This window comes from Lonchura striata, chromosome 3 (assembly GCF_050655825.1).
Source record: "Lonchura striata isolate lonStrDom1 chromosome 3, ASM5065582v1, whole genome shotgun sequence".
Classification (NCBI taxonomy): domain Eukaryota; kingdom Metazoa; phylum Chordata; class Aves; order Passeriformes; family Estrildidae; genus Lonchura; species Lonchura striata.
In genome coordinates this window covers 90,556,757-90,678,652 of record NC_140705.1, presented here as the reverse complement: position 1 = coordinate 90,678,652, position 121,896 = coordinate 90,556,757, and the positions used below count along the sequence as shown (strand labels likewise).

The window sequence follows — 121,896 nt, the reverse complement described above, 5'->3', positions numbered from 1 at the left end:
ATTAAGGCTTGAATCACCAAGTGATTAACTTCATCCACTAAAACAGCCCTGAGCCTTCACATTGAGCTTTTCAACTTGTGGAATGGAAAAACCAAAATAGGATAAAATACTTGGCAGAGAGATATAACTGGTAATACACTGACAGCACAAAACTTTGAGCCCATGCACCTCTCTGTAATTCACAACAGAGGACTCTGTGAGCTGAGTTAATGAATTAATATTAATAAATAATTATGTCCTCACAGTGAAGACTCAGAGAAGCCAAACTAAAATATACCCCAGCCTAGGGACAGGTGTGTTGGAAAAGTGAGGTCAAGCCTCTATGGTGGTGGTTCAGCTGACAGGACCTCACAGTGGCAACTGCACTGTCATTCAGCGGTTCTGAGCTTCCAAGAGGAAATTGTAAGGGAAGAGGGCAGCAAAGAGGATAAGAAGGATTAATTTAAAATGTACATTTTATCTTTTTACTCAGAAAACCAAATGTTCAAACAATAACATCTATGCTTAGGAGATAAAGGTGAAGCTGCAGAGAAGAGCCAAAATCCATTAGTACAACGAGTGCTTCCAATTTTAGCAGAGACAGGCAGAGCCCTTCTATACAGAGGTTAGCTAAACAGTTATTTTAAGGACTCCCTGTCCTTAGTGGAAAATTAATAGAGCAAGTGTCAAAAGCCTTTCATGATTTCAAAAATTAGAACAGTCTGTCTCCGCTGGGTATCTGTCCTGCATAGAGAGCCTTCACCTACTGAAATATAGAGTGTGAAGTTAATTCAGCACCTGGAAATTAGCACATCTATCCTGAAATCATTGCATCTGCACATCTCTATCATACATTGCATTTGAGGAGTACACTGCCTGCCTAGAACAACACCATTGCTCTGCTCAATCCACTGACATCCACAGCAGCAGAAAATTAGAAATATTAGAAATTCAGCCACTAATTTTCTATTAAAAAATTAGAAATACAGCCACTTAGAAAATCATCACACACTTTGGAAGCCTCCCTTGCTGGAGACACAGGTAGTTATTGAATTTGCAGAAGAAACAGTGTGCACATTAGCCAAATTTTACCTTAAAAGCTAACTCCCAAAACTGAAGTTCTTCACTCTGTGGGAACTGAAAGTTTTGCTAGTCTTTTTGGGGGAATCAGGTGTATTTGAAGGTAAAACAAGGCTTACAACATGCATGGCTCAGAGGAACACTTAATACTTGCTTCTACATCTCATTTGACTCCTGCAAGAAGATGAAAAAACTTGTCTGGATGTTTCTTAGGGAATCATACATTTATTTTTTGCATCATCTCCACAATAATCAATAGTTTTGGTACACTAATAGCAAACTATTGTTGGCATAATTAATTTAGCTGTTGTTGTTAAAAGTGTATTGCAATAGAAAAGGATATTTCATATATCATAAATGTCTGGATGTTAATGCCCAAATGCCAACATTACATACAGCTGCACTTCAAATCTCATTTTGGTTTGATTATGGGAGCAATTTATTCCTTAAACAACAAAACCTACAAAATCCCCACTTTTTAAAAGTAAGCCTCAAGAAGTCTGTTTGAAAGTTAACCTAGAAACCAGTTTTACAATTAATTTGAATTAAATTCCTATTTAGTAGCTAAAACAGTTTCCTCTAAATGGCATTATGCCAAATGTGATCTCTAATCCCTTTTCTAGTGGCAAAGAGCTCATGACTATAAAATAAGTGAGAGATCCAAAGGCTGCAGTTCACTGCAAAATGGATCCTGAGGGAAAATAACTTACTGTGAATTTGGAAATGAGATACTTTTTTCTTTTTCTCTCCCCACAGAACAGCAGTAGCTCTGCATCCAGGGGATGCTCTGCATTTTCACTCCTAAATTAAAGAACCCAGGCTGAATGAGCACATGACATGCCTCAATACTGAAGAGCAGCACATACATTCTTTGGGATCTTAAAATAATCTCCCAAGAGAACATTGCAGTTCTTCTTTGAGGCTCAAGACTACATGAATGCCAAATAAAGTTTCCATATAGTGACTAAGCCAGTAGCTATCCATCATTCTGCCGGCCTGCTTCCAGTTCCAATTCCCTTTGTTGTTTTCTTGGCCTGCTTGAACCACTTCTTGTCCTTTGGCTATGCTACATACACAGTAGGAACAGGTTTTCCTTCTGGGAAGCTCCCACTAAAAGGCATCTTTCGTGGCCTCTCTTCCTCACATGCACACAGAACTGCCTTGCTCTCAGTACTTTCAATCTGTGTTGTTCTAAGCATTTAAGGCCAATGCTGAACTGCATTTCTCCGTGTGTGTGAGCAGGTGAGATGCAAGAATTCATTGAATTATTGTATTGTTCTCTAGTTGAAATTTTCCCTAATTAATCTCTTTTCTCTAATTCTCTTGTATTGTTCTCAAATTCAAATTAGAATTCTTTGAGCATTCTAGTGCTCAAAGAATTCTAATTGTTATTCATACTTATGGGATCAACATTCTCCTATTTTTAGCTATGACAGTCCTTCAACTCCAACTGTAGTGGCCTAAGCAGTTTAAAAAGTCCATACTATCACAAAAGCATGCAACATTGAATAGTGTTGCTATCCAGAAGTAACAGAGCTGCTGGGACCTGTGAACTGAGAGAAAATCCACCAGAAGGGAAATATTCCAAGGAAAAGCCAGATCTTTAACTGAAACATTTCATGGAGACATTTTGGCAGAAATGTCAGTTACTGAATAAGCACTGAATACCTGAAACATGATAACTATTAGCCTAAAATGAAAATACAGAAGAAAGTTCCACTCCACACCTTTGATTATGTAAAAGACCAGGGAGAGATGACTTTGAGGCACTTTGATGACAATTCATAGCTGAAATAATGTCATCTAGGGATGAAATGCTTTTATCAAATCTCAGCTTCGCTTGTGAAGATAGGCCTAATTTACTGACCTTCAAAGCACTAATTTCAATCATTATAGTTCAGGCATGTACATTTTCTGTAAAGGAATTCTTAAAATTTAAGAAGTTCAGCCTGCTTGAACAAAAAAAAAAAAACAACAGAACTCACTTTTGAGCCCTACTTTATAATAATTCTATGATCTTTTTCTTTCATAGATCTAATTGATTACAAGTTCAAAGATTTAAATACCAGCATTTAAGACTTCAATCTTACCAGATTGCAGTTCACCTAAATTTTCACAATCTAAAACACTGGCAGGTCTATGGCAAATTCAGCAGAACTACAACTCTGATCCATAGTTTGCCAATGATATCCAAAATACTAAAATCCTTGGAAACTCACACTAATGTAGCAATTGCTAAGAATCTAAACTGGTGTCTTTGGATGCACAAACAGAAGGCAGGAATAAAAGCCTCCAGAATACATTTCCTATTTTAAAAACTCAATTCCGAGTCTGATCTGACCCTGATCCCTTCCTGCCTGCATTATCCTCATGCTCCACTCCTGGCTCCTCTTTCTCTGGTTCTTGAGATTTGTAGAACATGTAAAATCCATTCTTCTATTACTCACACACAAATCTTCAAAAGTATCCAATATCCAAATAATTAAATATACTCCCATGTGCTCAGGGGGTTTGTTTTTCCTACACCATTTGAGTTCTTTTTTCCTTTTCCCAAAATACATAGCAGTCTTGGCAGAATGGAATGGGGATCAAATCCCTTAATTAAAAACAAGCATTTATTCACTTAGGTTTGGCAAAAAATACTTTGATATTCCCAATTAAGTAACTGCTTTGTGCACATTAATTTATATACTCACAGTTAAAATACAGCTTCCTAAGTTCTACCATCCTTCAGAAGATAATGCGATCTATTGAAAAGAACTATTGTTTCATCATCAAGGCCTCTGACAGAACAAATTTGCATTGCTGGCTTTCATTTCTCCTTGGATGCTCAGAGGCAACATCCCTCTTTCCAATTTTTATTCATTTTTAAGTACTTATCCACAGCCTGTAATGCAGGAACTTGTTTTCATCAGCAAATCAAACAGAATTGATAGAACATGCAAAAAGTAGGCTAAAAGGAAAGAACTGGCATTTTCAGCACTCCTTGCATTTCAACATCTGCACACAGGATTTCACTAGAGTGGATATTTCTCTTTTCTCCCATGAGCTCCACATATCAGCATGACTATCAGTCCCAGATTGCTCATCTAAGAGCACACCACAAAGGGAACTGGTGACTATTTGCCTTTAGTAACAAAGAAAATTGGATGACTTGGAGCAATCTGGGATGAATTGTGTCATCCATTTGCAGGAAAGAAGCAGTAAAAACTCATTGCTTTTTCCAAAGAGTTTCTAGTTTTCAGAAACTGCTTTTAAGAAATGAATTTCCACAGGATGCTTTGAACAGTTAGATGCCAATAAAACAAAACAGAAGAACATAGTTTTTCAAATATTGAAATAAAGTTACTCCGTATTGAAGCTTTTAAAAATAATTTCTCAGAGGTATTTCAAGAACAACAAGAGCTCAATTATGGTGCCCACAGAATCACAACTAATGAAAGAACATAACATGTATCTACCTTAAAAATGCTAAGTGGCCTTGTCATTGCTAATCAATAATACTATTTCCTAATGAAAAAAAGAATCAAGTACACAGTAAAACCCTCAGGAGAGTAGAAATGTTCTCTTATCTTTTAGAGAAGGCTTTTTATCAGTGCTCCACCCTTTTACAGGCAGGGAAGTGAAGGCGAGGGGAATAGATCCGTGCCAGAAGGGACCAGAGCCCTTTCTCATCACACAGCTCCCTCCACCCTGCCACACACCTGAGACTATGCCAACTCAAAGCAAGCATCTCTTCAAGTAGTATCTCAGCAGAAACAGGCTAATTTTACCAGTTCTCTTCTTCTAAAATATGCACACGTTCCATTGTATAATCTGACATTCAAAGCTGACTAAATTATACAGTGATCTTAAGATATTTTCAGTAACACTTATTTTACAGCTGGAACATGCCTGACAAGTAGCCTGCAGAAGATTTACAGCTCAGAATTTATTCAATAAGTCTCCAGCATTTTATGTTTCCTTCTCCTTTGTGTCCTTGTGTAACAGACTCAAAGTCAGTGCTTGATTTAAAAATAAAATTCAGAATCCAAACTCACACAGGAAAACATCTAATTTCCAATGCTCAGCCTGATTACCTTTTTAAACCTGGCAAAGAGCCTAATTCTCTTGGGTTTCAAGGAGAGGCAGGATACAAAGTGCTCAGTATTCACAGGACACTTTAAAACCACAGTTCATTCCCACAGGAGTTTCTTGTTTGCTCACCCCATCTTGGGCCAGAGGGTGGAAGAGCAATTTGAAGGTCTGGCTACTCCTATTCTCTCCATGCCCCTGGCTGGTTCATCTCAAAGGAAAAGAAACAGGCAGGAATGTGTTTTTCATGCTCCCAGGCATACCATGGAAGGAACTGGTGGCAGAGTGTGACACAAGCATTTTCACTCCTTCCAAAAAATGTACAGTAATTCAAATCTCATCCTATCACCATGCCTTGCACAATTTCTATGTCCTTTTTTTAGCATTTTCCCCCTTCAATTTACTGCAATAAAAGTAACACATTAAGAAGCAGTATTTTGACAAGAAAAGTCAAGACAAGACCATGGAACTGTTCCTTTTAAAGTAATTATCAAAGTCCAAATTCATTTTAGCAAGGAAATCTGATCTTTAACCTGGTAATTAATGGAGATAGTTCAAGAAAGAGAGCTCACTTTTCATATAGTACAATGACAGATCTTGTTTCCATAAATGAGGTCAACAAGCTGATACTGCCAAGTTTCAGCCAACATAGATTGTTTAACAACCAGGGCCTCCAAGAGGTAATTTTATTTCCCATGTTTATGTACATCTGAATTTTCTCTTGGGCAGAGAACAGACCAACTTCAAAAGCTGTCACTTCCAAAATCTAGATTCAGCACATTTTGTTACATTTGATTTATTCCCCTTGTTTTCAAAACTAACTAAAAATTCTGCTGAAGATGCAGGCAGATTATTTAGTTTGTGATTTTAATAGTTTCACTTTTAGTCCGTTTTGTCATTCAACACATGCAAAGGACACAAGGTGACAGTAGAGACAGCAAAAGAAATTCTAAATATGCATTGGAGCAACAGCCACCCAAGGGTCCAGTACTGACCCCAAATACATCCCAAGATGAGCACAGCATGTTAGTAAGACACTATTTAGTTCTAGTAAGAGTCTTACATTCCTTGTGGTTGAAGTCAAAGTTTAACTGCAATTCAAGACCTACAAGGAATTGTCCCCAAAGTTCCAACTCCTCAAAACACATCTGGTTAAAAAGGAAGCAGCAAAGAATAAAAGTGTCCAGTCCACATGAAAATTTAGGTCTCATGTACATAATGATACTGAGCCCATTGCTTTGAAGCCACTAAAAATGGGAATGTTAGAAACCAGTCCACCGCAATCAGTGCAGTTCTGTCAAGGTAAAGTGTCTCTGCACAGAGTTCATCAAGCACTCAGCGTGACAGATCATTCCAGTTTATACCTATCCTATAGCAATTGGCTCTGATCTGGGGAAGTCCCATTAAAGAGAATTGCAGAAGTGATTTCTGCCATAAGGAACTAGGGAAGAGAGGGAAAGCAGGGAACAGATGTCAGTCAAGTACCCAATGAAGATATCACTGGGCTGCACACTTATCAAGTGACTTGAAATAAGGTTCACCACACCACACATTACTTACTAAAGCAAAGTCAAGGCAAAAAATTACCCAACATTCAAAAAAACTGAAGTCAAAGCTCTGAATGCTTAGAATGATACAGTATTTTCTGGAACTGATGGATCTTGAAAGAAGTTTCACCCCATACTAGGGTTTTTTACCCCTGAAGGAGAATACACTTAAATCTATTTAATGCACTTTCATGTGGGCATCCTGATCTTGCATTTTTAATTGTTTCATGTAAGCTTTCTGAATAAATCTTAAAACACCTTGGGTCATATTTGATGAGCAATTATAAGTTATTTGTCTGCATATTTCCCATCAACATTCCTTCTAGACTGTCTTCCCTGTGCTACTCCCAAACAAAAGCAGAGTGCAAACTGTATCCAGCAAGCCAGGTCAAGGTGATAAGTAGCATGAATAACGAAAGGAAGCAATCATACAGATAATTCCTACTTGCCTCAGCCATGCAGAGGTGGAAGGATGGATGTAAAGAGGCTCTCTAGGCAACTTGGCCTTGAGAGGCTGCCTGAACTCAGCAGCATTTCCAAAGCACAGTATGATTTGGAGTGATGCCTGAAGTTCAGCATTCTGCCTCCAACCGATGATCCTTCATTTTACAGGGAGCAAATCTCTATGGAGAGTCTTCCCATGCCATCTCAGTTCCAGGCTTTCAGCTTTCCCCCTCCCACTTCTACTCTGGCAACATGGAAGAGGCAGAGCAGAAAAGCAGTGAACCCATTTTGAGCCTGTGTACTCCATTTATGCTGGTGCCCTACAATTTCAAGAGCAAAACAAGTTGAGAAAGCCATCTTTACTTTGTACACAGAGTCAGATAATGATGTTCTTTCAGACTGACTATCCTCCCAGGAAGCCTGGGCACTTACACATGCCTGGAAAAAGTGAGCATTGAATGTTGCCATTCTGATCTTGGGTGTTTTGCACTCTCCCCCCATATCAATAGAAATATTTGCCATAGCATTTGCCCATACAGCTCCCAGTGTCTTCCATTAAGTGCAGAAATTGAAGTCTCAGGACAACTTATTACTATTTATCCTTGAAGCACTCTGTGCCTCTATTTGTCTCTCATTACAAGCTAAGGAAACGCATGAGTTGCCTGGTACCTGCACCTTGCAGAGAATTGAATCTGTAAGGATACACCCTAAAATGCTACAAATAAGCACAGGATGCTACACACATTAAAAAAAACAAAAAACAAAAAACCCAAAAAACAACCCAGGAATCACCTTAGCATCAGAAAACAACTAAAGGAAAATGTAAAGGGTGTCAGGAAATACGGATATGGCTAAGCAGATATTTAGAAGCAAGCACAATGAAAGGACATAGAGCCAACCACTCTACTTGCTGCTATAGATGTGCCTCAGGTTCAAGAGAGCTGCACATTTGGGAATAAAGCCTTGAGAAGAGTAGAACAAGCAAGTTCTAAAAAGGCTGCAGTCCTACTAAAGAGGAAGCACATGCAATGCTCACATATAAGGTTACACCTCACAAAAGAGCTCACCTTCCCCCCAGGGGCAGGGAGACACCATCACTAGAGGTTTTCAAGCTGCAGCTGGACAGAGGCTTAGGGGCCTTTTCTCTCCTCCCTTTGCTATGACAGGCTGGACTACAGGATATTTTGAGGCCCTTTCCAACCTCATCTCTCCTATGACTCAATTATTAAAACAGCCCCTTAACTTTTTGTGAAACAGTATTTTTCCACAGTGGCTTAAGGCTTGATTTGTCACCAAGACATTTCAATGCTAGTGCTGGTTTCCCTGTCTTTTTTTTTAAAGAAAAACAGAGAAAGCCTTCAGAGTTTCATAGACTTCAACAAAATTGCTGTTCAGGCCCTGTAGCAGCAGCAAGGAAACCAATCTCAGCCTGTACCAGGGGGCTGATATCCTAAGGGAGGCAAAACCCATTTAGCAGGAGGTTCTATCTTAAATTTGCCATCCTGTAATCAGCTGTTGACAAACTGTTAATTGACTGGAGCTCAGCATCCACCAACACAAGCAAGTGTTGAGGAGGACATGGGTTGTCTAACTGGATGCATTCCCAATCTGTCATCACATTTGCAAAGGATAAGTACACAACTGGTTCATCAAACAAATGGAAATCACACCTGCTCCAAGCTATCTTTAACACACCACACTGCCAGCTAACTGGGAGTGAGGTAGGAAATACATGGAGAGCAGGAGTTTACTTCCACTTCATAAAACATTGGCTCATCTTCCACCACATTCAGTGGAGTAGCACTTGGTCTACAAAATACTAGAAGAGAGAAGAAGAAAAAAAAGTTACTTAGTTCTTACAGTGCTAGATCTAGGCCACAGGTCCTAAGCAAAAGCAGGCACTACTTTTGTAATACAAAGCACAATTAAATTCTGGAACCACATACTAAAGAATCCAAGAACTATGAACAAGTTCAAAGATACATAAATAAATTCACACAAGACCATTGCTGATACTTAAAGATAAATTAAATGCTCCAGAAACCCCCTATTGCTGCCAAGAGTTTCCAACATAAAAAATAAATATTACACACAGCCCTAACCAGCCCTAACTTGTACTCTTTCCTCAGGAAATTGTTATTAACCTGTGTTGAGACAAGACCCTTGGTTTGATAGAAATTTGTCTGATCCAGCCTTCCAATTCTTATACTGAAGTTTAATTAGATGAGAAAGAGGGGCCTGGTCTGACAGTCCTAACAGGGAGCTAAGGGAAATTCCACAAACTCACATAAACTCAGCAACTTTTTTTCCTTTCAACTCCATTAATTCAGGATGAGTTGGCACAGGGTATTTTTTATAATTTTTAATTAGCACTGCAATAGCATTATCATTCCTCACTAGGGTATTCTGACAGACAGGTGTTTTCAAAGGCAGTCACCTGTGCACAGCACTAGTGATGTGCATAGCATTAGTGACCCGCAGGAATAAAGGGAATATATTGGGACAATCCCTCAGCTTACATTTAGTATCATACAGCTTGTCAAGTACATTTGAACACAAAAAATTAATTAAAAAAAAAAGCCAGAGTGTTTCCAACCAGCCCCCTGCATCTGTCAGGGAAATACTCCCAAATGAAAAATAGACTGCAAAATTCCTATTAGCAAGCAGAACAATAGAACATTTATCCTCATGAGAAGATTGGCCCATTGGAAATGGAAGAGGAGTAGGTATTTACTGTGTCCAAATGAATAGGGCACCAAGATAAAATGCAGAAAACACAACTGAGTTGTTAGAACAGCCCAGTGAAGGAAGCACATTTAACTCTGCTGTATTCAGATGAGCTTAAAGGCCTTGGGCTACATCAGTCATTCCTTATTTGCATCAGCTTCACTACCTTTAGTGAGGTATTCAGAGCAGCAATATATTTGGGGTGTGCACACAGTCTTTTATATAAAAAGGCCTACACAGACCTTTTCAAGTCTCTTAAAACCAGATGCTATAAAAGAAACTGTTTGATTTCCCCATTATCTTCATTGAGCCCCTCATAATGATATACTCCTCTGGATGTTTTGAGACACCAACAACTAAAGTGAGACTTCAAAGGAGCTCAAGGATAGCAAGACATATTGCTACAAAACAGCAAGAGGCACCAGCAGAGGGAAAGATGATAGTTTTGAGTCAGGAAGAAAGGATATTTTTGATCTGAAGAAATATTTCTACTGGGCAATTAGTTATCCATATATACTAGAGCTCCACACTCCCATTGTTTTCTCAGGCTCATGAAAGCTCAGAAGTCCAAACATCCTTTCTAACTTCTTCCCTCCTTCCAGCTTGGATTTTAATGAACAAGCCTTCAATTTCCTCAGAACAAAACAAGGTTGATAGCTAAAGCTGTGAAAGCAGCACTGCAATCTTATTAAACATGCCAGGTTTGCTATGCTACCCTGCTGAAAAATACAAAGTGATGCTAATTAGAATCCAAACATAAGCAGCTGGGTGAATGTGATGAGCACTGAAACTGCAACACTTCCAAAAGCTTTGACTGCATCTGGCCTAGGTGCACTGCTACATCCACATTAAGTATCTGATTTCTCCAGGAAGCTGCTGATAATAATTCACAGAAATCAGATACTCTGAAATGGGTGTTTGAACTGAATAAGACACCTGCATTCATGTTTTCAGAACAAACATACAAGACTTACAAAAAGCTTTGGCTATTGACAACATTAAATATCTTTTTTTCTCAGCTCTGTTTTTCTGAGGAGTCATCAGTAATCTCCATTCCTCTGCAGGCTGAGGAATAGTTCTTTCAGAAGATTAGTTTGGCATCCAGTAATCTGCTCCCCTGAACAGCCTATTCTGAAGTACAGAAGCAAATCCCACTCTCTAAGCCTGTTGGTTTCAGTGACAGAATCCTATGACAAGCACACAACCCAGTATAACAGGATGAAGCAGTTTCCATTTGAGAAGCTTTCTTCCCTTGCTTAGGCCAATTAAACAAACAAACAAAAAAAAACCAACAACAACCTAACCAAGTAATTTAGCACATAGAATCACAAGTTGCCCACATCTAGAGAGCTTAAAGCAAGCGTAGATGCTTCCCAGTGTTACTAAAGTGTCAGAAAAATGAAATTAAGTTTTAAAGTTTCCACTCTCACCTCCCAGAGTTTCACTCCAGCCCCTGTCTTTCCATCTACTCATATGAGATAACAACAAAAGCTTGAGCAGGGCTGAGGAGCCCAGCACAAACCTAACCAGAGTAACATCCCACAGGAGCCGAAACAGGTACAATAACAAAATTCATCACCTACCTCAAACACAGCAAGAGGATGAACCAAGCACAGGAGCCGGCTGGCTAGGAGATGAAATGGTAGGTTAAGCACTGAAGACAGGCATAAGGCACAGCTAGAGACCAACGCTCCTGCACACAACCACAATCACCACACAGGAACCAAACTTGAGCTTAAATAGATCCCAAGGCCCTGTGGGAAGGGTGTGGGCAGGGGGTTCAGATGAAGCTGATCAGGACTAATAAAGTTGATTGGTGTTCTCAGGGCTCTGGTGCAGATGTTTCTGTTTAAGCCCACCGCAGCATACTTTTTTTTTTTTTCCCCCCCCTAAAGAAGGTTCTAGATGTTACATTGCTGAGAAACAAGCAGGTGGTTTAAAAGCTATCTGTGCTTTTACTAGAGGCTCTTAAAATATAGGAATGCAATGTAAAAATAGCAGATTGATGCTGCAGTAACACTAAGGGAGGGGTTATACTTTTATTACAGTCCCCCATGATTTGATTTTTTTTTTTTTTTTAGTATTTTTGTTGAGGAATAAACACTATCCCTTAATATTATTTAAGTCCCAAAGGAAATTCTGGGAACAAAATCCGTAGTTCTTCTTAGGCAGAAGATGTAACCAGTACCTGTTACCAGCCAAAAAAGTTGCAATTGTCTGACCTTTTGTTCACAGCCCAGATTTTTCTGGAAAATATTGAACCACAAGCAACAGAAAATGGTAGGCAAAGAGGAAGACTTAAAAAAAAAAAAAGTCTGTTACATTTCCAAATGACAGAGAGAATGACAGCAGAGCTCATTTCCTTGAGTGTGGTGGGACGTGCCTAACTCCCTGCACATTCTTAGGGCTTTTTCCCCTTTCTGCAACAAAAATCACATTGTTGCATTTCAGAAACTGCTTGGTGGATTTATTATTTTAAAAATATTTTTTACTGTTCTCTAAACTGCAACAGAGTATTCTTTTCTTCTACCTCAAAAAGGCATTTAATTCAGCTTCTTCCCAAACATGTGTGAAAGGAGAACCAGGAGTGATGTCAGAAGCAGGACATGTTTCTTGTGTATGGATCTGTGTTTAAATAAAAAATAAACTGTAAATTTATAGTTACATCCTAATGGTTTGCCAAAAGTGCAATTCCCTATGAAGCCAAATCAGGAAGTAATCTTCCCTTATCTTCGTGGCCAAGGCTTTGTCAGTGTTAGAAGTGTCAGTGTCTGCTGAGCCACTCAACGTGGCTCACTTCAAGACACCTTTGGCTTCAAGTTTACAATCCTGGTGGTTTTCTTCCACAAATGAATCTCCAGAAGAAAAGCAAAACATCTCCCTGTGGAATTGGAGACATAAAGAGAGAATGCCATCATTGTGTTTTGCACCTCCATTTTTTCCTATTCATTTATAATGGAAAAGACACAGAAATGGGACAACAAAGTGTAAAATATCAGCTTAAAGAATATCCATCACTTGCAGTACAGGGCTGTGTTACTTACACATCCTCTGAACAGAGAGAGACTTAGCTTTCTCAGGATTTTTCCTGAGAGAAACAGAGAAAAGGATCATGAAAACAATTCTTATCTCACTTGCTGCTTCTCTTGTTGTGTACATGTGGAATGTGTTATAGAAATTGTTTACCCAAGGCGATTGCTTGATTCTGGTGATGGTGTTTTGGATTGATTGACCAATTAGGTCACAGCTGTGTTGGGACTCGGCAAAGAGAGTCATAGGTTGTTAGTTAGTGATATAGTCCTTGTTAGTGTAACATAGTGTAATATAATTTTAGTACAATATAGTATAATGAAGTGAATAATTAGCTTTCTGATATCATGAAGTTCTGCATATCATTCTTCCCATGTCCGGGATCCCAGCACCAATACAGGGCTCTCCTGGAATAAGCTATATAAGACCACGTGCTTATATCCATTAGATTACCATATATAATCCAGTTATTAGAACTGGTTTGCATTGTCCACTTGTGGAGCTGAACAGTACTTAAGAGGAGAAGGATGGCAAATGAGCCTCTCAGCAGTTACCAACTTCAACATATTCCACATAAAGCCTGCTATTTCTAGAAATCTGCTAATGCATTCTTTGGCAAAAGGGTAGCTCTGAAAGAAACTTTTAAAGCAGCCCATATCTTCAGCCCACACTTCAGATAAATGTGTACCCCCTACAGTTTTCCTTTTCTTTCAAAAGGAAAATCTCTTGACTTTGTGCCTGAGACCCTTGTGTTCTAGGGCTGGATCACAAGTGCTCTTCTCAGGAACCATCTTCCAGATAAAAATCAATCATTTTCCTTGTGGGGATCACCTTAATTATCAAACCATGTGTCTGAAAGTTGCAATAGGCTTAAATACTTTGGGGGGTTGCATTTAATTATAGGTTATTGATTGTATATGTGAAGATTTCTGTGGCCTTGGCAAACAAAAGACTAGAATTGCAGCCAAAAAACAGGAACCTCATTAAATCGGGAAAACTGGACAGGTCAGAACGCACATCCAACCAATATGATTAATGCAACGTTCTCCCCTTTATTCGTGATAAGATGGCAGTTTATATACACTTCCATATAGTATACAGTTTACAAAGGCACTCTGATTGGCAAGCTAACATTGTTTACCTATGCCTTAGGGTGGTCAGGCTTTTCACACTGCAGCTCTACCCTAATTCATGCTTGGATAGCTCATTACCTTGTAGTTACCTTAACACAATTTCTAACTGCGCCACAACTGAATTCTCACTGCATCAAAGGCTTCTAGGTCCTGTCAAGGCCACCTATCAGGGCCTAGTCTGAGGGGTAGCTCAATTCTCACTCCAGACATAAATCATGCACCCTCTTTCTTAGAAATTCTGTAACAGCAGCCTTTTCTTTTTTTTGCAGACAATTTGCATTTTAAAAGACTTCTGCTTTCATGTGGCTCAGCATCAAGATACAAATTCTCCATTGAACAATCTGCAACCTAATCTAGCAGTGACTCCTCAAGCAAGACTCCTGCCAAATCCAACAGTTCTGCAGGAACAGGGATTGCCACAGCTGGCCCATGATCACTATCCTGCTACCTGAAAGACAAGTGCCAGCCCAGGTGACAAACTGCCCAAAAGGCTCTTTGGACAGCAGCAGTGTTTGGGCCTCTGGCAACTGTCAGCCCCAGCAGCAGCAGCACAGAGCTCTGGGAATGTTCTGTACCAGATGCAGCCTGGCCCGCGAGCAGCTGAGTGGCCCATTTTCCTTGGGACCTGTAGAGAGGCATTTGCTCACCAGAAGCAGAGGGGACTCAGAAATGCACCCTTGCCCAGAATTATTAATCTGTACACCACTTCTTTTTGAAGCAGAGCTATTTCTGTGACCACATAAGTTACTATGGGATGGAAACAATCTTTGCATTACATTTCGTAGGAATTCTGCACCCTGGTAATAAAATCATCTTTGTTCAGTTGGCTCATCTTTCACCTGCATTTTTGGTTATGAGAAAAATATTTTTTTCTGGACCAAGAATTTTGAACTCCACCTGGTTTACACTGCAGTATAGAAAACTTTCTGTATTGACTCCAATTTTCATTCAACTAACTTATCATGAAATCGCCCCACTGATTTTTGACTCTAACTGAAAGTAATCTTGTTCCTGAAATTCCAGGAACAATTTGATTGAGATCATTGTCCCAAGAATAAATGGCCTGAAATGTCTACTAGACACTCCTGATGAAAGATAAGTGGTGAGTTAAACTCAGATCATATTGCATGTAATTCTTTCAAATAGCTTCTTTTCACCAATCTCTGGGAAAGGGAGGGGAAGGAGAATTACAGTGGCAAAGCTATGGCACAATACAGTTATATAATTACATTTCTTACATTCAGTGGGTATTTCAGTAAGTTTCTGTGGATAGGTAAGTTTTTCCAGTGCCTTGCAAAGTCCTGTGCAGTTGTTCCCTTGTTTAAATAGTTGCTAGGGTAAAAGGAAAAAAGAGGCTGAGCATTCCTTGTCCTTGGTCCACTGCATGCACTGGTAAGTGGGAAAGGAACAGATCTGGTTAAACAGGAGGTTGAGGATAAGGATTTTATACCTATTTTATACCTATTTTGAAATTAACATTACTTTCCAAAACTTGAAAATTATTAGAGAAGACAGATCCCGTAGAAGCCTCAGAAGACTGGAATAAATATCAAGGCAGAATATCCATTAATTGTTTTGGGGGGGGAGGGGGCAGAAATATTTTTCACTGCTTTTAGGTGAAGACATTCTCTTAGTGTGGGAGAGAATGCTACAAACTCTGAAAAGTGGATACAGCAACACATTGGAAAATATTTTCTCATGTATATCCTGCTGCTTTCATCAGAACTTGCTTAATTCAGCCCAAATTCAGATTAATCAAAAAGGATATTTGCAGAGGTTGGGATTTTTGGAAGCTTTGCTTGAGAGCTACATGCAGTGGCATCGAGATTTATGGCTCTGCTGCACTATATCTCTGAGATGCTTATCCAAAAATGGACTACAAGCAAGAATTTGGCTTATGATACAACAGTTTTCATTTTCTCAAACTTGCCATCTTGTCAGGTGAGCTTTTATTCTTTCTGCAGGAAGCTTTGATGTATTGAAAGCTTTAAAATCACAGCATCTATTCTGTGTGTTACAGAGTGCACAGCAACTCCTCTGCCACAGGGCATTTGTGGGCTTGGCCTGGGTTTCCAACTGAGCCTTTGCTTCACTGCTGAGCTCCTGCAGCAGTCAGAGCAGGCTTAAAATGAGTTTGGCATTCCTGAAGTGGGACTGTGGTACTGCCTGGAATAGAAACAGCACTTACTGTGTTCACAGGGCCCAGGGCAGCTTTTGGATATACAATTCTTGTGCAGTCCCTGCTGAGGGCAGCTGGACGTCTCCAGGTCTGCCTAACACAGTTTGATTCCCTTCTTTAACACAACATGTGGCTGCTAGACAGAAGCTGAAAAAAGGTTATTGTTGAAACAAGAAGTCACTGATGGCAAAAGCCATGTCTAAATAATACCCATGACATATCTAACAAGTCTTAGTTGTGTGATTAAGGCCTGAATTTTGGATCCCTGTATTGCGTAAGGAAAAATAACTCTTTTTCCTTTCTGATTTAATTTGGGAGTACAATCATAACTACTCTGTCAGTGACAGGTTATACTGTAATTCCTGTCCTGGTACATGCATGCCCTTCTGACAACTGACAAAAAACCAGAGGGAAGCCACAACCAGTAACAGGTACAGGAGCAGAATTTGGCCACAGCTGTTGGCACTAGATGTACTGCCTGATGAGCCTAGCCAGCTCGAGCATGCATCATAATCTAATAAAAACCTAATAATACCTTTCCCTTTAACTCAGCCACATATATCAGGCTTTGGAGGTGTCAAGCCTAAAAAGAGAATTGTACTGCTGTCTTGAAGGTAGTTTTATTGCTGAGAAAAATATATTGTAAGCAACAATTCCTTACACGGCAGTTCTCTCTTCTTTCCACTTTGGAAAAAAAAAAAAGGTAAGAAAAATATGCCAAAGCAATAAAAAATCATACAATTTGATAGCAGATCTGTCCAGATCTGATGCACTCAAACTTGAAAGCTTGTTCTCCTATCTCTTGTAAGATCTTTTAAATTCTGAAAAGGCTTGACAGGCAGAAAATGAACAGATGCACAGGAGAGGTGGGGGGTTATCTTGTGGGAGGTCTATGCTGCCTTGTGTAAAGAGAAGGGTGTGGAGGCGTGCCTGCATGCTGGGGTGCTGTGTGGGGAGAGGGAGCCCCAGCATGCACCTCTTTGCAGGGCTGGGGGTTACATAAGGCTTGGCAATGCCTTCCTCTCCCTCCCCTTGGAATCCTGGGAGAGAGGGAAGATGCCAGCAGGGAGGCATTGCAGGAGGAACAGGCTGCCCTGCAGGCTCCACACTTGTTCTCTCTGTGCCAGCTCCCCTGCTGAGCAGTCACCTTTCTAGAGGCAGCAAGCAGGCTGCTCCTCTTGCCCCCACGGGGACATTTCTGCTTCCTGGACAAAGTGTGCTCTGGTATTATCCCTGCTCCCTGGAGCTCATGGATACCTCTGGCTGCAGGAAGTACACTGAGCACTGTTGTACTCTGGTGCGCTTCTGTTTCACACTTTGGATGACAAACTCCCCCTCTGGACATGCAGGCAAGATGAAAAAGCAGATTTTTCAAAGTTATTTAATTCCACAAGGTCAAGAAGAGCCACTCAGGAGGGTAGGGAAGAACTGTTGGTGCACATCAGCTTACCTGTGTAAAAAGCATAAAAGTGAGAGGTGATTTTTTTTTTTATAATAAGATATATTTTTCAATGCTGAATACCCTTGATAACTTGTCTCCAAATCTTGCCAGGACTAGTTCTTCACATTTCTGGAGAACAGCAAAACTCAAAGATAGTCAGAGATGTTCCTGAATGTCACATTCAACTGGATGTATTCTGGAGACACTACCCTGTAAATATGATTTCCTCCTCTCATTGCATACCTACTTTTTGGTGAGCAGTCATTAGATTCACATTAACTTGATGAATATGAACAAGAAAGCTCTTAATTCATATTGTTGTAATATTCCAATTAATTATTTAGTCTGCTTTTGAAGCACAGATATGAAAATTCCTTGTTAAAAGTCTAAGTTTTGTCTAAAAGCTATTATTAATTTTTATTGGATATCAAAAGCAGAGCCATGGTGACTTCCCAACAGTCACAGTGCTGTGTATTTATTAATTTATCTCCTCTAAACCAAACCATTCTCCTTAAATATAACAAACTTTATTGTTAGTGGTAGAAAATTAATTGAATATGTATTTTTGGCCAAATCTTGTTTCTCTTTACTACATTATTTAAGTTATAAAACTCTCTTAGCATTCAGACACATGTACAAATTAAAATTGGAAATACCAACATCGCCATTGTCTCTGTGATGATAACTTTCACAACCAACCCATCAAGAACAAATCCCAAAAGTTTAGGAAAGTAGTTCTGGAAATCCAGTAGAGAACTGGAAAAAATTACGTAGCTGGTGATATCATATTGTATTTTAGGAAAATGAGTGTTGCAGTAATTTATTCTGCTCTAGGCAGTGTCATGAATCCATCATGGCACATAGTGAGAGAAAACATGTCAAGAATGCTGGAATACCTTTCCTTACCATGAGACACCCACACAAACTCATAATAGGACAACAGCCAATAAAGTAGAAAATAAACCTAATAGAAACCAAGTTAAGAAAAGTTGGGAAAGAATTTTCCAACTTCATCCTCTGTACCACACATCTAAAACCTTTAAAGTTTTTAACTCCCTTCTTTTTCCACTAGAAAACCACACTATCAGAGGAGGCAAATTTTAGTTCAGTGAACATAAAGACACAGAAGTTTGAGTGGGAAGGGACCTTTTAAAAGTCACCTAGTTCAGCTTCCCTACACAGAAAATAACGACAAAACACAAAGCCTTGTCTTCCTCACACAGCTGAAGAGAAACAGTAAAATTACTGATGGGGAAATCTAGGAAACAATGTATTTTGGTGGTGTACTCTGTGCAGAGCAAGGGGTGGTCACCCAGATACATTGTCATTCCAGCACAGAAATATTTGTGAGCTGAGTGTCGCAGAACAAGAGAAAGTCAGGTTGGCATCTTTCCCTTCATGTAGCTTCACTTGTTCTTTCCATACTGTAGTTGAACTTTCCATTTTATAATCAAGATTAAAACAAACACAGACTAGAAGATTTTTTTTTTTTTTAAAATCAAATTCTGTCCAAAACTTACCTGGGGTTCATGGCTACACTTGTATCAACAGCTGTGGAAACTTAAAGTGACAGCTTGATTCCTGAAGCTTTTTCTGCAGCAGCAGTGGGAGTTTGGAAGCTGGAAAACTGTAGCTCTCCAGGCCTGTGCAGAGCCAACAGTGCACCACACACATACACAGTTAAAGGCTGGAGCAGTACAGGTTAGCAGAAGCCCACTGAAGCTAAAGGAGAGTAAATTTTGTAAGGAAAAGAGTAATTTAAGTCATCACAGAAGCAAGAGAAGGCCTGGCCCAGACACTTTTCTCCGACTGGCCCGCCTTGCTTTTTCTTTTTACCCATTTTCTAATGGATGTTCCTAATCAGGTTCAAATGAGGTGTACCATCTCCATCTTGGCAAGCCTGACCTACTTCACAGGGATTAGCAGTTCCATGACATGTCTCCCCTGATTTAGGAACACTCTGTTCTCTTTCAGGAATGAAACCAACTCTGCCTTCTGCCTGATCAGCGTTTGCCTGAAATGCAAATCTCCTCTGTTGCATGTGGCTAGAAACTACTGATAAATTAGCTACAAAGTAAGTTTTTCTTTCCTTGTTCTTAGGAATTCACAGGAACACTCCCGTTTATTTGGAGCCCTTATTTTACATGTTGTTTCTTCTTAGCCTCTTCTTTTGCATGTTCTTTAATGGCACAACTATAATTATTCACCACCCTATACCACCACCAAATAAAATGTTCCTCAACGTTCCCTTTTGCTCCATCAGTTCTTTGTCACATAAATTCTCCTAATTTAGCTCTGCCAGATCTCAACCCTCTCTCTGCTTTGGCCAATCACTTTTTCTTCTTTCTTAGAGAATCTATAGAAAGATTAGCATGTTTCCCCCAAGTTTCTCAAGTTCCTATTAGCAGCAGAAAAGGGAAAAAAATGTCCTTTCTGTATTATCTTCTCACAAAGGAACACCAGCCAAGTGTGTGTCTTCTCAAATAATTTCTACTGCTGTATTTTTTTTCTCTTCATTACATATCCCAGGTCTAAACATTGCTAAACCATCCAATTTTACACTATACATTTAGGAAGGGCAAGGATAAATTAGAGAAAGTTTTTTTTCTTAATTTACAAATCAAAAAAGGAATAGAAAATTGTAATATAGAGACTGAGATCATGTAACACAATGAAAATATTACAAGAATTGTGTTCTGAGAGGCTTTTACTTATTTAATCCTCAGCTAATTAAATGGAGTGGCAAGGTGGCTCAAAAAAATTAAGGGATCTTTGCAGTGCTGGGAAGCCGTCAGCAAAACTCTTCTTTGGTAAGGGCAGGTACTGTTGGAATACCTGCTGAGGAGAGAGTCACTGTATCATTGGGAGAGGCCTCATTACTCCTGAGAAGTAACAAAAGAGAAAAAAATTCTACCATGGTTCCACTTCTGCATAGTGAGAGTGGTGCTAGGGGCATTTTCTGCTTCTGTCACCAAATATTATTCCTGAGTCTGTTTCAGTGAAAATAAAGGCCAGACCAATACTTTTACTTTAAGGAATGATTTGATCAAGCCCAGAATCCTGTGGGGAAATATGGGAGTGATGTAAAAGAGCCTCATAAAATAAACTCGTAAAGTGCAAAAAAATTCACAGGTGATAAACACTACTATTTCCTCTGCTGAGGTAAAAAAAAAAAGTGAATGTTTTACCAACAGGACTTACCAGCATTGTGTTATTAAATTGTTCAGCACAAGTTACTTCCATGCCAAGATAATCTCCAGCCAAAAATTTTCACAACAGACAAGAAGGCAGACTAGACCTGTAAGGTGATCTCTTCTAAAATTTTTTTTCCCCCGGTCAATTTGCCAGGTTAACTAAAGAGTTAGAGCGCAATCATTCTTCTCAAGGGCAGGGCTGCTATTCAGAGGGACCTGGGCAAGCCAAAAGGATGAGGCTGACAGGAATCTCATTGAAGTCAAGGGAAACACAGTGTTATGTGTCTGGGAGGGGGTGAAGAATGCATCAAGAAGTTTCACTTCAACACGAGGAAGAAATTCTTTATGTTAAGGTTGACGTAGCACCGGAACAGGCAGCCTAGGGAGGTCACGGTGCATTCCTGTCTGTAGAGATTCCAAACCCACCGCACGCGTTCCTGTGTCACCTGCTCTGGGTGACCCCGCCTTGGCAGGGGGCTCGGACTGAGCTCTGCTCCACCCCGAACTGCTCTGGGATTCTGTGAGCCCGCCACAGCCCCTCGGAACGGGCAGCACTTGCTTTAAGGCGATCCCGCAGCGCCGGTGCCTCACAGCACCCCGCCGAAGCCATTAGCGCTGTTTAACCACCTCCCAGCACACCGCGAACGCGCCCGATTGCAAGAAGGCTCAGGGAACCTGACCGAGCGCATCGCAAGCCGCGGCCGCAGCAGGTGCCCGGGAGCCCTGCCGGGGCAGCACCGGGCTCCCCGCGGCTCAGGGACTGCGCCCGGCCGTGAGGGGCGGACGGGGCGGGAGGAGCCGCCCTGCCCCGCGCAGGCCCCGCCCCGCGGCGGCCGCTCCTGCCCCGACTTCCTGAGGGCGGGCGGGCCGAACATGGCGCCGGGCCGCTGGCGCCAGGGGCGGCGGCTCCTCCGCGCTGTGCTGCTCGTAGCGCTGATGGGTCCCGCCGCCTGCTTTTCTTCCTCCTTCTACAGCCCCGGCGAGCCGCGGAGCAGCGTGCGAGTGCTGTGCGGCTCCAACTGGAGCCTGGTGTTGCAGGGCCAGTGGATGTTGGAGTTGTGAGTAGCGGCCGCTTTCCCGCCCGCCTCGGAGGCAGCGTGGCCGGGGGGCGAGAGGGGCTCCCTGCGGGCATGGCCGGTGACTCTAGCCCCGCTGTGGGGGGAAGGCGGCCGGGCCGGCCTTTCCGCCCTGCGGAGGGGCCGAGCAGCTTCCCCACCCGGCAGTGGCTGCCGGGGACGGCGTGAGGGAGGCGGCGGGCGGTGCCTACGGTCCCCTCCGCCAGCCCTCAGCCGGCGGGCACACCCTGGTCCCTGCCGGGATGGCCGGACAGAATCCCGCAGGTTCCCGGCCTGTGTGGGCGCAGAGTGCCCAAGGTTAAACGGGTCACTCCAGACAGAGGGGAATGAGGGATATGGAATGAAGGACGTGGAGGTGTCGGAGCGAGCCCGGAGCAGGCCACCAAGTTGATTAGAGGGATGAAGCATCACTCCTTTGAGGAAAGGTTGAGAGAATTGGTTTTTCACCCTGGAAAAGAGAAGGCTTTGGGTAACCTAACTGGGGCGTTCCAGTTCCTGAAGGGAATTTACAGGCAAGATGGGGAAAGACTGTTTACAAGAGTGTGTCATGACAGACCAAGGAGGAGTGCCTTCAAACTGACAGATAGTTGGGTTAAATTGGATATTGGGGAAGAAGTTATTTACTGTGGGAATGGTGAGGCCTGGCACGGGTTGCCCAGAGAAGCGTGGATGCCCCATCTCTGGAAGTGTTCGAGGCCAGGTTGAACGGGACTTGGAGCCACCTGGTCCAGAGAAAGGTGTCCCTGCCTGTGGCAGGGGGTTGGCACTGGATGGTCTTCAAGGTCCCCTTCCTGCCCCAAGCATCCCATGATTCTGTGAAGCAGATGTCCCTCAGGTTCTCATCTGAGTGTCCAAGGTTAAATGAAACGGGTCACTCTGGGAATAGTGTCCAGCACTGCCCCTTGTCCCACTCCCCCACTGGGGGCTGCCACTGTGTTCTGTGTGAGCTCTGAGGGGTCTGAATTTCGTTGGGAATATTTAGCAGTAGGCTTCTAAAGCAGTATTACATAATATCCTAGCCTTGACTTGAGCTCAGAGTTCTCAATTCAAGGCAGGTGCATTGGATTTCATTAACTTCTGACTGACTGTACTGGAGCAGCGGCTTTGGCTGTGACATGACACAATTCCTGAAATGCACGTGCCTTTATTTTTGGTGGTGCCTCACTCAGCTGCTTGTATTTAGAAGCGGGGAATGGAGCTTGAGGGTTTTTTTTTAAGACACAAATTAATAAAAAAGTAGTTTAAGTAGGCAGTACAGTCATGTGGTACCTGTGGGCCGTGCAGCTATAAAATAGGATTATATTGTTGCATGTGTGCTACTCTGTGCAAGTGCTTGAGTTTAAAACAGTTTGAACATCTGAACTTGTGCTCCCTCCTAAATACTTAGCTAGCTACTTAAAGCTTTGGCTTGCTCTTGAATTTGGTTTATCTCCAGTCTCTTCTTAGCAAGATGGACTATCACCTTTCTTAGGGCTTTAGTACTCAGGATCCTACTGGACCCTGGTGTTAATCAGTGAATAGGTGGTAACGATCTTGAAACAGCTGATAGTGACCCAGGGCTGCCAGCTGTTGTGGTTGAGGATTTAGAATGGCTTTTTGTCTCTCCATTTATTGTGAGCTAAAAGGTGGAGGAAAAAATAAATTTGTTTTAAATTGAAGGTTTTTCACTTAGTCCAGTGTGGAAGCAATTGTATGAAAGTTACTGATTCATACACAGGTTGGTGAGTTTTAAGGAGGAAGTTTATTTATGGTGACTCAAATTTTTTTTTTTTCTCTAAAAGAAAATAGTTAAATAACTAGTGGTGTGTGCCTCTGAAGAAGAAAAAAGAGAGGAACTGACTGAAATCAGAAGTGGTTGGGGTAGCAAACAATTAGAGTCCTTTGGAAGCCTTTACTCCAATTGAAAAATTGGTCTTTGGTTCAGAGTGAGAGGTTGCTGACCACAGCAATGGTAGCAGAGTTAGCTTTAGTGTTAGCTGGGCATAGTACATGTTGCTGCATTGCTTAAATCAGACCCTAATTAACTTTATTCAGTGTTTGATGTGTGAAAGATCCTCAGGTCTCCACGCTATTTCCTGTGGTTTGTTACTGGTACTTTCTGCTTTTCTCCTGAGGAGGAACCTTTGTCTTTAATGAGGATGCAAACTCAATGCTGCTGGTGTGAAATTAGTGGGAGTTTGAGCTCCAGGACTGATTTTTAATGTTTTCCGGGCAAAATCTGGTCCGTGATTTTTCCCCTATGTGCTTTCTGGGTGAAATCTGATCCGGGTTTCCTCCCCATCCCTGCTCGTGGTCCTCATTATCAAAATTTCTATAAGAGAAGGGAGAAAATTCAATTTTATTTTGGGAGTGAAGCTGGGGCAGACAGAATCTTACAGCCAGTGAGTTTTTCCATGGGCAGCAGCTGCATCCCTCTTGCCTAAATATTCCTTATTGGGCTTGTGGCAGAAACTCTGGGTGAGAATGGTCTGCCCAAGTGACTTCAGTGGGGAGATTCAGCAAACACAGACTAATCCAATTCTTGCAGCAGTTTCCATTCTGATGGATTTTGGCTTCTACTGATTTTTATCTGCTTTAGAGTTAGTGATCTAGACAGGAGTCCTGCGTGTCAGTCCACGGATTCCTTCTATACTGTCTCAGGCTGGTTGGCAGGACTGCAGTAATGCTCATTAAAACCTCATTTGTTTAAAGAACTTCCTATTTGTTCACAAGACCTTTATTTTCTGAGCAGCACTTTTTTTAATGCAAATGTTACTCTGGCATCTTCATGAAAAGAAAATGATTTTCATCAGCTGCTCTTTTGAAACCTCTTGCCTTGGTAGGAACAGGTACAGCTGCTGTTTAATGTCAGGTTTTTTTGGGGAAAGTGGAAAATCACTGTTTAATTCCAGCTTTTTGTTCTTCCCAGGTACATAAATAGAGAAATTAGGCTTGAAATTACTTGTGTGTGGCATCTGTAGCAGAAATAGGATTTTTCTTCCTTCATTCCCCCTAGCTGAGGTGTGTGTACTCAGCTGGCTTTTTGTAAATATGTCGTTATTCATAGTTGCAAAAATTGCAGGCCCTGGAAGTGCTGCTGCATTTTATTGATAAAAATGTTTTGGAGAAGGTTCTGTATCTGCCAGACATTGCACCATCTTTTGGATGTTGTTACTAGCACAGCACACAGGTCCAGGCTGGAGTGCTGTGAGTGAGCTGTGTTTAATAGTTTCCCTATTTCCTTATCTCTGTTCTGTAGCTGTGAGATAATGATTCATTAATATGATGAGGTTTCTTTTTGTTTTTAATATTGTGTCTGTTTGGAACACATAAAACTAATTTCTGGTCTGCTTACTTAAAAGTGCATTTTGCATTTGTAAACAAAACTTGATGCAAACTTGATTTATCTTAACATCCTCTTTGTTTTGAATTAAATTAAAACAAGCAAACAAACAAAAAAACCCAACCCATCAATGAACTTGTTGTCTTCGTGCCTCTAGTTATAAAAGAAACTATTTATTCTCTTGGTGCATCTGCAGTACTTCATATGCTTGTTTCCAAGTACAGTGTTAAATGTTTTGCTTCCCCTTTGTTTCAGCACAGACTTACTGCTGTGTGTACCTGAAAAATAGTCTTCATTGTCTATTTTAATTCTAACCAGGTGAAAATCCAGAGACCAGTTAATAGTCATGTTTCCAAGTTTTATTATACTTATAGTATAGGCCGACAGTTTTTATTTTTTGTCACTTACCATTAAACATTGCTCTGCTGTCTCCGTGGCCAGCTCGTTGTAAGGGTTCAGCCCTCCCACCAGCGCCTTTAGTCTGTAGTTTCAAGGGAGTGTGCTAAAAATGCAACAATGTTTTGGCATGTAGATAGCTTAATGCTTTTAATCACTTGGCTTGAAATACTTTGTGTAAATAAAATCCCAAAGGATGTGCTAAACTATGTAACAATTACTGTCAGGTTTAGAATAACACAAGATTGAGAATTTTTTGTCACTTAAGGGTGTCTAACCTTTTACTTGTTAGTGTCCAGGCTTTTCTTTGTCCTATTCTTAAAAATACCAGCAACCCAAAACCTAATAAAAGCCAAAAAGCAGAGGGAATGAAAATCAAGTTATCAAACCTCTGTTTTGGTTTTGAAGCCTCTACAGCTCTGCTGACTGAATCCAGAGGAAGTGACCAAACATTTTATTTAAGGAAGTGACCAAACATTTTATTTAATAACTGAACAGCTGAGTGCTGTGGAAGACATTGGCTGAACAAAAACTGAAAAATGTGATGCTGAAATACCCTTTGTAGCAGAAGCAAAACAAAACAGGTGCAAAAGGGACATAAAAATATGTAGAATGATGGAACTTAATCTGCTGAAGCTCTAGAATAATTAGCATATTTTTTCATTTTCATTTGCTTTTGATTTTAAAAATAATTTCTCTTAACAAAAAAAATAAGCCTTGTCTGGTTTGGAGGGGTTTGGCACTCGACAGGGATCTCCTTGAGAGCTTTCAGAGTTTGTCTTGTGGTGATACAGATCTGGGTAAATGACAGGGACCAACTTCTGTATCTTTGGCTGCCACCTGCTCACTTGAAAAGTCATTAAAACCACACAGTTGATCTGGAGCTTTTCTTTTGTTGGCATTACAAAGCTGCCTATCCTGCCCCAAAACCTAGGTGTGTTTAGAATTGTCTTTTTTTTTTTTTCCTTTAATTTTGTATGCTTGTGAGATCTGTAACAATAAGGCAAAACTATTTAAAAAAATAAAAATAAGAATTGAATTCTGATGCTTCTTTTAACATTCTGTTGGGTACTGTCCCAACATTTTTGCTCTTATTTTAATAGCATTCCCAGTATGAACTCCATCATTAGTTTAAGCAAGTTTTGCTGTTTTCAGTTTAGCACATCCTCTCATGCCTGTATCCAGAAGCTGTTTTTTCTTTTTCCTAGATTCGTGCAACTTGGCGAAATTGCCATTTGAGCAAAGTGTGGAATGGTACTCGAGGTTGCATCTGTTATTGTTGGTAATGGTAGTGAAAAGGCAGATAAAAAGAGTCGGTGAAATGTACTTAGAAAGGAGCGAAATGGTCAATTCAGTAGCCAGGTAGGTGCAAAGAAGAGAGAGGAATGGCTCAGAGCTCGAAACTCTATCAGTACATCTTAGCAAAGTTCCTCTGCTTTACTGATCTTCTGGGGGTGATACGGGAGAATGGCACCTTTGCTCAAACTGGTTTTCACTTGACTGGTTTTTTTTGTACTGCCTCAGTGAAGTTGTTGGTATTTGAAAGCCAAAGATTGTTCTTTTGTACTTTAGATCAGAGATAAATAGAAGTCAAAAGCAAAGCCTGAGCCTGAGAGCTTCAAACTTTGCTTTTCAACTGCTTTCTTTGTGCCCTCTGCAAAAAGCTTTAGGTATTGTAATGGAGTAGGAGAAACACCTGGATACTTGAAAATAGTGATTTTAGTTCATTGAGGTCAGTCGTTGCAGTGATAGATGTTTGCTGCCTTTTTTATGGAGGGCTGACAGATTGTGAGAGCATTTCAGCTGTAAAACTGTGCTATGGAAGAGGTCTGGAAGCATCAGGAATGAGGTGTGTGTTGAGCAATGTGCAATACCTGCTTTTGTGAATGGTTTGGCAGTGTGTCACTTTTAGCTATGATGGAGATCAGCAAATTGCCTTTTAATGTGTCACAGGCTACTGAAAGCTTTCTTTCCTTAACAGAGTTCCCAAGTCTTGATTTAAATTCCACAAGATGTTGATTTTTGACTTGGCCCATTTTGTTGTCACACCTTTTGCACTGCACCCTGTGCCCTGCAGGTTAATAGAGCTACCCCCTTATGCACAGGCAGAAGGGATGGGAGTGACAGCCCTAAATTTGGTGGTGTTGACAAAGTGCTAATTGTTTCCTGGCCTGTTTGGAGTATGGCAGAAGAAATTTGGTTAGATCTGCTTTTGCCGGGGACCTGCTCTTGCATTTTGTGCCTTGAAAAGTAACAAAGACTGGTTCCTCAGCAGACATGAGGGTCTGTTTCCCTGCTCCTACAGATGATATTTTTTTCTTTGAATTCAAGAATGGTAGTTGCACCATAATTTCTGTGAAAATATGAATCTGCCGCTGTTCTAAAGACCTTGTTGAAATCAATTACTTCCCTCAGTCCTTCAGGGTGCAGAAAGTTTTTTGCAACTTTTGATAAATATGTCCTAAGTGTGAGATTTTACTCTTCAGTAACTTACCTTCTCTTACACTTTTTCAGTATTTTAAGACTTGGAAAGAAAACCAATAAAGCTTTGGTAATGTAATTTTTTTTTGTTATATCCAGGAAGTAGTCATAAATTCCTGATGCCTCAAATGCTGCACAACAAATGCAGACATGAAAGCTTCAGGAAAGTGAGGGTGTTGAGGTAAACAGCAGTGGTAACTCTTGCAGAAATCTGATGTATTTTGCAAGTTCTCTCTTGAACATGTGGGGACAGGCTGTTTCCTGGCTGGCAAGAACTGGATGTGTAATTTCAGGAACGTAAAGCAAGTATTTTAATCCTGATTGTCTGTGCCAATGTTCAGCTGGAGTGGCTGGATCTTGCAGCGCTATATGGAGCTATTGCCATCCCATGTCCAATATTGATACTAAAAATTAGACAGCCAACAACCACAGCTTTTTGTGAACTTCACTGTGATGTCCTGTCACTGCTGAACTGTGACATGGGTAGGTTTTCGTGCTGCTTTGAACTAAAGGAAATATTTTCAATCATATGAGTATTAGTCGTGTATTGAATATTCCACTTAATTCAGGTGAAATGCTCATGCAGGTCAAATGTAAATATAGGTTTTGATGGGGTTGAAATTTCTATTCCAAAATCAGGATGATAAATAGGATGTATTAATTTTGAAAATCTCATGGTGTGAATTTGAGACATCTAGAGAAGCTGGATTTAGAAAACAATCAAACTTCTCTCTTTAATTTTAGATCAATACCAGCGGCATTATCTGATGGATGTTTGCAGGTTCTTATTTAACAATCAAGCTCTCTAATAAAATAATCCCGTTTGTGAAGTACAGTATCTGTCAGACTATTATTAAAAGCTCTCTCTGGGCCAGCAGCACCATGGAAAACATTGCTGCCTGGGAGACTTGTTTCCAGCATCTTTTGGAAAGATACTGAGGGGCTGTCTGTGGGCAGGATAAGATTTATGTCCTTTTTGCAGATGCCTTCACACAGAATGATGTTGACTTAAAAAGACAAGATATAGGCTTTTGCAGTTAGACTCATAAATTTCTAGTACAGTTAAATAAAACAAGTATTTTTAATTTGTGTCCTTTAAACTGCCAAGTGACAAGATTCCCTTTTTTAAATACAGAAGTTTAAAAACAACCACAAAGCACTCAGAGTGCATTTAATTCCAGCTCTTCTGTGAGAAATGACCTGTTTTACATTAAGCTTTATTCATGTGAAACATCTGGGGGTGCCTGGGAATATCTCTGTCTGCAGCCAGTATGGAAGTAGGTATTCTTGCCAACAGCCAGAGAACAGGGATTGCCAGTCCCTAGGTCACACAGCAGTGGTGGCAGATAAACCAAAGGAGTGGAGAACCTTGTGAAAGTTTCCAGTGATGGTTTAGTACTAAGGATCTTGGAATCTTCCCAGGAGGGAATGTGTTTCTATGGTTTGCAATGGATAGGGAGCGTGGTGGCTTCTGTGGAGCCCTGTAACCAGAAGAGTGTCCCTAGACTCACTGCTTTTATGGTGGCATTTGTGGAGCATTGTGACAAGGAGAATGTCCCTAGAATCACTGCTTTTGCTGCCAGAAACCTCCATCCCTGCCCCGGTAAATCAGATTAAACCCCATAAAGGTCTCTCCTCATTAGCAAAAAGGCTGAGTCTGTGCATGGGTAATAGCCCCAGCTCAGTCTGTACCTCCCAGTCCTGGTTCCCTTCAGTGTTTCTAACAGAGTTTGGCAAGTTGCACAAGTTTCATTCAGACTTGGCCAACCAAGTTAGGCTAAAATACAGAAAGATGGCAAAAGGGATTTTATAATCAATTTTATCTGATGTTATCCTTTATATTAGCTGCTTTGTTTCCAGATTGATATTACCAATAGATGCAAAATTGGTTTAATTCTCATTAAGAGTGTAGAAAATTCAGCTCTTGAAAAGAGCGGGCCTATTTTTCTGAAATGAATCCCGGGTAAAAACAAGATGGTAAGTATGAGCAACAGGAATTTGATGTGTGCTCTTTTCAAGTCTCTCATGATTGCTGTCAAAAAGATGTGATGTATGGAGTAGTGGGCTAAGGCAAATGCAATTTTGGGAAGTTCTGAGGTGTGGGAAATCAATACAAAATGTTGTGATGAAGGATACTGCTTCAGAGGACAGCCAGGCTTCAATAATTCAGATAGCTGCCATGGAAATATATTTTATTTCCTATGTAAATAGAATAAATCACAAGTGGTAAGGAGTCTGGATATGAATTTCTCAAATCTGTGATTTGTTTTGTTCTAATAACATGGGGAGGAACATAGAATTGATTAAAAAAACTTTGATTGTCTTATTCCATAGACTTGATTAAGAAAAACTGTAGGTTTTTTTCCTTTGTGATTGATGTGTTTGTATATTCTCTGTACAATAAATCAATTTGAATGTCTTTAAGTGTAAGAGTATTAAAATATTTCTCCTGTCTTCCCCCTTCAGTTATGCTCCTTGGTGTCCAGCCTGTCAGCAGATTGAGGCGACCTGGGAGAGCTTTGCCAAGGAGAGCGAGCGGCTTGGCATCACTGTTGGAAAAGTGGATGTCACTCAGGAACCAGGTACAGCATGAAACAGAGTGCTTTAATAACAGGAATTATTAAATACAACTACCATTTACTGTTTATTTAGGCTTCAGAGTCAAAATAATGTTATCCACACTTTGTTTCTCCATACAGTTCATATTTCTAAACTCAAGTTTATAAATTCAATTCTTTAATTGGGGGGGAGGGTGAGCTGGCTTAATGCTGACTTAAAAGAGGCTTATTCTCTATTTTAATCTTCTTCATTGGAAGCTGTTACCTGTCTCATTTCTCCAGCCTGTCTGTAGAAAATTCCACCTCTGTAGCCTCCCGTTAGGAGAATTTCAGGGTGTGGTAGAGCAAGCCTGCTGTTTCCAGCATGTTGCTGGTTTATTGACTGTTTTAATTGTGGGAGTGCTTTATACTACAGACGTTATTGCTGTTACCTGTTGGTGATGCACATATGCAAATATGCTTATAAAAATACTTCCCTAACTGTTCACAGAAGCATGAGTGCAATCTAATTTATTCCTTTGGTGACTCCCTTCAAAGTTTTGAATGTGTCTTTGTACAAGCAGTATGAATATTGTATAAACCTCTGCATCTCCTGGGAATATTTCATGCTTGTTTGGGCTTTGAAGGGACAAAGGATTTTATCACCACTATCAAAAGACTGATAGATGAGATGTTAGGGGAAAAAAAGGCCAGACTTTACTGATTTTTCTTTTTTTCTTTATAAAGTGTGTGAAAAATGTGTTTATTAGTTGAATACATGCTGAACAGATTTACTATATCAAAACTCTTGTCTCAGAATAAGCAATCTAAGTTGACAAGAAAATGCCAGCTGTTCGAGACCCTGTGTAGGTTCATGTCTCGTTAAAAGTTCACAAGTATACAAAAAATCTGGTATCAAAAAGCTGTATATACTAATCATTATATAGTGTAATAAACAGATGAGTTTTAATACTACCTAGTTTAAATAGATGTAAACTTAAAACTTGAATTTCTAATGTTGCTGAGAGTCCTGACCCCAAGCATGGGTTTCTTCTGGGTCAAAGGACTGACCAAAATGATGAATTTGTACCAAAGCTCATGTAATAAACCTACAACATCCAGCTCAGCACTGGAAGCTGCAGGCACATCTAGAAGTGAGGAATGCTCTAACTGGAAAAAAACCATTTATTACGTATTTGACCTTTGGTGCTGATGTCATTTGGAAGATACGAGTTTCTATAGAGCTCTCTAAAGTTACTGAGATATTTTTACAGTGGGCTTTGTATCAGCCTTTCAGTTGTGTTTGTGCTCTGTCTCCTTTCTTGCTTGCACAATGGTACTTTAATTAGTCTTAGTTATGTAACCACTTCATTGAATTGAAAGTAGTCAAAATGTGTTAAATTAGGGGAAAACCACAAGATGAGTGCAGAGTTACATAAAATTGCACAGCCTAAACTGGCAGGAGAAAGTGCCCATTCATGGTGCTTAATAGCAGGAGATGCCTGAAGAATGAATCCACCAGAGTCTTAATGACTTCACAGCAGATTTCAGTCCCTTGATGTTCCAGCCTTAAAGTGCTTCCTCTTGCCTCATCTTCTCCACTGAAACGTTCAGCGTGGAACAAGCAAATAATGGTGATACTTCTGGACCCTTAAATTCTGCATACTTGTGGTGCCTTTTTTAAGCTCCTGATCACAACAAGACTTCTTGGAGCTTCTGTCTGATTTGAGTTGTTGTTGGCTGAAAGCAGCTAGAATTTTAGATGACATCTCTATTCTCTCTATGTTTTGAAATGATTTTTTAGTTTTTGGTTAACTGCTGTTTTCATAGTGGATTTCAGTTTCTGATTTGCAGACAGAGACAGATGCTTAACTGTAGCCAATTCAAGATTGTATTAAACAGACACCAAAACAATTTGATATGTTCTTAAATTTTGTAGCTGACTTGCATCTGGTTTTACCAGTCTGGGAAGGTGCCTTGGATAACCAGCAAATCTCTACCAAAAATATTGGGGAGCTTAGATGCATTTCATAACTTACAGATTACAGAGTTGCTTCTTAGGTGTTCACTCTAGGATAGGCCACAGGTCAGAGATTTGAGTTGTTTTATTTCCTTTGCCTGAGTGGCATTTTAAGAACTTCAAAAAGCCTGTCAGTGTTACATGACTTTCTCTGTTAAGCCAATTATGTTCTTTGTGACTCTCCACCCAGTTCTCCTTGTGCAGCTGTGCTGTCTGCTTTATTAATTCTGCTGTTACACTTGTGGGTTTGTTTGCTTTTTATCTTCCTGTGCTGGCACAACTTTTAGCTGTTTCAGAAAGTTTTTCATCACCCTGCCTCTTGTAGCAATAGAGGCAGAGAGCTCAAACGTTGAAGTAAGAGGCTTTCCTTTCTGTAACTTTAAAGATCATTTGCTTTACACATCTTCAAACAAAATACCAAACAACAAAAAAAGCTATAACCCTTTTTTGCCTGTTCCATTGAGGAATTCAAATGGAGGAAAACATTACCACTGAAACTTTTAAAAATACCTGGCTTATTTTGGTATGGCTCATCTTTGTCTCTAAAGGCAGAAACCCTCTTGCTCCAATACTTTTCCATGGCTAATCCCATTGCCTAGAGTTGTTTGCTTTATTGAAGGCTGCATAAGGTCTTCATTTCCCAAAAGATTTTCACAGAATTTTATAAAAGGCCAAGTTAAATAACCGTATTCTTTACACTGCTACTTTATATGAATTGCAGTTGCTGCCTGTAGGAATTCGGCCCTTTCTCATGTACTCTGCATCTAATGCTGGGCTGGTCCAAAACTTCAGCTGTCTGCAAATACTGAGGAGACAAATCCATTGATGAGGAAAATTACCTCTCAATAAACATTCTTCAAGCTAAACACTTTTCCTTAATTTATAACCAATATTTAGTATCTGTTACTGTTTGTAGCATATCTGAAGACAAACTGTTAACCTGTATTTACAAAACAATGGTGAAAGCTGTGCAGCCTGCTTTAAAATACAGATATGTCGGTATTTATAGAAAAGTCAGCATGCTGAGAAAATTCAGTGTTACTGAACTGTTTGTGTGGTTTTCTTCCCTTTCTAGGCTTGAGTGGTCGTTTCTTTGTCACAACACTTCCTACAATTTACCAGTAAGTGTGTCATACTGGAAACTGCAGATACTGACTCCTTCTTGTCACTTGATTTAATCTGTAACTGAAAACTAGGGGAAAATGAAGGAATAGTGACTTTTGATTTTAGCTCAGGTTATTGTAGCTTTGATTGCATGGTGAAATCCTTATGTGAGGCTTTTCTTTAGTTTAAGTTTCCCTGTTACCCATGCTATTAAAAATGGAGCAGAGAAGACATTTGCTGTATCTCTTCTCCAATAAGGTGATGCTATCCTTAAAATATTGAAGCCTTCATTAAGAGTATTATGAGTTGTGCAGATATACAAAAAAATATGTGTATATGTGCATTTTTCATTCTTACTTGTACTTTGAAATGGTTTGGTTGTTAACCTCATGTGCTTTGTGTATTTGCTGTAGCACCAGTGAATAGTTAAGAAAAACAGCAGCTTTATAAATGGCAAAACCCCATGCTATTTAAAAACTGAGGTTTTCCATCATGGATTACAGTTCCCAAACCCTCAGCTCTGAGCAAGTGAAATCTGTAGTGTATATGGGGGTTTTGGTTGGGTTTTGCACCCCAGAGTTTGGGGGCTGTTTGTGCTGATGGGGGTCTATTTTGCAGTGCCAATGATGGAGTGTTTCGCAGATACCGTGGCTCCCGGACCTTGGAAGATCTTCAAGGCTATATCCTAGAGAGGAAATGGGAAGCTGTGGAGCCTGTAGCAGGATGGAAGTCTCCATCTTCTATAATGTAACAGTTGGTTTTTGTTAACAAGAATGTGGTTTATATCTCATTATTCATTGAGGGTCCTTTGTTGACAATTTAAAGACAAAAGGCCTTTATTTCTTAGACTTGTAGGCTTTGCAGAAGCCATCAGTATTGACAGCTTGATCCCAGCTCCTCACCTATAAAGGCAGCTTATTTCTGCATTTGCTTTCGTTTGTGCATCCTAGGGCTTGTTAATGTCATCTTTGAAAAGAGATAAAAAGAAAAAATATAGCCACTGAGCATTATGTAAAGTGTCATTTCCAGTATCTGCTGAATCCTGGAATCAAGCGTATGTTTATGTAGATTATTGCTTCATGACTTCTGGCTACTGGCAGCCTTTAGCTTTAAGGATTTAGTTTTTTATTTCTTTACAAGAGACACTTTTGTCTCCCTTTGGAGTATAGGATATGTAAGAATTTATTTTAAGAGAGAGGGATTTGCCTAGAAATACTGTAGAAAGCTTTCATGGCACGAAGGATGAACCAAAGATGTGACTGGCCTGCAGTTCATTCTGGCTGAAGCCATTATGTATAAATTCACATCAAAGATCCAGAGAGGGTCCTTGCTTTCCATGTGAGAATGAAGAAGAACTGTAGGATATTTAGGAATGGGGAGAGGAGCTACAGGGCTGCTGTGAAACTGTCATTCCATTTCCTTGTTTTCCAGGATGCATGGCATGGCAGGGTTGTTTCACTTCTCAGGATGGATCAGGGTAAGTAATAATGTTTTCCATATTCCTTTTTATGCTTAGAATAATCATATTTTTAAAAGTCAATACATAATTGAATATTTTTATTATCCTTTTTATGAGAGTTGCATCGTGTATTGCACAGGAGAAGGGAGGGCAAGGGGGTTTTTTAGTAATAATTTCTGTGTCTGGAAATAACTGTCAGTACCTCTTGGGTAGGAACATGATTAATTTAGATAATAGAGTAATTATCAGAAGTAAAGGAGAAATGCTTAGCTACACTGAAGTGTGCTTTAAAATATTAAAGCATATTTTACTTTAAAATGTTTCAAGATGCTTTCATTTGAGAACTTTCCAAGTTTTTCCATGGCATCCAAATATTGAGAATTTTCAGATTCTGTTTAGGAAACATCCTCTTCTAATCTTTGAGTGTCAGTGAGATTGAGACTGTATTTGATTGCAGCAAAATATGTTACTATTGTAACATATGCTTCAGAAAAGAAATGTAGTTGAGAGTTGGAACAAGTTTGTATCACTTCTACAAAGCACCAAACTAACACAGAATCAAGCAGAGCTCTGAGTTGTATGTATTTGATTCTTTCACTGGATAATATTCACTTCTTATAGCCTTCTGATGTTTCTCTTCCATGGTTACTCTGAAGTGTTATTATTCCTCTATAGTCTCCTTCCTGAAAGATTAACTGTCCTGGGAAGAAACCTCTAATTTGTCTTCCACTTCAATGAATATTTCAGGTGTAGGTTTCTTCACTGCTCCTGCTCTGCTGTCTTTGCTTAGGCCTTAATAAATATCAAAAGATGTTCTGACATTTAAAAAGAAGACTCTGGAATTTTCGTGTTTAAACTCTTGTAAATGTTGATTGTGGTTTGTTTTGAAAGAGATTTAATGTCATAATTGACTTCCTACCAGCTCACTGATTCGATGCACTGCTTGACTCAGCCAGTTGAATTTCTAAGTTTGAGGAAGTTTGAAAGAAATCTTAATACTGTATTTGGGTAATTATATTTAAATTTATAAGTGAAATAATTTATTTAGTGTATGATTAGAGTATGTGGCTCCTTTTAAGAGCTAAAAAGCTTGACTAAGAGCTGAATGGCTTCATTTTAGTTAATGAATAGATGCCACGTAGGGATGAAGGATTTTGTGATATTTTCCTGTAAGCTCTAAGGCTCCTCATCCATCCATCTGCAGTAAAGGTTGTGTGTGACATCTGTAATGCTGAGTGTCTTAAGGAGAAGGAATTGTGCATCCTCTGCTTAAAAAGCCTTTTAATGTGAACAAATCAGTAAAAACCCCCAAGATTTAATGGTATCTAAAGGGGAAGACTTCAGTATAAATAATGTTAAATGAAAGGTCTTAATCAGACAGCAATTCATGTAATGGTGTTGGCAGTAGAAATCCTAAGTGGTTTTAGGTATGAAGTTATGAAGTATCTTGTTCTAATTTCCAGCAAATTCATAACTACCTCACTGGCACTCTTGGAGTTCATGTTTGGATTTCCTATGCCATCTTCATCTTAGCTACCTTACTTATTGGCCTGCTCCTGGGTTTGGTAAGAAAACATTACTTTTTGTCTCAGTTAACTAGAAGTCTTGCTTTGCATTATCTTGTGAAAAAAATAAAACCAACTTTGCTTATAAGATATACTTAAATATACCTTGCTTTAATAATATATTACTGAATACTAATAGTTCTTCCCTGTGACATCCAGAATGTGTGAGAGTGGATTAAAGCTGTGCCAGGGAGGTTTAGACTGGGCATGAGACAGCAGTGGGTGGTTAAACACTGCAAAAGGCTCCCCAGAGAGGTGGTCAGTCCCCCAAGCCTGTCTCTTGTGAAGAAGCATTTGGACAGTGCCCTCAATACAAATCAGTTCACCTTCTTATGAAATCTTATCAAATTCTTACGAAATGCTTCAATTTAGATTTGTTAAGTCCGTCCACTAAAAGGAGTGATTCTTGTATTGGCCTTTTTGTATCGAAGACTTTCCTACTTAAGGGTGGAATGTGTGTAGTCAGAGTTAGTCAAGACTCGAACTTTCTAAGAACACAGGCTTTTTGGAGCGTTTTATTAACCACAGAATTGGTTTTGTGGGAGTCAGCAATGTAAGTGTTCTGCCACACTGATACTCAAGATCAAAGGATGAAAATATTTTTTAAGGCTTTGGAGATTTGGGGGTTTAGGTTTTTTCAGATTAATTGGCTGTTCCACAAGTGTATTCTGCAACTGCGAGGACAGTTCAAACAGTTCTGCTGGTAACTGGTTTAACCTGCTGCTTAGTCACTATTTCCTTGTAGGATGTGGAAAAGTTGTTTCTGGGATGTGGATCTCTGCCCTTTGAATATTAGTGAATTAAAGAAAAATTTTGTCAGTGTATTTCCAGTAGTTCTGGGAAGTGATTTCAATGCAGTTGAAATCTGAATTTAGGCAAAACCATGTTTTTGTACTCGATGTGCATACAGAATTGTTGTATACAAGCAAATGTTTTTGATTATTTAATTTCAACAGCTGCATTTTTCTAGATGGTAGATTTTCACTAGATGAGAGCAAAACAAGTTAGTGTAAGTAGGAGCAAGTGAATATCATATTTTAAAAGAAACGCTTCTTCTTAATTCTTCACTTGAAAAAAAACCAACTGAAAAAGCTGAAAAAATGTGAAGTTAATCTCCCAGCTCTTTCCAAAAAGCTTTTCAATGATTGAAGTATATTTCTTTGACATTGTGTCAGCTCTGTCTTTTTCTTTGCACTATTCTTAGCATGGGACAGCGAGGCACAAATGTCTTCCTTGCATTTTGAGTTCTGCACTGGGATGGTCAAAGAATGAGCACAAAAGGTGCAATGCACATCTGTATTGGGGAGCCAGGGATCGGAATGGAATAACATCCCAAAATACAGGAAATCTTGAACAAGGTTTTTTTATAAAATTTCAGAAAGTAAAAAGTCTCAACTGTGCTCTGAGCTGTTCTTCAGCTGTGAGCAGTGTCAGTACTGAATAAATTTAGGCAAGTAGGAGGCAGAAAATGGGTAGTAGAAGGCAGGGAATGCTGGTTAGTACATACTGAGAATGCACTTTTTTCCATGTTTTTATTTAGCTCTTATCTCTAAGCAAGATAATACAATTTTGTAAATTTGATTGTGTATATCTATCGAAAAGGAATGAGTGCAGGGATTTTTGCAATTGTGTAATAAATGCCATTTTTATTATTACCAATGAATGCCTTTTTCCTTTCTACAGGTCCTTGTTTTGATTTCAGACTGCCTCTGCCCAGCCAAGTCAAAACACAGAGCTGAAACACCTGGTAAGAACACCTGGTAAAAAGGGCAAGAAGCTGTAGTTTCAAGTGTATATTTGTAGGAGGAAGAGCAATACACTGTTCAGATCTTAGATGTGAACCAATAATCCAGGAGCCAAGTAAAATTGGTTTCTCTTTGGTTTGTAACTCATTGGAATAAAACGAAAGTCTATCTGTGCCTGACATGCAAGGAAAATAATGGAAATAGAGAAGAAATATACTGAAAATTTAAGGAAATAACTAACAAATAAGGAAACATTTTCAATTACAGAACCACAGAATGGTTCAGGTCGTAAGGGACTTTAAGGATCATCTGCTTCCAGTCCCAGTTGGAGTAATAACCGTAATCCATTATCATGTTCATCAGTATTTCAGAGTATGTCCCTGCAACTTTAAAAGGCTTTGCTATGAGATTCAGTCTAACTGCAGTCTGTGCTTTGTTTAGAAGAAGCAATTACCAAGGAGAACGTGGAGAGCACGGCGCTGGAGGAGCCGGAGGAGGCCATGGAGCTTTCCGTGGACGATGCAGAAGAGGCTGCCGACGTCAAAGATCTCTCAGATGGGGAAGATGCAGCAAACTCAAGTGCTGATGAGTCAGAGGAGGATTTAGCACTTGGAAAAGAATCAGGGGGAGAAGAAATGGAAGACTTAAGTGAACAACCTTTAGCTGAATCAGAGACTGAAAGCACAGTGAGGCAGCGGAAAAGTCAGGGGGCTGAGAAGGAACTATAGTTTTCCCAGTGGTGTATCTTTTACACTTGGACCAAAGAAGTGTCAGACCCCTCCAGGGTCCGAAGCTGGAGCTTACACTTGATTTGTCATTGGTGTTTATGCAAAGCTCTGCTCTGCCAGCAGGCTCCTCTTTTTTTAAGCTTAGTACTTGCTTACTTTCTTTGATAAGCACATTTGCTGTGTGTTGTGTGACCTTAGCTGTGACAATCAAAATCGGTGTCTTATCTGTTCCATGTCCTCTCAGAGAAAAAGGAGGTGTCAGCCTCAGTTCACCAGCTCTGAAATGATCATTGTGTATGTGTCCCTCTAAGGACTGACCTGGGCAAGATCAGGACTTTTAACTCCATGGTAGCTTGGCAGGACTGTGACTTTTCTGTCTGAATGTTGATTGTTCCCAAATGCCACAGAAGCACAGAGACAATTCACTAGTGAAAGGAGGCACCTTACTGGTCTTCTATCAGAAATGTTGTGTACCATGGATTTGTTTTTACCACTTTCAGCTGAAGCACCTTTCTCTTCCATTTCTATTTGTGTTTGTTTTGAAAGTTGATCCTGCAGCTCATCCCCAGATGTGGCAATTTTTGGTGATCCAGAGGCTGTGCAGCTTGAGTTGTTTGACCCAAGGAATTGGAGTAATTAAAAACCTCAGGCAGGAAGAGAGTGGCAGCTAAATGTTTCAAGTGTGTTGGAACTTCTAGAAGGTTTAAAGGAAATTATTTTGGTCAGGAGGAAATTTTGTCAAAGCACAACTACTTTTTTTTTCTTTTGGTAATTTATTCCCATCAGGAGATTGTAGCAGGAAATATTCACTTTGGAGTCAGTAAGTTATGTTTATCTTGCCAGTGCAAGTTTGTCATGTGCAGTGCAGTCCTGCCATTTCAAACTCAGAATGCTTTTGGCAGAACTTGGGCTGCTTTAGTAATGTCTGAAGAGGCACTTAGGGTTTTACCTTTGATCACTTTTCTACTTTTGGAATCATCACACTGGGGAAAGAGAGGGGGCACAGGTGGATAGTGTTGAGAAGCTTTGGGCTGCTTCTATCAGAACAAATGTGCATGTGTTGAACTGTGTAAAGTGAAAATGGCTCATCAGGTAAGACAGTATTGGATGTGGTTAGACTTGGGTCATTAAACTATCAGTGTATCACTCCCTTGGGTTAGTATAAGTCTTTTTTGGTCAGGAGTACCCTCCATGAGATCCTGTATGTTCCTGCTTTGCTGATGTATGACCATGGATGTAAGATGTGTCCTAATCTTGATATTATTTTTAATATATATATATATATATATATATTGCATAAACCTTGCTAACATGCATGAAATTCATCTTGTTCTTCAAGAACGAAGAGTAGTCAGAGAAGAGATCATCTCCTATCAGAAGAGAAGTTGCAAGTACAAAATGCTTACTTCCTTTGAGACTGAGATTAATAGGGCAAATTTGTGTCGAGAGCTGTTTTTTTGTTGTTGTTTTTTTATGCTTATAAAGAACATATTTGCCAAGAAAGCTCAACTTTCCCATCTATGTCCCGTTTTCAAACTATGTGGTAGCAACGCTGCATTTGTCTGATAGAGCTGCTCAAAGAAGAAAATTATACTGCATATCCTGAATTTGAAATTTCTTAAGAAGTACTCTCAGTCTGGAGTTTGAGTTCCATATAGCGGACACCTCTAAACATGCTTTCACATAGGTAAAAACACAGACTTGACAATATCTGTACATTGCACTATCTTGAGAGGAGCTTGTTATCTTTGAGTGTTGTTCCATGTAACTGAGCAGTTGTAAAGCTGGCAGCTGCAGCATTCAGCAGTAGGTGAGTAGCCTTTAAAAAGCTGCACTTCTGTCTGCAAAAACCAAGAAAACTTTGTGGCCACTACAGTGTGAAGAATAGAACAGTGCACTTTGAAGACAAAAAGGTGTTCTTGCAAGAGTTGGGTTTCCCTGTGGATTTCACAAGCAAACAAACCCATGAATGGCACTTTGTCCTAAAAGACACATGGTCTGTGAGATGCTGTGGGAGAGATCAGAACCCCTTTGTGTGGTGTGTCTGAATTCTCTGCTCACATTTCCTCTATTGTGGCATGTCACAGTTGGGTTTGGATTATTAAAACCAAAGATAGGAAGTGTTTTCCGTCAAGACAGACTGAACTGTAAGATCACTGGTGAGCAGGGATTTAGTAAGCAGACAGCCTGTGACAGCAACTTAGATCTCTCTGGTGAATCTAGAAATTAGCTTGGTCAGGCTTCTAAGGGTTCTTGAACATAGGATGGATGTTGTTCCTGTGTTTTCATGAATCAAGTAGGGAATATTAATGCTGACTGGGTTTGACCCTATTTGATGTGTATTGGTGTATCTTACTACAAAGATCACTGAATTATGGTTAATGCTTTGCTTAGAAAAGGTGATACTGTGCAACCATTGATCTCTCCAACTTAAGTTTATGTCTGTAGGAAAATTGCTATAGTGTGATACTGGAGATACTCAGTTTTGACTAATATTTATCTGGGAAACAGCAGGCAGCAAACACTGTAAAGGCTAAATTTGTGTTTAACAGAGAAACTATTAGCTGTGCAGTAGAAGTGTCATGTTAATATACCTTCCAGGATCGGGTATTTCTCCATTAAAATGCATTTTAATTGAATCATGTGAGTAGTGCTAATTAGACTATGACAATAGTTTTAAACTTGGTGTGTTTCCAAAAAGTCAGGATCAACCTTTTGTGCAATCTGGGTGTACTGTTATCTCTGTTCTGTTAGGATTAATCATGAAGAAATTGAATTTGTTCTTGCAACCTCAGTATAGACAAAAGGGCCTTGGAGAAGCTGCTGCTGGCGCTGTACAAAATATTTTGATGAAGGACAGGGCCTTAAGGCTTGTGAACTAGAGCTGTGTGTCAAAATTAATTTGAAATTGTTGAGAAGCAATTTAAATATCAATTGGGCTGCATGCTACTGGAATGGGAATGCTTAACAGCAAGTCATGGAATAAATCTGGCAGGTTCCTTTTTCAAGAGGCTGGAAATCCATCCAGCATTCCAAACCTCCTGTCCTTGGGATCTGTGTGAAACTTGTGTGTCTTGGAATGCTCTGTATCTACTGCCCCCGTAGGGGTGGCACTTGTTATGTAGGTTTTCTTCTTGGAAATGTTACACAGGGTTGTCTGTTACATGAAAGTGTTGCAAATTTATACTTGGGTGTATTTTTACTGAAATGCTACATAAAATTTTGTATTTATGACCAGCTTGGAGTAATTTTCATTTCCTCAGTGAGTGTTGGCTCATCTGCGTCATTAACAAAAGGTTGGGTTTTTTTTTAAATAATGCTGATCTTCCAATTAATCATAGAGGTTATGACTTGTGAAGATTCCTTAAAATCTTTAAAAGGAACCTGGACATCAATGAATTGCTTCATTTTGGAGGGTTTCCCTGGAGGAACCCAGGGCTCTCAGAGGTTCAGAATGGAACTGGGCAGAACAGCATAACTGAACCCTTAAAGGCTTCACCTCCACACAAGGTAGTTCTTTCCCCTCCCTGAGAAATCCCCTAACTCTGCCAAAGCTATGCTGACTCCCTCTGGGATTTGGAGGCCAGCAAGAAATGTACAGACCTAAAGGAGCCATCCTCAGGTTGTGGTTCACATTCCAGGCAGTGCTGCAGGAATAGGCTGTAGGGGCAGCTGTGCCAGAGAGAGAAGGGACTGCCAGGAACCATCCCTGTGACCTCCTTGGACAGTGTGAGCAGCTACTGGATCTGGCACCTGGATTCATTCTGCTCAGGTGAGTTACCTGAGCTGCCTCTCCCTGTGAAAGAAGCAGCTGCAGGGCCTGGGTCATTTGCCACTCCCTTTGGTCTTCTTCTTTTCCACTGTGTTCATTTCTGGATACAAAGTGCAAGTTGGAACGGTATCAAATGAAGCCTTGGGAGCATTTTGTTTGCTGGCTTGTCAGCTGCTTGTTGTTTTCTTATGATGTGAGAATATGAAATTTTCTCCATGAAAATATCACATGGAATATTACTACAGGCAAAATTAGGTCAGGTTTTGATCAGGTTCAAGCAATCAGAAAAATCCAAGCTCTAGTTTTGTATAGGAAATACTGAAGAAAATGAAAGTGGTAGAAAAGCTTGATTTTTCTATCAGGAACTGGACCAGTGGTAAGTCCCAGCTCTGGGAATGCAACTGCCCAGTAGTGTGTGCTGTCATTTCCTTCTGCTGGGGAGTAAGTTGTATTTCACTTCAGTAAGTACTGTGGTGATTACTTATTTTTAACCAAACATCTTCATTCCTCTCCCATTAGAAAAACACCTAGAACTCTCTGCTTTTACTTTTACTTCTTTCCTGAGGAGAAAGGAAAGCTGTGCATTTAAACATTCAGGGAACAAATGGGGATGTAGTTATCCTAATGTTTTCATTTAAATTTCCATTTTACATGGAAAGGTTGTTTTTAATGGTTCACTAGAATTACTTGGAGCCTGCTGGTACTTCAGACTTTTACATCTGTTAATCTGGATTCCAGGGGAGTGTGGGAGCTGAACCTTTGCACCAGAGATTTTCCTGGCACAGACTGGGCCTGTGCCTCACGTGCTTGCAGAGGATGCAGAAAGGACAGTGGCCAAGTGTCAGTCACACATCAGGAAATCACAAGATCACCCTTGATAAGAACACTTTTTATGTCTTTGTTGCTGTGGTTGCGGGCACAAGAGTGACACTGAGTCTTCTTTGTAAATCTGCTCTGGATTGGTTTAATTGTACTCAGAACCATCCAGCTCCTCCCAGGAGATTCAGTCCTCTGCTCAATGCTCCATTCTTCTGCCATCCCAGCAATCTCCAGACTTCCAAGCTAACTTCCCAAAACAGACATCTAGGGGCCTGTTCCAGCCACCTGCTGGATGGCCAAGGAGCTGTCCTCATCCCTGCAGCATCCATTGGCTTTGACTCCCACAGTGGAGTTTCCAGATGGCTGCTGGGATAAAAACGCCACAAGTATTTTCTGTTGGTTCTCCTGGCTGCCTTGGAGGGGACAAAATGAATTGGTTCAGCTTTGACTGATGTAAGATGCTGTCCAAAAACACTCTAGAAAATAGGTATTTTATGACTTTATTTGGAGAAATTGTTTGTGGGGAATTCAGAAGCCAAAATAACTGTTTTACTTACGTAAGGTACTTGATAAAACAGCTTTGCACAACAGTCTTGAAAAATGGGCAATGGCTTGTACACTAAAACATTTGAATTATTTGATGCAGTTAACTTCTCCAGTTAATCTTTACTGCAGCTAACTAAAGGGAGAAAGTCCCAGCTGGGTCATCTTTCCCCAGCAGAGGTTTTCATGTGCTGACAGGAGACTGTTGGTGTTTTTTTCTCTGATCCTGCAGAAGGACACAGGTCCAGATTGGAATGCTGTGCAGAAGTCTCCCTTTCTAGCAAGTCACAGCCATCAGGACAAGCATGTGGTTTTTCTCCTAAGTATTTTTGGCTTTTGCAAGTAGTGCTTTCTAAGCCACAAGTTGTGTCTCTGTTCAAAATACCCTCTGTGGGGTTTTTCCTCTGGAATTTGTGATTGATCTTTTGAACCACAGTGAAATGTTTCCTTTGCAGAGCCTGGATCAGCTGAGCTCTAAGTGTGACCCCATTCTCTGTTTGTAGCTCCTGCCAAAGGAGCGAGGGAGAAGCAGGAGATGAGGGAGGGGATGTTCACATGACCCTGGCTCTGTTGGTTTTTTGACATGGATTGTGGCAGTGAGGTTTGCATGGTTGCTCGGGCAAGCTCTTTGCTGTTCAGGCAAGATTCCTTGGCTCCAGGGTTAAAGGTCAGACAGCTGATGTCTCATTAAGCAGCCAGGGAAAATCTCACCCAGAGAAATTTCATTAAAATGAGGAGCCAATTACTTGGAGGGAAGCTGTGTGTGGTGGTGTCAGATGTGTTGAGGAGACCTGGCATTAAATATCACGTTTTCCTTAGTTTTGTTTCCCTTGTGCTGATACTGGCACTTTCCACCTCACTCCAGCTCAGCAGCTAGCCAGCATGGGAAGTGATGGATCCTGCTGGAGGCTCCAGTTCCAGTTGGACTCCTGAGCTCTGTGGAACTTCCTAAGGTGTGTTGGCTGGATTGCAGTAGGAATTCAGTTGTCCAAGAGGGGTTTCAGGGTGTGAGTGACAGATGTGGGAGATCCATAAAGGGTGGCACCTGAGAAACTTCAGGGGAGGGAAGAGCAACTTCTAGCTTGAGTGGCAAATAACGGCAATTAAAGTAAATCACTGATATCTTGTGAATGTGGGAGAGAAACATCTAAGTGGAAAAATAAATATCAAGGTGGGAAGAGTTTTGAAGAATACAGACATTATAGAACAGGGAGAGGGGAACAGTGGGGCCACACTGTTGTTGCCTCCAGAAATTTTTGCAGCTTCCCAACATAAAAACCTTTTGAGTTCATTGAAGTTGAGTTCAGCTGCACATATTAGAATGTCCAGCTATCATGCAGCACTTCCTGTCTCATGCTCCAGGATAAATACCTGTTTTTAGTACAGATGATGCAAACTTTAAATAAATGCAAGCAGACGTGTCCCCAGTTTTTTGCTGCAAGTGCAGTGAAATGCCAAGGTTAAAGCAGTTTGCATTTGAATTGTTTCTGACACTGATACGTGACAAATGCCTCGTGGTGTAATTGTGTGTAAATTGATATTAATGTGCAGTCTGCAGCTGAAAAAATGAATATATACACATGATATACTCTTAATTGCCCTGTCAAACAATTACTATAAACCTGTTTAAAACTCTGCATATTTTTTAAAATTTAAAATAAGGAGAAATCAAGAAATGTTAACCAAGTCTGTTACACTTGGGATGAGGATTGTGTCTTCGATAAGATGACTTTGTTTCCAGATGATGAATGTATGTGACTCTTTAATATTTTTGGAATAAAGAGAGCCCTCTGAGTTGTGGAGATGGAATTATCTGAAAAGCGGGAGCTGTTTGCCCAACAATGTCTGGCAGGTGGGTCTCTGCAACTGGCCTTGGTAACCAGGATTTTAATGGAAATAACTGTATCTCACCTGTGTTAGGTGTTACCCTAAATGTGCAGGCTGGGACCTGCTTTTAGAAATCATCCAAATCAAGACTTTGCGTTTTGGGCATGAGCAAACTCTTTCTGCTTTCAGTTGCCTGGATATTTTGGATGATAGAGGGGAATGTACATTCCTGTTACTGGAGGAATCGATATATTGCTTACTAATTTTCTTCCTTTTTACCATATTTTATTCTGTTATGTTTTAGGTTGGCCTTGACCACATGAACTAAAAGATGGTGCTGAAGTCCAATATGACACAAGAAGATGGTGTATTTATTTTTTTTGGGAGGGAGAAATGTAGACAAGTTGACTCCTGATGAGGTCCCATATTAATGATTTACAGGCAAAACTCCAGAGTTGAAAAGTGTGGGAGTAAACTAACCCAGTGAGATCTGCAGACATGTCTGGCAAGCCAGTGTGCATTGCAGATTTTGAGGAGTATGCTAAAAACTTTCTGCCCAAATATGTGTATGATTATTACCGATCTGGGGCGGATGACCAGGAAACCCTAGCTGATAATGTCGCAGCGTTTTCCAGGTAGGAGGATGATTGAAGGCTGTGGTGGGAGGCAGGGGGTGTAAGTTCTGTTTTATTGGTAGATGTGGTGCAATTTTAGATTTTTCTCTGTGAACAAAGCTCAATTTTTCTGCAATGTCTTTCTATTTTAGCAAAAATACTCTCAACTGATTTTCAGGACAACTTTCTCCCCTTTCACTCCTCCACCTAACAAATTCTGTCAAAAAGCAGTCCATAAAATCCATTAGCACCTTTTTACTTTTGCCTGCATTTGGGTTCTTTTGTTAACAGAAATTCTCTCCAGAGTCTTTCAGCTCCAGTATTTAATCATCCAATGAAACTGTAATTTGTACATTTTAGGTTATAGTGCCAGCAAGGGGTTCTTGGGGTGGGGTTGTACTTTTTAGGTCCTTAGTCAGTTTTGCATTTTCCTTAGTTCTCCTAAACTGAATTAGTTCTGTGGCCTTCCCAGATGAGAGCTGCAGGAAGGATTTGCATTTCCCAACTCTGGGGTGAGCTGGGAAAGCCAGGGTTCAGTCCTGGGTGGCCCAGCTGTGCTCAGGGGTTTCCAGCAGGAGGTCAGCCCTTCACCAGGAGATACTGTAAATGCTGGGAACTGCTATAAACCAGTTTTGACTTTGATCCCCTGAACTGTTGTCAAAACCTGGGCTCAGGTCTTCCATAGCTCAGGACAAGGTCAGCACAAAGTCAGTGGGCACTTGCTGTGGCATTTGGTGGAAGTGTCACAACTGGCATTGGATCAGTTGGTTTCCCTCCTCCCAAATGTCCCTGAGCAGGGCAGAGGGAAGGAGGCAGCTGGAGACTGCTGCCCTCAGCCCAGCTGAACCCAGTCAAGCTGCTCAAACAGCTGCTGACATCTCCTTCCTGCTGGGGCTGTGTTGGTGCAGATGTTTAACCCCCTGCATTTGTCTTTGCAAAGGCTTTGTCTTTAGTTCCTCTAACAAACCAAACCATTATTGTCTTGGTTTATTTTGATTGTCCTTCTCCCTCCCCGCTTTGCTTCTCTGCAGTCCTACTCAGTGCTCCAGTTGCTTTCCCATAGGCTATGGGCCATTCAGCTGGAAACCTGATGCAAGTTGAGGGTTCTAGAAGGCTCTGTGATAATTCATTTAGCTGGATCTCAAAGGTCAGAACCTTCATTTTAAGTATACATGTAGAAATGTCAAGAGAAGACAACTCACCTCCAGTGCTTATTCCAGACCTCTTAGCTCCATGCAGAAGCTGCCATCACAGAAGTTCCCCTGCTCAAACACAAGCTAAAAGATTGCCCTGAGTAGTGAATAGGAGCAGGAGGGGATGGAGTAGCACTCACCTGATTTTTATTGTGCCTTTTTTAATGCTTCCAGATGTTCTGATGCTACTTGGCCTCATAAAAGCAAAATGAGACATTAAGGAAAGGACACTCCAAGGAAGCACTTGCAGACAATAAACTGCAGGAGCAGTGAATGTTTGACTTGTAACTGCTGAGGCTGATCATGATGAGGTGGGATCTAAAGCTGCCAGGGAGAGGCTAACAAAGAGCTGGGCATGTCCCATGCTGTGCTGGCATCAGCGGAACTCGGTGTTGGTGGGAGATAAGGGCAGCTCTGCTCTGAAGCTGTTTCTGCCACAGGGATGGATTCCTCTGATAAGAGACCTCCTTACATCAGGCTGGTTGCCTGTGGGCTTCAGGCTTACCTCATCTTTCCTGAATCTTCTATCAGGATTTCAATAAAACCTTCCAGTTTTAGGTGTTTGAAACTGGTGTTTGCAGACGGCCTGGGACTGAAGGAGATGTTCATTAGCAATGCCTGACACGTTAAAAGAAATGAATGACATTTGGTGTGGCTGAAAATACCTCAGTGCTGAGTCCCTGCTCCTCAGCATAGTGGGGATGAAGGGGCTGGGAGGTGTTTCTTTTCTCCCTCCCCTTGTATTTATCTGAAATAAAACAAGATCCCATTTTCTCAGCATGTGGAATGCTGCCATAAACAGTCGTTAGGCCATGTTTGCAATGGCTTCCTGGGAATACATCTCTAAAAGGCAGAACCTGCTTCAAAGACTTTGTAATATTTTGTTTTATAAGACCTGTTTGACACAAGGGACTTTGAAAAACCTTTATTTTTCCCTTGGATGCTGTTGGGAGAAGCATGGCCCAGCTGTTACAGATGGGGCAGTGCTGCTCTGACCCTCACACAGTCCTGATGTTCTGCCTATTCCTGACTACAGCTTGTGAGTAAATATAAAGTCAGATGGACTTTACACCCCAAGGCACAAAGATCACCGAGTCAGTTCATTTTGTGAAAGATAGGAGTATGTTCAGCTTTGTTTCCTATTGATTTTCCATGTCAGAAGCTTAGTTGCAGAATTCAGTCTAATTTAGAAAGTTTGCAGTTTATTAAATATTTATATTTAAGTCTAAAGGGAAAAGGAAGCACAAAACTGAACCAGAAGCAGGAATGGTTAGCTGATACCTTTATGGTGCAGGATTATTCAAGTGAGGTGTGAGGTTAGAAAACCAGTGCTGGGTTTATTTGCGAGGGGTTTTTTTTTTTTTTGCAAACATATTGTTTCATTTCTGGAGAAATAAATAGATTATCTTATTAAGGACTAATATTACTCTTGTTATAGATAAAAATTGACGCAGCCAAATTAAAAATAAAAGTAACAATTTTATTATAGCAATCAAATTCTATCTGAGCCAACCACAAAGAAAAAGACAGTGCCGAGCCCGGGATCGGTGCTGGGTGGGTCACAGGTTTGACCACTCCAGCAGAGGGTCTCCTACGCCACACACCACCCTCTTGGTACAAGCAGTTTTTATAGGGGTTATTTTTCTTGAGGCCGGGATTTGGTGATCAGCCTTTTCTTTCCATTCAAAGTCCCACATATTCATAAAGTCTCTTTTTTCTGTGTTGAGCTGAACAATCTGGTGTCCAGGAAGCGATGGGTCCTCCTGATGCAGTTACAGGGAATACGGTATTCAGATGTATCACCCTGGAGGGTTCTAGTGATTCCAATCTTGGGTCTTGCCAGGATGATCATTGCTTGGAAGCTCCTGGATCACTTTGAGAAACGACGCATCTCCGGACGGGCTACATGTATTAACTTGTAAATGAGGTTTTATCGGGGACCAGTCTCTACATATGTGAGACAACCTCCAGTGCCGACTTGTGCATTTTCTTAATAATATCAAATATGACATATCACTCTACAGGTGTGAATTATCTTTATTGCATATAACACTATTATTAAAAATAACCCTAATGGGTGGTTGTGCTACTGGATCCTGCAGTATCTTTGGAATGCATCATGCAATTTTTGTAGCAGCACAATTGATACTCATTGGATTATAAAACTATTGTCTTGGCCTTTTGACCTTGAGGTGCTTTGTGTAATCAGATACCAGAGAACAAACTGCCTCCACAAGGACAGTGTTTGAGATGAGTTTAACACCAGGTACAGCAACTCTCCCTCAGCTCTTCTGGGACTGAGGGAAGAACCAGCACTCAGATGATGACATCAGTGTGTTCCTGCTGAGGCCAGAAAAGTATTTTTTATTCATAGTTCTCAAATGGCCCTGGCAGAAGTGAGGCATTAAGGCCAGAAAGGGTGATTTGGGATGGCAGAGCATATGTCATTCCCTGTGGTGTCTGCATGCCTTCTCCTTGGGTTTGCTCTGCATCCTGGAATGCTGAGTGCCCTCCCAGCCCCGTCTGGAGCTGAAATCCCCTCTCGAGTTGTCACAGAAATGAGGGGCCTGAATGGAGAAGAGATTTTTGTGACAAGGTAGGGATGCCTTTAGTTCGATGGCATTCAGGAAATCAGTCTGGAGTCTCCCCTCTGGGCATACCAGGGAAGGGGGCATGTGGAGCAGGCTCCTGCTAATTGGCCCTGCCACAGAGTTCCCGGAGGCCTTAGGAGAAGCTGCCTTGTTCTGTTGTGTGCAAGGAACAGCAGCTGCTGCTTCAGCAGTGCAAATGTAGGCTTTCTGCAAACATGGTGTTACCTTATAGCAATTAAAGGCATTAAAATGGACACAGAAGTAATTTAAACACTGGTTAGAAAAGCAAGGCTTATGGTGGGACTGAGTCAGACAAGTCCGGGAAGTTCAGGGGGAGAAAAGGAAAGGAATGCTTAGAATAATAATTTAGTTGTGTTGCTGTGGTGTCTTTCACCTCAGATTCCCACTGCACTGTGAAAAGAGTGTGGATGGCAAGACATGCTGGAAGGGAAGATAATTTTTCCCAAGGAAAAGCAGCTGATGCCTAACCTGGCATAGCACCAGCCCCTGCCCCTTCTGAAGGGAAGTGGGGTTGTAGAAGACAGAAGGGCAGCAAACAGGATTTGGTTTAGGATGGAGGCTTGGCCGGAGCAATGTGTATTTTCCCAAATGTGCTTCTTGACCTGCAGCATGAGGGGATTTGGGACAACTCAGGAGAGGAACAAGAGAAGTTGCTTGAAAATACGGTGCAGTTTGAAAATATCAATGTTTTTCCTGGCTGAAAGCATCCCATGCTTCCTTCTTACGCCACTGCAAGGTAATATACAATCAGAAATTTTTTTGAGCATGGAGAAAAAAGGAAAAAACCCAAAAGATTAATCCCCCTTCTTTCCCTTTAATCCTTCCTTCAAAATAGCTTTTAGCTGAAGCTGCCTAAATTGGGAGTGCTCGATGCCTTCCCCACTGCGGCACCTCCTGCTTCCAGCTGGGAAGAAGGATGCATTCACTCTCAGTTGCTGATTGCAGCACATGAGCGTGGACTTGGCTGTAAAATGATGTGGGTGATGAGATGATGAATTTAAAAAAAAAAAAAAAAATCCAAGTTTTTTCCAAAATATGCAGGAAATGTTTCACTGAAGGACTTGGAGGATGCAGGTGCTGTGTGCAGCCAAATGAATGTGTGCCCTGGTGATGGAGAAATGCTACCGCTGAGGTTTCCTTGCTGCTGTGAAGGGCACTTCCCTGTCCAGACAACACCTGGTTTAAAGTGTCTGTCAAAATCAGAGTTGGAAACAACCAAGTTTCCAAAGCAAGAGCAGGTTTTATTAAAGGATGATGATACTCAGCTACTGAACCTGCTTGGTGTTTTTGTGGGAGCACTCAGTTCTGGGTCAGCAGCACCCATCCAACTGGATGTTTATTGACAGGATGTGACCTGATCAGGGATCTCTGCTCGGGACTGCATCATTTTTCTTGCATGCACTGCTGGGAGAATTTTGGCTCTTCCTGTTTCTCTTCCCAGCCAAAAGCACCACAGGGATGGTGTACCTCAGGACTGACCCTCACAGGCCGTCTGTGAGATGGCAGTGGCAGGTACCTATTTGAGAAACCAGGAGCCCAGTGGAAGAGGGAGATGCTTCACATCCTTTATGCTCTTGGGTCTGACTGTATAAATGAGCAAGGTTACAAATGGTTTTTTGTTTTCTTTCTTTGCTGGGAAAAGATACTTCAGGGCAGAGTGGAAGCCTTTGGAATGAGGATTAGGGAAAAAAGAGGGAGAAAGAAGTAATGTTTTCTTTGTCCCACTCTCAGCCCATCCTCCCCTGAAAAATAACAAACTATTGCAATGGAATGAAAACAAGTGTGAGGAGATGTTCCTGCCGTGTGTGTCTTGGCACTGAGTAGCACAGCTGACTTCTACAACCACACATCTCCTTCCAAGTATCATAACTGTCCTCCCTGGGGAGCACTGCCTGGAGAGCTGGCACAGCCCCAAGCTCCAGGCCTTCAGAAATGTGGGTCTCATCCTGGCTCTGCCCCAGGCTTTTTGGGAAAATGTCTCTTGATCTTCCTATAAAACAGATTTTGTCTTCCCCCCCCTGAATTTTCATTTTAATACACAAGCTCAAGCTCACCCTTACTCCCTGTCACAGGGTAGCAGTGGCTGTGCTTTTCTCTCTCTGCTGGTAATTGTAATATTATCAGTCTCAAGCATTCTGGTGCAGAGCAGTTGCTCAAGTTCAGCAGTATTATACCATACATTTTAAATTCTTTTCTGTAATTACAGCTCAGGAGCTGTGGAAACCCTTTTGGAGGGAGAGAGGCCTCTGTGAGAGAGTGGTGCTTGCAGGGAGCTTTGGCCTGGCTGAGCTCACAAGAGGCAGCCCCAGGTGTTGCACCTCCTCTTGTGGCTTCTAGTGGTGGCAGTGCTGTGACAACACCTGGATGATGGGGACAAGTCCCATGGCACAGGTATCCCCAGGAATGCAACTTTCCTCATAAAACTTTGAATGTTATGGTGTCTAGTTGATCCTGTAATAGGGATTGTGGTCTTCTGATGCTGTTCTGTGTGTAGGAGGAAAAAAAAGGTAAATTTTTGTGTGTGCAGATGTGGTGTCCAGCCTGGCTGCAGTAAACTGTATTTTCAGGTTAAGTGTGGTTTAGTTTGCTCTGGTTTGGAAAAGGGAGCTCCAAGCCTGCAGGCCAGGCTTGTGTTACCAATAATCTCGTGTCTGTTGGTTCCCTAGTCCGTAGAAGGGATAACTGAGGGTGGCTGATGACTTTCCCCATTTGCACATAGCATCTGGCATCCAGTTCTGTCCCAAGGCTTTCAGGGGGCTGAGACTCACCACGAACCTCATTGTGTTACTGCTCCTCTCTTTCCTTTCTAACAATACCAGTCAAAAGTGTTCAAGGGGTCTTTGCTTCTTTCACCCTCACTGCTCTTTGGTCCCTCCAGGTTTTGTGCCCTGCAGGGGTTTTGCTGCAGCTCTGGATGGCGCAGTGGGATTCTGCTCCAGCCCCACGGACAGCAGAAAAACCTGCTCCTGCCCAGTGGGAGCTGTGAATTCCTGCCATGCTGCAGCCGTTTGAAATTCAGTGTATCTGTGTGTGTGCCAGGTGGAAGCTGTACCCGCGGGTGCTCAGGGACGTGTCAGTGATGGACCTGTCCACCTCTGTCCTGGGCCAGAGGGTCACCGTGCCCGTGTGTGTGGCTGCCACGGCGATGCAGCGCATGGCTCACCCCCACGGAGAGACGGCGACCGCCCGAGGTGAGCGCTGCCGCGGCATGGGGAGGGACAGGGCGGGGCAGTGCCCTGCCTGGGCATCCCGCCTGGGCTCCTCGCTCCTGAGAGGGTTTGAGCTGCTGCTCGGGGTAACCGGGTTGCTTCTTGCGTTTGTTTTTTACCGTTTCACTCGTTTGAGTGTGGTTTCCCTCTTCATAAAACTGGGCGGGGGAAAGGAAGGATGCAAGGGGGGAATAATTTGTCACATAGATGTTTTCAATTTCATATCTACTTATCTATACATTCTATGTACTTGTAAACATTGTCACAACAACATTTTGCCTATTAGAGATTTGACTCTAGAAATTAATCTAACTTCTAGAGGCCTTTGTTTGCCTGTGAAAAACCCTTGCTTGGAAGAGAGCTTTTTGAGAGCATCCCAGGGAGGCAGTGAGATAAGGGCCCCTCTGGGCTAGAAGCTGCACAAAATTGTTGCCAGCACAGAGGCTGCAGCTCAAAAGGATATTAACCAGAATTCAGATGGGGAGCTGTCACCTACTCCTTTGACTCCAGCTGTAGAATGGCACCAAATCTGAGGAAGAAGTGTGGACTGTGCATTTCAGTGCTCCTGTGCTGAAAGGAAGAGAGTACAACACCTAAGTAGGTGATATGTAAAAAAGAAATAATCCTGTGCATGGTTGGGTTATTAATCTGACAGCGTTTCCATGCCCACTGCAGCAGATGCTGGTGTGAAGCGAGTCTAATTCTCAGCCCTGCAGTGGGAGCTGCTCTCAGTTCTCATCGCTGTGATGTGCACGGGGGTGGGCTACAGCACAGCTCCACCATTATCTTTGAGAAACACACCTCTCCAATTCCACAGCATGTTTGGGGCCGCGCTTTTCCCCTTCCCAAGAGCTTTATTCGGAAGCCGAAGCCGTTTTCTCTTTTTTGCAAGTGCCAGCGCACTCCACGCGATGGCACTCCAGCACCTCGGATCGGTTTGGGAAGGCCGCCCTAGCGCTGTCCCATCCTTTGGCAGCTCCCGCGGATCACTTCTGGGCCAGGTTGTGCAGGGAGGAAACTCTGAAACATTAAGTGCAAACATATTAATGCCATGGTGAGAGCGAGATTTGAAACACAAAATTTGGGATGTTTCTTAGCAAAAAATTCCCACTGATGCTGCAGCCCAGCCACATTTTAAGGCATAAATTCACAATGGCATGCAAAGTTGAGTCGTACAATAAGGCTGGGTACCACATTTTCAAACTTTAGCACGTGTTTTTTGCATTCAGTGTTCCTGGGTTTTCAAGCTGGGGCAGCTTGGTGTACTGGCACCAGTTGGAATGTGAGGTCCAGAAAACTTACCATTGGAGCTGGTGAAGTTTTAATTGCTTTCAAAGGGGGGCAGTATTAAAATCACATCCATTGCATTGGCATTTGGGTGAGGAAAAAATGGCTTTGGTTTTATGCTGTTAGAGATGGAGTGGGGCACTCAGTGCCAAGATTTTGGTTTGACCTTAAAAGATGATAGGAATTAGCTGTAAAGTACACATTTGGTTTAAGGGTTTTCTTAAACTTAGGACACTCAGGATCAGGGTGTTTGCCACATCCAACTTCTCTTCTGTTCCAGAGGTAGCATAGAGTTTAAGTGAGCAAACTTGGTTGGTTGCTTGCTTTATTTCAGCTTCAGCTGCACCAGTTTGCACAAGCCAAGGAGGTCTGACCCATAGTTCTATGGCTTCTGCAAAGCCTGGCATGCTCCATAAGCTTGGCTTTTCATGGCTCAGGTGTGCAGGAAGTGCTGTTTGGGGTGGTGCCTCTGCTGTGGTCATGATCCTTGAGAAGCACAGTGTGGCCTGAGTCCTGCCCCTTCCCAGCCAGTGCCCTGGCTCATGTTGGAGCAGAGCAGCTCCCACAGGAGGCCCCTGTGTACCATGAGCCTGCCTGGCTGGCCTTGAACCCCAAGGGATAATCCTGGTTCACACCATGCTGCCCTGTAGGGCAGGGTGATGAAGAGAGCAATGACAGCTCCTTCCCTGAACTTCTGGTGTTTGAGGACAATGCTTGAGGAATTTCCTGGAGTGACAGTGTCTTGCATGGAGCTGCTCTGCTCTCCTGGCAGGTTTGTCCACGTGCTGTAGGGTAAATGTCCCCTCTGGGGACAAGGGCATGTCATGGTGTCCCTTAGAGCTCCCTGCCCTCACAATTTCTTGCTCTGGGGCTTCTCAGGGTTTTGGGGGCTGCTGCTTCCTGAGGGATGCTCTGCCGCAGCAACCAAGCTGATGGAGAGGAGTGTGCACCTTCCCAGAACAGGGCAGGGTCCATCAGCTCACCTGAAACACTCCTTCATGGGCAGTTCTTTTGCATGAGTAAAGAATCTTTTCTAGGAAAAACATCCAATTGTCATTTCAAGAGTTGCTGATGACAGGCCAGCTAACACAATGTAAGTTATTCCAAAGGTTAGGTGACCCCACTCTGAGCAGAATAAATTGCAGTCATGGTCAAACCTTACACAGCCTCAAATCAAGGTGTTGGATTTACATGCACTCCTGACAGCTAGACTTTAAAATAATAGAAAAATTTTAAAGAAGTCTATGCAGGCTGTAATAAAGTTGCTCCTCAGTTTTCTCTGACATTTGTCTGGAAGTAGCAGGAGTCCTTCCTTACAGAGAAAGTTCTCTTGTCCTTGAAACAATTTCATGCACCTTGGCAGTTGTCCCAGTTTTTCTAGGTCTTCCTTCAAGTATATTCACTGGCATTTTAGTTGTAGCTCATCTGTGTATGTGGCAATTTTCCAAAGAATGGATTTTCGGTTCAGTAGAGACTGAAAAATTGGGAGGAAAATTGTTTTGGATTAACGGAAATGTTTCATTTGATCCAAAACATAATGTTTTATTTCATTTTCCTACTGGCTAATGGTTTTAGCTATAGTTCTGTTTTGAAACAAAAGTGTCAGCTCAGGAGAAAACATTTCCATTTTGAAAAGATCACCACATGACATTTTGACTTAGGTGTTTTTTTCTCATCCTTCCCACTCCAATTTCAACGTCTTTGACTAAAAATATTTGCCAAATTTGATGAATAATCTTAGCCACTAAAGAGCAAAAGTTTGCTCTCTAAACAGTTTTCAATAGAATCCTTCTGATTCTATGGGATCTTTTTTTCTGGCTTGTCCATCAGCAGATTCACTGTTCCTCCATGCCAAAGCATTCATTTGCCACCCTGACTTCATGCTGTGCTTGCAAACTAACGTGATCCCCATGTCAACAGGACCCACCTCAAGTACACTGACTCAAAATTTTATGCACCATCCAGCTGCTCAGCAAGAAATAGAAGTTTTTTGCAACCTTAATTGATTATGAACAGATCTGTAGCATTATTTTATTGAGATTTGTGTTTATATTTCTGCTTATTCCATATTGCACTTAATGAGTAGTTGAAATTCCTATGTTTTCACCTCACAGCAGCATTGCAGTACCTGGCTTCTCCATGAATGGCTGAAAATCAGGCTGAGAACCTGACTGTGTTCTTGGCCAGGTCTTTTGAGAACTGTCACTGACAGTTGCTCAGGGCTGAAGTTTTTGTGTTTGCCCTCTGTAGCCACACTCAAACCCCTCTCCAGGATGCTGCTGATGTACGAAGGGTTTCACCATCACCTGTGACTTGACTGCACTGTTTGCTTTGCCAAATGCAGCACAGGAGTATTGACTGGAAAGCTGTTTTACTCCCCCTGTTTTAGCCAAGTTTCTAGCAGCTCTGTCATTCTCACTAGAGAGGGAGCAACACCTTTGTTCCTTTGGCTCTTAACAGGCTGCTACTGTGCTTTTTCTCTCTGTGAAGCTGAGCACTGAAATTTGGGGTTCTTCTGCCCATCAGACATGGTTGTGACTGGGAAGGATGAATTTGTCCATTTATTACATTTTGTATTCAGCCACAGTGAAAGCAGCAGGACTTTACACCTACCTCTTACCTATGTGGCGATCAAAAGATGAGGTTAATTTTGAGATACAAAAATTAATGTCAATCCACAGTCATGGAGAAGACAATATTCACATGGGACAGCGTGGCCTGGCCTGACCTGACCTGGATTTCCCCTGGAGAGCAGCGTGGCTGGGGGACTAAGTGCTGCAAGTGTTCCCAAGCAGCCTGGCACGTCAGGCAGGTCCCAGATCTATTTTGGTCACATGTCCCTTTCCCTCCAGCCTTCTTATACAGCTGACAGAACGCGTTGTGTCAATGGGAGGATGGCAGGCACCGCTCGCACGCAGGGTTTGTTAAGGGCTGAGGGAGGAGAGGCTGACAGGGATCTCTCAGCCAAGTGTTGTTTGTCAAGAGAGCAATGTGGAGTTCTTTAAACAATTCTGTTTCTTGGGAGATGCAACTCCAAGAACACAGCTGCTGCTCCTGAGAAATACCACTGTGCCAAAAGGACATCATGTTGATCTCAAAGAATGTCCTCTGGCCCTTAGCTTGGGGACAGTGGATTCACTGGATTCAGGGAAAAATGCCTGCAGTGGGGCAGTTTGACTGCTGAGCTTTGGAGATGCCTCTAAAAGGGAAATGATGGGAATTTGCCCGGCTAGAGGAAAAAAGCAGTTCCCATTCCCATACAAGGTAACTCTAACAAAATCTGCAAGCTTGAACTGGGCTCTTCTCCAGTGCCCTCCCTGAAGTATTCTTCCTCTGAGCTGCCCACAGAGACAAATTCCAAACCCTTCCCAAACCACGTAAGGAAGTGATGCCCCACCAGATGGGGGGAGGATGCTCTGAGGCTTCAGGATGAAAAAAAGGCTAAAAAAGGTCACTGCTCTGTTCCCACTGGAGCTTCCTCCTATGTGTTGCTATGTAAAATACTTCAGCTGAGTTCCCCAAGAGTGAATGGCTTCAAACTGCCAGAGGGCAGGTTTGGATTAGGGATGAAGAAGAGGTTCTTTACCTTTCTGTGATTCCAGCTCCCTGTATGTGGTTACTGCTGTGCTCTCTGCACTATCACAGAGCCCAGTAGGAGCCTGGGTGTACAAGGGTGAATATGTCCTTTGGTCAATGCTCAGGATTAAAAGAAGGCCTGGAAAAAAAAAACAAAACATAAAAAACAAGCAACTAAAAGCAATCATGCAGTAGCATGAGGAAAGGCTGGTTTACAAAAACCTCTCATGCTTAAACTCTGGCAAATGTCACATATTGCAGCAAGAGCATCCTGTGGGAATATGGCTGTAGTAGGACTGATTTGAAATAATAAATAATTTGCAGCACCCCAAAAGTGAAGTGTAAAATATGGTTGTTAGAGGAAATTAATTACTTCTGTTTTCTTCAACTGCAGCTAAATGTGTGAGACATTGGAGTGTATTTTTAGAGAAACCTAATTTGAAGTAGAAAAAAGCCCAACCAAACCTGGCAGCACTTCAGGCCTCTGTATCTCATGATTTTAGAAGTCTAGAAAATTGTCAAAATTGTTAAAATTATCAAGATCAAGCACAGATCAACCAAAACTGGAACTGGGAATTTTTGAAACTTTGAAAACTTTTGTCTGTGAACTTTGGATTTGCCTGAGAGATCTAAACTGTGTGTGTTCAGCTGGTGCTTCAGCAGAGAGCTGTGAACTTTACAGAAGAGATTAGGGGAATTTTGTGAGCATGCTTGCATGAAAATGCCATAACCCCGTTTGGGATGGCTGCATATTCATTGAACCAAACTGCTTAAACCTAATCCTAAATAAGATAAAAACACTTTTTCTTTGTTGCTACATGTGCAGCTAAGTTGAAAGGATATGGTGATATCCCATGATTTATATAATCTCTTTGCCAAAAACATTTTACTGTGCAGTTTCTAACTAAATTTTTGCTTTTTCAATAGAGGTAGACTTGGGAATAAAAGGAAAAAATGGAAATAAATGAACACATAAAGGCAGATTGAACCATAACATTAGCATTTCTCCCTTACCTGATGTGAGAGTTTTGCAGTTCCTGGGTTTGCAACATCCCCAGTGTAGAGGGAACTATGTCCAGTAATTTAATGGAGAGGAACGAGATGGTTACAAACTAGAGAGGTTTGGGTGATTGCTGCTGTATTTCCAGTGAGGGAAAACTGGCTGGTGGCCCTGGGAGGGTGTAACCAATTTGTTTGAATAAGCTGTTCATAAGTTTCCACTCCAAGAGGCTTGTAATCCTTATTTAATAAAATGTTGTCATAAAGACCACTTTTAATTCCTCCATGGGCTGGGGATGACGTCTTGAAACAGAGGTCCATTTACATTAAAAATATGCATACTGTGGTAGACCAAGAAAAACAAGGCTTTCTATAATATTTCTGAGTTTTACAGCATGTTTTTCCTTTATTTTACAATTAGTGACAGATTACTCCAAAAAGAATAAGTGATAGATTCATGAAAACATATCTGTATGAGGTTAGCTGGTGCAGAGGGTGATTTTTGGGAGGCATGTGGCAACATCCAAAATGCTGGAAGCCTTAAATGCATTTATTTGAATGCTCCTGTTTAGAGAATCTCCCTTTGTGTTCCTCCAGCCTGCCAGGCCATGGGGACAGGGATGATGCTGAGCTCCTGGGCCACGTCCTCCATTGAGGAGGTGGCAGAGGCAGCCCCGGCCGGCCTTCACTGGCTGCAGCTCTACGTGTACAAGGACCGGCAGGTGACGGCGTCGCTGGTGAGGCGCGCCGAGAGAGCCGGCTACCAAGGGATCTTCGTCACCGTGGACACCCCATACCTTGGCCGGCGCCTTGCCGATGTGCGCAACAAGTTCCAGCTGCCCCCGCACCTCAGGTACCTCTGCTGCCTGCCGTGGGACCAGGCCAGTGCTGCAGCCACCATGGGCTGCTGCAGAAGTTTGTCCTGGGGAAGAGCTCTGTGTGTGTCTGCTTGGGCTGGGATCTGCTTTGGGTCAAAACAAAGCTTTCCTGGATCTTTGCACGCTATAAAAGACGCAGTGTGAGGCTGCAGGCTGCTGAAGTGACACGGGGCATTTCTTTATGCAGATGGAAATGTTGGCTATCTTCAAACAGGGCAGAGCCTGGAGTGACTTGCACTGATGTCGAACTGGGATCCAGCAGCAGAATTGGCTGGGCTCTGGAAGGGATCTAGACTTAGTGGGCTGAAACTCCCTTCCAAAAGATGTTATGGTTCCTTCTGTGTTGTCCTATGACACCGCTCTGGGTCCAGGGCCATGTTGCTACTGACTGCAGAGCCCCTTTTCGAGCAACTTAAACTCTTCTTGTACTACAATACAGAAACATGTGGGTATAAGTCTTACTAAATTCTCCATGAGGGCAATTTTTACCCCACAGTGTGTTTTGGGACTCGTTCTGTGTCTCAGAATTTGTGTCATCATGATTTACTTCAGCATTAAATCTAGTTCCTCCCTACTGCAAGGCCGATGAGGAATTCAATTTTAACAGAGTTAAACCAGAATTTTAACTTTGCAATGGTGCTCAAGAGTGCTAATTTGCCTGGCCTTTTGTAAGTACAAGCTGATAAACTGTAGAGACTTCCCTGATAAACATATGCTGAAGTGCTGGCACAGTTCTAGCAGCCAAGGACTGGCTGGAAGAATATTTACTTGCTGGGATATCCAGGACTTGAAGCTAAAAATCTTGCAAGGTTCTTGCATGTAGGTCTTGGTAACAACCACAGTCTATCATGGCACATGTTAGAATTATTTAGAGCATGAAAATGAACACAAAAATGGAGAGACAGAGGAAAAAAAAAGAAAGCTTAATGTATTTTGAAGCAGATAAACTTTGAGGTGAGTTCCAGGTGAAAGCTAGTTTTGAATATTATCAATTAAACTGAATTGTTCTTCCTATGTCTCCAAAGACTGTTGTGTTATACTATACACACATAGTATGTAACATGTACTTAGCAAGTCACATCCAAAGGTTTTTCTTAATTTCCATACTATTCAAAAGGAAGATAAGCCATGGGGTTCTGCAGTAAATCTGATTCTCTAACTCACTGGCAAAAACTCCTCCAGAGCTTGGGGTGCTGGCTCTCCTCTGTGCACTTGTACTTGCAGCTAAGAGATGGAAGTTGACAGAGCAACCTGAACTCCACCCTGATTTCTCAGTTAAAGTACAGTTTTAGGAGGAAAGCAAAAAGCCCTAATGCAACTAACATGAAAATGTACCACACTGGTATGTGTGTGCCCTATGTTGTAATTGTGCTAGAGATCTGTGTTTGACACATTATCAGTATACACTGACCTTTTACTCTGAAAGATAAAATTAAGCAATTATGAAAATAGCTTAATTTTTAGGGACAATAGAATTTTAATGCCTGGGGTTGAGTTCTTGAATGAGTCCAACAACCCAAAGACATTTGAGGAAAGAGGGAGAGCGTTTCTGAAGCATTTTGACCCCCCCTGCCCAAATATAACAAGGTTTCAAGTGAACAGGATGAAATCAGGAGAAATGGGAGTAATCCTTAAACGTTCCAATTAATCACTGCAGATTCCCAAGTGCTGCTCGGGCAGCGCTTTGTTGCAGAGGCCACGGTGAAATTCTCCTAGTGTGGGGCTCTGCTCATTTATGTGATAACTTTTTCTTGGCTTCGGGTTTTCAACAAAGTTTCAAAGCAACAACAAGGTGCCATTGTGCTCTGAAATGTATGTAAGGCAACATTCATCCAAGTGTTGATCTGCATTTTGCAGGCCAAGAAAAACAACAGTTATTTATATAATCTTATCCATGGTTCTGTTTTTCTCTGGGCACCCCACCCTCCACAAACTTAACAGCTGAAAAGCTGGATCTTGCTGAGAGCCTGCTCCTTTCTCCTTTGCTTCTGGGCCTGGAACTGAACAGAAAAGCCATGTGAAATGCTGCTTGTTGCAGGCATGAAATCAGCAGTGAAATCAGTCAGGTTCCATGCAAAAACACTCATGCACTTCCCAAAATGTGAAATGTGAGTATTAAATAGCCCAGTATGGAACAGGACACAGTTTCAGAAGAGCAGGGCAATTGGGACATGGGTGTGCTAGCACCTGTGAGATTTTGTTGCTGAAAAACCCAAGTAACAGCAATGTTTGCAAGAAAATGTGCAAAAGGGATACAAGGTATAGAGGCTGGGTTCTTGGCCTTATTGGATAGACGAAAATTCTGAATTCTTTGCAAAGTTTTGTGGACATCCATCTGTTTCACAGTGCTTAAGAAAACTATTTCCTCCCTGATCCTCTATTCCTCTCATAGCTGAATTCCCTGGGTTTTTAAAGCAAAACCCAACCCTATTTATTTTGCTATAGAAGTCAGACTATTACCTTGGGCCAGAGAAACTTGTCCCAGATTTATCACAAAACCATCACAGAAAGATAGGCTTGGGTTGAAAGGGACATTAAAGATCCAGTGCTTATGTTGATTATCAAATGCTTTGTCAGCCAAAGATTTTGGCTCACTGAGGAGTGGGATCTGATGTGCTGGAACTGGCTGTTTTTGCTCCTGTACTGCACTGCAGCAAAGCTTTAACTCGGGCATATTGAATGCTGGCATTTGGGACCCGTTGTGACTACAGCGAATCCTCCTCAGACTATTCTTCTGTGTCTTTTGTCACTTCAGGTTAAAAAATTTCTCGAGCAGTGAGCTGGCATTTTCCTCGGGGAAGGACTTTGGAGAGAACAGTGGGCTGGCTGTGTACGTCGCTGAGGCCATCGATGCCACTGTCAACTGGGAGGACATCAAGTGGCTGAGGGGGCTGACCTCGCTGCCCATTGTGCTGAAAGGGATCCTCAGGGGTGTGTAGCCCTGCTGCTTCCTGGGGGAAGGCAAAGGGAGGGCTGTCACTTCCTCCTGCACTACCAGGAACCCATCAGTGAAGGTGTTTGTAGAAGCAGCTGCTTAAAGAAGTGCCTGGTGTTGTCACCAACACCACCATTAATATGATCATGCCAGTAATTTTGCAGTGGACAGGATCATTCAGCGAAAGAATTTCTTACTGATGAGTTCTGGAACACAATAGAGAAAATAAGGGCTAGCAACCAAGGTGGCTGCTGATCCAAAGGGATAAAATGTTCTGCATCAATATTTCAAGCTACTTTTCTGGTCTTATTACTTAAAGATAAAACCTTTGTGTTCAGGTGAGACTTTGGAAGGCTGAAGCCCTAAGGTGGCTTTGCATGAGCTGATGATGGTTTACCTAGTGATTCCCTGATTGTGGTGTCTACAAGGTCCCACTTATGGCAGGACACATCCTGTTTGGGTTTCTTCCTAGCTGATGATGCCAAAGAAGCTGTAAAGATTGGGGTAAATGGGATCCTGGTGTCGAATCATGGAGCACGACAGCTTGATGGTGTCCCTGCTACTGTGAGTACTGATGTCAATATGCTCCACTAATCTCTAATTTTCTCTGCCTTTTGGCTTCTTTTGCTTTCTCTGAAAATGTGGAAGGTGGTGGAAAAACCTGAAATGCCTTAATGTTCTATGCCTTAATCCATGAGTAATACCCTCTCTCCACTTCTCTATGTATGTCACATCATACTCTGAGTTAGACACAGGCTTTCCTTGGTAAATCAAATTGGAAAATCTTTCAGATTTTTTTTTCCACTCTCCTCTTTCACATCTTCTTTCTCATTCTTTTTTTAAAAACCCTCATTGCCATTTTGCACCACTCTGAAGGTTGTATTAGGGTTATTTTTCCTCTTTTAATATTCTTTTGAGGCTTCTGAAAATTGCAGTTAAGGAACAGCTAAAGGCAGAATGAAACTCAATTTTTCTCCTTTCAAGTATTTTCACCTTTGGAAAGGGGAGAGAGTGGTTAAATTACAGTTTTTCCTTTTTCCTTTTCCTTGTCGTGCTACCCCATGACTTTTCCAAAGGTAAAAAGGATGTGAGAGTTTCTCTATTGGCAAAAAAGAAAGAAGGAAAATGAAAAAGTATGTGCTCAGGATGAAGGAAAAACCCCAAAATTCCAGTCATCACTCATCTTGCTTCATTTGGTGTGGGAAAGCTGCACAAATAAAAAGAGAATGAAAGGGAGGGGAATCAAAGCTCAATTGTGCCTCTCTGAGTATTTCCAATATGTTCTTGATGAAAAACCTCCTGTTTTCCATGATGGTTCCCTGAAGGGAGAGGGGAACAGATACTCTTGTCACCTCCTGGGAATGTATTCCCCAATTTCAATGAGGGCACTTGAGACTCTTGGGCAAGCCTGTGTGTGAGGTAATCCAACAGGAACAATGTATAAGGTTGTTAAAAAACATCATTTTGATGAACCCGTGAGAGCTCAAGAAATACAAATTAATTTTTGACAGCTGCAGCAGAAGAGAAATTTGCAAACTTCTTGTTAGGGGTTACTCCTTTGCCACACCACAGAGCAGAGGAGAACTGTTAAAGCTAATGTGTTCCCTGGATTTACAGTACAAAGAACACTACTTCACAATGGCTGTTTTTATAAAGTATCTGTATCAGATCATGTTAAATGGTTCTGATTTAGAAACATAATAATTTGCTTCAGTTTCGTGGGGTTTCAGATCATGAGCTGAACCCAAGCTGGTCAATATTTCTAGTGTCTAGTTACGCATTGAAGAAATCTATGTTTTAATTATGGTTTGCATCATGCTTTAGTTATTAGAGCACTTTAATGTTGGTACAGTTTGTCAGGATGTAGAAAGTGGTCTCTGGATATGGAAATAGATCCAAAATATGTCTGGCAAGAGAGCAAAACCAAAGGGAGGGGGAAAATCACTGCAAATGCCAAACTTCAAGAAAATTTTAATTGAAATCTAAAAACAAGCTGCACTTTCAAGTTTCCCCCCCCCATCTTCTAGTCATTTTTATCCATTAGAAAGGAAATTAATTACATCCGTATTTGAAAGATGTGGATTTGTGTGTCTTTTGTCTTACTTCCACATACTGTTTCCAGTCTCCTTAATACTTGGCTTCTGGTGGTGTTTCCTGATTTTCATGAATAGGAACTATTTAGGTGGCCTTGTAGGAAAATTTGCCCTGTAATTAATGCTCCAGGCTTGAATTCAGGAGGCTCATCCTTTCACTGGGACCTCTTGCATGGCAAGAGGAATTACTTAATTCCCTGGTTACACACTTGTAACTTGAGACCAGAAAAAGTACTTTCCCCCTTTACTTGTATCACTGGTGTAGGAGATAAGTTGAGAAAGGGGATGAGCAGAGCTCAGTGAAAGCAAACTACATGTTCATGAAAAGAAATTACTTCCGACCTTGCTCAAATCTTAGAGGAAATTTATATTTTTCTTATATTAGTAAGTTTTTCTCTATAGTCATTCTTGCAATTAGATGCATTTTCAAAAAGGAAAATGCATTAATTAAAAATTCTCAGCCTACTTTAATTTTTTCAGGCATGTGTTTCTCTCACTCCTTGTCTATAGGTCCAGTGCCTGCCTCTGGGCTTCTGAGCTTACCCTCAGGATAAATGAATGGGAAATTTAAACAGGGAGCAAAGACGATTATTTAAAAAGTGAGCTGATCCAGTTTCATCCCCTAACTAGTGAAGACTGGAAGTTTGGGAGGTAACACCACCAAAAGGCCTCCTTAGTGCTGTTGTTTCATATATTCTGGATAATAATCAGATACTGGCTTGTGTCAGATATGTGTCAGATGGCCATTTTGTGAGACCCTGCTGATTCTCATTCTGTTTATGTGACTCTCCAAAGAAATCTGACCTTTGTATGTACCTTCTACCCTGCAAAGTCACTGCTGGTTCTCAATACAAAGCTGTGTTATTTGGGTATATATTTAGGAATGCAACTGCTCATTAAGTTGCTGTAAAGCTTGGATCCTATGTGTAAGAATTGGTTCAAAAAATAAATAGGGTTTCAGGAGCAGCCAAGCTGTGTTCCTGGTTTCTCTCTCTTAGATTGATGTCTTGCCTGAAATCGTGGAGGCTGTGGAGGGGAAGGTGGAGGTGTTCCTGGATGGTGGTGTAAGAAAAGGCACAGACGTTCTCAAGGCACTGGCTCTTGGTGCCAAAGCTGTTTTCATTGGGAGACCTGTCCTCTGGGGACTGGCTTATCAAGTAAGTGAGGGAAAGCTCAAATGCATGATTTTAGATCCCTAGAGTCACTGTTTAGCCCTATAAATGCACATACCTGTGTGTCTGTGTGCACAGAGGAACATGTGTGTGTGATGCATCTGTGTGCATCCAGATCATCTGACTTGCTGTTTGCTAAAATTTGCTATGACCAACCCTCAGGATTTATGTTTGTACAGAAAACCTTTCCTGGCACACGTATGCATGTCTATGCCTACACACATAAACATACACATAATAGTTCACATTGTCTCCTAATCTCCCAGGGTGAAGAAGGAGCAAAAGAAGTTCTCCAGATGCTGAAGGAAGAGTTTCGCCTGGCAATGGCACTGACAGGTGGGACATCGACATTTCCTCTCCATAATCAAGTTTTCTCAGAGCTTTCATTTGCCCCAGGCAAGATGCTATAGCAACTCGTATGAGGGGAATGTTTGCAATCTAAACAAGTTAGTTTGTGGAGAAATGGGAAAAAGACTTGTTATCCCTGATTTATAAATGGGGAATTGAGTAGATTAGGTGAAAACATTATGTTGGGGATTTTTTTTTTGCAAGGAGAGCAATAAATCCATAGAAAAGTAGTGGCAAATCTTTGGTCACTAAGGGGTGGATATCATCTGACAGAATGGAGATTTTTATGAGGCAGTAAAAGAAAAGGTTTAGAGTCGGTTGGAAAATCAGGGGCTTGAACTGATCTGCAACTTCTCCTCCAGGATGCTGGAGAGTAGAAGAAATTGGCAGGACACTGATCCGAAGACATCAAGTATTGTTTTCCAAGATTTAGGTCTGAAGACTCTTGCCTTGTGTGTTGCCTGTTGTGCTTCCAGACAAAATTCAACTGCATTCCCTCTGTGGGCCTCCTCCTGCAATCCTGACTGAGGGAACGCTCCGCTCTGTAAGAAATCACTTGTTGAAGAAAGAACTCAAAGCAAATTTTACAGGTGTTTCCAAATCTCTTGGGCTCTTAAGGAAAGCTGCTACACTGGGAGGTGTGATTAGAGATGGGCCTTTATACAAGACCAGCATAAAAATGTCAAGGTGTTTTGCAACAAATGCTGATAATTAATTTCCATGCCTGGGAGTAATTTAGCTATTGAAGTGAAACTATAAACAGAAATGCTGAAATTTAAAATGCAAAAGATGCCTCTTGCTCACTGTTTAGAGAAACTAGACTGTAGATTGTAGAGATTAAATCTTGCTTTCTTATGAACAAAGTGTCCTTTCCCTAGTGACTTTATAAGCATCTGGGCTTGTGGCACGTAGGCTGTAGGAGCCCAGAGGACTTTTCATTGTAAGAAACCAAAAAGCAAAGAAAAATTGGGGAAACTTGGGGAAATTCAGCTGTTTAAGTGGCACAAGCCCTCTGCAATCAGACAGCTGTTATGTACGTGCGTTGGATATATGTCACATCCTTGGCTGCAAATCCCCGTAGCCCAAACTGTGCCAGCTGCCTCCACCTGGAGCTCCAAGTCACATTTTTCACCTGGACTGATTTGCTAATAGTGGCAAGGGAAGGCTGACGCTGCCTGGGAGAGTTTGTAGAATTTGCAGCCATGTGTAAAAGGGAAACTTGAATAATTGAGGCATTTACGCATGATTTGGGAAGAGCCTAGTGGCTCTGTTAAGTTTCCATGCACACCCTTAAGTCAGATAAATCTTGATGTTCTTCACTCTGCTCATGAGGAGGATGTGGAGACATGCAAGATCTGTGCCTCTCTTCTATGAACAACCCAAATATCCACTGAATTAATGAGAAATTTTGCAACTGTAAAGAAAAAAGGAGATAAGATTATAGTGTTTTCTTCTTGGGTAAACCCAAGGCTAGCTCTTCACCTGTCTCACCTCCCTTGCAGGTATGGCAGTTTTACAGGGAGCAGGGAAAGGCCACACAGGTTTTGAATATCTTGCTGTGAAAATTTAATGTTCATTTTAAAAGAAGACTAAAGAAGATAAAAACCCCTTAATTTCATGATTTCACTGACATCACCAGCTCCACCATTTGTTTCCCATCAGCCTCATGCATTCTGACTCTCCCGCTTTGCTCAGTTTGAAATATCCCTTACTGAGCTTTAGAGGCAGCTTTGTAATAAAATGATGGAATATTATAATGTGAACTAAAGCTGGGGCTGGAACTCAAAATGGGGAGAAAACCCAAAAGGCCACATGCTTGCCCTCCAGTTGTAAAATTTGTACTCTTATTTACTGCAGAATGTGGTCTGTTGTGTGAGAGTTGCGTAGCAACAAAATAAAGTTTATCTGTGCAGGGAAATATGAATGTTTCTCAGAGAACAGAGAAACATAATTTCTGCTGTTTCCTGCACTTATCATATCTGTTGCAATGTGGACTGTGTCAGATGTCAATTACAGACTAACTTCGGCAAGACTGTTTATTTAAGATAATATAAATGTTACTTAAAAGAGAGGGGCGTAATATCTTATGTTTACATGTTTAAGATCTATTTCTAAAGCTCAGAAGATGCAGTTTCCTGTCTTTGCCCCAGCCAGATTCGAGGAAAATTCTGAAACTCTGTTGTTCAGTAGAAGTTCTGATGGTGAAGAAACTGGTTTCTTTACTTGTGTGTAATTCATAGTTTCTAGTTCCTCTGGGATAAGGGGTTTACATTGTTTTTTCCCTGCCTGTTATCTGAGAATCATCTGACTGCCTTCCAGTTCAACCCTAGTAAGACTAGACAAGCATAAAAACCAAAATTAGAGCCAAATACTTAAAGGCCGTAAGACTGTTAACAGAAAGTAAATTAATTTTGTCCAGTGGAATTCTCTTTTTAAAATATTCCACAGTGAAGATAATTTATTTTGATTTTGAGACAGCCAAATATAACTACTTCTTGAAATTATTAAATAATTTTTAAAAAAGGTAAAAATTCTATTTGGTTTGGGTTAAAAAGCGAAAGACTGAGTGCCCTGAACCATTTTAAAAGCTGAACAATGACCAGGCTAAGAAAAAAAAAATCTATCTCCACATTTGCTTCATCTGGAGAAGCTGAGAAAAAACCAGAGCACACAGGTGATAGTAGATATTCCATGGTTTGTGAGAGTGTTTCTGAGGAGAACATAAGTAATGTAACAAAAAAAGTAGGTGTTTATGAAATATGTAAGTAGAAAATTATTTGTCTTAAGTAACACATGAACTCAACACATTTTAGGAACAATTAGTCATAGTCCTTAGATCAAGGTACAGAAGTAGAGGGGAGCAGAAATGTTTTGCATTTATGATGCTTTAGTGTAACTGCCTACCCAAATATCAAATAACAAACATGATGGGTTTAATAGCGAAATTATTTTCTGGCTTTACTTTGGCTTCATACTGAGTCACAAATACAAAGAAAAATTATCTACATAGAAAAAACCTAGTAAGGGGAGTGATATTTCAGTACCCAGAAAGACAACACTCACCTGGTGTGCTGGGTACTGAGAAAAATCCCAACTGGTTTGGGAGGCTGGTGAATGATCAGTAACTGAATGGGTTTCTTTAATCACCTCCCAGGATGGACCAGGAACATTCCCTGGAAAAGGAGATTGCAGCTTTTAATGAGAAAGTATTTATCACATGTTTTGTGAAGAGAGAAGAGACCGAAAGCAAAATCTGAGGGTATGAAAGAGGAGGATGATCTGGTGCTGTTTAGGAGAAAGTGGTACTTCCCAAGAGGTTCAGATGAAAGGCAGGCTCTTACACACTGGTGTTTCATGTTCAGTCTGTGTGTGGATTTCTCTGCTGCTGGCAGTTCAGAAATTCCCTTTTTGGAAGCATTGCTACAAAGTTGTCTCCTTAGCCCCAGTGAGCTCCTGGAGGATTAAACCCACTGAAAAGTGTAGAAGAGGGTGGCATTCTCCACAAAATATGCAGAAACCAGTCAGGAGGTTTGGAGAGGCTTCAGCCCTGGTTTGGGATCTCAGCAACTGAGATCAAGACATGCATTTTTAGCACTAAGTTCTAAATAAATCAATCTATTTTAAAGTGGCAAGGTCAGTGAAATGTTTTCTGGACAGCTGATATTGAGGCTGGACATGCAGGGAGCAGGGTTCTCCTAAGAAAAATAAAAACAGCATCCTTCTCTAAAAGCCCACCTTGAGCAGGTTTGGCTGTGCTGGGAACATCTTTACCATGAGGGTCTGGCAGTTTAACTCAGCAGAGGAGAGCACAGAGGTGCAGGACTGTAGGCTGGCTCAGCAGATGGCAGCAGTCAGCCAAGGGCTGTGAGAACAGGTGGAGGAGGAGGAGGTTACTGTAGCTTCAGGACAGATTTTCCTCTCTCTCTTACTTGCCTATCAGTCCTTTGAAGCAGATACCTGCTGCTTTCCGAATGTTTGGAGTGTGCACACAGGGTGGAGAATCTAGTAAGTAAATAACAGAAGTCATAATTCAGTGCACTGGAGCTGAGGAGCTGTGAAAGACATGATCTGTTTTCTTGTGACCTCCACCTCTCGCTGTGACTCCAGGACACATTATTGTGTTTTATTTTCACTAGTGGCCAAGTCAAACAAATAGCTCTGCAACTGCTAAGAACTCCACCCCCATCCCCAATTTTCCAGGTTGAACATGAAACTTGTCTGTCTTACTGGGAATTTCTGAACATAAATAAACAGACACTTAGAGTAACTCGCCTTGATAAATGGGCAGTGTAGGTCGGGGCCTGCTGGTTATGCAGGCGACTCAAAGATGAAGCCGAGCTGGGGAAGTAGGCAGGAATGGCTCTGCTTTTCTTGGCTTCTCAAATGGTTTTCAGGCTGAAATCAAATACTTGAGTGCATGAGGAAAGCTGGCTTCTGAAGTCATGATTTTGCACTGAACCTCACTGTAAGGATATCTCTTATAAAGCTAGTTTTGATGTGGAAATTTGGCTTCAAACCACACTGAAGGCCATTATAAACAACTACTTCATCACAGGACACACAGAAGTTGGCTTCCTTGAACACTCCTAGAAAGCAAGCCGAACCTTATTGAGCCATAACCTCAGCTAGTGTAAATCAGAGCAGCTCCATTGACTTCATTAGTTTATACTGATTTACACCAGCTGTGACTGCAGCCCACAATACAGCAAGATATGTCAGCTTTTAAATTCTGTCACTGGGTGTTGAACAAAACTGGTTTTAAAACAAAACTGGCAATCCCAGATTTAGATCCTAATGAGATGCAGCGCTGTAATTGTTTCATGATGCTTATATGCTCCATTTTGTTTTCATTTTTGCATTGCTTCTGTTTTTCTTATCTCCTGCCAAACAGAGGAAGAGTATCGCATATGTTACATTCATAACAAAGATGTTTTGCTGCATCAAGAACACATCTTCCAGATGCAAAATGCCTTTGTGTTGTAGCTCAGCTTCTTCCTTTGCATAGGTACATTGGTTATGTGCAATATAAGAATGTCCTTGAGGGCAGCCCTGTGTTTCCCTGGGGCCTGAGCTCTGGAAAGGGGCACCCAGAGGGTGTCCCAGGGGAACTTCAAAGATCTGATTCCCCCTTAGGGATTTCCAGCTCCTATCTCATCATTCCAGGTGGGTAGGATGAATTATGTCCAAGAGCACCCTGATAGGACCGCCCTGAGACCATCAGTACTCTGTCACAGACCTTCATGGTGCTCAAGTAATTATCCACACTGAGTAATCAATTGGCACCTCTTATGGTGTGGAAGGATGGGGGTTGCATACAGATGAATTATTCAGCCAAAGGGAAGATATTCATATAACTAGACTTGACAGTGATTAATATTGGTTATTACTTTATGACAGCATCAGTTGTAAGTTGTAAGGTCAAGGCAGTGCTGTGCACAGCAGAGATGCTTTTCTGCAGGCAGCAGTCTCTGCTCAACAGAGTCTGAAGGGTAAATTGACAGGCAGAGGTAGAGAAAGTCTCTCTCTAAAATGGGGACAGAAACAAATTATTCCCCCAGCTGAGTCCCTTCACTTTCCCTTCCACTACCTTAATTCACTGTTCTCCCTTAGGCAGGTAACACTGGGGTGGACAACACACACCACAAATACTCAACAACCATGGGGAAGGTCCACAGGTAACAGAGCAGAGGTGGTTTAGGAGAACTGAAGATAGTGGATTTTAAACACTTAGTTGTCATTAAAAAGGTTCCTGGAAAGCATGTATTCACCATAAGGTTTATTTCATGTGAGATGAGTCTCATTTTTGAGAACAGTCACCAAGACTTCAAAGGAAAGTGTCAAGATTCTACAATAAGGTGACATGGCATAAACTCAGCTGTTACACAAATTCAGGATGGGTATTGTGCACATCTCTATTCTATGGTCAGCAAATTAGTTCAGCATGTTCTGTTACCAGACCCAGAAACCTAGCATGAGTGTGAGATAAACAATCTTCCTAACAGGTGAAACCTGAACTCTGATCAGAGATGGGAATTCAAACAGCAGGATCATCTCCCATACCTAAGCTTCCTTCCTCTGGATCTGTACACAAATTCTATCAAAGAAAGAGACTGAAGAGTGTAGGTGGGGGTCTCTGTTATAATTTTAATGCAAATTGTCACTAACTTAGGAGTTACATGTCTGTAGCCTTCCCATTAGGTATTTAAGAGCAGCAAACATTACTGAATTTGGTATAAATTCTTTTTGGCAAGCTTATGTCTCTACCCAAGAACCTGGAAGAACTAAAGAAGTGCCCTTCATACAAGAAACTCCACTGGCAAGCTTTTTGAAAGAGTTACAAGCAGAAAAATCTATTTTAGGAAAAGGGAACTTGTGTTTTCCTGAGATTGTGACCAACAGAATATATCTGCAATTAAAGAGTTCAAGCTGGCACTAATCCACCTCATTTCCTCACTGCCTGCTGGTGAGTTTGTTCCACAGCTCCTAATCCATGGCTGTAGGACTGGGGGCTATGGCACTGCATCTCACTGTGTGCTGTGTGTTTACTGCCATGCCCACACCAGCCCCCACTGTGACATCCTTGGGTGACCTCGCACAGGGAACCTGGGATGAGAAGGATGGGTGGGACTTCTGGGCAGAGTCTTTGTCCTTTGGAAATAGTAGGGCATGAGTTCATGAGTTATGGACAGGTGTGAGTGTTGTTGGGGTGTTTTCGGTGAGAAGGTAAGAGCTCATTTTCCGTTTTCAAGAGCCCCCTACCTGGGATTCAAGTTGAAGGTTTGCCATACCAGACAATGGACCTGCATAGGTGGGACTTTGGTGGCCTGTGGTACTTCAGCAGCACTTTATGTCAGCGGAGAAAGAACTGAGTCTTGTGGCAGAGGAACACAGTCCCTGGTTGCCATACAGCATCCACAGCCATGGTAAGGAATCTGCAGAGGAGACTGGTAAAGACCTTCAAGTGAACCTACAGGCTCAGTTCTCCCTACCTTCCCAAGAGACACCAAAGTTTTCATAGCTTTCACTGGAACTTTTGTGGGTATCCCATCAAGTTCATAGTATTTGAATTGGTGGGACTTACAGCTGTCATGTGAGGTGCTTGATGGTTGCTTTTATCAGGAATTTTGAGGCCACAGCTGGAGGAAAGCAGTGAGTTCTGTGGCAAGGCTACTGTGGTGATTATTCTTAGTTTGGCAAGACCTGTGGAGTAACCTTCTAAATGCTGCAGGGTATTTCCCAGACAATCTTGCCCTTTTACAGTCTTGGTGTTGAATCATAGAATGGCTTGGGTTGGAAGGGACCTTAAAGCTCATCTAGTTTCCACACTCCTGCCATGGGCAGGGGCATCTTCCACTATACCAGGTTGCTCAGAGTTTCACTCAATCCATCTTTTGTGAATGGAAAGACAAACAGTCCCAGTGCATGACATGCACACTTTAATATATAAATAACCCAAATAGATTATGATCTCTGTACTTCACTCTCTGTGTTATTTATCCATAAACCATACCTTAACCAGATTTGGTCTCCCAGCCTTTGCTTTTTGTGTGCTCCCTGCTAGCAGGCTGAGAGACATCTCTGATAGCTCCAGCTCCAGTTTATGTTCTGGTTATTCAGTGGTGCCAGAGAGACTGGGAAGACCTCCTGGTATCATTGACAGTCCTTCTCCTGTTAGTCTAGGGACAGGCACTTGCAAGTAGTTATGTGCAGGTTTGTAACTGCTGCATAACAGACTACAAAACCACACTCAACTGAAATAATTAGCTGGCATGCTAATGAGCATAAACCCAGACAGTTCAAACATCTGTGTGTCTGCTTTTTATCTGTTTCAAGTGTGTTTGGTTTGGGCGTACATGTCCCCTCTGCAACTATAAAACCATACTTTTGATCTATTGCAGAAAAGCCCTTTTACCATAAAGATAAAAAGATAAAGAAAATTATTCTTTTTGATTCTCAATCCTTTTTCCATTATTGTTCTGATATGGACGCAACCATATTGTCAAGTTATTATAGAGGATGTAGAGTGCATCCAAAGAACAAGGAACTGTAGAACACATCCAGCCCCCTAGCTCGTTTATTAATTTGTGTTTCTGTTTACTGATGTGTTTGGAAATCTTCAGTACTATGTGATGAGCAAAGATGTTGGCTGCAACATAAAATGTGTCTCAGCCAACACTGTGGCTGCTGCCATGATTTCTAGAGCTGTGGTTGTAGCACAATCATTCCATTCTGAATTTGTGCACTGGATAATTTACCTTGGAAGATTTTTGCTGCCTCTGAGAAGCTTTTTGGTTATTAACACAGGACAAGCAATGTGTCTATTACTACAAATATTAATACATTGGAATGGAGGAGACAGCATCCTGAGCTACCATTTATCAGTCTCACCTTCCCACTCTCATGAGAAAATTGCTATGGATAAATACCTTGAAGCTTCTCTTTCCTTTTCTACTTGTAACCAGCATGGACTCTATTGCCACTGCCTCACCAGGTGCAAGGAAGCGTCATTGTGATTAGTTTTGTTCATCCTTATTTTTGTTTGTAGTGCTGTCCATAGTTACTCCATCCTGCTGTGCCACGTCACCACGATAAATGCCAGAACAGTGCATCCCAATATCTGAGTGTTCAGTGAAGTGTGTAAATTAATTACTCTTCACTTGTGCTGTCACATAGAAACTTCCGTTGCCCCAAAAAGATGGTTTTAAGCAGCACAACAGTATGTAAACAGCTGATAAAAACAGGACCATCAGCCTGGTAAAAATGTTGGATTTTTGGGATGTAGTGCAAAAAAAACAGAGTGTAACTTTAGGGGATTTTATTTGTTGTCAAAAGCAGAAATTCCTAGTAAAATGTTTTCTACTTGTGAATTTAAATTTTCCAAATCAAGCAATCCTAAGTCCATTCCACCACATGATTTAGATATGTACAACAAAACTTTGCACATGTGTCTGGTTAAGGGGCTGCCTGTTGATCTCATGTGTGTAATGTGCAGACTCCAAGCAGCTCCCAGTTGTATGTGGGAGCAGAGGAGCTACGCTAAAGTGTGTATTCAGCATCTGCCTTATAATTTTTCCTGCCCTGACCATGTTCACTTATGTCTTGAGGATAAACCTGTGTCTAATTTCCCAGAGGTGAAACCTTTTTGCCATGCAGGACCCAACACCTCTGCAGCCTTTGCCATTGCAAATATTCCAAGAAGTGTACACAGATCAGTAAAAAGATGGAGTGAGTACATGATCTTAGTTTGGAGGTGCAGGTGAGATGATTTTGAGGATCTTTTGTCACTAAAAAGAACATACATGGTGCTGTGCATGAAAGTTGAAGGTATTTAAAACAAAGCATAGAGCCTTTTTCTTTTAGCAACAAGGATTATGATTGTTGGAATGTTCTCAAGGCATATGGTAAATTGTCCTTTGTAGTCGTTAAATTTTTTTAGAAGATATTGACAAAAATATATTGGAGACTTGTTGATTGAAATGTTCTGGTTTTCCATGGTCAAAATTAAATGGGGTGATTGCAACATCTTTAAAACTTCCTGAGTCTATTGCCTTCCTTTAAGAAGATGATGTTTTTGGTGGTAATTTTTTTATTTATGCCTGAATCTATGAGAATCAGCTACAAAAAATTGTACCAGTTTCCTGATCACAAACAGTGCTGAGCCTCTTCACCAAGACTTCCCAATGGCTCTGGGCATTTAGGATTTTTAATCCTCTGTGAGCCAGTGTTGATACCTTGCTGAAGTAGACTCATTAAAGCTCTGCACTGTCATCTTGTTTCTCTGACATCTCTGCTTTTGACTTTGCTGGTGTAGCTACATCAGATATCCCACTGTCTTGCTGACCCACAGTAGGTTTGAGAGCATAATTCCACGCTTTGTGAAAATGGAGCATTTCTAAAGCAGCAGACCCTCACTAATCTGCAGAGAGAAAAGACCTATGACAGGCAGTGGGGATTCCATTTTCAGGATTCAGGGTTTAAGACAGGCTTAAAGGAGTCTTATTAAAAGTGTTTTCCAGTGCATGTGGCTCTTTCTGACAGCACCCAGGTGGTTAAGAAACCAGCATTAAGAATAAAAGCCATTTCTCTTTTCTGCACAACAAATTGTTCAAGTGTCTGGTATTCAATTCAGAAAGGAAACCTGCAGTCATGTCCCCTGAAATAAACCAACCAACATTTTGAGCTGCCAACACTTCTGTCTATTACGTCAAGGCATCGCAAAGTTTAAAGCATAGCAAAGTAATATATATATTTTTTTTTTCAGTAATCCCAGGGTAAATATTAGGTAGACAACATTTCTGCTTTGCGCATTAAAAGCCCGAATGAATTTGAAAAGCCTGCAAGTGCACTTTGGGGATTTCAGAAAGTGTCATTTGACCATGAGCTAAGACCAGGAGCTGCCATTTTGCAGAAGGGGCAGGAGGGAAAGGCGTTTGGTCTCATTCATAACTTCACAGCTACTGCAAATATCAGCTGATGAATATTTATGTTATGACTGGCAGAGGCCCGAAAGGCAAACGGGGGAGGAGCGGAGGGGGAAGCTTAAGTTAGGAAAATGGTTGTCTGATCTCTGTGGGATTTCTTTACCAACACTTTCCATGCTTGAACAGTAGCTGCTGAATGAAATCATTATGAACTGAGCCCCTGTGCAGGAAAACAAGGTTTGTCAAGACTCCGTTTGTTAGCACCTCATACTTTGTTTGAACTGTGCACATTTGCTGGGCCCTGTAAAGGGAAGTTTTTCTTTTCAAATACTCTATAGAGTGGACCAGTCTTCTTTTGTTTAGTCATGGTTTAATTAGTATTGTACTTGAATTTAAAAAAAGTAAAAGAGGTGAGTGCCATTCCTCTCTATATAACATAATCTCAAAGTAATGTATTTCTTCATATTTGTATTATCTCAAATCAAGCATTGAGAGAGGAAAAATCCCAACCTCTTCCTTTTGCCTTCACCAGGCTGTAAATTAACAGCAAGGAACAACTTTCAATAAACCTCACCAATATGACATCAGCATTGGGATGGATCAAGCCCAGGAAGGAAACTGGCTTGAAAAAGGAACCACTGGAAGGCAGCAAGGGCTTAGCAAAGTGATGGTGGCTGTGGGTGGGCGGGCTGAGCCCCTCCACAGCATAGGACCACAGGCTTAGAAGTTTAGGGCTTTGTGAAATGCGAAAGAAATAAGGCAGGCAGCCCGAGTTAGATACACAGAAAAAAATATAAGTGCCCTCAACCAGTTCGTGACCTCAGAAAATGCTTCCGCAGGGGTTCTGCAGATTCACCACCCTCTGCTTCAGAGGAATAGGGAAAAACCTGGATTTTGACTACTGTACTTCTTCAGAAAAAAGTCCCTAAATTTGGGTCTAATATGTTCACTTTTTCTCTGGGTGCTGGTGTTTCTTATACTGCTTATTTAGAGACACCTCAATGCCTTTACAAGAACGAAAATCTTCAGGAAAAGCCCACATGCAAGAAACCACTCAAGACCCACTCTCAACTTTCTTTATTCCTTTCTACTCCGTTGGAAGATCCCTGTGTGTCCCATCTACAGGAACCAGCAGATGGTGCTGCAATACACCAAGTATTTATTTCCCTGGCAAGGGAAAACCTGGGATAGGCTTACTCAGGGTTGCCCCCGGCTACTTGTAGCCCCTGAGGGAAAGCACTGTCCGCCTTCCCCCACGGCAGCCCGGTGCAATGGCAAACGCAGCCGGTGCAGCTCCACTGCTTCTCGAGGGCGGGACAGAGAGTGTCCCCGTCGTTATTTCCGAATATCCGAAGAAGTTTCAGGTGGGGAGGGGTCTTTGGGAGGGGTTTGGGAGAGGCAAGGCAGCCATGAGGCCCCGGCGCTTTGCCCTCACGGTGAGGGTTTTGGCTGGCTCCCCTCAGTGAGGGCTCCCATGTTTGACTCCTTCCCCGCCGCTTTTGTCGGTGCTAGGTTTGTGCCCGCGGGTTGGAATGAAGGTGCTTGGGGTGTAAAGAAAGTCCAGTTTTTCCTCAATTTTTTTTTTTTTTTTTTAAAAACCTCAACCTCCCAAGAAATAATGGTGAATTTGTGTCCAGCCTGCTACCAGCCCAAGAGGAATCTTGGGGTGCTTCCCTCCTCTCAGCGTGCTGAGGGCCACCCAGTTGCTGCCTGCACCACCTGGCTCCAGCCTCTGTGGTGAAAATAGTGAGGAAAAGCCTCCCAATAAAAGAACTGGAGAGAGACACGGGAAAATTGGACTAAGGTGCAGAAACACATGCAAGGACAATGAGCAAGCAGGGCGTACTCATGTGCAGGGGCTCTGTAAAACATGGCAGGGTGACCTAGGACCAGTGTGGATTTGGTGCCTTTTTTTTAATAGATAAAGTTATGTGGAGAAAAGGCAACTTCTTGAAACATTTAGTATTTATTTCTGAGATGGTACTACCAGCACCTGTAAACCCATGGTGTGCTGTGGGGAGAAGGGGTTGAGGAGATGCTCACCAGCAAGCAGCCGGGAGGGAAGGTACAAATAGGGAGGCAAAGATTAGGGAAGGATATAGGACAACCCTGTGCAGCTGTTTTTCTTATACTACTGAACTGTACAGTTGAAAAAATATTTAAAAAGCAAGGGATGTGCCAGGAGTACTAGTGTGTCCCGCTTATGGATGCTTGGGGCATTCTGTGCAAATTGAACTGCCCCCAACCTTGTTTTTTTGAATGGCTTAATATTGCAGAAGTGGAAGGGAAGAGCAATAAGACACTTGGAGTGTGGAGCCTTGTTGCAGAAGATAGATAAATATGATTATCCATAAATAATACAGCCAGGATGAGAACAGTTCTCCCAGCTAGCAGGACAATGCCCCTGCCTACGGATGGGTCCTGGGGTCAAGTGGACGGTTCCATCCCACCCCCCAAATGATGTATGGTTCACCCTGCACCTCTATCCCTCCCCTAAAACATCAAGTGCCTGTAACCCCATTGGCCCGAGCCTTGTTCCAACCCACCTTGAAGCTCCCTGAAAAGGGGTCTCTGAGGGGCCAGACACGCTCTTGGAACTTCCTCCTCTCTCTTGGAACTTCCTCCTCTCTCTTGGAGCTTCCCATCCTCTTAGAACTCCCCCTCTCCTGGAGCATCCTTTTGTCTCTCCCCTCCCCCACCCTCTCAAGCCCTGCCACGTGCCGCATCTGGCAGCACAAGGCAGGACCCTTCTGCATCCCCAATAAACCTGATCCCCCAAGAGCAAACATCAGAGATCTCTTGCCTCAATCCATCTACACTGTCCTGGAGCAGGCAAATATCGCAACAGAGCCTTTTCCCTGATCTCTCTGGCACCAAACTGCACCTGAGTGACCTGAGGACAGAAGCAAAGCCTGCCTGCTCCCATCTTTTCATTGCTGTAATCCAAAATGTGGAGGTTATTTCAGTGTGGAGGCTGTATGTGAACAGGGTCTCAGTTTTGGGGGATGTTTTTAGTTAAAAAAAAAAAATATGCAGATGGGATGAGAAGGATAACCTGTGTATGATTCACTGAACAGGTGGGGAGGGGCCTTGATGGAGCTGGAGCGATTTGTATCCAGGGAATGTGGGGGCTGTACCCAGAGGTTTGCACACTGATTCTCCACAGACTGCAGTTGTAGCTCCCAGGACTGAGACAGCCCACATTCCTTTCACAAGTAAATAGCAAAACTTTTCTTTTCACTGCAGGGTTATTTGGTCATAGTGAGTCATGTGTGTGTGTTGGTGTGTGTGTGGAGGCTTCTGGTTGGGTTTTTTATCTGCTCAGTAGCTTTCTGGGAAGGTGACACAATTGTTTTTAATCAAAAGCACCTAGGAAAACCCGTTCCATAAGAGAGGTTATTCATCTCAGTGAGGTAAAAAGGATGGAAAGACAATTACTGTGTCTTGTGGCTAATACAATATGTGACTCAAAACATTAAACAAGAATGCTGCTGATGTAATAGCCTCATCTCCTCAACTTGAATCCAATCTGAAGCATCAGGCTGAAACATGAAGTAGTTCCCCTGAAGCCAGACTGCTCTGGCTTTGCATCCAAAGCCACTGAAGTTAGTCCATAACCTAGAGGAATTGGAGCTGTTTAAGTGGTTAATTCCTATTACAAACAAAATTGGGAGATCTCTACTGTAGTCTTTATGTTTTGATTTAGCATGTAGAAGGTGGAGTTCATAAGTAGCCTCATGAATCATGAAAAGGTTGAGAAGGACCTTAAAGACCATCTCATCCCACCCCTCCTGCCACGGGCAGCAACATCTTCCACTAGACCAGGATGTTCAGGATCACATCCAGCCTGGCCTTGAGCACTTTGAGAAGGTGAGCTCTGTGCAATTGAACAAATAATTTAACTTGTCACATTTATATTTCAGAATACAGCTGTTGGGGTGACAATAAAAATTATTCTGTAAGAAAATTGGAAAATTATGGGGAAATTCAGTGAGTATCCCAAAGGACTTGAATTTCTTTTCAGTGAAGCATTAGTAGCAATTTTATTTGCCATATGAAGTGAGGTGATTCTTCTTTTGGAACTGTCAATGTTCTTTCAGGTGCAGTGATGCACCAGTGTGAGTGATACTCTTGATTCTCTGTATAATTTGGATGATGCGCTTGATATCCTGTATACGAAGAAGCACAGTTGTTGGAGATACTTCCAGCACTTAAGGTTTTTCAAAATTACAGCTTGCAAACATTAGTTTAAAAGAGGCAAGCAATTCAGATTTTAAAAGAATGCTAATTACAGAAATCTCTTCCTGAGCTTAGCTCTTCTGTTCCTCATACATCACATTTATGGTTTTGGGACCTGAGCTCAAGCATGGAGCTGCTTCATTTCTTCAGGTGGAAGATCTGGAAGGACACAAAGCTTTAGGTAGGTAAACACTGATTTTGTAGCAAAACCACATGGCAGCATTTTGGAGAAGGTGCCTTTGAAGGGTGGGGGCTGGATCATCCTGCCTGTGGGAAAGCTGCAAAGGGGTTGAGCTCCTCAGTGTGGGGTTAAAGGGGCTGGGGTCTGACTGAGGCAAAAAGATAAATGAGCTGATGTTCCCTGGAAAAGGGTGTGCTTCCACCAGCTCCCAAAATGGGACTGGTTTTCTGCTTTAGAGCCAGCCACAGGATGTAGAGTCATATTTGTGTGACTCTTGTAGCATTGTACTGCACTGGATGATGTTTATTTAGTGAATATTTATTTATTTCCCAAAATACAGCCCTACCATGTTTTGCAATAGAGTGGCAAATACTGCTTTGTTTGTCAACTATGGGGTGTACTGTGGATGGCGAGTGATTCATTGCTCAGCAGGCGAGAATTTAATTTGTAAGAGATGTCTGTAGTTTACATTTAAAAAACCCTCTAGTTTATGTTCCAAATTATTGTGAGAATGATAATAATTTGTATGAACTTCCAGAGGTAGTTAAGGTAAGTGGAAGATTAGGCTTCTAACACCTTGCCAGATTCGGCCATAGTTTTGTGCAGTCAATTTAAAAGAAAAAAATACATGTTAGCCGTGATTTTGTTTCTGATTTCAAGGAGATTTAATTTTGTACCTAACTTTGGGATGTGATGTGCACAGTTGTTACCCCTGAAACTGAACAAAAGCAAAGCAGATGAATTTCAGTTTTCTTCTGGAAGTCCATGGACTTTGGGAGATCACAGTATACCCTCCTATCCAGGAGAGTCTCATGTGATTTGAGGTGTTATTATAGACCTTTTCTACATCTGTACTCAGGGTAGATTCATGTTTAAGTGGAAGCCCAGCAAGGCCACAGCCAGGATGTGGCATGGGTGACTCAGTAGGTGGTACACTTCCTTCTCCATCAACATTGAATAAGTGTCCTTTGTGGTAATGGATGGGTCAGCTCCTGGCTGACATGGAGAAGAGCTAAGTCACTGCTAAGGCTTTGGTGCTTGTACAGCAAAGTCCCCTGTCCTCTGAGAAACACAGATTTTATTCAGGCTGTTCAGCTGTGACATGGCTGGACTTTGTGGGTCTGCAAAGTGACAACTGGATTTAATTGTACCATCCACAATTCCAAATCCCTGGTATTCCAGTGCTTGGACCCTATGTGAGGGCACAGGGGAGGCTCCTTCAGCTATCAGAGGTCTCCCAGCAGCAAGCCTCCAGAGACGGGAATAAAACAATATATCCCATAGTTCTGAACATCTCTGAAACCTGCCAGGGCTCACAAATGACCAAAGCATGCATGAGTTCTGTTCTGCTTTAAAAATGAAAAAAAAACCAAACATGTAAAACTCACATCTCAGGGCAGTAAAAATGTTTTTTCACCTTAAAGGTTATTATTTCAGAGGATATTTTCATAGTGGCTGAAAAAGAAACTGGAAATCCCATATTATTTCTCCTTCCCTCCAGACCCTTTCTGTGCCCAGAATTTTATCTGGTGTGAGGAAAGGGCTCCCTGGATAGAGAGAGATGTTTGAAGGCATCATTTAGGTGTCATTTGCCACATGGCTCGAATGCAGCTGGCTGACTGCTGAGATGGCATCTCCACTGTGCATGACACAGTAAGGGGCTTTCTTTTCCAAATCCTGCCTCAAGGAACAGAGGGGGAAAATATTAGAGAGTTTAGTTATAAAATGGAGAGAATGGTGCTTCTGAAGTAAGCACCTCAGATACAGAAATATACAGATACAGCTCACTGCTCTGGAAGTGTTCCCACAAACAGTAAGATACAGAGTTGTTTCTCTTTGGCTGCAACTGGGCACTGAACCTGAAATTAAATAGCAAAATTTGTAGTCCTGACAAAATGAAAATTGTTTTCTGAGTTCATATCACATTTTAAATCTGCTTTTATTGTAGCCACAGAAACAAACAAAAAGAAACCCAACAAAACATTATCATAAACTTTGATTATGCAGCAGAGTTTTATGGCAAATGCCACTTTCTGTATCTCCAGAGTTCCAGTGTTGGTAGGCTCTTGGCCATGTAAGAAAGATCACACTGCTTTTCTTTGTAAGGATTTGAGCATCATTGACTGCCAAGATTACAGAAGGTAGATATTTTTTCTTCCTGTAGAAATGATGTCTATGTTATTTTTTTTTTACTACATTAACTTATTATATGGGCTTACATAGTCTTATGTTACTTTCAGTAAAAGGTATTGTGTCTTTCTGAATGCTTCTGTGGCCTCACTTTTGTTCCAATAGAGATCTAGGTGTTCTAAATGCTTGTGCTACCAGAGGGATCTGGATCTTTAACCTGCACTGGGACCATTGAGAACCCCTCAAAGTGCCTACTTATGCTGAAACAATTTTGAGAAGCTGATCTTTAATCTGTCTCCAAGCACCTTGTTTGCACTTTTTCTGTAGAAAGATCCTTCTGACAGAAGGTAGTACTGACTTAGGAGCTGGTGGTTGTGATGATGCTTGTGTCAGTTGTTGTTTCATAGCTGGATGCAGCTCCAAGGACAAAATAATCCGAGGCACCTGTTGGTAAATTACTCCATTCAGGACAGAGCAGAGGAAAGGATCATGTGTCTTTATTGGTGAGGGTAGTGGCCAGAGTAATTTTTCCACTAGAATGTAACTGTCTGTACTGCCTGCATTGTAAGAAGAGAGGGTAAGAAAAATACCTTAAGTTATATCCTGGTTAGTCATGCACAAAGGAACAAATGCTGAGGGAAATTTTCACTCAGCTGTAATGCTTACTCATGGTGGGTGTTGCAGTTTCTTTAACTAGAGGCTCTTAACTGGGGATTAGTGGTCCAGAGAGGGAATGACTACAGCAGGAAACAGTGGCCCAGTTAGTCCTGGGGCTCCAGAGAGTTTATACCTGATGCTGATGTTGGGAACATTTTATTTTTCTGAGAAGCTTCTGTAATTTGAAAAGCTGAAAATCTTTTTGCTGGGTGTACTTTAGCCTTTCTGATGAAAAGTTGCAGTTTTCTGTGGAAAGTAAAGCCCTGCTTTGGAGGGGACTGTACCAAATGATGTACAGGTTGCTTTAAATAGAAACATTTCCTCCAGCTCCACACATTCAAAAGAAACTGTGTTTCAATGAGCTTCCCAAGTGACAGCGAAGTTATTTCAGTAATTCTTGTGCAGGCAGAGCACCCTGGGATTGGCATATGGCTGTGCTCATTGCAAGCTGTCCAAATTAAAATTATTTTTCAGGCGAGCAATTTTCATTCCAGGACTTCTTGTGCAGTGCAGGAGCAGCCACAGAACACCTTGTTTTCAATAGTAAATTTACTGTTATCTATAATAACTCTTGTAATGTGAGACCTTGTATTGAACTGTGTGATCTAACAGCTGTGATTGCTGAGGGCCTGCAGTAAAAAGAGTTCTGGTTGTTTTTGCAAAGAATGAAACTGATTCATAGCAAAATTATATGAGTTTTCTACATGATTTGAAGATAGTTTGTGGGCTTTTACTCTCACTCATATTTAAATGGTTCCCAAATTTACAGCAGAATGATTTTTCACACTTGAGTACTGGTAAAGACAGAACTCTTTAGAGCTTACAGGAGGTGTGTGGTTTGAGTGGCAGTTGCACCTCCTTTCAGCAGAGAAGTGGAAAGGTGGATGTGGAAGAAAGTGGCTAGGACAACATCAAGCAGAACATGGCAGGAGAATCTTCTCTTGGCTGTCTGGGGGAAGTCTTGGAGTGCAAATGATGAAGGATGTGAAGATCTTGGGATCTGCAGGAAGAAAAGGTTGAAAGGTGATGGACAGTGAAGGAGACAGTCCATCAGGGAAGCCCATCTGTCCTATTCATGGTTGTGTTCTCCTGATGCTCTCTGCTTGCCATCACTCAGAGCAGATGTGTTTCTTTCTGCTGGCTACTCAGTTTTTTGCCACAGCTGAAGTGCCCCTCCAGGCATGGCTCTCATTCAGGGTGGGCTCCCATCCCAGCCTCACAGCAGCCTCAGATGTACCACCATCAGCACTGAGAGCAGAGCCCAGATGAATGCCTGAACTAACCCAACAGCATCTCACAGGGGAGCAGCAAGCCTGCTGCCCTGGTATATGGTGAACCTGGGTTTACTCTTAAATTTGCCAGTGCTGCTGGAGCTGAGTGTTGAGGTAGTGCCCACCTTACAGTGAGTCTGTCCAGTGGAAGTGAGGAGCACTGGGAGGAGGGGGACATGGAGTGAAGGAATAGGAGCCCACGCAGGGCAGTTTTCATGTCTTCATCTCACTCATCTATTTGTGGCATTGGTGATTCCCATGACCTTGGGACTTTGCTGTGAAAAGAAAGTTTGAAAGCTTACCATAATTTATTTATAATTATAAATAGTAATAAAACTAGAGACAGTTTCTGGGCTCAGTACATTCCTCGCAGCAGGATTCCCCCTTGACACCAATCTCTGTTCTAGGGAATGGAATGCCCTCCATTCCCTTTCTGCACTCAACTTTCCCTCTTCCAAACAGTAACCCTGTGTTGCTTCCAGTGGCTCAGTTGTACCGTGGTGTTGGTCCTGCTGTGTCCCACCCCAACACCTCCTGCCCTGTTGCTGTGATCTGGTGAAGATTTTAAGCAGGGAGTCATCCAGAAAATTTAAATTATTCTGTAAATTAGGCTTAGAGAAGTGAGAGCCAAGTATGCAATTTCTACATTTCCAGACAAACTGTGTGTTTTCTCAGAGGTTTTAAAGCAAATTTTATAGGCTGAGTATGGCAAAAATCAGTGTAATCAGCAAATACTGCTCTTTATGATTGAACAGGATATTGGCTTTAGTAATCTTGGTCCAGGTCAGGTGATCTAGATCTGGGAAGAAAATGAACTTAATTTGCCTCTTGGTGTGATCTAATGTTTCTCAACATCTGATATATAGGAATACATATCATGTCAGAAAATCGCAAAAACCAGAAAATAGAATGGAGGCTTTAAAATTAAAAAATCACTTCATTTCTCCTCTTTTTTTCCCTTGGACCAAAATATTTAAATACTTTTAAAACAAAAAAGATATTACTGTAAGGATATGGTAATATGGATCTAATAATTGCCTGGAATAAGGAATCAGATTTCAAATGTCTTGTACCTGAGTTGTTATTAAAAAAAAAAAAAACAAAAACTTGGCAGTACATGGGTTTGGGCTTTACCAATTCACATCAGAAAAGCATCTGGCCATTTAGTGGTTTGGCTGAGTTTTTTTTGGGGACCTTCTTTCCCTAAGAATGTGAAAGTTAAATTGTGATAAGGACTCAAGCAAGGCATTGTAGAAGACTCTTTTACCTCCCCCTAGTCCCCCATTCTGCCAGTATGTGTTAGTCTGAGCTTTGTGGGAGTGACAGAAATGTCTCTGTGGTATTAGTCTGGATTTAGATAGGACTGGATTCTTTTGAATTCCCATAACTCATTCCTACCTCAGAGAGAGAGCAGAGCTGGGGTTCATACAGCATTGTCACAAGGAGCCTGCTCAGTGAAAGCCTAAAGGTAACCAGATCAGGTTTATACAAAATGGAAAGAGTGAGGAGGACTGTGCTCCTTGAAATTAATGTTTCTTGAGTTTTGTCAGCTTCATCTAAAATATTTATTCTTTAACCTTTAGCTTTAACCTTTAGCTCCCTCCATATTAATTAAAAACCACATTCTTTTAAACATCAGGCAACACAAAGAGGCTGTCTCTAGTAGATTTTGGTCTCAAGTCATCAAGTTGCTACTCATCAGCTGAGCTGTAGCAGCTGATGGCACATATTCTCATAAATGAATGCTTACAAATTAATATTAATGGGAACTGAATGTACAGCTGCCCAAGTGAGATTTGGACTTTTTGTCCAATTTATAATATTTTTTGTTTTGTTCATTTTACTGTGGAGACATCTGTTTGCCTTTATTCCAGTAGAAATTAAAGAGGTGACCTCGGTCAAAGTTTAATTTTGTTTTTAGCGTTACATTATATTTTCAGAAATCTAATCAAGCCTAAGTTCACTCAAGGAAATCAGCTCCTGTTTTCAGTTTAGCCTCCTTTTTCTTTGAAAAGCTATGCTGCATTTTAGTGGTCAGGATTAAAATTAACCACCTGCTCGCCTGGGTCCATGCTAACACTGAAATTAAGGCAGCACAGCCTCACACAGTGAGGCACAGACATTTCTGAGCCATTATTTTATTGCCCCTTAATATCTGGCAGCAAGAGAAGCTGCTGCTTATGTGCAGTATTCTAGTTTTAAGACCCCTCCCAGAGAACGGGAAAATGTTGGCTTGGATTTGATTTTAATCCCACTGAAAAGTTTTGCCATTTTTTAAATTGTCAGCATCTGGATGTTTCTGGAATTACCACTGGTGGAAAAAGAAGTTTTTTCCATGACTGCACAGAAAAAGTGATTTTGACAGAGGACTGGACTGAATTGTTTAGGTATTGTACATCCGTGGCCTTCCAGAAATTCCATTAAAATGCCTGTACATAGAGATGAACTGAGCATCAAACCAACTTCGATGGAATAATAAGGAGTGGGGTTAGAAATTCAGTATTAGAATTAGAAAGTCAGTCAGACAGTGGAATCTGTGGATGGCAGGAGGGGAAGCCACTCAAGGGGGGCTGTGTAAACCCAGTTCTTGCTGTATATAACTCAAAATAAGATTTTGCAACTTAATGTAACTCCTGAATTCTTACCTCGTACATTTTCAGCCTTTCCTCCATAAAAGAGGCAGAAACTTCTGGTAGAGCTGTTTGCTTTGAAATGAGTTATTCAGTACTGCATCCATGTAATCCAAAGCTTTTCCATCAACACTAGACTGAAAGTTTCCTGTTCTTTGGTTTTCTGTGGTCTACCTTCTTAGGCACCATAATCTCTGGACTGCCAGGTCACACACAACTTGTAAATTCTGGCTTTTGTTTGATTATAGTGGGAGCTCCTAAACTCCTTAATTTGGTTACTAATTCCATTGGGAAAGACTGAAAATGTAGTTTAAAAGCCAAATGTTATCTACTAAAAAGCCTCTTTCACTAATATGTAAAAAATGTCCAGTTCCATCTAAACCCTGCTTTTTTTGTCTAAGGATATAACATCCTGGTGACATCAGAGACACTCTTACTATATTATTTTTGGCCCATTCACAATGGCTTTAACTCTCAGTCTTGTCTCAGCCAAAATTGTGTCAAAAGGGGTCAAAAAGGAGAATGTAGTAGCCGCACTAAGAAGGTAATTTTTGCTTAATATGTTGGGTGTGCTCCCTTAAACCCTGAGGCTTAGTATCTGAGGAACATTTGATTGGCTTGGATCAAGTACAAGTGCTTCTATACTGGAAACTAATCCTGGTAGATTTTACAGGATGTTTCAAGTTACTAAAACACAAACTCCTGGATGAGGGCAAGTTAGAGGGAAGGAGGACCCTGCTGGGCTTGCCTCTGGAAGAAACAACAGACATGGAGCCACTCGTTTGCTTTTAAGGGGGATGAGTGAGAGGGCGTTGGGACACTGACTAAGGCTGACAGCCCCTTGATGGCTGGGGAGATGGGAGTTACACACCATTTCCATTATGTTAATGGCAACTTAAAAACACAAATGTCAATCTCGGTAACTCTCTCTGCTCCACAGAACAGCTACAAACAAACAACAGCCAGCAGAATCATGTGAAATGCTGGCAGTGGCAATGAAAAAGTTCCTCTGCCTCCTGCTGAGATTTCCTTGGGACAGGGAGGGATTGCTGCAAGGCAGATGTTCAAAACAGCATGACAGACAAGGGAGAAAGAATCTTTGGGTTTGTGAGAGAGGAAGGACGACTATGTTTGTACAAGTGATCAAAAATCACTAGAGATGCAGTGAGAAGCACACGTACACTAGGAGCCCTCTAGGCTGTATTTTCTCAATATGGTTCTTTTTTTGGGGGGAAAAAATCCCCAGAGCTGCTTCTCAAGAGTCCGTGCTGTTTGCTGGAAAACAGTGGGTGGCAAAGATCTCCTTTCTGGTTTTAAATAGGGTCAGCAATCTACTGAATAAGCCACTTCAGCCTCGTTTCATATCTACCTTTACATCTTTGAAAGTTTGTGTGTCGACTAAATTTTATCCTTGGTCCTGACCTCTTTTGCTATAGTATTATCCCTATGTGTATATACAGCAATTATTTAACATAACATTAGGACTCCTAACCATCAGAACTTGGTAGATTTTAAATTATCCTAGGAAAGGATGAAAAATATATTTCATTTCACTCAGTACCTACTATTTGCTTATTCATCATCCTGGACTGCATTTAGATAAAATTTGAAATTAAACTATAATGCACAAGAAGACCAGCAAAATGTTTTACAAGTTGTATCTCTTAATGTTCCTGTTTATATAGGGAGAAAAAATATTTGAAGATATTTTGCATGTAAATTTAACCTGTTAAACACAGAAATAGAGAAAAACTTGTGTGAAACATTCACATTAGAGGTTTGGAAAAAACCTGAACAATCCTCCCAGCCCCTAAAAACTCTGATATGGTTTCTACTTCTTGCCTGGAAGCAGTAATGTCTGAGACCTTGACTGAATCAAGTCAAGCTGGTTGCAAATTTTGCTCAAATCTCAGTTGGAAAATCAGGTCACAGTGAAATAAACAACATAAACAATGTATTGAGGAATAAATGCCAAGAAAACTGGAAAAGTAGGCTAAATTTCTGTGTTTGGCTTAGGTCAGGAGGAAAGAAAGAAAGAAATGGTGTGTGTGTGTGTGGGGGGGGGGAGGGCAGGGGAGACAGTGTTATTTTCAAATGAAATGGACAGAAGTCACCAAGTGTGAAATAAGTCAATGATGTCCTTCCTCTGCTGTTCATTGGAAAGTGATGGGAGCCTTTCTCCTGCCTACTTCACCATGAGGAAGGAAGATCTAAATGAAAAAAAACAAATGAACAAAAACCAAAAAAGTTTTCTAGTTTTTCTAGCAACTTTTTTCATGTATTTGATCAAGGGCCTGATTTTGTTTAAGACTTGTTTGTTCTCTTTTGTAAAATGAGGATAGGAGGTATCGCTTTTTTAGCTTCATACATGGGATTTTTCTTATCTAGCCCTTGTTGTCAATAAAACCCTAAAAGACTAAAAAGCTGAATATTTTTGTCCAAGTTAACCTCTTCCTAGAGAGCAAAGAGAGATGAGCAGCTACATCCCATCCCACTGATGTCATTTGAATGTGCCCAGCTCCTTTAATGGTACAAGGAGACTGATGCTCTCAGTTAATGCCTTATGCCTACACAGGGGACTGTAAGCACAGACTCTCTGTACAACACGTTGCATGTTGGGGCTCCAACTCTGTTTTTATTTGTACTGGGAAATACATACTGGAAGCAGTGGTATGATGGAAGGGGTAGAAAACCCCATCTGAGTAGCTCCTAAGGCTCCTATCATCCAGGGATCAGTAAGAAGGAATCACTTGCTGTGTGGTGCCCTGATTAGAAAATCAATTCAAATATTCACCTATATAATTTGCAGACACTTGGACAAAAGGTTAATAAAAAGTATTTCTGGCATCAGACTTGATCTGAAATAATTTTTTTGAGCCAGTTTTACTCTGCCTCATTTTGCAGGTAATTCACACCTCTTTGTGCATGTGCAATATGTCATTTCCACTGAGCCCAGACCCATTTGCATTTCTGTGCAGAAATCCTATCAAACACATGGTTTGGCACCAGGCATACTGAGAGCATGGGTTGGTACCTGAGTGGAGTTCATACCTTGCAGTTTATTCAACTGGAGCTGAATGGACCTGCTGTTTCCAGCAGACTGCTTTTCTAAAGAGTTCACTTGTCTCAGAGTAGCAGTGAAAGAGTAGAAAAGTTCAAGCCCTCAGCCTTGCTAAGAATTAGGCCATAAAGTCACCACCAGCAGTTTGATTGTCCTGAAATGCTGGGTTACACTGTGGGCCTGCAGAACTCCAAACACCCAGTGCTCCATGCCCTGGGGTCTCACCCACCTCAGTGTGGCTGCAATATTGAATCAGTTTCTGTTGGCCTGAGAATGTTTCTGATTGTGAGAGCAGAAATCTTAAAAACAAAATAAAAGCCCTCAAAACCCAAGCAGGGATTTTCTTCTCTCTTGTGCATATGTATTATTTCTGGCTACCATGTCATTTTTCCTCTGCTATTTGGCTTTGTAGAGTTGATAGTATCACTCTGGTCAAACCAACTACATTTCCAGACCTGGGCTGCACAGCCCATTGCCGAGGTGAATGGAGAAGTTTTTAACAAATAACCTCATAAAACTGCTACACTTTTGCTCAGCGAGAAAAAGTTCTTAGTGCGGTATCCCAGTTCTTGGTGCTCCTCAAACCAACTGGAATTTGCCCACCTTGTCATGAGGTGGGCTTTTTTTCTCTTGTCATATGTTCTATGCTGTTTGCCACACGAGTTACAGATGGTAATTTTAATTCGAAAACACAAATGTAATAAATTCAGCAGATTAGTATTTGGCTGGGATTGAGGGCTGAGATTGTTCAATTGACTGTTATGGAAAACACATCAGCCAACTTCATCCCTGACCAGAGAGCAGTGGTTCCATCCCCTTACAAACAAAGCCTTTGTTTTGTCTTCCTTGCTCTGTGATTCTGGCCTCTACTGTGCATTTGTTTCCAAAGCAAAACAAAGAATTCATAATCTTTGGCAGTTAAAATATTTCAACTTGGATTTTCCTGTTACACAACTTACCTACTAGCTGATGGAGTAGAAGATGATCTCACTGCTCAGGAGCAGTATTTTTTCAGATGCCTTCAGCCCTGTTTGTTTCTAGTCCAACTTTAACCAGGAGTCAACCATGAGGCAGAGTCTAAGGATCAGGGTGCTAGTGCTGCTGCCCCACATTCCATGCTGCAGAAAGGCTCAAGCCTGTCCATTTGATATGGTTTATGAAATGAACACACGCATTATTTGTATTGCCTGTGATGAATTGTAGAGTGTTATGGATAATCATTGTGTGCCATACAGCCCTTGGCTCTTTTACCTGCATTCTGCCTATTGCTTCCCTCTGATTAGTTATAATATGTCTAGACTTCTATCAGATGTAATGCAAATTATCATAATGGCAACAAAGATTTCATTTTTCCTCCAAATGTGCTCCAAACTGACCCTGGCTTGGAGTGCCAACAGCTTCCTGCAGTGCATACAGTCTTGTCATGTTAGAGGGTATATTCTAAGGACAGATTTGAGCTAGGAACAGATTTGAACTTCTAGGTGTAACTGCCATGAAACTCAATTTTCCACTGAGTCATGTGATATCTCTTCCTTACTATTTTGGCCGTTCTGTTCAGACAGGTTTTAAGTGTTTCATTTTTTATTCTGAGACACTGAAAACATGAGCCAAAGAAGTGTAGCAGAGGAAAGCAGAAGAAGAACACATAAAAGGATGTAAGGTACTGGACTGTTCTCTATTTTTGTTTTGGTTTGATTCTTTATCAGTGTAAACTGCATGACCACTGAGCATGATGAGGTCTTGAAAAAAGCAAATTAATTTAGAAAATGGGTAGACTACCTGAGTAAGGACAGCACCAGTATTAGGTCTGAAAGACAAGCAATGAATGACTCCTATTTTTTGGATGAATATTTCTAGGATTAACATATAAAGTTGAAAGTTGAACAAGAGAGAGGAATGAAAATGGAAAAAAATTACATTTCTTTACAGGTCTTCTGCCAGCCATTTGATTTTTGTGAGTGTGCATTTTTTGACATTTAGTAACAATAATTTGATTTATTTTTAGTGTTTGAGGCCCTTGGCCAAGACTGGGGATTTGTTATACATTGCATGTGTTGTCCATGTAGGGATAGCTCTGCTCATAGGACTTGCAAGGTGCAGGAACAGAAATAATGACTCACAGAGGTGCTGGTTGTTTCCATGGGGTGATGGAAAAGGCCAAGCAGGTCACTGGCATAGCCAAGAATAAAGACCAAGTGTGCTGACTCCTGATCTTGTGTCCTGCTTACTAAACTTTGCCTCCTGTAGCAGAAGAATGGCAGCCAAAATGCTGCAATTGTCTGGGGCGGGAACAGGGTTGAGAAAGACTCTGAGAAAAAAACATGTTCAGCTTTTTATGTATTTGTAATTTTCTGGATTTGTCACTAGCAGCGACAAAACTGCCAGCACAGTTTCTGTCTGTTGAGTTTTGCACCTAACAAATTTGTTACTGGGTCTTGACTGCTCACACTCCCTCTGTTTTAACATTTCGCTCTGCATGGTGTCTGTACAGCCAGATATTTTACTGGACTGTTTTATAACTTTCCAGTAATGTATAGTATTAATCATCCAGTAGCAATATATGAAATCAGGCATCTTTAAGTGCTCAAGGGATATAAACTTGAAGCTTGTCAAACCATCTTTTGAGGAAGAGTTGGACAAATGTTGTGCCCTTTTTCCTGAAGCATTTACATGCTGGCGCACAACACGTACAGTAGTTGCCATAAGCTTTTATTGGGGCTGTTTTTCCATTTCTGAGAGGGAACTGTGCTGCAGTATCTGCAGCACTCGTTGTATTCCCCATAGGAAATGAATAAAGCACACTGAGCACACAAGAAGAAAGCAGAGCCTGCCAGCCCCAAGGATGTATCTGATAAGTGCTGCATGGCTGAGGATCTGCATGCCCTGAACATGACTGGAGAGCTGGGCTCAGAGTCATTCTTGTGAACAGTGTGTTGATTTAACCACTGCCATTTACCACTGAGACCTGGATTTATGTGTTTATAGTCATTTCTATATCAATACGTCAGTGTTTACTGCAGATCAGTTCACTCTAAAGAGGACGGGAATGATCAAATTTCCTCATTACTGAAGAGTGAATAGGAGCCACAGAAAGACTTCATGATTTGTTCACCTAGCCAGCCAAGATGGAATAAGGGATTCCCAATTCCCAGTTTGTTGTTCTAGTGACTGGTGGAGTCTGTTTCCATTCCCAAGCAGTAATGTCTATCCTAAACCCATTAAGAACACTCCTTCCTATTCCATATTCCAAACTAGAACAAACTGTACTGATCTGACCCCAGCTGTGAAGCTATAAATTTAATTTACAAGGTCATTTATATGGGAGGAGAAGTAGTGTCAAAATACAAGAATCTATGCAAGTAGAAAACAGAAAAAGCATGGATAACATAACCCCTATAAAATGTCTCCACATGTGATTTGTGTGGAAACAGTTGCTCTGAGATCAGAAGGAAATCTGTTGCTTTTGGCAAAACGGGTAATTCTACAGCTCAGGAGTTACTAGGGCCTCTGTGTGATACTTTCTGAGCTATGGACTTATCTTAAAGACTTCCTGTTTTGGAGCTCTCGGGCCTGCCAAGATGTTTGTCTTAGCATGATTCAGTTTTGTTATTAGAATGATATCAAGATTTACATTGAGCTGGTAAAAGATTAAAAGAACTGCAGCAAGCATAAAGATGAACATAGTCTGGAATTGAAGGTAGAAGATTCAAGAAGAAAATTTCAGGCTGGATATTGATTTAGCAGTGTTTTAGGCAGTCTGTGCTTTCTGTAAGTCCATCAGTCCAGCAAGCCTGTCTTCAGTGTAACACTTGTAGCTCTAAAAACCCTTTCCTTCCACTGCCAGCTCACTGTTGTGCAGTGTGGATAGGAGATAGAAATAGCCAAGTTAAATTGATTTAATTTTAATGTCTTTACAGAAGTAACTATAGGATATGGTCTCTAGAACTGTTCTGTGCTAGGTGCTGACCCAGTTCCTATGCAAACAGGGTGACATTTGGTCTGTTCTTTAGTAACTTCTCTAAGTGATGCTGATCAAAATAGGGAGCAACCATCTCTGGTTTAAGCTGTGGACAGGGCCCATTTTGAAGCCAATAAAGGCAATTACAGCTGCATTACTGTGGAGCTGGGAAGAGACAGCTGAAAAATAAACTATTATTTGGCAAAAGGACCTGAACATACAGGGTATTCCATGGGCATTAACGGGTCTGACCATTACAGATACTACAAGTTTCTTTGGGAAACACTACAAGTTTCTTTGGAAAACTCATGACCCTTATACTGTAATGACCTCATCCTCTCAAGGCTCCAACCCTGCCAAAACCCAACCTATCTCATACTAAATAGCAACAAAAAAGTATGAAGTCAGTTTATCTTAAAATCACAAATCAATGCACTTGGGGTAAAAATTCTATCAAAGCAGAGTTGATAACTCCCAAAAGACAGGGCGGATAGAAACCTGTCTTGCTTGGGCACTGTGAGTGCTCTCAGTTTTGGTCAATTTGATTTATCAGGTGATATTACTCAGGTGCTACCAAAATGTGGTAACATAATTACAACATTAAACAATAACAATAAATTGACCAGGAAAATAACATTTAAATGCACAGCAGAAACAGCTACTTTTCCAGCAGTGCTTGAGGTGTTGGGCAATACTTTCTCCACAGATTCAGTGTGCTTTCTCTCATAACATGTTGAGGATATGGATTCAGGAGTGGAGCTCTCATCTGAGGTTCAGCTCTAAAGAAAATACTAGCAAGCCTGTGAGAGAATGTAGATAGAAAGTACTCCCAGACTATTCAGAACTGCTGCTTTTCTAATCTTTTCTAGCTAGGATATATGAGGAGGGAAACTTTGGTTCTGATGAGATTAGTGGGATTTTTTCTTTTCTCTTCCAAGGGGCCAGGATTTTACCCACACCTCAGGAGCCTGTGAGTCTGAAGAAGAAGGTAAAGTACCTCTTGTCCAACTGTGTAGGCAATCACTGGGCTAAGCTGTGTGATCTGGGCATAATTCAGTATTTCTTCTCCAGCCACTGGAAAGGTGAGGGAGCTTTTGGAAAGTGGATTCTGACTTAAATGTCAGAACTAAAAAATAAAAAAGTGTGACTGGATAAATGAACGGAATGAGATGATGGATTAACTCATACATTTGCAGTTACTCACCTGGTCTCCTCCACAGTATAAAGTCACCTTCTTCCTTTCAGTGACAGGTTTTGTTGTCACTTGTAGTTAATATTGTAATTAAATAAACATAGATTTGGCATGAAATTTATACTGGCCTCTCTCACATTCACAGAGCAAGGAAAGAGGCACCTACTGACCTGGCTCCATGACACGTGGGACCATCAGTCAAAAGTTTTGCTCTACAGAACAGTTGTTTAGATAGCAATTCACAAGATTTACAGAGGAGATAAATTATACTGGACTCCAAACCACACCATATCCCTTGCTTGTCTTAAGGTTAAAAGGGGAAAAAAACATTTATGAATGGATAGAGGACAGGATGGGAGCTGAGCTCTCTCTCCCGCTCCTTCGACATACTTGTATGTATAACTGGTTTTTATATATATATATATATATATATATATATATATATATATATATATATATTAATTTTAGCATTTAAATATACAGGGAATAGAGACTAATAGAGGCTGAATCAGCTGCTGAATTTGATGGAAGCATGGGCACTTAGAAAGGTGCTGATTTAACAGCTCTTGAACTCTGTAGAAACTCTTCAGGAGATGTTGAAGCCTCTCTGGAAAAAAGCACTTCATTTTTGTTGGTTTTGGGAGAAGAGAGCCTCAGTGGCAGCAAACATCCTGTAACAGAGTGGATTTTTTTTATTGTGTTAAAAAAAAAAGAAAAGAAAAATCTCTGTTTTGAGCTGTTATTAATTGTCACTGCAATTGAAAGGTCAAACCTGATGTTCTTGCTCAAGCAAAATGCTTTGGAAAGCAAATGGAGTTTTGCCTGAGAAAATACTGGATAGAAATATGCACAAATGTCAGCACTGGGACTGGATTTGAAGTGGATTCAGACATTAGTTAAGAGAGTTCCAGAATAAGCTCTAAATGTTGAAAGTGCTATCTTTAAAGGGTACTTCTACATCAGAAATACGGGGTGATACTCTCAATTTATAAACTCTTGGGAGAAGGAGGAAGTGGCTGTCATTTATGGCTCTGTACCCTTAGTCCTAGGGGTGTCAGCTCCCAAGTGTCATTAAATAAGTCTAAGGTCAGGCTAAATGCTGCTCCTAAAAGTTCCAGCTGGTTGTCCACATCCTGTCTCTCCTGAGCAGATGATATCAGGATGACTTTCAATCCAGGCCTGTTCAGAATGTCTTGGCATCCATTTTCTCAAGAATGTGCATGAACCAGCAAGAGTATTCACAGTGTAACAATTATCCATGGTGCAGCAACCAGAAAGGTGCTGGAAGAAGTGGGCTTTCATTTGTTTAGCAGCTGCAGAGGCAGCTCTACTGCTTGTCTCTTTCCAGCCTGAACTTACTGTCTGTTGCGGAAGATAGATAAATATGATTATTCATAAATAATAAAGCAGGATGAGAACAATTCTCCCAGCTAGCCGGATGACACCCCTGCCTTTGGATGGGTCCTGGGATGAAATGGACTGTTCCATCTCACCCTCCAAATGATGTATGGTTCACCCCGCACCTCTATCCCTCCCCTGAAACATCAAGTGTCTGTAACCCCATTGGCCCATGCTTTGTTCCAGCCCACCTTGAAGCCCCTTTATAAGGAGGCTTCGAGGGGCCACACAGTCTCTTGGAACTTTCTCCCCTCCTGGAACTTCCTCCCTCCTCTTGGAGCTTCCCATCTCCTGGAGCATCCTTTTGTCTCTCCCCTTCCCCACCCTCTCAGGCCTGGCCACGTGCCGCGTCTGGGAGCACGAGGCAGAACCCTCTGCACCCCCAATAAACCTGATCCCCCAAGAGCAACCTTCAGAGATCTCTGCCTCCTTTCATCTACACTGTGCTGGAGCCTGCTATTTTTTACAACTGTCCACACCAAGCATCTGTCCTGCTCTCTGATCTTTCCTGTAGCACTTACTCTGTAACATTCACAAGATCATTTTCTGTGTGGCTTTTCAAGCACTGACTGAAACATTTCTTATTTCTGTGTCAAGTTCCTAATTTGACCTTTGCAGATCTCGTCAGAGTAACCAATCATGAGATAGAAAATGTAATGACTAATTTTTGTGAGCAACTTGCACAATGCAGCATCCTAAATTAAATAAGGAAATGTCAACAGCAAACTTCTTGTAAGTTATTCTGAGAGGGAAATGAAAAACAAGTTCAAAATTCCTTTCAAATAAATCTGAAAACATCTCGAGCTACTCACAAGCAAAAGAAAAGAGATGGAGGTTTCCCAAGAAATTTATCATAGTGTACAACTCCATTCCTGTCCAAAAGGTTTGGAAAATGAACCAAAGTGTTGGAAAAATGTGTGTACATCTGCCTTGAGATATAAAGAAGACGGAATCAAATGTTTGTAGGTTTCATATTACTCTGATATTGATGAACGAGACCTTTTTAGTGGTATTTTATCTGCTCAGTTATGGTATGGTGGATGGAGCTGAAGAATATTGAGGTGTTCTTAACTCTTAAAGTAAGAATAATGTTGATAATATTAAAGGCTGGAAAGTCTGAACCAGATCTAAGCTATCCTTGTGGTAAAGCTTGGAACAATCTCTGTGTAGAGACTATTTCCATACCCTATTTAAAAAGCAAGAGAAACTAGAGTAAATAAGTAATACTCCTTTGCATCAAAAGATGAAAAAATCCAGGCTCTTCATTTTGAGAAGAGCCTTGTTCATTGTTTACAGTTTTGTCACAGTCTAAAGATTGTGCCTGTGGAGTTTGCTCTGCTCTGACAGAGGAAGGTGTAACAGGAGCCAACAAACAGAAGAAGGAGGATCCGTTCAAACCAGGAGTAAGGCTGCATTTTGAACAATGAGCTTATTTAACCAGGGTGGAAAAAATTACCCAGGAGCACTGTGGATCTCCATCACTGGAAGTCTTTAAATCAAGAATGGATGTCTTTCTGATGACCATGCTTGTTGCTACAGCAGGAGTTATAGGCTTTGAAATTCCATGGCTCGTGTCATCCAGGAAGCTGGGGTAGATGATTGCATTTGGTCTCCAGTGGCTTTCCAGTCCCTGTGAAGCATTCAGCTGGATTGCTGCTTGCAGCATGTCTGGAAGAGGAAAAGTAACATTTCTCATAGCTGGACAATAGATGACAAGTGGTTTCCACTGGAGTTATAGATCACGGTTTTTTTAGTTTTCCAGGCAATGCACTAATTTTTCAGGGAATAAAGAAACTGCCAAAGGACATTTTGGTTATTTAAAATTTCATTACAGCATCCTTTCCACTCCTCTCCCTTGTCCTCCCCTACAATCAGTGTAGAGGTGAACAATGCATAGAAGTGGGTTACTGGTCCAAATATGGAAACACTGACCCTGAATAACTGTGTTTGCATTGAGCATCCTATAAATAACATTAATTAAGTTGACTGAATTTCTCTGAAATGACTTTTAAAAGAAAACATATTTCAGCAATTAAAAAAAAAAATCTATTCATTTGCAAATGGCATAGATCTATTGAGGCTGGCCATAGTGTTTATGAATTACCACAGACACCTGAGGAACAGGATCTATGCTTCCAAACTTCATTGTCAGAATCAGTCAATTCCTACAGAACTCCTGATCTGATATATAAGATAATGGTAAATATTATGTATGCAAAAGAGAAGAAACAAACAGACATTCCTTGGTGGTGTTCTTCTGCAAATAGGCCAGCATTGCGCACACACTTGCAGCAGCCCGTAGCCAGTTAATTTAAACCACAGAATATCTGCAAATATTTACCTGATGGCTGGGGGTTGAAAAAGCTGTAACATAAATAGCTTCCTACATAAAATAGATTTGATTTACATTTCAGCAGATGTGTTGGTGAGAGTAAATGATGGGGAAAGAAAAGGAAGAGGAAAAAGCAAAAATGAAAACAAATAGATTATGTTTCCAAAATCCTACCAAGTATGTGATGCACTGAAATGATCAGACTCTTAACTGCTCGTAAATCTGCCTGGACTGGGGTTGTGAAATTATTTTTAGGGTGATGGCAGAAGCCTTTCTAATGCTACCTTTGTGGCACTGTGTCAGCTGAGTAAGAAGCAGCAAGAATGGCATAAAAGTCAAGTGGGCAATCTGAGAAGGAGGCAGTTTAGCAGTACAAAAATTTCTGTCCAAGTAGAGGAAGTATCCTGATGTAATTGTATTTATAACCTGTGAGCTTCTGAAGTCCTAGGGAGAGTACATCTGAGGACAGTGCTGTGGCTGTACATGGCCTAACCAGGAGCTATTTAATTTTTGAGGAAGAGCATCAAGAATTCTTGCTCAGCTGCTTAATAGAATGTGTCAGAGCTCTGCTGTCCTCTGTGGAAGTGGTCCTTTCCCAGCACAACAGTTCTGCATCCAGTCCAGCCAACCTCAAATATCCCCCCGAGTCATATCTTATACTTCCATAAATCTTAAACTTGGTTTCAAATGAAAGAGCTTCAAATAAATTTCTTTCAGTTCTTTTTGTTTCCTGTTTGGTTTGGAAGTTGGGAATTGGTAGGGAATAAGGTTTTTGTAGTTATGGAAGCATGCTTTCTCCTGTTGGACATTTGGCACTCCTTATGCATCAACCCAAGCCATGATGGCAGCAAGGAGGAACTTGGAAGAGGAACAAAGCAGAAGAAGATACCATTGTGGAGGAGTTCTGCAGATTGGAAGAGTTGCACAGACAGATTGTTGGTACATACTAGGATCTGAGGTTGGGGTTTTTTAAGGCACTGAGTGAAAAAGTGGGAGACTGCAGAAGTCCAGCAGAGCATTTCTGCTGACATCCTCAGCTGGGGAAGCGTTAGCAATGTTGACACAGACTGTCAACTTCTGGTTTCAGATTCACTCCTCCAGGATGAGAGACAGAAGTTCACATCCCTCAGACATTGTTTCAAGCTGTCTACAGGCTAGTGAAGATAACAGTGCATCAGCTTACATTTTTATGGGTTTGCTTGTAATTACAGGAAAGGAAAATTGAAGTTTTGAGTGTTGATTTCAGTGGGAGCAGAAATGCAGAGGCACTTCTGAAATCTTGTCTGCAGTTTATTTTGAAAATGGAACTGTAAGCTTTTTAATCTCACTTCTGTGAAAAATGTCAAAGATGGAAAAAATATTAAGTCCTGTATGTGTGCAGAAATAGATGTGACACTTCTACCTGATTAATTCTAAAGAAAAGCAGCACGGCTTTATACAAATGAAATTTCTCTAAAGTACTTGAAGACCTGAAAAGTTACACTAAGGGAGGTTAAAGCTAGCTTTTGAACATCAAATTCAAAAGAACTTCTTAATTAACTTTGTGAATTATAACAATTCTGTTTCTTCAAGATACTCAAACAAATTGAACTTTGTCTTCCAGGCCAATAGAAAGAAATATATTATCCAGTGCTGTTGTGAAGTAAAATGGATCTAGCAACTCTTTGGAAAGGGGGAAGGTTCCCAGGTTTACTGCTTCCAGTCCAGTTTAGTTTCAAGCCTCATGCTCAGTTTCACTTTCAGAGTGCCCTAAGAGAAAATGTAATTTAGACTGGAGCTGCATTCACGAGTTAATGGCACTGACTGTAATCCTTCAAAATGATGGATACAGGAATTTTCCCCCCTTTACAGGAGGAATTGCATTTCTCAATGTCACATAAGGGAGAGAAACAAACATGCAGAAACAGCAACTAGCCCTCAAATCTTTGAAGATACATGTGTGTTGCCAAAGCTGAAGTAATTTTCCTGCAAGAAATAATTGTGACAGAAAGTTAGAACTCCTGTATCTGTGCCCTTTGTACTGTGCTGACCTGCTTAAAGATACCATTCTGTGTTTTGAAGAAAAACTGGGAATTGTGGGAGAGGTAGAGAGATCCTCAAGCAGGTGAGGGTTTGTCTCTTGAGGTTAAAGAAAAGCTTAGACACAAAGCCCAGTTTCTGTTGTCTGTCCGTTGTGTTCTGCATGTTGTGAGTTCTCAGCAAGAGTTTGAACAGCAATATTTATTTGCTTGGGCTGATTTTGCAGTATTGTATCTGCTTTTGCTTTCTTTTGCATGGGCTGATTTAATGCTGTTGCTTTGCTACACATTCACACCTGTGCTGTTCACATGAGGAGGTCTGTCCTGAAAGGTGATATCCTCAGAATATTCTTCAGAGCCTTTGAAGATAACAAATGGATGGGTTTGCTTGAAAGAGGTGAGTGGAAGGATGAGACAGAGCTAATCTGATCTTTTCCATCAGTAGTACCAACACTAGTAGCAAGAAAGGAGGCCTAAGAGGAATCTTTTCAGAAACAACAGAGGGAAAGTTATTTCACTTAGATTAATGGAACCACAGACCCAGACTGCATCCCTGCAAAATTATCCATGTCCTCTGTAGGAGCTACATGGGAAGAGTCAGTCTGTCACTTTGAGACTGTTGGATGGGCACAGTCCTTACACTTAGGCTCATCACCATCAAACAGTGAAGGTTGGAAACACCTGAAAATACTGAAAGCAACAGCTGGTAGAACAACAGCATAAGAAAAAGCAGGTGGAAGCAGCTGTGTATGCTGCTAATGGATCCACTCTGTGTCTCCTTCTGAGATGCCAATCACACTCATGGATAAATAATAAGGGTTTAGCCTTTTAGACAATCAGCTCTCAACCCTGAGCTGATGGACTAACTCTGTGTGGACTGGATGCGTGTTGTACTCAGCAGTAGCTGCTTGCCATCACCAGGTGATTTCTCTTCCAGAAGACAGTTACCCATTCAGTGTTACTGGGATCAGTACACAGAGATGTTTTATATCACTGTAGAATGTCTTATGCCAGAGCTGCAACCTTTGTGCTTGCGTTGCTGCACTTCACTGCAGCTTTGTCAGGGTGAAGTACGAGGTATTCCTGTGATGATGTGGTAGGAGCAGTGTCCCCAGAAATCTGGACAAGAATATTGAGTGGCTTCTCATGTCCTGTTATTGCTGGTGTATCTAATCTGAGGCATATCCCATTATCCTAAGTTATTGTAGTGTTGGCTGAGGCCTGATATTTTTTCCATGGATTTACATGTGACTGCCATGATATGGAGGAGCAGAAGGGATCAGGTGATTTTCCTGAGGAATAGTGAGCATGGGGTCTTGGTAGATATCTGTGCTTGGTAGATACCTGTGTTCTCTGCTCTTCCCAGATGTCCCCCTCCAGAAAAACTCCTTACCAGTAGATTTTTTTTTCCTTTAAACAGGCAATAAATAATACCAATAGAAAAAACCTACAATACAAGGAAGGCTACTTCTTTGGTGTTTTGGGAAACATTTTTGCGAGAAGACTTTTTAACATTTATTTTTGCAAAGAGATACCTTAAAACAACAAGCTGGAGTAGGGAACTGGGTTATATCAAGACTGTTTGGTGATGCACTGACATTTGGTGTCACAGTTCCATTAATCAAAAATATTTTGGAGGAAATTCTTCCTGGTTCATTCATGCACAAATAATTTACACTGGGAGCAGTGGGTCTAAACCTCTTTGGCAGACTGAATGGAGGAGCATGATGAACAGCTAGGCTGGCTCCTGAGTGACCAGACACTCACTGCTTTACCAGGGCTCTCCCTTTTTTCCAGGTATGCAATTCATCTGTTGTGCCTGGAGGGAGCTCAGTAGATATTTGTGGATGATAAAATAAAAGGGAGCTAAGGGCCCAGAGACTGAACAGAGGATCTTAGGTGAAAGAAAGCCCAGTTGTTAACCTTCCTGTGCCTGATACGTGGTTTGTCAATTAGGCAGCAAAAGCTGAGTTGGTTGTATATTGACCTACGAGCATTAAACAACTGGCTGGGAGCCATATCCTGTGAAGTCTGTACTGTCCTTTTGATTTGAAAAGCAGCACCACAGTTGTGATTCCACTTAGGGTTTTTGAAACACAGGCTTTAGTTAAAAAAAAAAAAAAAAAGAGAGAGAGAAAGAAAAGTATCTTTCACCAGGTGCACTTTGACTATTTATTTGGAAAAAATAAAAAGGGGTTTGCACAGAAATATCCATAGTGTTCCAAGGGTTATTAACATGCATAGCCATGCCTGGCTTGACCGTGCAGTGTGCTCCTAGACAGAATGACAAAGCTGGAAAAATGAAGTCAAGGAAATATGAGCTGATTTATTTTTTATGTGTAACAAGCTAAACCTTGATCCAGTGCATCTGTGGAGCAAAAGAATATTTATTCAGTTCCACCATCGAAAACACTGAGAAACATGAGGTGAGTGTGAATTGTCTCAGCTGAACTCATGTATTCTCCAGACATAATTAAACACTGGCCCAATTTTTAATGTGGGCTACTTAATTGGATGTCAGAAATTCCACATTTGGAGGTTCAGTTTGACCTTTAGTTACATAAAAGAAGTATATAAGAGTCTCCAGTGAGTGTCAGTGTCTGAATGCAGATGCCTTATTTGAAAACTGTGCTCCTTTACAGCAATGCATTCCAGGAGGAGAAAGCCCTGATCCTGCAAACAGTTTGGAGCAGGCTTCAGCTTGCTGCCAGTAACACCAGCTTGATGGAATCCACTCATTCCAGGGCATGGCACGCTGGTAAATACAAGCAGATGGGAGAGCAGTTGCAGGATTCAAAATTAACATGAGCTTTTTCTCCCATCTAAATGCATACAAATTTGTGAATATACTTTAATTTCAAAGTAGAAGCCCAGAAATGAAAGCTCAGATGACCATCTTTCTCAAATGCCTGAGGATTTGCAGAGGAAACATCAAATCAGTTACAGTGAGACTTTCATCGAGTGGTGGACCCTGTTAAAGCTGGTGTAACCAGGTGAAAAATGTGACTTTGGTATATACACAAGGTAATTTTTGATCCAGCCAGCCCAGAGGAGATAAATACCACTGAAACTTGGCAAGATCAGCTGGATTTCCATCCACCTAGGAAAGAAGCAGAGGATTTGGGCAGGTATTCTTAATCACAGCTATTGGAGATGTTGCTAGTGCCTAGTGAAGTGTCCTGAAGGAACACTTCACATTTCTGTGATAAGGGAGTCCTAAAACATGTGAAACTGTTTGGCCAGTGAAGCTTTATCTATGCCCCAAGACCTGGAGAGACTCTTGCAGGTCCTGCTGCCCAAACTTGACTCCTACCAGTGCATGGCAGAACAAGGTTAAAGCTATGGGCAGCAGGTAATCCACATGCTGCCAGCATAGCTCCAGTGTAGGCTCATGTAGGATGGGCCTCACAGGTAACACAGAACCCAAAGGTGTCTCAGAGATCCCTTTGCACATAGGCTGTGATTCCCTTTCTGTGCTTAAAAAACAGGCTTGTTACAACACCAGGAAATTAAATCATCAAGGGAAATGGTTTGCTGGCTGGGAGCTGCTTACAAAGTTTAGGAATGAAGTGAGAATCTCCAGATTTAGGTTGGATATGTATGTGCAGGTCCCTGTTTGCTATGATGTTATGCTGAAGCATCCAAACTGATTGTTGTTCCTGTACAGATTTGTTTGGTCAACTCAATTCAGGTGAAAAATGTAGTTTTAAGGGTAAGAATGTGATCAATTAAAAGCATTGCTCTCTGGACTGTGTTCCTCACTTGCCAACTGCTACTTGGCAGGAACAAGCAGGCAAGGTCATTAGTGTGGTACTTCCTGGAGAAGGATGCAATACACTCCATACAAACTGCAAAATCCAGGGACTGCCAGACTACCAGTGTAGAGTCTTTTCATTTGCTCAGCCACAGGGGATGGTAAAAATATGCAGCTAATTTCTCAACTTTAAACAAAAGTTCTTTCTTTGTATGGCTTGCAATTCACACAGGGCAAATGTCCACAAGAAAACAAAACTCAATGAAAATTGGGCTGTCAGTTAGCACTGAGTGTGCTCTCTAACTTGAATTGCATCCATATTACTCACAAGGGCAACTGTGTATATGTAAAACAATTTGCACAATTTGAACTGGCTGGCCTAATTATATAAAGTACTCAAGCAAACAAATAATTCCCCAGGAAAATTAATCCTTTCTCTCACTGTATCTGTTTATAGAAAAAGTTTCACAGATAAAGAAATGGAGGTTCTTTCCAGGCACAGAAAAAAATATTGGATAGAAAATAATATGTGGATTGGATAAATGTAGTATTTTGATAATAGCCTATGTAATATGCAGGGGAGCAATCTACAGTTTTGGTGTTCTAGTGGTTCTTAAATCACAAGCTGACGTCTGCAATATTATGACGAAGGCTTCAAAAGTTGACAGTAAAACAACATTTTTACGCAAAACCAACATGGGGTTCATATTTCCAAGTTTTTGTCTGTCTTTCTGTGAACTAAAGGAACTGAGAGCTCTGTGGAGCTAAAAGAAACACTGAAATTCTCAAGATTCTCTCTCTCTTTTTTTTTTTTTTTTAAATTTTTTACCTTTTTTTGGAAAATGCCCACACAGTATCAGAATAAGTAGCAAAAAAACCATGAGTGTGACAATGCTCTTGTCACACTAACTTTCTTGCACTTAGGTTTTTTAAACAGATGATGGCCTTGGTGAGAAGGTGAGACTATGTACAAATGTTTGTGGTTCAGAGCCCAGTTTTCCAAAGAGAAGTCCAGAACACACAATACGTCACCTGTTTGTACTCCAGCTCCGTGAGGCAATGAAGACAGAATTATCCAGCCTTTCCAGATCAGCTCTCCCATGGGGCTTTAGAGCTGAGTTTTTGTCTCCGCAACACACAAAAATGTTTCCCCACATGAATTAAAATATTACTTCTTGGCTGTACAGCGTGCTACAGGCTTTATCCACTGGTGTTACACTTTCATACTGTTTTAACCATTCCCAAACTAAGGTGGGAAGATGGGCTTGCCAGCATAGTATTAGTCTGCCTCTGGCTCAGGAAGTGTTTGCATTTCTTGTTATTACTGCTAAGCAGATTATTCACTGTTTATGTGAAGAAAATTTATCATGTCCTGTAATGTACCTAATGAGAGACTGAGGGGATTTTGCCAAGTGAGGTTCCTTTACCTCCAATTTGGATAATTTTTATGACTGACTTTAGGAGCAGTAGAAGTCAGACCCAGTGTGGATGCTTTTATTTGGTGTTACGTGAGTTTAGAGCCCAAGTGAGTACCTGGGCATGGCAAAAGAAGGTTTGCTGCTGTCTGTAGTTGCACTGGAGAGTATCCAATGAATAGTACAAAGGCTTTACTACAATTAGGACTGAAACCAGTGTGGAACTCTCCCTCTGTGCCTTTCTGCTAAAACTTCCTAGCAGTTTTTGAAGGGAAGGCTTCACCTGTGAGGCTGAGCAACTTTGTGACAGCACACAGGTTCTGTGTGCTGCCAGTCAGCAGGAGAATCAGCCAGTGGGAATGTGGGCATTGTGACTGGGGCATCTATTGCCTCCCTTCCCACTTGTGGTCACCTGGCCCTGCTCTGTGGGCATACCTGACACAAAGGCCAGGTGCTGGCTCCTAGACATGGAGCAAGTCCAGCAAAGGTAGACTGGAGCAATCCTCCCATGTCAGATTGCTGAACATAGACCTGGAGGGAGCACAGAGTGTATGACTATTGCATACAGAAATGAAGAAGCTGACTATAAGGAGCTCAGGATTTTATTCCAGTTTCCACATGCTTAGGTATTGTACACTTCCACTGATTATTACTGCATTTTTATCATTTACAACTCTTTCTAGTTCTCTGATTGTGAAAGATCCTTGGCCAGGTGGCTCTCAGCCAGGTGGCTTTCAGCTCTCAAGTGATATTTATATGAGAGACAAGCTGTGGTCATATTTTCAGATGCATTGTGGTCACATTTTCAGTCAGGAATTAGGGCAATAATAAGACCATTCTTTCCCTCCCTCTAGTTGGAAATATTGTTCAGAGGCACTTTTCTGGTGTCTTTTCATGTCTCTTCATTTTGGTGTGGACAATGGCCAGTGTCAATGACGCTGCAGAACACCCAGATGAGGAGGGGAGGAGGGGAATTGATGGCCATGCTCAGCCTCTGGGGAGAGCATACAGTGCAAATAAATGGAGGAGACAGGCTACTTGGAGCCACTGAGTATGCCCTTTGTGCAGCACATTGTCATTTTTTACTTTTGAAGGCAAGGAGGTGGGCAAACTAGAGCGAAGGAGAGATTTTTCACTAGCCAGCTCCAAGCTGGCCTTTGCCAAGAGAGTAACTTAAAGTGCAAACGGAAACCCAGTCTTATACAACTTCATGTTGAACATCAAGAGATGGAAATGTTGTAAGAGTCAGAGTCCATGTTTGCTTTCTTGGTGTGTTCTTTTCTGTGCTCTCTTGAAGAGGAAAATGGAATTTAGGATGGGGAAAAGAAAGAGCTGGCAGTACTGATAAAGCAAAACACATATGAGCACTATCTGACAATAATATGCATTTAGCTGCCAACAAAGAGAATGTTAAATAAGCATGGATCTCTTATCAAGTGCTTCTGGCTGGATTTATTTTGGTTTAGGTTTTTATTTTTTTTTCCCTTCCCTCACTGTTTTTGCTAATTATAAGCTGCGACACCAAGAATATTTAATTCTGTTGAAAGGATGAAAGGATGTGTGATTTTCTGGTGGGAGTGAGGTAGCCAGGCATATGACAGAGGAGAACTGTCCTAAAGCAAAGGTTTTAAAGCATTTTGTGACCATCTGGGACTTCAGATAGAGCTTTCCTACTGAGCCCAGCTTTAGGGTGTTCTCTGCACCTACATTTTCAATGACAGAACTCCATAGTTCAACAATATGGATCCAGTTATGCCAGGATAAATTAGAATAAAATTGTTTAGCTGATATACCTTTATTGATTTTTAAAACCTAAATGCATGATGCTGTTTTGAAAACCTAGTGATTCCTTCTGGAAAAGCTGTAGAATCTGGACCTCTGGGAATATCTTTGTGGAATGTCCTTGTTCCTATTGTTCTACACTGTGGTCACCTCTGTCTGCTTCTGGAGGCATCTGCTGTAACCTAGAGGAATTTATTGACAGGAACCAAGACAAAGTTCTCAATCTGATTATTATAATCCCTGTTTTATTTTTGGAGAGGTGACTGCAAAGAAGTAATGTGGCTTCTCCAGTGAAACTGTGTTCTTTGGCATTGCCTTAGGAGTCCCATTAGCTGCTCAAATTAAAAGGTTCTGGTGTATTACTAGAACAGCTGTTTTCATTAAACTCACTCATTTAGGATACAACAAATAAGCCTTTAATCTAATGTGTTGATCAGTGACAAGTCAGCAAGTTCATTGAACGTGTTACCAGCTGAGGAAATGTGTGTTTGCTGCTGCTTAGTCTAAACAAAGGGGTTTTCTTTGTTGCCTTAGAAATATTCTCCAAATTGTGAAGAAGGTCCTATCCCCAGATTAATTTTGGGTCTCATCTGCCATTGTATGTGCAAAAAAATGTTATAGCTCACAGGTAAGAATTGTTGTGTCTTATCAATAATCTGTACCAGTTTCAGTTGGATTAGAGGGGACATGAACGTGGGACTAGGGATTTCTTTTTTTATGGTCCTTCCACCTGCCCCCCCCCCCCCCCCGCCATGTAAAAAGGCTTAAAAAATTCTAAAATAGTTTTACAAATAGCAGATAAATTATAATAGTGTTTTCTGTCTCCTGCTACTCTGAAAATTAACTCAATTTATTTTTCTCTGCACACTGGACATGAAGCCGAAACAAATGCTCCATTTACAGTAACCATGGCTGGCACGTGTAAGAACCGAAGTCTTGTGCGTCTTTGGATTTCAGATTTGGGAGGAAGAAGTGGTGACACTAATCACAGCCTTGGCATTATAAACTGAGATCTGTGGCCTTTTAGGGTCATACCCACTCAAATGATCTTCAACTAGCAGTTAACAGCAGTGCTGTTTGTGTTTTCCAGCCTGATTCTACCTTTAATGGTGTGTTTTTCTCTACCTGCGTGCCCAGGAAAAGACAGCCCTGTGTCAGTTCAGATTAGGTAAATTTTCTTTGGGATAGCCTTAAGCTGAAAACTCAAAACCTAACATTAATCCATACCAAACCAAATAAATCTGAAGATCCATCTGTATCCTGGTATCTCTGAAAAATGACAAAAGCTTGGAATAGCCTAGGACAGCAATCCAGTGAGTATATTTTATATGAAGGACCAGCCTTGTGGTGTCTTGGTGCATTTCCCACAAATCTACTTAAAGATAATGCTAGTGTTAAAAATGCCCCAAAAAAGCAGATGTGCATGTACTGACTCCCAGTCCAGTATTTATTCTGCCTTTTTTTTGGTTGACATAAAGGCCCTCAAACAGCAGGACTAGAAACGGGGTGTTTCCTTCCTTGAAGCAGCAGCTGGGTAGTTTGACTTCTGATAACTGCATAAAGGTGAGTGTCCACACCCTGAATTGAAGACCACTGTGAAAAGGTGAGTGTCCACAACAATGAACTCCTGGGCTTGCACTTCATACATTGCACTTGTTTATACAACTTTTAGTTTCCCTACATATTGTATGAGTACTTTCCTGCGGGGTTTGTAATTTTCCCTTCTTCCCCCATTCCCCCTCCCCCCTTCCTGCATGTTTCCCCTCCCTCCCGCGGTCCTTTGTCCCATTTGTGCATTCCCCTGCCTTCCCCCTCACACACAGTCCAGTCCCTGCCCCCCCCCACCTTTCCCATCGCTGTCCCCAGGGTTTCCCTGCCCCTGTCCCCTGCCTCCCGTCCCATTAGCCGTGGCTCAGGTTCCCCCCGCCCCCGGCACGAGGTATAATCGACCCCCAGTCAGTGTCCCAGGGTCTCAGGAACACGCTTCCACAATAAACACGTGTTTGCACCCGAGCCCCGTGTCACCCTGTCGTCTGTTCCCACACTAGAACTGAGCCTCGCAGAGACGAAGGGGAAAAGCGGCGCCGCCTCTCCCCCCATCTCGCTGTGTCCCACTGGCACACGCCCAGGGCCGGTCTTGCATGGCAACACCTTCCATATGAAATATTTAATAATTTGAGCTGCTGGGAAACTGAAAACTCGTCTTCAAAGTTAAAAGACTAAAGGAAAACTGGTATGTTGTTGTTATTGTCATTTCTATGTCAACATTATAGAAAGCTATCATCACTTTTATAGCTGAGAGCTACACTTTGCATAGTTACAAAGACTGCTGGTGGTCAAAGAAGTGAAACAATCCCTTTGGGAAGTACTTTAAAATTCCAGAGGTGATGTAATGGTGGTTTTTTCAGGTATTTAAGAAGAACTGTCCTCTTGCTATGCCCACTTCTAAGCCTGTCCCTGGCTTCACCAAACTGGGTACCTAATAGAATTTAGATATTGAAGTTTAAAACTTCAGTAATCATGGAAAATGTAAAGTCCTAGGTATGTTTTTTGTCAAATACATATGTTTGTGCTGAAAAATCTTAAATACAGATGCTTTTGGGATCTGATTTGTTATCCTAGTAAGGGGGATGGCAGACCAGTGTCTGGGGGTCAAGCATGAGGGTTATACTTTGATACCTGTATGATCTTGCAATCCCCATATTCCACAACATTAACACATAGTGGAACAAGGAATCCCTGTGTGATCAGACCGTGTATGATAGACAGAAACATAATCTTGCCAAAACGGAATAATCTAAAAGGATTGGAAGTGATCTAAAGTAGGAAGAAACAGGGCATTTATTTCCAAAAGCCTCTGCTGAAGGTTTTCTCACATCAATAGTCATGACAATAGGTGGCACCCTCATGCCAATAAATATCACGTTGGATGGAACTAGGCTTCCTTGCACTTATGTACTGCAATTTCTTTAACCAAAATTATTGGAATTGAAAGCAAAAGCAAGTCATGAAAGCAGAATATTCATTAGAGAAAGGAGAAACATGCCTGAAAAATAAAAATGTAAACTCCATTCTGATTGTTGATTTTAAGATAAGACTAAACTATCAGTTTACCATAAAACTAAACTGCTTTTCTGTTGAGGCAATTGAGAATTTTGAGTGTGGACCTGTACTGAGCAATGCACACAAACTGTGTCATCCTGTGCTTTATAGTTGAGGATTTTGACCCCTTAGGGATTACTTCAGAAGAAACAAGGTGTGTCCTGTTTTATTTGTTGTGTTACACAAAGCCTTGGGTGCACGAGATTATCCAGGCAATCTTGAAGCTCACAGCTGTACAAAGTCAGAAAGAAATATTGAAAGAAAAGACTTCTCTCAGTAGAGTTTTTGTCACTTTTGCTTCCAATGTGAGTCAAAACCTGGAAAAAAATATTAAGCAGATATTGTCAAGCCACAGGCATCTTGGCTTGTGGTTTGGATAAATTTCCTGGTCATCCTGAACAAATCTTATTCCCTGCTTCTCTGCTGAGATAGAGAGGAGGTTAGGAAGTTAAAAAAGCCTAAATTAATTGTAGAACAGTGAAAGGTCACCACATATTAGGAAGTGTGAAAGACACCTGCTTTTGTTGATTTTAGTGATATAACTGGATATGAGAAATTTTGCTAAGCCTAAATTTTATGCTTTTTTTTTTTTTTTTTTTTTTTTCTCCATGAAAATGGTGTTTAAAGATCTGAAGTAATTCCAAGGATATAAATTGTATTAGGTCTGCAGATGGCCCATAAAATTTGCAGAGCCTTGGCCATTTATGAGCTGGAATTGGAACAGAAAAAGCTTCAGGATTCATTGAACTTTGGTAGCCTTGGCAATGTCTCTGTTACACTTTTACTGGAATTTTGCTTCATCCTTACCTTGCAAAAGTAACATCTTAGCATGTTACTTTTTAGTCAAACTAGAGGGGAAAAAGAATTGGTGGAGTGAATGAGGTTCCATTCTAATTTGAGTCTTAACAAAGCTGTTCTCTTAGCTAAAATTTTGCTGAAGTAGCTATGATGTTCTAGGGAAAATTAAAATTTCCAATGTTTCAGGAAATGTTTTTTATTTGGACCTCTCTTCATTTCCCTTTCATCATCTCCTGTTGATTTTTGCAAAGGTTTTTGTGCAAAGCAGTGTAATCCCTGGACAAATTATACTCCTTGGGATGAATGCTCTCTCCAGGTTTTGATGACAAAATGGAATTGTTGTTTTCTGCTTGGCATTTCCTCCTCAGCAGGTCTGGTTTTAGGCAGGTGGTTACAGATCCAAAAGGGACCAAAAGACTCCTGCAAGTCAATTAAGTCTGTCACACTGTATTTAAATTATATTAAATGAAGGTTCTTTACCAAATACTTTTATCTGCTCATCATGCACTGACAAATACCCTGATGCCACTGTTAAGTGTTTCTATTCCTTGAATTTCACAGATGGGAAAACTCATTCAGTTCCCTGGGATGCAACTCCTGTCTTGAAAAATCTAAATGAGTTGGACATCTTTTGGCCCACATCTAAGTCTTAGGTTGTGACAGTGACCTGCAGTCCTTCAGAGCAGCATCATCATTCTTGGTAGCATCACTAGGAATGAGGGGGAGGATTTTGCTTCATCATGTGCCTTCTCTATCCTGAAATGGAAACAGATTGTGCAAAAAGTGTAATCAGAATGCCACTAGCCTTTTCTTCCTGTGAACAGCAGTCTTCCACAGGGAAGCAGTAGCTGCTGAGGATCATGTTTAATTCTTTGAGGGTAGGGGGAATACTGTCTTATTTCTGTGTCTGGTCTTCTCTTGGGTGAAAACCAAGCTGTAGGGAGAAACTTCTGTGCGGCCTAAATGTCTCACTGTGAGCTCCCAACAAAATAGTCCAGGGCAGCAATATTAGTGGGAAACTCATCATGGAACAAGAGAATCAGGCAGTGAAAGGTTCAATATAACAGAGAGAACCAGAGGATTCATTTGTTAATGTTACTGTGGTGTCTCTCAAAACCCTTTTGATTTCATTTAGTCAATTTTGTCAATTAAGTAGAATTCTTTCATTTCTCCACTTTATCTTTTGCAAACATCTAAGTGCATCATCAACTGCAGATGTGATTAATACATCCTATTATTTGCACTTCACCTTAACCTGGCTTTCATTAATGAATGATTTTGTGATTGCTCAATACCAAGGTGCTGCTGGCCACAGGATGGCAAATCTGTACTCAAAGATATCTTAGCAAGGCCCAACTTCCTACAACATTCACCAGAGTATCCAAAGGATTACAGATTCCTTGTGTACTCTTTCTCTCTTTGCTCTCAATGAGAGAGAATTTAGAATGTCTGGAGCATGCAGCACGCTGGCATCGGTGCTGGCACCATCCTCTGCCATTTCCATAGTTTTCTTTCAAGATATATGATTGAATTTTTTCACAATGTGTCACTTGTTTTGCTTTTCATATCTGGATATAGGAGGCATTAATTTCTACTGGTTACTATAAGAAGATAGTTGTAACAGTCCAAAATTTAGGAGTTACAATATTTACAGAAGTAAATACTGTGGTGTAACAAGCACTTGAAGAACCCTTCCTCATAAGAAAGAAGGAGCCTATTTACAGCTCATCTGTACATACACAAAGTATTAAGTATTCTGCCTTTTTGATCCTCAGGTCAAATTTTGTATTATAAACCCCAAACAGATTGTGTGGTTTGCAGGGAGCTGTAAAACTAAATGAAGCACATTCAAAATACATTTTTGGTCTCATTCCATTTTCCAAATCCATGTATTAAACATGAATATAATAGCCCAGATTTCAAAACCAACAATGTTCTCCTTAGAAACCAGCATCTTTGTTTGCAAAGGAGTTCCCAGAATTGCAGTGCTCTCATGGCACACTGAGGTGGGTGTGGGTGGTGGTGGGACCCTGACCTTCATGGAGCACTGGGAGAGCTCAGGACATTGAGAGCAATGTGAAGGTTAGAGGTTATGAGCAGGTTTGCAACCTTCCTTGCAAGTTTCTCAAAATGAGTTTCTCAACGGGGGACTCAGATTTAAGTTCCAGACTTGAAGGATGTAAATACTTTTCTAGAAATAGCTCTTGGTGTCTCTGTGCTGCAGCTCACTATTTTCTGTTTGTGGGCTGCTCCCCTTTGCAAACCCTCTGACGCTCCAAGTCCCTCCATGCAGCTGACATTTCCACAGGACCTGTGGGGACACAGCAGTATGGCTGACCACTAAAATGTGCTATTTGATTGGTCATGGGCAAACAAAGAAGGTTTTGGTCAAAGTGGTTACCAAAGACCAAAGTGACATGCTAGCTTTTCTGGAAGTCTTGTGAGTACTGGGGAGCTTTGGGCTTAGCTGGAAACCTTGGATGTAATTGCTGAGCCATTGTGCTTTACTTAAGAACCTTCCTTCAGTCTAAGGTTGAAAGGTGAAGGAAAGAAATCCCAGACCTACACACCATGCTGTCGAATACACATATTTATCCTGCACACATCTCTGGAGGACTCCCTGACCAAGCTGACACTAACCCTGACAGCCAGATGTTCAGCTCGGATCAGACAAAAACCAAAATAGACTGTGGTTTACAGCTGCTTGCAACAATAAACAAAGCATATCAAAGGATCCCCCAAAACACACTTTCTCTGTAGAAACCTACATGGTTTTATTATTCTAGTCTCCAGCTCTAAAGCATTTTTGTAATTTTTGTAGAAGAAGAATTAAATAGTTGCAGATTCCAACCAGGGACAATTGTCAGGGGCTAGACTGGGCTTACTGGTCAACCACATCCATCCCAGTGAGACTGTGCATTGTCAGCAAAAGTTTCCTTAAGGATGATGTTACTTGCCAAAATCTGCTTTCTTCAGTTTGTGATGCATTTTTATAGGGACATTACTTGTATAAAGATCTCCCCAGTGCCACATGAAGACATGCTTTCTTCAGTGCAAATACTTACAAACACCATTTTACAAACACCCAGTTGGCCTGTGCAATATTCAGTGTTTCACTTCACTGCTGGTGAGTTCTTTCTCTCAAATGGAATGAAACAGGAGCATCCATCCCCTCCAAGAAGATCTTAATTGTTTTCTTCAGGTGAACATAAGTATCACAGATTGGCCTGACAAAATGTCATAAGTCTTTGAAACACATTTCAGTATGGAAGCATCTAAAATATATATGGTGTAAGTTGGAAGTGTTGCCCTGCAGAAAATTAATTCAGCTTTGCAAACCGATCTGGATGAACTAACCTGGGAAGGGGAAAGTGAGAAAAACTACTCTAATTTGAAAACAAGTAAAGCTTCTGTTTCAGCCTGCTTTTTTTCTTGAATCTGTTTTAAATCTTTAGCATTCTTTTATCCTCCAGATTTCTATGAAGTTGAAAGATGCTTTGTTCTCCAAAGCTGGTATCACCTTACTAGGAAAGCTATGGAGGAGGACTCACAATATCTTCTATTGTACAGCTCTATCTCTACTTAATGTTGACATGAAATTCTTTGCTAAAGTTCTGGCAATAAAATTAGAGAAACTTATTCCCTAAATTGATTCAGCTGATCAAGCAAAATTTGGAATTCTTTCTATGTCCTGAAACTTCAGAAAGTTAATAGTTTCTGTTATCCTGACTCAAACTCTTGTCACTTTCCTGGAATCTTTGTGGGCTGAAATACTTGGGTGTTTTTACTTTTGCAGACACGTGTATTCTCCCTTGGAATTAAATGTGAGAAATTTTTAGTTGTATTTTATTACTTCAGAAAGAACAGACAAAATAATTGTTCTTGGATTAGTTTCTTCTGTTCTGGCCCTTCCCTTTTTACCTTGGTGTATCACTTCTCAGGGCTCTGGCTTTCCTGACTCGAGCTGGCAATAATCATCAGTCAACAAAATATATAGGTGATTCTTTCACCCTTCCATGCTAGGTGTTCAGGTTTCAAATGGCCATCCAAAATTCAATAATTTCCTTGGTTCTCAGAGGTTACAATTTAGGAAGCCAGTTGTTACGTGAGGGCATCAGGAAAGGAATTCCTGCAAGGAAACCTGTGAGTTTGCACAGTTACATGAGAATGAAGGGGGGAAGACAAATGACAGTCCTTGTCCCAGCAGCCTTTGTTTCAGGTGGGTGTTACTCCAGATGGCAAAGTGGAACCTGCTCTTCTTCAACACTGGAGATGAAGCTCCCTTAGAAGGTGAGATACAAGAAAAAAAATGGGAAAAGGAATCAAAGCAGATCTGCCTGTAAAGAATTGGTGGCTATAAAATTCTGGGTGTGGACAATTGTGACCTCTGGAGTTTTAAGATGAGATTTAAGTGTTAGAAAGTAGAGACAAGGACACCCTCTCCAGGCTGTAAATGTGCTTCTGCTTGCTGTCCTGAAGACCCAGAGAGCTTGACATGGTTCATTCATTGCACCACAGCATGGCTACAGGAACAGGGACAGTTAATCCTGGCTGCAAAGTGGGATTACAGGCTTAAACAAGAGACTGAAGAAAGCCAAGAGCCTGTGCCTCCCACATTCTGGGCAGTGACTGATCCTGGTGTCACCTGTGAAAAGGGCAGGTAGTGTTTCCTGGGAGTCTTTATCATCAACTGCTTATTTATTGTTACTGCTCTAGGTAAGCCAGTAGCTGGCCCCCTATGGCACTCTTTTCCCAGTATTCCCAATAGACTTGTCAATGAGTGGGAGCAGGCTGGAAGCTGGACTGCTTCCCTAACTCACTGGATAGTCTTCACATGCTGCAGCAGACAAGATCTTGTGGTCATGGCATTAAAATATTACAAGCTTTGTTTTGAAACAACGACACAGAAATGTTCGCAATGACTCCTTGTGCAGTGGTTTGGTATTTTAGCTCATGTCTGAAAACCACAGTTTCTAGATTGCAGGACAGCTCATAGCTTGGGAATTTCCAAAGTGACTATTAACTGGAATGTCGGTTTATATAACTGTGCCTTGTGTTAGTTCAAGGTTTGTCCTCTTGCAGGTGGCATTGCTGCTGGGCAGGGAAGGAGGAACAGGAGAAAACCTCTCACCATTCATTTTGCATGGGTGCGGTGGAAATCCAGATTTTGACTAACCCACCATGTCTGGAATTAATCTCTCTGGCAAACCAAGTACAATCATGGCAAGAAATTGTATTCGCTGTGCTGAAGCCCTTCCTATGGGGCTGATCCAGCTTCTTACGAGGTCAATGGAAAAGCCTTTGTAGGCTTCTCTGGTGAAGTGTGCTAAGTAGGCTCTGTAGGTTCTTAAGTCTTGAATGGATGCAAGAGCCTCTGTTCCATTCTGCAGTTCATTCTGATCCAGGCACTGCAAGTGGGTAGGATCAGAAAGCACACTGGATGGATCAAAGACCCTTTGCTAAGAACAAGAGATAACATCTCTGCTGGGGCTTGGTCATAGTTTTAAATTCAGTAATTATCTAAGGTAGAGCACTTAGAGAGCCTTTACAGGACACTGTGAACTAACTATGTGACAGCAAGACATGACTTCGGTTTGTCCTTCTGCTCCTACAGAGGAGCTGCACTGCACTTGTCCATCGAGTAGCCAGCCTCAGGCAGAGCTTTACACACCTCTCCAATTACCTGCTCTGCTCAGGGCTTCTTAGAGATCTCAGGTTAAGAGCTCTACTTTTTGCTTTTCCCTCACCTTCACTGTTGACCAAACTAAGACATGAGTTCAGCACCACCAATACCAACTGGCACAGCGATGCCCAGCTGTGTGTCCTTATGGAGTTCCTGCTGGAACAAATCCACACAGCTCATCCTATTTGGAACAGCACAGCTCCTGAGCATGGGACCACAGAAGGACAGAGAAGACTGAGAACCCGGGACTGTTACTTGCTAAAAACATCATGAGATGCAAGAATCTGTGTACACTCCCCCAAACTCTTGTTCAAATTCAGAGCACGTCTGAGCTGCCTGTCCAGACACTAAGGAGTGAGAAAAGACATTAGAGAAGAATGACAGTCAAGAGACTGCGTTCAGAACATGATTTGTTTGTTTTGCTTGTCCTTCTCCAAGATGAAGATGAAATATTCTTCAAGCTGTGTGCTCTTCTGCTTTCATTGCCATTTTTTGTCATGCCAGGAGGGGTGTCTGCTGCAGATTTTGTGCCTTGGGCATGCAATAGGGAAGCCAGGAACAGACACAAAACAGCAGCATGCTCAGTTCAGTGGAGTACAATGAACTTGGGAAAGAGATGCTTCCAGAGGACCAAACACAGGAACCCAGTGAGATCTCAGCTCTGGGTGAGCACAGCAGGATGAGAATGGCTCTCCTGAATTTTTCTAAAATTGTCTTTCCAGGATCACTACATAGCAATACCAGCCTAAATATGAAACAAGAGAAAACCATTGTATTACCACTGAATACTTTAAATTTGATTTCTCATCCATTTCACTTGAAGGTGGCTTGATCTGTGTTGTTTAAATCCTTTTGCAATTGGATGTACTTAGAATCCCTCATAAGAGGAACACCAAACTTTCTCCAGTGGCTAATTAGTGCCTGTATCTTCAGTTCTCAATGTTTGTTTTTTTTTTATTTTTTCTTCCTGTCACAATTAGAAAATATTGCCTTTAAGGTGAAAGGTCTGATTGCAGTTTAGTGTATGACTGGCAGAGTAAAATCTTTTCTACAAGAACCACAAATACTGAAGGATTCCTAACACAGCAGTATGAAATGTAAACTGTAAAATGGTACAAATGTTGTAAAATGAAAGCTAATGAGCACTGCTGTAGAAAATGAAAGCTGTGTTCATAGCTGAGACCCTCCTGTCAGGAAATGTGGTGACATGCTTTCTTCATAACTATAAGTTAGCAGAGTTTACAGCACCCTGAACCTGTTGTAGATATTTGCCATATTGAATTTCTGCTCAGACTCTGTGCATCTGAAGATTCAGGGGCAAGAAAGGGACAGCAGTCCTTTCTTCTGAGTAGATCTTGGATTACTTTGTAAAATGCAGAATTCTGCTAATACCTTAAATGTAAGAAAACAAGAATGAAAGGGTTTTAAAATGGATTTTATCTTGACAAATGAGTGATGCATTTTAATGCACCATAAACATGTAACCCTCACCTCTCCTTCATTTTAAGGTAACATATTGTTTTGTTTTCAGTTTACCTCCCACCTTCTAACTGTTGTTCTGTTTTCCATTACTGCAACTTGCAGTGCAACAACAGAATTGTTGAATCATATGAGAAGGGTCCAGCAAATCTTATTTGTTCCACCAAAATTCCTTCCATGTGTTGAAGCTTCCTTTTTTTCTTCTGCTAATTTTTGTCATGTGCTTAATTTTAGTAATTTCTCCCACACATTGGAGGCCAGCATCCTTCCCTCACCACTGACAGGTTTTGAGGCCTTACAAGAAGTAACTGAAGCCTCTTGGATTTACCACATCCCTAGAAGAACATAACCATGTGCATAAGTTAAAACTGCCCTCACAAAGAGGGGAGAGCAGATGACCAAAACAGAAGAGCAGAAAAATAGGAATGGGGCTGGAGAATATAACTAGTGACTCAAATTAGAGATGCTAAATGGTACGAGAAGAGAACAAGACAAGAGCTAGGCCTCTCACTAATATTGGGGGACATGATTTGAAAATGGCTGTCGAGACATAAAATCAATTATCTGGATTCAAATGAGGAAAAATGTTGCAACTCCAAGGTAAACTGAGCAAACTCAGTTGTGCAACAGGCAGTGTGGGATTTTGAGCACGTTTCTGCTGGAGGCCCTTTGAAGTCTCTCAGTTTGAGCTCAGGATCATACAGGATTTGGCCAGGAAGTACTGTGCACTTCATTTGCTTAACGCTGCATTTTGTGCATATATGATTTGAGGTAGTTTTCCAAGCTTTGAATACCTCTTTCCTTTGCAAAAGGAAAATTTAGGCCATTGGTCTTCAAAGAACTTTTTCCAACAACAGTTTTGATTTGCTCAAGGAAAGTGAATGGGAATTCTGTTAGGAGCAAATGCATAGCAGAGACATCTACTACTGCCCTTTAACTGCTGGAGACTTTGCTCTTGTGTGTTTTATTCATCTCATAAAAAACAGCTTAGAACCTTGTAAAAAAAAAATATCACAGAAAAGATGTGAGACTTAGCACAAATATATACCACACACATAGGGTGGTCTTTTCTTTGGGTGTATCCAATAAACTTCCTTTTTCTTCATGTTGTTTTTGCCAACTTCCCATTGTTTCCTCATATATGAATTTCCTTTGGCTTGGGCCACGTTAGCCCCATTGTTGTTGTAGATTTTCTCGGTCTCTACAAATTTATAGCTCCCCAATAAAAAAAAAAAAAAAAAAAAAAAGAGTGAGGGT

At 41.4% G+C, this 121,896-nt stretch overlaps 2 protein-coding genes and 1 long non-coding RNA gene across 4 annotated transcripts; all 3 read left to right on the top strand.

The window, feature by feature from the left end:
- Positions 1-21,656: 21,656 nt before the first annotated feature.
- Positions 21,657-42,498, top strand: TMX4 (thioredoxin related transmembrane protein 4). The gene is made up of 8 exons (XM_021540295.2): positions 21,657-21,886; positions 30,570-30,685; positions 33,736-33,781; positions 34,383-34,511; positions 35,196-35,241; positions 36,687-36,788; positions 38,472-38,535; positions 38,975-42,498. Exons 1-8 carry the CDS (start codon positions 21,702-21,704, stop codon positions 39,259-39,261), a joined length of 975 nt encoding a protein of 324 aa, XP_021395970.1. The 5' UTR covers positions 21,657-21,701; the 3' UTR covers positions 39,262-42,498.
- A 146-nt stretch (positions 42,499-42,644) lies between these two features.
- HAO1 (hydroxyacid oxidase 1) lies at positions 42,645-73,570 on the top strand. 2 transcript variants are annotated; one of them, XM_021540296.4, is made up of 8 exons: positions 42,645-46,857; positions 53,681-53,832; positions 60,310-60,565; positions 63,346-63,521; positions 63,998-64,089; positions 66,617-66,775; positions 67,057-67,126; positions 67,501-73,570. In XM_021540296.4, exons 1-8 carry the CDS (start codon positions 46,721-46,723, stop codon positions 67,569-67,571), a joined length of 1,113 nt encoding a protein of 370 aa, XP_021395971.1. In that variant the 5' UTR covers positions 42,645-46,720; the 3' UTR covers positions 67,572-73,570. The 2 variants fall into 2 exon arrangements, with proteins under 2 accessions (XP_021395971.1, XP_085433165.1); XM_085577039.1 differs by lacking the exon at positions 66,617-66,775.
- Positions 73,571-88,169: 14,599 nt separating this feature from the next.
- LOC110475850 (uncharacterized) lies at positions 88,170-97,042 on the top strand. The gene is made up of 3 exons (XR_002466337.2): positions 88,170-93,388; positions 96,625-96,674; positions 97,024-97,042. It is a non-coding gene; the product is annotated as an uncharacterized LOC110475850 (long non-coding RNA).
- Positions 97,043-121,896: the final 24,854 nt, after the last annotated feature.

Coding starts and splice junctions, on each gene's coding strand:
- TMX4 (XM_021540295.2), top strand. CDS start 21,702: ATGGCGCCGGGCCGCTGGCGCCAGGGGCGGCGGCTCCTCCGCGCTGTG. Junction 21,887..30,569: donor GGCCAGTGGATGTTGGAGTT/GTGAGTAGCGGC, acceptor TTCCCCCTTCAG/TTATGCTCCTTGGTGTCCAG. Junction 36,789..38,471: donor TTGGCCTGCTCCTGGGTTTG/GTAAGAAAACAT, acceptor TCCTTTCTACAG/GTCCTTGTTTTGATTTCAGA.
- HAO1 (XM_021540296.4), top strand. CDS start 46,721: ATGTCTGGCAAGCCAGTGTGCATTGCAGATTTTGAGGAGTATGCTAAA. Junction 53,833..60,309: donor AGAGACGGCGACCGCCCGAG/GTGAGCGCTGCC, acceptor GTGTTCCTCCAG/CCTGCCAGGCCATGGGGACA. Junction 60,566..63,345: donor CAGCTGCCCCCGCACCTCAG/GTACCTCTGCTG, acceptor TTGTCACTTCAG/GTTAAAAAATTTCTCGAGCA.